General features: G+C 44.7%; 6 protein-coding genes across 9 annotated transcripts in view; 2 read left to right on the plus strand and 4 right to left on the minus strand.

Annotated features, from left to right (window-relative positions):
- Nucleotides 1-16,473: 16,473 nt before the first annotated feature.
- On the minus strand, nt 16,474-24,716 carry LOC111719179 (phostensin-like). The gene is made up of 4 exons (XM_023496784.2): nt 23,300-24,716; nt 22,053-22,275; nt 16,737-16,899; nt 16,474-16,527 (listed from the first exon to the last, which is right to left on the minus strand). Exons 1-4 carry the CDS (start codon nt 24,714-24,716, stop codon nt 16,474-16,476), a joined length of 1,857 nt encoding a protein of 618 aa, XP_023352552.1.
- Nucleotides 24,717-37,860: 13,144 nt separating this feature from the next.
- On the plus strand, nt 37,861-71,693 carry ADGRE5 (adhesion G protein-coupled receptor E5). Its single transcript, XM_031947706.1, has 19 exons — nt 37,861-37,998; nt 43,816-43,866; nt 45,033-45,164; nt 51,558-51,713; nt 57,939-58,073; nt 58,866-58,994; nt 64,989-65,032; nt 65,148-65,216; nt 66,312-66,489; nt 66,573-66,680; nt 67,357-67,580; nt 68,048-68,230; nt 68,406-68,600; nt 68,716-68,942; nt 69,499-69,565; nt 69,698-69,789; nt 69,931-70,099; nt 70,900-70,992; nt 71,087-71,693. Exons 1-19 carry the CDS (start codon nt 37,968-37,970, stop codon nt 71,117-71,119), a joined length of 2,316 nt encoding a protein of 771 aa, XP_031803566.1. The 5' UTR covers nt 37,861-37,967; the 3' UTR covers nt 71,120-71,693.
- Nucleotides 71,694-71,810: 117 nt separating this feature from the next.
- Nucleotides 71,811-82,420, minus strand: DDX39A (DExD-box helicase 39A). Its single transcript, XM_003760655.3, has 11 exons — nt 82,241-82,420; nt 79,616-79,829; nt 78,797-78,924; nt 76,895-76,987; nt 76,099-76,282; nt 74,455-74,573; nt 73,494-73,625; nt 73,274-73,383; nt 72,609-72,753; nt 72,152-72,299; nt 71,811-71,976 (listed from the first exon to the last, which is right to left on the minus strand). The coding sequence occupies exons 2-11, from the start codon at nt 79,821-79,823 to the stop codon at nt 71,960-71,962; spliced, it is 1,284 nt and encodes a 427-aa protein (XP_003760703.1). The 5' UTR covers nt 79,824-79,829; nt 82,241-82,420; the 3' UTR covers nt 71,811-71,959.
- Nucleotides 82,421-97,792: 15,372 nt separating this feature from the next.
- Nucleotides 97,793-117,865, plus strand: PKN1 (protein kinase N1). Of its 4 annotated transcripts, XM_031947703.1 has the most exons (23): nt 97,793-98,245; nt 100,624-100,709; nt 107,324-107,645; nt 108,272-108,408; nt 109,797-109,929; nt 110,143-110,288; nt 110,527-110,737; nt 111,625-111,816; nt 111,933-112,042; nt 112,179-112,322; nt 112,712-112,787; nt 112,871-113,009; nt 113,815-113,920; nt 114,173-114,252; nt 114,333-114,408; nt 114,505-114,596; nt 114,674-114,850; nt 115,263-115,325; nt 115,451-115,527; nt 115,742-115,884; nt 116,375-116,482; nt 116,745-116,825; nt 117,560-117,865. In XM_031947703.1, exons 2-23 carry the CDS (start codon nt 100,653-100,655, stop codon nt 117,761-117,763), a joined length of 2,874 nt encoding a protein of 957 aa, XP_031803563.1. In that variant the 5' UTR covers nt 97,793-98,245; nt 100,624-100,652; the 3' UTR covers nt 117,764-117,865. The 4 variants fall into 4 exon arrangements, with proteins under 4 accessions (XP_031803563.1, XP_031803564.1, XP_023352529.1 ...); XM_031947704.1 differs by lacking the exon at nt 100,624-100,709 and having other exon boundaries at nt 97,794-98,245; XM_023496761.2 differs by lacking the exons at nt 97,793-98,245; nt 100,624-100,709 and adding an exon at nt 98,306-98,329.
- A 12,810-nt stretch (nt 117,866-130,675) lies between these two features.
- Nucleotides 130,676-133,880, minus strand: PTGER1 (prostaglandin E receptor 1). Its single transcript, XM_003760680.4, has 3 exons — nt 133,683-133,880; nt 131,914-132,814; nt 130,676-131,369 (listed from the first exon to the last, which is right to left on the minus strand). The coding sequence occupies exons 1-3, from the start codon at nt 133,856-133,858 to the stop codon at nt 131,121-131,123; spliced, it is 1,326 nt and encodes a 441-aa protein (XP_003760728.3). The 5' UTR covers nt 133,859-133,880; the 3' UTR covers nt 130,676-131,120.
- A 459-nt stretch (nt 133,881-134,339) lies between these two features.
- The window catches only part of GIPC1 (GIPC PDZ domain containing family member 1), a 13,725-nt gene continuing 6,769 nt past the window's right edge, over nt 134,340-141,295 (minus strand). The window contains exons 3-7 of the mRNA XM_031947712.1: nt 141,071-141,256; nt 140,567-140,747; nt 138,319-138,431; nt 138,067-138,148; nt 134,340-137,941 (exon numbers count right to left, since the gene is read on the minus strand). Of these exons, the coding sequence (XP_031803572.1) occupies nt 137,790-137,941; nt 138,067-138,148; nt 138,319-138,431; nt 140,567-140,747; nt 141,071-141,256 (714 nt within the window). The 3' untranslated portion in view covers nt 134,340-137,789. The remainder of the gene's footprint in view (nt 137,942-138,066; nt 138,149-138,318; nt 138,432-140,566; nt 140,748-141,070; nt 141,257-141,295) is intronic.

Here is a 141,295-nt window from a genome sequence, read left to right on the forward strand (position 1 = left end):
GGAAAACTGGGACACTGATACATTGTTGGTGGAACTGTGAATGGATCCAACCATTCTGGAGAGTAATTTGGAACTATGGTCAAAAAGTTATCAAACTGTGCATACCTGCTGATCCACCAGTATTTTTACTGCCCTTATATCCCAAAGAGATCTTAAAGGAGTGAAAGGGACCCACATGTGCAAAAATGTTTGTGGCAGCCCTTTTTGTAGTGGCAAGAAACTGGAAACTGAATGGATGCCCATCAATTGGAGAATCACTGAATAAATTATGGTAGATGAATGTTATGGAATATAATTATTCTGTAAGAAATGACCAGCAGGATGATTTCAGAGAGGCCTGGAGAGACTTACATGAACTGATGCTGAGCAAAATGAGCAGGGCCAGGAGATTATTATACACAGCAACAACAAGATTATACTATGATCAATTCTGATGAATGTGGCTCTCTTCAACAATGAAATAATTCAAATTAGTTCCACTTGTTCAGTCATTAAGAGAGCCATCTACACCCAGAGAGAGGACCATGAGAACTGAGTGTAGACCACAACATAACATTCTCACTCTCTCTGTTGTTGTTTGCTTGCATTGTTTTCTTTCTCAGTTTTTTTCTTCCTTCTTGATTTGATTTTTCTTGTGCAGCAAGATAACTGTATAAATATGTATACATATATTGGATTTAACATATTTAACATGTATTGAATTACCTGCCAGCTAGTGGAGGGAGTGGGAGGAAGGAGGAGAAAATTTGGAACAAAAGGTTTTGCAAGGGTAAGTGTTGAAAAATTACCCATGCATATGTTTTGTAAATAAAAAATTTTTTTAATATTAAAAAAAAAGAAATTTAGCATAATTACATCAGACTAAAGAAAGTAATGAGCAGCTAAGTGACTCAGTAGATAGAGTGTATGTGTGTGTTGGGGTGGGGAGAGCATGTGGGTCTGGAATCAAGAAGACTCATCTTCCTGGGTTTAAATTAGATATTAACTAGCTGTGTAACCCTGGGCAAGTTACTTAACCTTGTTTGATTCAATTTCCTCATCTGTAAAATGAGTTGAAGAAGTAAATAGCAAACCACTCCAGTATCTTTGCCAAGAAAACTCTGTGACAACTGTGCTAGCACCCAGGATACCTTAGAAATCGGCCAGAGTCAGAATAAGCAAAAATCCTTAGTCTTTATTCTTGGTCTTTAGATGCAGGATTGAATTAGATGAAAGCAGAACCTCCACCACCACTTTCTCCCTCCTCTACCACCAAAGTGACTCTGGCTCATCTTACTCCACCCCCTAGTCCCCCCTACAATCCTCTGTATACACCAATCATTAAGCCAGGACAGGATAGTGGGAAGGACCATTTTGCAAGCATATTCCCATACAGTATTGTCCAATCAGTAATTAGCCCTAAGTGCTTGAACTGACCTCAGGGCAACAACTCAAGAGTTTCAGCCCTCTACATCTCCCACTTTCTTTTGTTTTAGAACACAGGTGGTCACGCCATCCCTGACTTCTCAGGGAGGTGAGAGCCCACAAAAGGAGGTGATCACACCTTCCCTGACTTCTCAGGAAAGGGAGTGAAAACACCGAAAAGGAGGTGATCATGCCCCCCCTGACTTCTCAGGAAGGGAAGTGAAAGCATTAAAAAGGAGATGACCATGCCCTCCCTGACGTCTCAGGAAGGGAGATGAAAAGCACCAAAGGGAAGTGGGGATTGCTAGTGGATTTCTGGGCTGAAGGGTCTTATTAGAAACAGGTATGCACAAACCTATCAGCATGGGAGGTATTACACAAGCATATAGCAATAATGCACAGGCTATTAGTGATGACTCTCCCCCCAACCAGTGCAGGCTCAATGTGGTGCAACAAACATGAATTGTACATGCGAGTAGTGATATAATAAACAATATAAATCAATGTGGTATTGTAAGAGATTTCCAGAAGTCCTAGAAGGAGAGTATGTAAACAACAGTCACACATATACCACCTTCAGCAGCCAGGAGAGAGTCCAAAACCAATCTATTGTCCATTGCTTCACGTGTCAGGGAATCCAGTGAACCCCACAAGTTTTTGAAGTCCTGTAACTGTCTTTTTATATGTTAGGGAATCCAATGATTCCAGCAGATTTTGAAGTCCTGCAACAGTCTTATCATTTCTCAGAAAATCCAATTATTCCTGAGGGTTTTGAAGTCCTACAACAATCTTATCATGTTTCAGAGAATCCCATGATTCCTGAGGGTTTTGAAATCCTACAACAATCTCATCATATCTCAGAGAATCCCATGATTCCTGAGGGTTTTGAAATCCTACAACAATCTTATCATGTCTCAGAGAATCCAATGATTCCTGAGGGTTTTCAAGTTCTACAACAATCTTATCATGTCTCAGAGAATCCAATGATTCCTGAGGGTATTGAAGTCCAACATTTTTTGATATCCATGAGTCAAATACCATAACTGCCATGCTCTTTCAGTGGTGGGCACAATCAGCAACGGAACCACCTGATCTTTCTTGGGTCTTCTCCTTCATTTCAAGGGTCTGCTCCATCTCTTTGTGATGGACAAGGTGAATATGGCTCGTTGGCACCCATCTGATTCTTTCTCCACCTGTAGAGATACAAGCAAACCCTCTCCCCCAAGCAGTTAACCTATCTGGTCCCTTCCATTCACCACTTTCTGGGTCTCTCCACATCACCTGGCGATTATCTAAAGGCAGTGGAGCCGCTTGCACTGGATACTGCCCTTCCAGTGGGTTATAAAACCTGTCTGCCAGAGCCAGTGCATCTCTGTCAAAAATCAAGGAGTTAATAGTATAAAGGGCTAGATTTAGAAGTTCTCTAGGTTTACCTGTGGCTTCCCCTTTCTTGGGTTTTTGGAGGAGCATCTTAATGTCTGTTTCTCCTCTCTAGTATTGCCTGTCCTTGAGGATTAAAAGGTACGCCAGTGGTGTGTAAAATCTTATACTGTGCACAAAAGTGTGCAAAATGTTTAGAAGTATATGCAGGACCATTGTCTGTTTTTATGGCTTGTGGCACACCCATAATTGCAAATGCTTGTATGAGGAATTCAGTTTACCACTTGGGCTGTCTCTTTTGTTGCTGATATTGCAAAAGTGAATCCTGAAAAAGTGTCTACCACAACATGGATAAAAGACAGACGACCAAAAGATTTATAATGGGTCACATCCATTTGCCAAATTTCATTGGGTCTCAAACTAGGAGGGTTCTTCCCTGGAGGCAATGTAGGAGCATGGAAAGGAAGGCAAGCTGTACAGGCTTTTACTATGCTCCTCTTTGCTTCCTCTCTTGTTATTCCAAATTGCAAATGTAAAGCTCTAGCAGACTGATGATATTTAAAATGAGATTCTTGGGCTTCTTGAAATAAAGGAGTATGGGCTAGCATAGTTAGAAGGCTATCTGCCTTTGAATTACCATCAAAAAATTGGACCTGGAAGTCCACTATGAGAGTGGACATGCAAGATATAAATCTTACTTGGATGCTTTCTCACTTGCCCTTGAAGTTCCTTAAAGAGCTGATATATATTAGAGGCTACAAATTTTATTTGGACTGTGGCAATTCTTTGTACCACACCTAAATGAATAGGCCAAATCAGATATTATATTTCTATCTACCGGATAATAAGTAAGAGCTAGAATGATTGCATACAATTCATTCTGCTGAGTGGATTGAAAAGGAGTTCTGATTATTCTCTTTATAGTTAAGTTACGAGAGTATACAGCGCAAATATTGTTTGGATGCATCTGTAAAGATAGTTGGTCCTTTAAGAGGAACTTTAGAAACCTTCTCTTCAAGAATCCATCGCCAATTATGTAATAGTCTAGTTATCTTTAATGGAGACCCGTGTGTAAAATTTGGAGCCATGGATAATAAAATTTGCCACTCTGGGTTGGTTTCACAACATACATTAATTTTTGTATTAGTATAAAAGGTGTATATCTTTTCAGGTCTTATCCGAAATAATTGTACTGCTTGATTAATGGCCTTTAATAAAATTCTAGCCACAAGCACTGGGTAAAGAGTAAGGCTTTGTTCTGATTGTGCTGGGACTCTATCACACTGTCTCCTTGATGAAGAACTGTTGTGGGTGTCTCTTGTGTAGGAAAACCCGATATTTCCAAGGGTTTTTGAGGGAGTCTTTCAACCACATTGGATAAAGCCAGGTTCAACTTCTCTCAAAGCCTCTTGAGCTTCTTTTGTAAGCTGGCATGGTGAATTTAAAGCAGTGTCTCCCCTTAAAATGTCATTTAATTGTTGTAATTGATAGGTAGTCAAGCCTAACACTGGACACATCCATTGGATATCTCCTATCAATTTCTGAAAGTCATTTAAGGTGTTTAGCTTCTCTGTTCTTTAAGGAAAGTTTTTGTACTGTAAGCACCTTAGGGTATACTTCATATCCTAAATCTTGAAAAGGAGCATGTCTTAGAATTTTTTCTGGAGCTATATGCAATTTGTAGCTCCTTAGTGTTTCTATGGTCTTTTGTAGATATGCTTCTAACATTTGTTCCTCAGGTGCACATCCCAATATATCACCCATGTAATGTAATAACATAACTTTTGGAAATGCTTTTCTTACTGGAGTAAGAGCAGCAGCAATATATATTTGACATGTAGTAGGGCTGTTTTTCATTCCCTGTGGCAAAACTGTCTGTTCATATCTTTTATAAGGTTCAGTTAAGTTAACGCTGGGCACTGAAAAGGCAAATCTTTTCATATCCTCTTTATCTAGAGGGATAGAATAGAAACAATTCTTAATGTCTATAACCCAAAGAGGCCATTCTCTAGGCAATTGAGTAGGAGATAGAAGTCCAGGCTAAAGAGTTCCTGTAGTTTCCTTCTGTTCATTTACCTTTCTTAAATCAGTCAACATTCTCCATTTTCCAGATTTCTTTCTTACAGCAAATACTGGGGAATTTCAAGGACTTTGAGAAAGTTGTAAGTGTCCTTGGTCAAGTTGCTCCTGTACTATATCTAATAAGGTGAATTTTATTGCTACCTAAGGGCCACTATTCTATCCACACTGGTGTATCAGTTTTCCATTGATAGGAACAGGTGAAAGTGTTGACAGGCCTTCAACAGCAGCCCTACCTAAAAAACTGAGGTACTCATTTTTAATCCTAATTGTTGTAAAATGTCTCTTCCCCACAGATTGATGGGGATTTTTTCAACTATAAAAGGAGTAAAAACTCCTATTTCACCTTCAAAAGTCCATCTCAAGGGGTAGCACTAATTTCAGCTGCTATTGATCCCCCTATGCCAGACATGTAGGTGTCTGCCTTAATCTTTGGCCACTGACTAGGCCAGTTGGCACCTCTAATGACTGTATGATCTGCACCTGTGTCTACCAAGCCTTCTAATGGTATGCCATTTATATAGATAGTAAGCATAGGTCAGTCAGCTTTCACAGTTACTGTCCAGTATATTCCTGGATTTTGTTGCTTAGAGTCAGAATCTGGGAGACTATCACCAGATTGCTTATTAGGAGTCTGTATCAATAAACCTAATGCTACTACTTCTCCTGGGTGATAAGTCACACATTGTCTACCTGTATTAGTGACTGGGATGTTATCTACACATTCCCCAGTTTCCCACATCAGTGTATGGATGGACACTGTTTTGTACGTACTCTCAGGAAGTGAAATGGTCAAGTCCATTGTGCCTGGAGGTAAAGGATCATCTATAGGCTGGAGAGGAACAAATTTCACCTCTCCAGGGGATATCTCAGTTGTCCCAGCTGCATATAACTTTATTCTCCCCAATTGTAATCCCTTTCTCCCATCAGGTTGCTTTCTGGCTGGTTGATTGTGTAATCCCCTTCTCCCATCATATGGTTTCCTGGCTGACTGGTCATGTCTGGGTACTGGATTCTAGGCACTCTCTGGGTATAGCATCGGCTGCTATCATGTCCCAAGTATTTTTTGCTTTGGGCCCTAGGGCTGGGCCCCTCATCCCGTTTCCCTGAATCAGTCTACATTCTGATGCCCAATGGAAGCCTCTGTTGCATTTTGGACATGGGGTATTGGGTCTTGTGCTCCCACCCTATTTTCTCACTCTGTCTCTATGCCAACATTGAGCTTTCAGATGCCCTACTTTGCCACATTGAAAGTATTGACAAGTCTCTCTGGAAGTCCCTTGCCAAAAGGAACCCTGTCTTCCCATGTTGGGATCTTGGGAAGTCTGCATCATAGCCTGGCTATGAAAAGTATTTGTGCCAGCGTGCAGTCCCAGTATAATTCTTCTACAAACCTCATTAGCATTTTCTTTAACAAGTTGCCTTATCATAATGTCTGTTACTGCATTTTCACCATTAGTTCGTATGACAGCAGTCTGCAGACATACCACAAAATCAGCAAAGGGTTCATTTGGCCCTTATGTTATTTTTGTGAAGACTTCACCCTTATTGTTTTTATTGGGCTGCGAAGTCCATGCTTTGATAGCAGCAGCAGCAATTTGCCCATAAGCTGCTAAGGAGTAATTAATCTGTAATGAAATTTCTGCATAAGAACCTACACCTGTTAGTTGGTCACAAGTGAATGGAGGATTAACTCCACTATGACTATTTCGTTGGGCTTGTATCCTAAAGAGCTCAGTATATTCAGAAAGCCACAACAAGTTTTGTCCAGGTTCTAAGCATGCATGTCCTTGCTATAGATTTCCAGTCCCTAGGGGTTAAGACTTCATAAGCCAAATTCTGTAATAACATCTTAACATAAGCTGATGTAAAGCCATTCTCCAATTGATAAATGGTCAAAGGATATGAACAGACAATTTTCAGATGACGAAATTAAAACTATTACTACTCATATGAAAGAGTGTTCCAAATCACTATTGATCAGAGAAATGCAAATTAAGACAACTCTGAGATACCACTACACACCTGTCAGATTGGCCAGAATGACAGGGAAAGATAATGCAGAATGTTGGAGGGGATGTGGGAAAACAGGGACACTGATACATTGTTGGTGGAGTTGTGAATACATCCAGCCATTCTGGAGAGCAATTTGGAACTATGCCCAAAAAGTTATCAAACTGTGCATACCCTTTGATCCAGCAGTGTCTCTACTGGGCTTATACCTCAAAGAGATACTAAAAAAGGGAAAGGGACCTATATGTGCCAAAATGTTTGTGGCAGCCCCGTTTGTAGTGGCCAGAAGCTGGAAAATGAATGGATGCCCATCAATTGGAGAATGGTTGAGTAAATTGTGGTATATGAATGTTATGGAATATTCTTGTTCTGTAAGAAATGACCAGCAGGACCAATACAGAGAGGATTGGTGAGCCCAAGGGCCAGATGCAGCAGCTGAGGACATTTATCCCCCTCACCCAGGGCTATGAAGTTTCTTTATTTAAAGGCCCACAAAACAAAGTTTTTGTTTTTACTACAGTCTGGCTCTCTAACAGTCTGAGAGACAGTGAACTGGCCCCCTGTTTAAAAAGTTTGAGGACCCCTGATTTAAATACTCACCCTATTTCCTGATCACTGGAGATTTCTTCAGTGAAGTTAGGGTCCTCAGGTTCCATGCTCAGGTGCCAAATGTGACGACCGGGTTAGCATCCAGGATACCTTAGAAATCAGCCAGAGCCAGGATAAGCAAAAGTCCTTAGTCTTCATTCTTGGTCTTTAGATGCAGGATTGAATTAGATGGAAGCAGAATCTCCACCACCACCTTCTCCCTTTTCTACTGCCAAAGTGACTCTGGCTCATCTTACTCCACTCCCTAGTCTCTCCTACAATCCTCTGTATCCACCAATCATCATTGAGCCAGCACAGGATAGTGGGAAAGACCATTTTCCAAGCATCTGCCCATAGAGTATTGACCAATCAATAATTAGCCCTAAGTGCTTGAACTGACCTCAGTGCAACGACTCAAGAATTTCAGCCCTCTACAAAACTTCAAATGTGGAAATTGGGCACAACTGCTAAGACTGAATAACAATAAACAACAACAAAAAAGAAAATAGTATCTTCTTTTGGTCAATTAGTGAATTAACATTTGTTAATGTCTTATCAGATACATAAAGAAAAAGGGGTGAGGTTCTGGGACTATTCCAAATCCTGTGAATTCTTTTGCAATATTAAATTGATTAGGAGTCTGGAAGATATTTGGATGAAGAGAGACTTTTGGTCTTTGTCAAAGAGGCATCAACAATCTCTGGGAGTCCAAGAAGAATAAAAAAGATGTATTATGTGGTTGACTCACATTCCCATTCCCTTCTTTTTGGAGTTCTGAGGTCCTAAAGATTAGGGGAACTGGAATGGTCTTTTAAAGACAGAGCACTATCTGTCTAAAATTATAAATAGGCATTTCTCTGAAAGTTTCTGAAATTTTTTCTATCTCAATGGAATGAAATCCTTTTGAAATCTTTTACCAAACTCCAAACTTATTACTTAAACTAATCTTTCATTTTTTTTATTTCATTATTTTATTATTTCATTTTTTCATTTCATTATTTCATTTGATTACTCATTTTTCTTTACTTTCACTGCCTCTTTTAGTCTATCTTATCTTATTTTTCAATCATATTCTAGTCTAATATTCCACTAAATCTCTGCTGTATAGATTTCCTTATATACTTCTGAGGTTGCTTAGTCTATTAAACCTAAACAATTAAACAACTAAATTTCAGTTCAATTATTTCAAACTAGCTCCTCTTCTTATTCTCTATTAGTTTCTACTGAACATCCCTGATGAGGGGGGTAAAACTGTGTCCCCTTTAATTCAATTGGGAGATCTGGGTCTGATATTAAGTGGCTTGAAACTCCAAGTATCTAGGGTGGGGGCATTGGCTTCTTCAACTGGAAGTTTTAGCCTCATTCTTCTATAAAGGACAATTCTAAACTCCATATTTTTGGCAGCAGTCCAAAGTAGTATGCTTTGCCTCTTGGCACAGCTTCCTACCAGGACTTCTGCCCGCTGTGAAGAGATCTTTTCTCAGTGCTAATCTCTATTTCTCTGCCAGGATTTCTTCACTAGGACCTCTATTTCCCTACCAGGACTTTGCCACTGAGAAAGTTTGTTTTCTAGCAAAGCTGACTTTTCGGTGCCAATAAAACTTCCTTTGTTGCCACTAATCTTTCCGGTTCATGAATTCTTTCATGTTGGCCCTGTACCTCCAATTGAAAAAGGATTCCCACAACTCTCTGCACTGCCACTAGAACAGCATCACTATCATCATCCAGGAAAAGGAAATGGGTTGTTTGCACTTAACTTTAATCTACAATCCTCCGAAATCCATTAAGAGATTTCAGCAATTACCATAATTTGGAATTTTACAGTAAAGATATTGATGAGGTTTAGATTTAGGGAACCAAAATGAATGGGTTTCTGGTGGTCAGGGAATTAAATGAAAAGGCCTAGTGGCAGGTTCGGGGTTCAGGGAACTAAATGAGAAGTTTGGCTCCCCTGCAACCTCTTGGGATTTGGCACAAGGGTAGGGAGTTTTGGAAACTCTTCTGGCGGCGCAGAGGTTCTCTGTAAAGGAATTTACAGACCTGAAAACCTAGATTGATAAAAGAGGTTTATTATGGGAATTGGAAGTAAAGTTAGAAATCCTGACAGAGAGGCATAAAGTCTGGTTAGGGAAATAGGTGAGGATAAGGAGAGGATAATACTGGAAAAGGATATTATTCAAGCAGGCAGATCTATGGAAAATGGAGTTTTGCATTGAGAATGCAGTTCTCAGTGGACAGAAAATCCTGGCAGCTGAGTAAGCCATCGAAGTCCATCTGCAAAGACCTTAGTTGATGGAAGCGTATTATAATGGTTGTCTTGGTGGGGGTTGGGAAGCCTGAGATGGGCGGCCCAAGCAAGTCAGAATGGGAGCTGGGACAATCAGAGCAGATCAGAACCAGTGGGGGCTGTGGGAGAGCCCAAGTTGGCTCAGATCCAGTGGGGGCTGGAATAAGCCCAGATCTCCTATTGGAATTCAAAGGGGTGCTTTCGACCAGGATTTGTGAATGAAAGGTCCTGGCATCCTGGACTGATATGCTTCAGCCAGGAGGGGCTGGGAATCTGAAAGGAATCACAGATCAATCTGAAAGGAATCATAAATCAATAGGAAATACAGTTTCTTAAAGGGACCACAACCCGCTTCAATATTATGTTTCAGTTACAAATTATAGTTTCCAGGTTTTTAGTGCCCTAAATTGCTACAGACTAGGAACAAAGATTCCCTTTCTTCTAATCTAAGTCTCTTGTCTTCCTTCCCAATTTAGCCAGAGTTAGATATGCAAAGAAAGAAAGAGAGAGAGGGAGAAGAGGGAGAGAAACAGAGAGAGGAGGGTGGTCAACGAGAGGAAAAGGGAGAGGAAAAGGGAAAGGAAAAGAAAGAGGGAGAAGGGGAGAGAGAGAGAGAGAGAGAGAGAGAGAGAGAGAAAGAGAGAGAGAGAGAGAGAATCTCTTTCTGAAGGCCCTAACATTTCTTTCTCTTTTCATCACTCAGACTACAGGAAAAAGCCACTTTGGACTTTCCAAGATATAAAACGTAGACATTGTTTACAACATGCTTAACATCACACAAATAATACATAACACTTCAAGTTCAAAAGTTTATCTAGATAAATTTGCTTCTAAGTACCAATTCCAGTTCAAACTATTTTCTACTAATCAAGTTTTAGACATTCTCCATTGAATAGGTAGTTTCCCCCATCCCAAGCTTTTAACAACTTGACCTAGGAGCCAGCAGGAAATTTACTCTATGCTGATCCCCTATGGAGGCCTTTGCATGTTGGGCAAGATTATCCCCCTTGCCTTGTAGAAGCCTAGTGTATTTAGTGTTGGACAAGATCATCTACTCTTCATTGCTACTCCTCTTATCTGTGTATTCCGCCAGTTTTGAGGTCAGAGACCTATTTCTCTTTATCCTTCCTGATGATGGGGTGAATAAGATCCCAGCAAAGGCTATGTCCCTACTAAGTCCAGTGTCTAGGTGGGCCTTGGGGAGGGGCATTAACAGGAGAGGGTCTGAAATACTGTATACAATCAGGAAGTCAAGCTATTTCCTAAGGCAAGCAAAGAAGAACAAAAACAGGATGATCTCTCCTTAAGTGGCCTTTTGTTCTTAAGTGGGTCTTTTGTTATCCTTAAGTGGGCCTTTATTGCAATGGGCCCTTGTTGGATTCCTTCATTGACAAAAATTATCTTGACCCCACAGTTAGTGTATCCTAAGGACAAGTTATGTTGTCAACCTCTGAGGTTATTTTTCTCCTATAAAAGAACCTATCGGTACCCTGTTGGAATCCTTACAAAGTATTAAGTCATTAGAATTGTTAGAGACAATAATTATCTAATTTAGCATGATTCAGTATGATTGATCCTACAAGATGTTATGGGCCAGAACTTGAAACAAGGTACTAAGTGGAATTGAGGAGACAATGTTTAAATCTAGTTTAGAATTGATTTAATCCTACAAACAAATAAACAACAAACAAAATTTCCCCATGATATAATGATTGGTGTGTACTCAGTGAACAGCATATAAGCAAGAAGCTCTCAGGGCCAAAGAGATTGAGAAGCCACGAATCGGAGTTGAGCTAGAGGCAGAAGCTGGAAGAGCTCTTGGAACCAAGGAGAGACAGAGGCCTCTAAGAATATTAACTGGGCCCAAGGAAAGAGATAAGACTTGGAAGGAGAAAATAAACATTTGGATTTTATCAGCTGCCTGAATTTAAAGTGATTATTACTTTGAACTGGAACTAATGCTGCCTCCAGAAAACCTCCCCAAGAAACCTGCTCACAGAGAACGATTATATTATATAAAAGAAGAGAACACCGCAGACCCCACTTCTTCATTAACTTTTAAAGGGATTTAGCCCACCTTATGGCATCAGCTCATTCCCTCCATCCTCCTTGTTATGGCAAGTTCATTAGGAACTGCTCCCATTATGGCATCAAGTTCTCTAGGAACTTTGCCTGCCATGTATGTCTTCATTCTGGTTATGGAGTCTACTTCTTTGTTAATTGTGAGTTCCACTTCAGAATTTATCCCTTTTCTTTTCCCTTAATCACTAATTCCCTTTTGTAACTTAGCCTTCTAGTCAATGGTGTAATAAAAATCTTTAAAATAAATAAATCTAAAAGCCTATAAATTCTTTTGAGGCACCTTACAACTCTGGTCAGAACTCCAGTATTTTCTAGCACTTCTGCACCCCTGTACTTTACCAGTGAATTTGGGAAGTTTAATTCTCTGACCTCTTTGTGGCTGACTAACCTCAGAGAAGACACTTCAACACAATCGGACAAAAGTGTTGGGTGGTAGACTCACCCAGTAATAGCCATGCCAAAATTGTTGAAAAAAAATCCTAGTTTGGTCTTTGCTCTGGCCAGTTAAAAGAAAACTCAGGAAATAAGACAAAAGGAGTTTATTGGCACCAAGACATAGAGAGGTTGGAGAAGTACAGCTACCAAATTCCAAATTCCAGTTGCTTTTATAAGATAGGAGTAAAACAGTTTATTTGGACAGCTAGATAGCACAGTGGACAGGGGGCCAGGCCTGGAGTCAGGAAGACTCACCTTCATGACTTCAAATATGGTCTCAGATACTTACTGAGTGACTCTAGACAAGTGACTTAACACCATTTGCTTCAATATCTCTGCTAAAAAACCAAAACAAAACATAAATGAGGGTCCCAAAGAGGGGAAGATAATCCTGATTTATAGATCTTTCATTGAGGAGGTAGGATTAGTGTATATTTAACTCTTCCCCATTAAAGCACCTTTGGGAGATGGGGGTAAGCTTCACAGAATGGGAATAGTCTGTAAGAGATGGATTTAGTCCTAACGGGACCAAGCTCTTTCCTGAAAGCTACCTTAGCAACTTACCCAAAAGTTGAGCAAGGTTACAGGGGTCACTCAGGACTGAGTCTTTTCAGTAGCTGGATTTGTTCAACATGTGGGCCAATGAATCCAGCTATTACTGATGAGGGAGGCAATAACAGGGAAGGTTGTGCATCAATGGGAGACTACATGGAGGAGGGAATTTCCCCAGACTTTCCTCTCTGGATCAGTCCCTACCCAAATAAAGGAAAAACCTTGCAAAAAAATCCAGCTAATACCAGGACATGAGGAGAAATGTTCTTAACATCAAGTTCTGTTTTAGTGTACTAGAACTTAATCCACCCCCTCTCTCAACCCCTGCTACAAGTCAGAAACATCATCAAAAGAATAATACTGTCTCCTATTTATTTAGTCTTAAGATTTGTAAGACTTGTTCCTCACAATATTCCTGTGAGGTAGGGGGTACAGTTTTTATCAGCTCTATTTTACAGATGGAAAATTGAGTCTAGCTGTGGAGCTGGAGCATCATCCCATTTCTCACAAGTCCTCTTTTCACTATAGTGGTATCATTATAATGTTAGTCTCCCGAGTTTTCACATTCTTGTGTTAGTTTTTTCTAGGCTAACATTAGGGAAAGGAATGCAAGTACAATGAGATGGGAGGTCCAAGCAGGAAAGGGTAAAGAATTATAGGATCCTAAATCCCAACGCATGGTTTCCCTAGCCAGACTGTTCAGCATCTGGCCAATGTCAGATAAGAACTGAATAGGATCCAAATGGAAAGGCCTCAGAGGTTCTTTCAGTAAAGAGATGAGGGACTATGGATGTAGAATGTGATATATCCTGTCAGACTTGGTCACTGTCTCAGTTGGTCTTAACTAAATGTTTTTCTTTGTCACATACATAATTAGAATTGTTGGTTGGCCCAGGTTACCTAAGGAATGATTTGGGGGAGCTAAGAGGATTGATTGTGCTGGAAAAACACAAGGCAATAAAAAAGCTAAAAATAAAAGCAGAAAATGAGCCAGGCCTGGTACATGCCCAGAGTCCCTGCTAGTGGTGGAAGCTGAAGCTGGTGACTGGCTCAAGTTCAGGAGATCTGAGCTGCAGCTGAGGGGTTAAGTTTCTGGAGTCTGGGACCAATAGGGTGGGTCCTGGAGAGCAGAGGGCTATAAGTCTGCCTAAGAAGGGGTGGGCCAGTTGGGGTGGATAAGCCAGCTCTACTTGGAAAAATGAAGCAGGCTAGAGCTTCCAGGCAGATCGAGATTGGGATCGGGCCCCTAAAGGGCCACTTTACTTTCAGCCTGGTCAAAATAGGAAGACCCACTCTCTAAAAATAAACAAATGAATCAAGAGAGAGAGAGAGAGAGAGAGAGAGAGAGAGAGAGAGGTACACAGAAAGCAGACAGAAGATAGATAGATAGACAGATAGATAGATATAGGTGGATAGATTGATAGATGACTGCCTTCTTAGATAGAGGCATATATATATATAGATAAATAAATAGATAGGTAGATAGATAAACAGATATATACATAAATCTCTTAAAAGCAATGGGAGTGATCTGAGGCCTGCAATCACCTCCCTCTATGGCTCTCTGAGTATGCTAACCATTCATTCCTCTTGCAGCAGTCTGTTGGTCTTTACTTCGAAGGCCACAAGTCCCCTAGATGCTGCCCTTGTTGCTTTACCCACTGACCTGCCATCCAATCTTGGACCATCCCAAGCCTAAGAAGGCACCATTCTGAAGTGCAGGAACAACGTCTAATACATTCTCTTCATCATTTCAAGGACACCAGGGAACTTCCTGCTTATTGAAAGTGGAGAAAATTGGGATGAAGACTAGGTAAGGAATTCTCCACAAATAACCTGACTGAAGAAGGCATCTTGACTAACTCATCATTCACTGATTTGTTCATTCTGAGATGTATCAATCGTGGGCGTCGTGATTGGGTAGGAAGAGCATTGGATATGGAATAAAAACTACCACTTAATTTGAATGCTAACTCTACTACTTACTAGCTGTTAGGTACTAGAATTAGTACCTAAATCTTAGCTTCCTCATCTGCAAAATGGTGGAACTAACAACATTTGATAACATTACCAGGATCAAATGAGATAACATGTGTAAAGTACTTTGCAAATCTTTTTCTTTAATTTCAATAGTATTTTCCCAAATACATGTAAAGATAGTTTTCAACATTCATCTCTGTAAGAATGTGTTCCAAATTCTTCTCCCTCCCTGTCTTACCTCTCCTTTCTCCAAAACACCAAGCACTCTAAGTTAAACATGTGCAGTCCTTTTAAACATATTCCCATATTTGTCATGTTGTGAAGAAAAATCAGACCAAAAGGAAAAAAGCCACAAGAAAGAAAAAAACAAATAAAAAATTACCATGCTTCGATCCACTTTCAGCCTCCATAGTTCTCTCCCTGGATGCAGATGGCATTTTCCATCCCAAGTCTGCTGGAATTGCTTGAATCACCACACTGTTGAGTAAAGCCTGTACTTCGCAAATCTTTTTTTTTTCTTTTTTTTTTTTTTAATAATAGCCTTTTATTTACAGGATATATGCATGGGTAACTTTACAGCATTAACAATTGCCAAACCTCTTGTTCCAATTTTTCACCTCTTACCCCCCCATCCCCTCCCCTAGATGGCAGGATGACCAGTAGATGTTAAATATATTAAAATATAAATTAGATACACAATAAGTATACATGACCAAAACGTTATTTTGCTGTACAAAAAGAATCAGACTGTGAAATATTGTACAATTAGCCTGTGAAGGAAATCAAAAATGCAGGTGGGCATAAATATAGGGATTGAGAATTCAATGTAATGGTTTTTAGTCATCTCCCAGAGTTTTTTTTCTGGGCATAGCTGGTTCAGTTCATTACTGCTCCTTTGGAAATGATTTGGTTGATCTCGTTGCTGAGGATGGCCTGGTCCATCAGACCAGTCATCATATAGTATTGTTGTTATGTACTTCGCAAATCTTAATGTGTTATATAAAAGCTAACTATCATGTAAATTGTAACTATCATTGTTGATAATAACAATAACATTATATTAGTGAAATGTAAAATAGCAACTATTTACACATTGCTCTAAATCTTAAAAAGGACTTTACTTAGTTTATCCTTTATCCAAGAACCCCTGGTGCCATTATTATCCCCATTTTATAGATGGGGAAACTGAGGCAGGGGATAAATTATTTGGCCAGAGTCATATAGCTAGTAAGTGCCTGAGATTATATTTGAACTCAGGTTTTTTTTTTTTTGTTTGTTTTTTTTGTTTTTGTTTGTTTGTTTGTTTGTTTTGCTGAGGCAATTTGGGTTAAGTGACTTGCCCAGGGTTACACAACCAGGAAGTGTTAAGTGTCTGAGCTAAGATTTGAACTCAGGTCCTCCTAACTTCAGGGCTGGTGCTCTATCCATTGCACCACCCAGCAGCCCCTGAACTCAGGTCTTATTGACAAGTCCAGCATTCTCTACACTGTACCATCTGGGCTGCCATTATTATTATTAATCCCCTCCCCTTAATGTTAGTGCCTTCCCTCTGAGACTACCTCCAAGTTAGCCTGCATAGATCTTGTTTGTACTATAAAGTTCTTTCAAGGCAGAGATCCTATTTCTGGCCCAAAACATAACACTCTGATAGGCAAATGATAGACCTTAAATGCCTACTTATTGACTTGAGCAGATCGACAACTGCTCTGCAGCTCGTGGTTTTGGACCTGATGGGACCAGGGAAGTGCTGAAAGATTGTGTCATACCCAGCGTCACATCACCAGCACGTATCAAAGGTAAGATTTGTCCCCAGATTGTTCCTAACTCCAAAGCCTACTCTCTCTATCCATCACCCCACTCCTTTAGATCAGGGACAGCAACGTTATCAGCCCCTGTCTAACCACTGGCAATTTAACTTCCTCTCTCTCTGGGTTACTCTCTGCATAATGAAGGGCTTGGTCTGGTTGATGTTGAAGGCTCCTTCCAGCTGTGTATTCTTGGGCAAGGCAGGATGCCATGCCTTCAGCAGGCAGTGTGGAGCATCTGGAAACCAGTCCATGGCTCTCTTTTTCCATGCCAGGGCCCTTAGTGCCAGCAGCCTGGGGTGGTAAGGAAGGGAGAGGCCAAAGGCAGAAAGCAGAAACAGTTACTAGGCTGTGGGTTACTAGGACTAGACAGGCCAGCAGAAGCCTGTGAATGACCAGGTGGGGAGTTTGGGAAATTAAATCATTGAGCAGAAAAGGGGGAAATGAAGATGCTGGGCGCCTAAAAGGGGAATTGCCTGAAAAAAAGAATTTATGACTAAGTGTGAAAAGGCTTGAAATTCTAATCCTATCATTACTTATTCCTGCTATGAGTTTAGTCATAGCGACTGAGTCTTAGTTTCTCCATGTGTACAAATAAGGAGGTTGGACAAAATGATTTCCAAGGTTTCTTCCAGACATAAAAACACATGCCATTAAGGACCCATCATGGATGGTGGTTCTTCCCCAGATGGAGATGGGATACAAGTCACACAGGGGACAGAGTAGTAGAGATGGCATGTTTATTTTTAGAAGAGTAAGGCCTCAGGGCCAAGAGTGAATTTCTTGCCCCTGAAAATGGGCCATGACAGCTGATGATTTTCTGTCCCCATTTCCCTGAGCCCAGGATAGAGAAATATTCCTATGTCTCTGTAACAAAACAGAGTCAGAATTTTCCCACTCTTGATCATGGAGGAGAAGGAAAAACCCAGTTGTTCACTGGGTTGAGGACCTATGGTGGATATCTCCAGGGCCAAAGGGTCATAGATATGAACCCTCCAAAGTCATCTAATTCAGTCTTTCCATTTTACAGATGGTAAAACTGAGGCTATAAGAGAGGAAATGGCTTTCCTGAAATTACTTGAGTAGTAAATTGCTAAGTCCAGACTCAAAGTGGGCCCCCTTCCTCTAACTCTCCTTTCTTTTTCTTTTCTTTTTTTTTTTTTTAATTTAATAGCCTTTTATTTACAGGATATATGCATGGGTAACTTCACAGCATTAACAACTGCCAAACCTCTTGTTCTAATTTTTCACCTCTTACCTCCCCCCACCCCCTCCCCTAGATGGCAGGATGACCAGTAGATGTTAAATATATTAAAATATAAATTAGATACACAATAAGTATACATGACCAAACCGTTATTTTGCTGTACAAAAAGAATCAGACTCTGAAATATTGTACAATTAGCTTGTGAAGGAAATCAAAAATGCAGGTGTGCATAAATATAGGGATTGGGAATTCAATGTAATGGTTTTTAGTCATCTCCCAGAGTTCTTTTTCTGGGCATAGCTGGTTCAGTTCATTACTGCTCCATTAGAAATGATTTGGTTGATCTCGTTGCTGAGGATGGCCTGGTCCATCAGAACTGGTCATCATATAGTATTGTTGTTGAAGTATATAATGATCTCCTGGTCCTGCTCATTTCATCTAACTCTCCTTTCCATAGAACTATAATATCTCCTATCCCTAGGCCCCCTTTCACTATAGAGCAAGTATAGCATGAAAGCACTCTGCCTTATACCTTTTCTCAGATTGGCATCAAAAAACCTCAAATTCAAATCTCGACCTTTCTGATTAGCTGACTGTAGCCAAATCTCATCCTTCTCTCTTACAACCTCAGTTTGCTCATCTATAAAATAGTGGGATTGGATTAGATCATCTCTGGTGTCTTTATCCTCCCCCAGCCTCTTTCCACTCCTGCCCCAGTCCTTTGCCCTAGCAGAATTTTTCTAGCTGACACAGATGAATGGGGAAGAGCAGCACAGGAGAGACCGTGGGGCAGGAAATGCCAAACAGAGAAGTTTATTTTATAGCTGAGCCCTGCAGAGTTTCCTGTTTGCTATCAACCCAGCTCAGGCCCTCCCCATCCTCTCCTCCCTGTCCCTCTCTGCCCTGCTAGGCTCTTTCCCCTTCTCCCTCCTCCCTTTCTCTTATGTCCACCAAACCTCCCCCCACCTCCAGCCAGACCTCCAACTCTGTCCTCCAGCTAAGAACATAACTCTGAGATGTTAAATTCCCAACCTTCAGACAGACCCAGGCTAGATGTCCATCCTACCTCACTTTCATTCCTAGGAGAAGCACTGGGATCCATAAAATTTGTTTATTTATTCTTAAATTTTTAATCTGTTTTCTTTTCTTTTTTTTCTTTTTAAAACTTTTTATTTTCAAAATACATGCAAAGATAATTTTCAACATTCATCCTTGCAAAATCTTGTGTTCCAATTTTTTTTCTTCCTCCCTTCCCCCTAATCCTTCCCTACACATATTTCCATAATTATCATGCTGCCCCCAAAAAAATCAAATCAAAAAAGGAAAAAAAATATAAGCAAACAACAACCAAGCGAATATGCTATGTTGTGGGATCCACACTCAGTTCCCACAGTCTTCTCTCTGAGTGCAGATGGCACTAAAAGAGCCATATTCATCAGAATTGATCATTACATCATCTCATTGCTGTGTACAATGATCTCCTGGTCCTGCTCATTTCACTTAGCATCAGGTCATATAAGTCTCTCCAGGCCTCTCGGAAATCATCCTGCTGGTCATTTCTTCCAGAACAATAATATTCCATAACATTCATATACCATCACTTATTCAGCCATTCCCCTACTGATAAGCATCTACTCAATTTCCAATTCCTTGCCATGACAAAAAGAGCTGCTACAAATGTTTTTCAACCATTCTGGAGAGCAATATGGAGCTGTGCTCAAAGGGCTATCAAACTGGGCATACCCTTTGATCCAGCAATGTCTCTACTGGGTCTGTATCTCAAAGAGATCATAAAAATGAGGAAAGGACATGTGGATGTGCAAAAATTTTTGTAGCAGCTTTTTTTGTAGATCCATAAAGTTTAGATGAAGAAGAGATCTTGTGGGTCAACTAATCCAATCCCATCATTTTATACATGAGCAAGTTGAGATCTAAGCAAGGGGGATCCTTTGTTCAGGATCACCCAAGTATAAAGAGCACAGTCAGAATTTGGGCCCTTGCCTTCTTTTTCCAAATGCTAGTATGCTACAGTCTTCCCAGAGATTTCTGGCTTAACTATCTCTGACCCTAATAGGATGATAGATTAGAATTTAGGGGACCTTTGGGGGTCCTCTGGTCCAGTTTCTACAGATGAGCCAATTAAAATCCAGAGATTTAGTGTCTTGATAAATGAGGCAAGGGATAAAACTGGGATTTTAACACATACCCCTCTGCCTACAAATACAACAGTCTTTCCACTATTCCATGCTGACTTAACCAAGTAAGGGGAACCCCACTGGCTATCTCCCATGGGGAAAAAATGGGAAAGGAGGAAAAAAGAAATCCAGCATTGTCAGCATTGGTATATTGGAATGGGCTGAGATTTGGGATGGATTGGATCAAGTCTTGGGCTACTTAACAACCTCATGATCTTAGTCAAATCCTTTGATAATAAAAATAATAGCTATCACTATTATCCCATTAAGGTTTGCAAAGTGCTTTAGTTTTGATGTCTCATCCTTTCCTCAGGTGGATGATATTATACTCATTTTACAGATAAGGAAACTGAGGCTGAAAGAGATTAAATGGCTTGCCCAGGTACACAGAGCCAGACAAAATTTGAACCCAGGCCTTTCTAACTCCCAGGCAAGACCAGCATTCATCCACCCTACTACCTTACCTCCTGAATCTTAGTTTCTTTATCCATCAGACAAGGAATTTGACTGATAATTTCTAAAATTTCTTCCAGGCCTAAATCTTATAATCCTATGATCTGTAACCCCAAATAGACTCTTGTCCTTCTCTGGGCCTTAAGTTTCCTCTGTTAAATGGAGTTGGACTAGTTGCCTTCAAAGTACCTGCCAACTCTGACATCCTTCAATCTGTGATTATTCATCTCTCTATTGAGAATTTCCTAATAATCTCGTCATATTTTCCAAGTGAAGAGAACAGAGCAGGACCAATGGAGAGGGCTCCTAAATTCTTGAGGACAGGGGTTACCTCATTTTATATCTTTGTGTTGTCTTCATCAAGCATGATGCTTAGCACATAGTAAGTGTTTAATAAATGTTGAGTGATTAATTGATTGAGTCATTGTCTCTCTAAGTGGGGCAGGGCAGAGTGGCAGGTTCCCAGAGGATACCAAAAGTACCCAAGAGAAGTTGGTTAGGAAATCAGGGAACAGGGAAGTGGGGAGTTGGCCATTTGGGTCTAAGTCTCTTCTAACCCTCTTGCCTACACTTAGACAAAGCTTCACAAGATTTCTTTGCACTTGCTTATAAATAGGCCTATTTATAGCATGCCCTTCCCCCAGCTCTTTAGTCCACTGCCTTCCGCCTTTCCTCCGCCCCTGCAGCCCACGTCACCTCAGCTCTAGGAACAAATAAGTTAAGACCCGTGAAAAAACGAGAAGTGAGTTGCCAAGAACTTGAGTTTGTTTGAAGGGGCCCTCTTCTCTGTTTCCTGATTTTGCCTTGGTTTCTTAGAACATCCTGAGGGTAACAGTTTTGTTAATCATAACCACAATCCCACAGGGTAAGTGTGGGGCGGGTGATGATGAAGTAGACGCCTGAAGGTGTAATGGAAAAAGTAGCACCCAGAACGTCCGCAGACCCCAGTTCAAATCCTGACTCTCCAACTATGATCTGGTGGGTTTAAATTTTCTGGGACTGTCGGCTCTACCAAAGACCAATCCTCTGTGACCATGGGCCTTCTTTAGATCCCCTGGAACTCCCAGAGGGAGTTTCCCTGAAGATGAAATCACAAATCCCAAGCTTGTAGTATTTCTAAAAGGACAAAAAGGAGCTTTTGTGAGGCCCTTAATCACTAGCCTGTCCTTCTGTGGATAATTCACTACATTGCTAAGCATCCCAGCTTCGGCCAAGTCAGCATCCTTGGCTCCAGCTCGCCTTCATGCTGCATAATGAGACCATTTCGTTTTTGTTTCTTACGGGTGTTGGGGGACAGTCGGGGAAGGTTTTCTGAAAGGGATGATCTGGGACTTGGGCTTTCAGTAGGAGGGTTTCCTCAGAAGAAGGGACGGAGGCACATTCCGGGCACGTATCAAGCGCAGGGTAAAGTGTAAGCAAAGGCACGGAGGTGGGAGAACACAAAGGCGCGTTCGCTAAATACAGATACAGAAACTAGATTGCCAGTTTAGCTAAAGTGGCAAGGGAATGAATTCTTCCTCTAAGTCAAGGCTGCCTCTCACACACGTACTGCGTGTCCATGTGCACATACACTTATTAGCCGGGGCACATACACGTGCCCCGCGGACAAACGGAAGGCACCTATGGCCCCCGCCCCCATGGAGCCGAAGGGGCAGGACACAAAAATCCGTCGCGATGACGGCAGGCCCCGCAAGTCTCCTGGTTGCTGGCAAGGGGGCTGGGCAGGCGCCAGTACTGGAAACCTGCCCGTGTGAGATGTACTGCGGAGGGTGGGGGTGGGGGTGTCCCCACTCCCATACTCCTCACCCCCTGCCTCTGCCCCGAGGCCAGAGGCCTGAAATAGATTAATTTCTACATTTAGGCCGGCTGGTTCAGCATTGCGAGGGAGCTATAAATACCTCCGAGTACACCGCTCCCTGCCCCTCCCTCTTCTGGCCTGCCTCGGCTCCCTATTTCTCGAAGGGCCCTCCGGTAATCCACACTCCCCCACAAGCCTGAATTTGGGCCGTCCGGAAGGGTTAATTGCCATTAGGAAGAAGATGGAGACTAGCAGGTGGTGGGTGCGGCTTTCCAAGGCTGACAATGGGCTTTGGAGTCATAATGTGTGGGGGACCTCTGGTGGGTGTTAGCCTGCCCAGGCGGGGACTTTGAAAGGGAACCCCTATGTCTTGCCTTATAAGAAAATCAGTGGTCACCACAAACGCTAAGCAGGTGTGTGTGTGTGTATATATATATATATGTGTGTGTGTGTTTGTGTGTGTATGTCTACATAGTCTTATGTGTATATATGTGCATATATATCATCTTATCCAATATCTTATTACCTCCTTTCCTAAATCATAGAAAATCCAAGAATAATCTATGACCCAGAAACAAACTCTGGGATATATACGAAAGATTGAATTCGAGGGACTTCCAGTAGTAAAATCTTGGCTTCTCCTCTGGGAACATCAGGATCTGGTTAATGTCCAAGATGATATTGTTAAAAGGTGGGGACCCTAAGTTCTTGTGTAAGCACTCAACAACACAATATGAAATATATAGAACAGACTTTATTTAGCCTAATCAATTAAGAAAAAAACAACATAGATTCAAGAAAAAGGTCATGAACAGTCAAGTTATTCTTTTTTTTGGGGGGGGGGGGGGGGGAAGGGAAGTCTCCTGACACAGTACAAGGAAGGTGAGGTGGAAAAGGAAGTTTCTCCTCTTGGAAGTTTATTTTGTGGGGGCTCTTTCAGCACATCAACTTCTAAGAGGAGACAGTTCTCCACTCCTCAAACAAGACCTTGATCTTTAGCTCTCTCCATGTTCCCTTGGTGGTGGTAGCAATTCCTCCTACTTCTCCTCCTCCTCTTATGCATGGGAGGAGGGGGGACAAACACCAAGATAAAGCCCCTGTCCAATAGCGTAGAATTCTCCGGAGGATAATAATAGATGCTCTGCAGGACTGGCTCCTTAAATGAAATTCTGAGCTGTTTGCGGCGTCTCTCAGAGGAACTCTTTGCCAGGCAGCTTCGGTTGAGGCTGATGTAACCCCCAACCACCAATATCTCCTCAGAAGTGGGGTACTTCTTTCCAGGGTCAGGGAGCTGGGGTTTAGGCAGGAGAGAGGTTGCTTGAGGCCTAGACCTGTCCATCTCACTGAATAGATTCTTCGGGAAGCTCTTTGAGGACCATTGGATTGGTGGAGCAGGGGAGAGGAGAGGTACTGAGGGTGGTGGGGAGTACTGTGGCCCTGAGTTTCCAGTTCTAACTTTCTTGAGTAGGAAGAAGTTGGTCATAGAGGAGTGGCTTATAAGGGAGCTTTCCATCCTACCTTCATCCCCAGCTTTCTTTTCATCAGCCTTTGGCGACTGCAACTTCTTATATCGGGAATATAAAAACTCCAACTTCTGTTTTTCAGCCTCTGATCCCCCAGGACACCATTCTAGAGCTTTCCCAGAGTTCAGTCTATCCTGTACTGTCTTCATTTGAGAACTCATCTTTACATTCTCTCTTGGGTTCAGTCTTTCTGCTGCCTCTGTTACTCCTGAACTCAGTGCTAGAAACTCTTGTGTCTTCAAAAGTCCTGATTTCTCCCTGGATTTATTCTGTTCTGTCCTAGGTTCACCTGAGGTCCCTTTGCTTTCTTCTCCTGGGTTCAAACTCATTTCAGATCCCCCAGAAGCCTGTTCTGGAGGTTCTACTAGATTCTTGTTTCGTTCTTGAACTTTTCCAGAGCTTTTCTCCCTTTGCCCTGACTCCAATAATTCCCCACTCCTCTCCTCAGTCTCCTTTGGGCTTAACCTCCCTTCCAAAGTCTCTGTAGGCCTAAGACTCTTCTCTGGAACTTCTGCTATCCCCAGACTCTTCTTCCTATTTTTCCTCCATCTCCGATTCTGATTTCTTGATTTTCTTTTCACCAAACTCTGTTCCTGATCTTTTGGGCCAGGTCTCTGCTCTTTGGTTTCCACTCTCGCTGAAACACATCCTTGAACTTCAAGTGACTTCCTATTACCGAGCTGATTTTTGGTATACTGTTGGTGGTGGATAAAGGGGTCCTGACAGACAGACTTTGGAGGTGCTTCACATATAACTTCATTCCCAAGACCTGGTTCTTCCACCGGCACTCCTGGTTTGGTATGGGATTTCTTCAATAACACCCATTTCTGGACTGGCTCCTGGGCCATTTGATCCCTCTTGCCTCCAACATCTTGTTCAATAACCTTCTCTTTTCTGACTAGTAGTTTTAATTTGCAATCTGGTGCAGCAGCCATGGTCCCAATGAGGCAAAAACACTGGAAAGGAAGAGATGGAGCTATGAGGGAGTGTTGTCAAAGGGAAGAAAGAAACGAGAGAGACTCAGAGGATGGGAGCAATGATGGGTCAGAGAGATAGAAGTGTGGTAAAGGGCTTGTGTAGGAGTACAAGGAGAAATAAAGGAAGATTCATGACCCTTTGGGCAGAGGGAAAGATGAGAAGACTAGGAAAGGGGAAAGAACTGTTAGAAGAGAATGAGGAGAAAGGGAAGAGCCTAAGAAATTTTATGTGAGAAATGTAGGAGGACGGAAGAACCTGAGAGATATAGAAGAAAGGAAGAATATTGGAAGAAAGGGAGAAAAAGCCAAGATAGATTATTAGGGGTCCAATAGGGGAGGACAAAATGCTTTAGATGAGAGAAGACAGTTTGGCGAGGAACTGGGTAATGGAACCAAGTAGAATGGCCAAAAGGGAGGAGAGATGGATGTTAGGAAATATGGAGGTAAGAGTTGTATCAAAGAGGTTGGGGAAAGGGTTCTCCTTACCTTTTTGATGAGCTGTGGCTTCCCCAAGAGTCTATGGAGTCCTTCTGATACTGTCTTCAGTATTCTTCCCCACAATTGGAAGTCCAGGAGCCCTATCTAATGGTGGTTGCTATCCCACCTTCTTTTGGGATTGTATAACTCACAGTACCAATCAAGTGGAAATCCAGCTCTTTTCATGTGATTCAGAAACTCTTCCACCGAGCCTTAGTTTAGAAACTACTCCACCAGAGCTTGGTTCCCTAGAACTGAGCAGCCTTATCTTCAAGGAGAAAGTCCTTATATATATGACTTCCCCTGTTTCCACCTTTGAACTCTTTATTTTTTATTTTGATCAGTACTTAGCACCTAGCCAGACACTTAAATACTTAAATGCTTCTTTACCAATCTCTCTTTTGAAAGCAAAGAAAGAAAGTATGGTCTAGATGTGTTAACTATTTGTGATCAATCATTACTCAAAGTTTTATCAGTAGAGGGTGGGAATGGGTGGGAGGAGTGCCCTTACCAAAAAAAGTAGCTCAGCTAAGGAAACAATACCTGATTAAGAAATTTAATCTACACCAAGACAAAGATGAAAGGAGTAGGGCAATGAGGAGCTAGTATAAAGCCCAGGTCCATCCTTCACACCAGGACTTCTTAAACTTTTTCTACTCATGACCCATTTTTGTCTCACCTGAGTATGTAGGTATATAAAATAGGTATACAAATCAAACATTTACTGATAATAAATGATAAAGAAATTTATTTTAAAATAATTCTGCTATACATATAATTTTACCATTTATTAAAGGTGAAATCACATTTGCATACTAATGATATGGATTGCTTGTTTATTTTTACAAAGAATTAAATCTTTGTTATTGGTCAGCGAGATGAAAATTAAGATAACTGAGATACCACCACTCCTCTCAGATTGGCTAAAATGACAGGAAAAAAAAAATAATGATGAATGTTAGAGGAAATGTGAGAAAACTGGGACACTAATATGCTGGTGGAGTTGTGAATTGATCCAACCATTTTGAAGAGCAATTTGGAACTATACCAAAGGGGCTATCAAAATATGCATATTCTTTGATCCAACAGTGGTTCTACTGGGTTTATATCCCAAAGAGATCATAAAAAAGGGAAAAAAACCCACATGTGCAAAAATATTTGTAGCAGCCCTTTTTGTAGTGGCCAGAAACTGGAAACTGAGTGGATGCCCATCAGTTGGAGAATGGCTGAATAAAATGTGGTATGTGGATGTTATTGTTCTAAAAGAAATGATCAATAGGGGCTTAAATCCCAAAGAGATTTTAAAGGAGGGAAAGGGACATGTACAAAAATGTTTGTGGCAGCCCTTTTTGTAGTGGCTAGAAACTGGAAAGTGAATGGATACCCATCAATTGGAGAATGGCTGAATAAAATGTGATATATGAATGTTATGGAATATTATTGTTCTGTAAGAAATGACCAACAGGATGATTTCAGAAAAGCCTGGAGAGACTTACATAAATTGATGCTAAGTGAAATGAGCAGGACCAGAAGATCATTATATGTGGCAACAACAAGACTTTATGATGATCAACTCTGATGGACGTGGCTCACTTCAACAATGGGATGATTCAAACCAATTCCAATTGTTCAGGGATGAAGAAAGCATATACACCCAGAAAGAGGCTGTGGGAATTGAGTGTGGACCACAACATAGCCTTTCACACTTTCTGTTGATGTTTGCTTGCATTTTGTTTTCCTTCTCAGGTTTTTTTTTTTCTTTCTAGATCCAAATTTTCTTGTGCAGCAAGATAACTGTATAAATATGTATACATATCTTATATTTAACATGTATTTTAACATATTTAACATGTATTGGACTACCTGCCATCTAGGGGGAGGGAGTAGGGGGAAGAAAGGAAAAATTTGAAACAGAAAGTTTTGCAAGGGTCATTGTTGAAAAATTACCCATGCATATGTTTTGTAAACAAAAAGCTTTAATTAATGAAAAAAAAAAAAGGAAATGATCAGTAGGATGATTTCAGAGAGGCCTGGAGAGACTGACATGAACTAATGCTAAGTGAATAATGTTCTGCTCACAGAACCAAGAGAACATTATACACGGCAATAACAAGATTATGTGGTGATCAATGGTGCTGGATTTGACTCTTCAGCAACGAGGTGATTCAGGCCAATTCTAATGGTCTTGTGATGAAGAAAGCCATCTGCATCCAGAGAGAGGACTCCAGAGTGGGAACTGAGTGTGGATCACAACATAGCATTTTCACTTTTTAAAATTTTTGTTGGCTTGCATTTTTTTCACAATTTTTTTCTTTTTTGATCTGATTTTTCTTGGGCAGCATGTTAATTGGGGAAATATGTACAGAATTGTACATGTTTAAAAAAATTATCGTGGTGGAATATATGATAGCTTTTACTGTGGTGAAATTTTTTCATGATTCCACATTCAGGTACACATCCTCAGATGAGGTCTAAGCCCCATAGTTTGAGAAGCTTTGCTTTATACAAGTCATAGAATGTGAGAGCTGGAAAGGACCTACATTTTTATATTTTCCATATGGGTAAATTGAGGCTTAGGGAGAAGTGACCTCCTCAAGGTCATACAAGTCAGTAGCAGGTCTGGGACTCCAGACTTCAGAATCTAAGGTCACTATGCTAGGTTTCTTTTTCTGTCTTCCTGCCTTGGGACAGCTGTTGGGACTCACAATAGTGGGCGGTGATTCCTGCTGGAGCCAGTGATGGTGCTGACCTTCCCCGTTTGGCCCCTTCCTCTGCCATTGTCTGCGATTTGGGGGATTGGGGGTGTTCCTGTTCCAGGCTTTGTATGATTCTCAGTCTTATTCAGAATGCTCCCTGTCTTTTCCAGCTCTGAGCAAGGGTTTGGTGCTTTCACTAGACAGTTCAACTGTCCTCCCTTTTCCAATTCATCAGTTTTTATTTCAATGAAAAGTTGAAGAGGGTAGACAGTGAAATTATTCTAATAATAGTTATTTTTATATAGTGGTTTAAGGTTTGTGAAATGCTTTAGAGATGTTGCATTTTATCCTGACAACAATCCGGGGAGACAGATATTATTATTGTCCCCAGTTTAGACAGATGATGAAACTGAGTCAGAGAGGTCAAATAACTTGCCCAGGATCATACGGCCAATAAAATCTGAGATCACATTTGAACTCAGATCTTTCTGACCATTTTTCTATTCACTACAAAAAATAAAAAGGGTTTTTGTTGGAATCCTAGTGTCAACTCAACTTGAAACAAGGTGAAAACTCAAGGGTGATGTCAGAATCCTGGTGTTAACTCAATAGAATTGATACAGTGCTTATTGGTTCACACCTTAGAGCAAATCCTTACAAGGTGATAAGTTGCTAATACTAATGGAAACAATGCTTGTGTTCATACCTTTAGAGAGCTCATAAGTATCTAAGTACTCAATGGAGTTCACACGTTTCGGAGAGTTCAGGGTTTAGAAAGAAACACCAAATTCACACCTCCCTTAGGGCCAGAGAGCACTCTGGGAGATAACCCAGAATCCCTCTCCCTCCAGAAGGTGGAGTTAACCTTTGGGAGATCACATACATAGAGGGAGCTCTTGGAGCTTGGAGGAGTTACTTGAGTTAGTTACTTGAGAGAGTTTCTTGTGAACATCGACTGGGGTCGGAGACAGAGCATTCTGGAAGAAAGCCTACAAGCCCTATCTTCGAGGCAAGAGAGATTCATCGTATCTTCTACCTTGGTGTTGGCTGGAGGCTGAAGAAAGCAGAGGCAGAAGCCAAGGACAAAGCTGCAAGAGCTCAAGCAGAGAGATAGGTCTCTGGGCTAACCGGGCTATATTGAAGGGCACAATAAAAGATCTGAACTTTTATCAGCTGGTTGCGATTTTGGGTGATTATTTACTTGTAACTGAAACTAAAGCTGCCTCCAGAAAACCTCTCCAAGAAACTTGCCTTCTCTCAGAGAGAATCATCTTATTATTTTAAAGAAGAAAAAACACCAACAGGGTGATATATTCCCCTCCATTGGGGCAGACAGAAATTAAGTGACTTGACCAGGGTCCCAAAGCTAGTAAGTATTTGAGGCCAGAGGGGAACTCTGGTCTCCTGATTCCAAGCCCAGCACCGTTCCATCCAACTACTCAGTTCATTCTGAGCTCCTTTAGCTACTTAGCTCCTTTTTTGTTCTCTAGGCTCTGCCTCCAACCAAAACTTGGGTGCTCACTCCTGAGACTTTCTCCTCTAATTGGTGAGCCTTTGCCTTATCTCACCAGTTCTTCAGTAACCACATAACTGCCTAATTATCTCTCTCTCCAGTCATGCTAACTATTGTAAGTATTAAGTTAAAATTTCTTTTTTCAACTCTAGTTCTGAGAAAGATACTCAAATCAACATTTTTCTTGTTCAGTCGCACTCTCTGTGACCCCATTTGAGGTTTTCTTGGCAAAGATACTGGGGTGGTTTGCCATTTCTTAATCTGGTTCATTTTACAAATGAGGAAAGTGAGGCAAACAGGATTAAATGATTTGCCCAGGATCATGCAGCTAGTGAGTGAACTCAGGTTTCAGTGAACTCAGGTCTTCTTGTTTCTGGATCAAGTGCTCTATTCATTGAGCCACCTACATGACCTCAAATTAATACTATTAATCCTGTAAACCACACCAATCATTTGCTGATGACTCCAATCACCATTTTCTTTGACCTCCCAGTCTAGAACACACTCTTTTGTGTCTATTGTCTTTCCCAATTAGAATGTGAGCTGATTGAGGGAAGAAATTGTCTGCTAGTTTGTAATTGTATCCCCAGCTCGGGAATATAAGTGCCTAACTGTCTTCTTATTCATTCATTCATTCCTCGATTGTGCAGGGAATTTGGACACCAACAAGAGGGATGTGTGTTTCAGGGGCTTGCTTACAGAGGCAAATCTTAATAAATATTAAATAAACATCCACTAGGTTCTAGATGCCATGTTTGTCTCTGAGAATGAAAACAAAATAGTTCTTTCTCTCAGATAGTTTATACTCTACTCAGGGAAAACAAAGCATACTCTTATAAATACAAGGTAAGTGAGTATTCTCTCTGAGAATGGAGAGAACAGTTAGCCAGTCCATTTGATGGAACATTAGAACCCGGACTGGCAAGGTAGTTTGGAGAGGGAGAGTTATGTAGGAAGAATGAAAGATCTTATAATCTAGAAGCCATAGGGAGCCTTTTTTGAACCTACCTCCTTAGCCTGGGAAGAAACAAAATACATGAGCCACCTTGTCTTCATCTATAAAAAGAACTTGAAAATAGCCCTCAAGATAGCTGCCTGCCAGGGTTGCCTTTAAGATTCTGATTAGATAATAGAGGTAACCGAGAGTTTGTAGATTCTCCCAATAGCCATCTATCTCTCCTGGCTTTGGCCTAGGCCCTTTCTGCATCCTCTCCCCTTAGTTCTTACCTGCACTCTTGGGTTCACTATCTCTACACCAAAGCCTCTTAAACTGTGGGTCTTGACCCCATGTATGCAGTCACTTAACTGAATAGTGTGTGTGTGTGTGTGTGTGTGTGTGTGTGAAAAATTTGGCAATAATAAAAGGTATCAAATATTCTACTAAGATTTAATTCTTTATTTTTATTTTTATTTTTTTTTTAATTTTTAATAAACAAGCACATCTATATCATTAGTATGCAGATTTGTTTTCATCTTTAATGAATGGTAAAATTATATGTGTACCAAATAATTGTTTTAAAATAAATTTCTTTATGCTTTATTATCAGTTTTTTATTTATTTGACTTATGTACCTATTTTATATATACAGGATCTTGGAATCCTTTAAAGATTCCTTGAATGAGAAGGGGTCACAAGCAGGGAAAAGTCCTACTCTACACCAAGTGACTGCTAGAAATGCCTATCTTATCCTCTTCATATCTCAAACTCAGTGTGGACACAATTGAACTGATTATCTCCCTTACCAGACCTCCTCCTCCTCCAAACTTCCCTCTTTCTGTGGAGAGGATCTATTCTCCCAATCATTTGACATTCAAGTCAGAATCATTTTAGATATTTCACATTTTCTCACCCCTCACATCCAATCTTGATGATTCTCTCTATAACATCTCTTGAACCTGTCCCATTTTCTCTCCATTCATGAGAAATGCTATCCCGTTTCAAGCCCTTATTGTCTTAATTATTGTAGCAAACTATTGGTCTTTCTCCCTCCAGTCAATCCCTTCCCCAATCCAGCTTCCTCACAGTTGTCAAATGTATATTCCTAAAGTCTCTTGCTCAAAAATCCTTCAATAACTCCCTATGGGTTCTAGATTACAAGACATTTTAACCTATTCTCCCTACATAACTCATTCCCCAACCTACCTTGCCAGCTAGGTCCATGTTCTATCAAATGGTCTAGCTAACTGTTCCCCAAATACAGTATCCCATCTCCTGCCTGCAGATGTTTGCACAAACAAATACTCAAGAAAGGTGTTCTTTCCTGCTTTCTGCTTCTCAGGAGTCTACCTTTGGGGTTCAATTCAGTTACCAGCTCTTCTTTTTTTTTTCTAACATAACTTTATTTTATTTTTTGTGGTTATACATATACATTAATTTTAATACACATTTCTTTTCTATCTTATGTTTTTTATTAAAGCTTTTTATTTTTGAAACATATGCATGGATAATTTTCAACATTCACCCTTGCAAAACCTTGTTCCAAATTTTTTCCCTCTCTTCCCCCACCCCCTCCCCAGATGGCAAGTAATTCAATATATGTTAAATACGCAATTATTCTATACATATTTCCACAATTTTCATGCTGCACAAGAAATATCATATCAAAAAGAGGAAACAATGAGAAAGAAAACAAAGTGCAAGCAAACAACAAAAAAGTGGAAATAACCATGTTGTGGTCCACACTCAATTCTTACAATCCTCTCTCTGCCTGCAAATGGCTCTCTTTATCATAAGATCATTGGAACTGGCCTGAATCATCTCATTGTTGAAAAGAAATGTCTTTTCATGTCTCATCAGAATTGATCATTGTTAATACACATTTCTTTATGAATCATGTTTGGAAGAAAAATTGGAACAAAAGGGGAAAACCATGAGAGAGGAAAAAAAGAAAAAAGTGAACATAGTTGATTTACATTCAGTTCATAGATCTCTCTCTGGATGCAGATGACATTTTCTATCCAAAGCTTTTTGGGATAGCCTTGGATTATTGAACCTCTAAGAAACACCAAGTTTTTTCACAGATGATCATGGCACTTACCACCTCTTCTGTGAAGCCTTCCCTGATCTCCACACTCACTAGTCAGACTCCTTCCATTGTGAGAGAGTACTTACTTACCTTGTATTTATTGGAATATGCTTTGTTTTCCCCGAGTAGATTATAAACTACCTGAAGGAAAAGACTATTTTGTTTTCATCCTCAAAACCAAGTATGGCATCTAGAACTTAGTGGGCATTTATTTAATATTTATTGAGATTTACCTCTCTAAGCAAGTCCTTGAACCTTCCCTCTCCCCTTTTTTTGGTGTCCAAATTTCCTGCAAAGCTGAAATTTCTGAAGTTGGTAGAGTGTGGAGATTGAGGGCTGAGGGTTAGAGTGGGAGTGGAATATTTTAACCTAATCTCTTGGCTCCCTTGAGTTGATTTAATATGAATGTAATGAAGGGCCCAGGTCCTCTGATAGTCTCCTCTGAGACTATGATTTGCCCATCATCAGGAGTCTGGAATTCCCACATCTGACACTAACTGTGAGATCTTGGGAGAGCTGTTTGATTTCTCTGAGTCTGTTTCCTCATCTATAAAATGGGAATAATAACTCCCCCTTCCCTATCTAGCTGGGTTGTTGAATGGATAGTCCTCTGCAAAACTTGAGGCCCTATTTAAAAAAAAAAAAAAAAAGATTTTGATTCTAGTCAGGATTGAGCAGATACCGATTTTGAGTCCTTGGGCTATTTCTGACCACTGTGGAAGCATATGAAGCCTTTTCCCATTTCAGCACAGTCCTGTGAAGTTGATAAGTGGGGCAAGTTATTTCCATAGCAATTTCAGGTTAAGTGACATACCTCAGTTCACACAGCTGGGATTGGAATCCAAACTCTTCTGGCTCCAGGGCTAGGTGTCTTTCCACTGGCTCATGCTGTTGTATGTATCACCCCTGTCCTTCCTTTTCAGTGGGCACAGAGAGCTGAGTGCTGGTATTCCAGGCATCTTAAGAACGGGGAGAAAAATCCAAACAAATGTTTGAGCCCCCTCATCTCCCTCCTCCATTCCTCCCTCCTAACTCATCTTGTTTGCCTTCACTTTCATTTATCACTTTCTCAGGCTACAAGTGAAGGGAAATGTGGTTCTTTGGTGTAAGTTCTGGGTCTTTGAACAGGAGAACTGGAATTTTAATCAATGCTAGATGGTGGAATGAAAAAAGTACTAGATTTGGAGTTGGGGGGAATCTGGATTCTAAGACCAGTTCAGTTGCTTCCTATTCTTGAAACATTAAAGCATCTTTATATTTCAATTTTTGTTTATATAATAAATTTGAAACATATTATTTCTAAGGACCATTTCTACCTCTCAATCCTATGGTCCTATGAACTTTTCATGTCTCTAAATTTTAATCTCCTTGTATCAGGAAGATAGAAAATAACATTGTCCCTGTTGGACAGTGGGCAGGAAGGAGTTAATATGGTTAATATCCAAAAAAAGCTTAGGGATCTCCTGAGTGAGGTTCCCAGGAGGTACCCTTGACCCTGACCTCTAGATTCCCCTCTTTTTGGTGTCTAGATTCTTTGAAGATCTGAAATTCCTAGAGTAAGGGAGCAGACTTCTAAGAATAAGGGCTGGGTAGGGGAAATACTTCAGCCTGTCCCCTTTCTTTCCATTTCAAGCTCCCCACCCACCCAGCTGCCCTCAGCTCTACAGTCCTATTACACCCATACATCACACACGACCAAGTCTATCTTTGAAGAAGATAGCTATGTGAAATGGATAGAGTGCCAAATGTGAAGTCAAAAAGATTAGAATTTAAATTCTGCTTTAAGATATTTAACTTTATGACTCTGGGCAAATTATTTAATTTCACTGAACCTCAATTTACCTATTTGTAAAATTGGGATAACAGCACCTTCCTTATAGGGTTATTTCCAGGATCAGTTAAGATAGTATTTATAAAATTCTATTCAAATGATAATGATGATGACAAAGAGGAAGATGAGGAGGAGGAGGAGAAAAAGGAGGAAAATGTACACCTCCCCCCCTTCTTTTCAAAGAAAAAGGTGGGAATATAGGTACAAAAACATATGGAGGGGAGCAGTTAGATGGCACATTGAATAGAGGAGCATCAGTTCTGAACTCAGGAGGACCTGAGTTCAAATCCAGTGTCAGACATTTAACACTGATTGCCTCTTAAAACACAAAAATCATAGGGGTGTTTTGCATATACTGTCCCACAATCTATGTGTTGATAAATTTTGCTGAATTGTTTTTCTTCTATTTTTTTAAACCTTTGTTTAAAGAGGCAGTTCACTAAATAGGAGAGAGCTGGAAGGATACATTGGAAACATGAAGGTTAGGGAAAAACAAAAGATGTTAATACAAAATAAAAAAGAAAAAGGGGCACAGAGAGGGTCCTCTAGTCTAACCCCAACCTTTTACATAAGCAGAAACTTTGGCCACAAAGCTTGGTGTGTACAGGGCTCAAGTGTACAGGGCGGGAACTCTAGACAAGTATACTTGAAACAAGGTGTTAACTAAGTGGAATTGATGAGATAATGATAAGATAAAGAACTTACTACTTATTAGTATGGTAATGTAATAATTCTCTAGTTCACACATACTCAGTATACTGTAATGATGTAATTGTAATAGGATATTAAACTGGGGACAAAGTCAGACTTGGGGGAGACTGTCAGACTGCTGGAGGAAACTGGCTCAGTGGACACAGACTATAAGAGACAATAAAGACTTTGGACTCTATTCTTGTTCATTCTCGTGGTGTCTATCCTGCTGAGACCAAGGCCCTTCCGGAGGACCTCCAGAAAGCTAGCTGAACACTACACTCAAGGTCACCCAATCACTAGTGTCAAGATCACATTTTATAGACCCAGATCCTCTGACTCTGAATATATACCTGAATATTGATGTCAATATTCTTTGATCTTTTTTCATTACAAATTTAACAAATCCTAACCAATATAAAATTTCAGTACACAAAGGAAAACAGAAAGAAAGATCACTCATGAGTCTGGAAACTTCTAAGAATTTGGCTTTTAAAAGTTTTTATTCACTTCTATAGGCAGCTAGATATTGTAGGTAGAGCACCAGGCTGAGCAGCAGGAAGATCTGAGTTCAAATCCACTCTTGGGCACTAGTTTATGTGATCCAATCAAGTCACTTAACCATGTTTGCCTCAGTTTCCTCACCTGTAAAATGAGCTGGAGAAGGAAATGGCAAAGCACTCCAGTGTCTACTGAGAAAACCAATTGGGGGCTCTTTCATGAAGAGTTAGACTTGACTGAAGAATGACTCAACAACAAACAACAATAGACTTCAACAAAATAGCAATAAAACACCCCTGTTAGTTTGTAACCCCTTTGGAACCTTTTGTTTACTTTTCTGTATTTTTGCAACAGTTTTATTTCCACTCTTAAAAAAAAACAAAAAAAAACGAGTTTCATTTTTTGCATATCTATCATGCCCTATTCTCGAGGGTCCCCTTTTAGTTCCCTAATACTTCTGTGTTATGTAAAGGATATCCTTTACATATCCTGGATGTGTGTGTGTGTGTGTGTGTGTGTGTGTGTGTGTGTGTTGTCTAACATTCAAATCTATGGGTCCATATTTGGGTCCTTCAATGCTGTTTGTATGTGTTGTCCAACATTCAAATCTGTGGGTCCCTGTGTGGGATCCATTAATTCACAATTCCCTGCTCCTGTCCCCAAGAAGCCTTCCCTTGGAACAAATTAATCAAGCACAATAAATCAAAGCACTCACTGGCCAAGTCTAAAAATGTATGTCTCACTCCATACCCAGGATTCCAGTCCATACCTTTGTTGATCATAAATCTCATATATATTAACACGAAAACTCTCTTTTCTTCTCTCCCTCTTTTCTCTCAGTGTCTGTTTCTCTCCCTTTCTTTCCTGTGTCTCTCTATCTCTGTCTCTGTGTGTGTCTATCTTGGTCTCTGTGTGTCTTTCTGTTTCTCTCTTCCCCACCACTCCAGCTCCTCCCGCCCAATGTTTCTGTCTCTGTTCTTCTCTGTCTCAGTCTCTCCATTGTTTCTCTCTTTCTCTCTCTCTCTCTCTCTCTCTCTCTCTCTCTCTCTCTCTCTCTCTCTCACACACACACACACACACACACACACACACACACACGCTCAATATAAATATTCCTTCCTGGATCTGAGAAACCCTTTCTTTGACCCTTTTCTAAAGTCCTTCCTCTCGTTCTGATTTTAAAATTTCTATAGGAAGCTGGATCTGGGATTTCACTAGAATAGGGGATTCCCATATGAGGAAACTTCCTGAACCAATATTTTCTTTTTTTTTTTAATTGAATATTTTTATTTTCAAAACATATGCAAGCATAATTTTTCACCATTGACCCTTGCAAAACCTTATATTCTAATTTCCACCTCCTTTTCCTCACCCCTCCCCTAGATGGCAAGTAATCCAATACCAATATTTTCTCTTGAAAAGAGTTGCCTAAAGTACAAAAAATTAGATGCTTTGACCAGTCACAGTCAGTACTTCTGGACCTAATTCTATATCATTCTAGCTTCAAGGTGCACTCTCTGACTACTATACAACATTGCCTCTGACTTCTAGATTGTCAGGGGGAAGAATGGTTTGTTTTAAAACATGGACATTCCCCACATGGACATTCACTAATGATTCATGAGAAGGTCTCAGCAAACAGAAAGGTACAAACGCCTGGAAGCAATTGGGTATTTCTGTGTGTTTAATTGTTGGAGAAAAATACAAGTCTTAAATATATATGTTATCTCTGTCCTTGCTTGTGTATTTTCATGGACATTCTTCCATGGGTGGTAGCCTGGGTTTGTCTCTGTTTGGGAGCACGTGTCCTGTGTTTATCTGTCTGTCTGTGGCAGTATCCTGTTTATATGTGTGTGCTGTTCAGTGTCTGCAATTGTGTGTCTCTGGGTTTGTGCTATTTTTTGTGTCTCTTTTGTGTTACATGTGCTGCTTTGTTTGTGTGTACTGTGCACCCCGAGTTATGAATATGTGTGTTCTTGTAACTCTCTCTCTGTTTGAGATTGTGCCCTATTCATGAGGTAGTTCCCCAGTACTTCTGTGTTATGTAAAGGCTTTCCTGGATGTGTGTGTGTGTGTGTGTATGTGTGTGTGTGTGTGTGTGTGTGTGTGTGTGTGTTGTCCAGCATTCAAATCTGTGGGTCCCTGTGTGGGTGCTTTAATGCTGTGTGTGTGTGTGCTTGAGCTATGCTGTGCCATGTGCTGTCGGGTTCTGACTGTGTACTCCTGGGCTGGGCTGGGTCTCTGGGAGTCTCATTCCCCCTGCAGGCTGGCCCCATTGGACGAATTCAGGGGAGGGCCCTGTCTGGCAGCCGCCCCTAAATAAAAGCTCAGCCGGAGCCCTGCCCCTCATATCACTCACTCCGACTCTTCCCGCTGCTACCGCCGCCAGCACTGCCACTGAGGACATCCAGGTCCGGCCTCTGGGAGCCAGCGAGCGACCACTCCCGCTCCTCCCCGCCGGGCGGTGGCCCAGTCATGTCAAGCCTTCCCCGAAGCCTCTTTCTGGGTGAGACATTTGTTCCTGACTGCCCTTGGGCTCTGCCAGGGAGGGAGGTGGGGGGATCAACAGTCTGAGGCACATGGGGAGACTGCTCCCAGAAGTAGAAGCTCTTGGAAGGGGAGGGTTCCCTCATTTCTGTCCCATGATTGTGGCCTTTTGCCTTCTGACTCCTGGGCTCTTCCACCATCTGTACCCTGGTCTCTGGCCCCCATCCAGGCCCCTACAACCGCCACCTGCCTCTCCAGCCTCCATTCCTTTCTGTTACCTTCTCTCTCTCCCTGTGTACCACTTTCTGTCCCTTCCTTCCTCTGCCCTCCCCTCCTTTTATCTGCAGCCCTCTGTCCTCCAACCTCCATCTCTCTGTCTCCTCTGTCTTCCAACCTCTTCCCCTTGTCCTATAACTAGCTCCTGATCTCTTGCCTTTGGCCTCTGCCCTGCCAAGCCATGAAGGCAAACTGGTAGTCAGATCAGAGGAGAAAATCATGAGGAACAGGTGCTAGCAGGGTCACACCCTAGGGTGGGACCAGCCAGTGAGGTTCTTTTGATTAGCCTGATGAGGTGAGAATGTAGATACTGGCAGTACCTATAGAGATCACCTCTGGCTTCCTACCATCTTACACCAAGGATTGGTGCCATTCATGGAGGATGAGGAGGATGAGGATAGCCATGGAAGCTCCAAATTCAGAAATTATTCTACCTTCCTCTTCCTCAAGATGTCCCTGGGTAGAAGTGGGGGTTAGGGAAGTGGAAAGAATTAGAATTGAATAGATACACAGAAGTTTGTGAATCAAATCAAGATTGCCCCATTTTGATCGAAGATCCCCTGATCCAAACAGTCCTGTTTGGACATGCTGGAGGTATAAAATGCAAGCAAAAGAACAATGTATTTGTGCTTAGAGGACCTCCATTCAAATCCTGACTTGTTACTTTCTCACCCACTAAGACTAAAGATCTTCCCCAATTTGGCTTTAGTTTCTTAAAATGAGGGAGGACTGTGCCTAGAGGATCTCTTTATGACCCTTCCAGCTCTAAATCCCATCTAGAGGTAGACCCCATCCCTGGAGGGGATAAGACTTCATGAAAGAGAAAGGAAACTGGTCTCAGATTCTGGCTCTTCCATGTAGTTGCTGTGACTCTCGGTAAGTCCCCTCCCAGCTTCGATTTCTTCATGAGTAAGATGGGGACAAAAATGCCTGTCCTGCCTGCCCTGTGACCTTGTGTTAAGAAAGATGCTTTGTCAAACACCGTAGAAACCAATTTAGATTGTTATTTGTGCAGCTCTTACTTTCCTGGGTCATTGGTCTGAATTCACCATATTGTGGCTTCTTGACTTCCCTTTTCTCTCAATCTCCTGAGCCCCACCCCATGAGAACTGTGATGTGAGTCAGCGTTCCCTAGGAACAGAGAAAACAAAGTGAGTGAAAAAACAGTAATTTGGGTACAGGTAGAGATGGGTCCAACCACAGAGACCTACCTTCTCTCCTGCCTCATAGCCCAACCCCCCTCTCCACTTGATGCACTTGGGGTCTCTTCTCAGTTTTGTATATGAGAACCAATTAGAAATTCAAGTCAGAGATTCCAGGTTCAAATCTCTTCAGGTATCCTTTTTCAGCCTTTATTTGGAGGTCTCTGCAATCTCTAATGATCTACTTCATACATTTTATGAGATAGTTCGGAGAATAGAGTGCTAGACCCAGACTCAGGATGAGACCTGAGTTTAAATCCAGAATAAGATATTTATTCGTCCTGTGACCCTGGGTAAACCTCTTAGCCTGTATTTCTCCATCTATAAAATAGGGGTAATAATAACACCTACTTCCTAGGGTTGCTATTGTGAATATTAAATGAAATAATATTTGTAAAACAATCTGCAAACCTCCAAGTCCTACAGAAATGCTGACTTTTGTTTATCATTATGATCTCTCTGAGTTGAGGGCCAGGAGGGAGAGCCAATGTGGTTGGCACATGTGACTGGAAGCTCAGGACACTTTCTCCCTTAAATTTCTAAACTGCTAGAATTAGAAGGGACCATTCAATATGATCCCAACTCCCACATTTAACAAATGGAACTGTACTTTATATACGTTATTCATTTTATTCTCTTAACAGTCAAGTGAAGTTGAAAGAACAGGTTGTATCATCCCATTTTACAGAGACAGAAACTGAAGCTCAGTAAGAATAAGTGATTTGCTGCTGCCATGAGCTAAAATAGTTTTCTTCCTTCCTTTCTTCTTTCTTCCTTCCTGTTTTCTTTCTTCTTCCTTCCTTCCTTCCTTTCCTCCCTCCTTCCATTCCCTTTTTCTTTCTTTATTCCTTCCTTCCTTCCTTTTCTCCCTCCTTCCCTTTCTTTCTTTCTTTTTTTTTCCTTCTTTATCTATCTTGCCCAGGCTAGAAGTATAGTGGCCATTCACACCCAGTCTTATTGGCACAAATGTCTTAATTTCCTTTTGCTGACCTGGGGAGATTTATCCCTTCTTAGGAAACCTGAGGACCTGCCATCTTTGTGTTAGACTTAGTGCAGACACTTGATCAGTTTTAGCCCTAAGATATATATATATATAGGCTAAAAGTGATCAAGTTTTATATATATATATCTTAGAACTTCTGCACTAACTTTAACCTCCCTCAATAGTAGGGATTACAGGTATGCGGAAGAGATGTCTTCTGCAATCTCTTACCAACAAAGAACTTCTATGATACTAGGATCAGAATCAGGTCACCCAGGTAGATAGGAACAGAGTTGGGGCTGGAGCTCAGATCTCCCAATTGCTCTCCATTACACTATGCTGCTGCTCTCTTAGAAGGTATGAATTTGTAAAGTGCTTTAAGATCCTCAGAAGAAAGATGAGAGGGGGTGAGGGAAGGAGAGAGAGAGGGAAGGAAAAGAGAGAGAGTGGGAGGAGGAGAGAGACAGAGACAGATGGGAGGGAGGGGGAAGAGAGAGGGAGGGAAGGAAGAGGAGAGAGAGGGAGGAAAGAGAAAGGGATAGGGAGAGAGAGAAAAAAAGGAATGAGGAGGGAGAGAGCGCATGCAAAGTGACATTTTCTCCCAGTAGATTTTCCAAATTATGCCTAGGACCCATATATGGTACCCTGGCTTGAAAGGTGGAAGTAGGGATGAGGCAGAGGCTTTAGTGGGCCCAGGAAGTAGCTCCAGCCCCAGACAGCCAGGCATGGGGGTAGGGAGAAAAGCAGTAGGTTTTCCTGCCCGCTGAGAGGAAAAGTCTACCAGATGGGCTGGGTGGGGAGACTGGGAGCCAGGGTTCGGCTCCTGTCCCAGCTTCTGTTTGTGGAATTCCCAATTCCTTTTCCAGATGTTGACTAGAGGATCATTCCCATCTGAAGTGGGGCTTGAGGGTGTAGAATCTGGCTTCTATCCTTTCTTTCCCATCCACCTCCAAAATGGCTTCTGCCAGCATCACCACTACTCCCTCCGGCTCCCTCCCCCAGGTTCTTGCCCTTGCCTCCTCCCCCCACCAAACTGAGAAGGGGAGAGGCCCAGGTTGGGGCCTCTACCAGATGTGCCGGAACTGCAAAGACTGGGGGTGGGGATAGTGGACAACAGAAAGACGGCTGGTATTTTCAAACATTTGGCCAAACCCAAGAGCCAGGCTACAGAGAGGGAGCCTAGTGCTGCTCAGGACTCTACTGGAGGGGATGCATTGTGGTGGTAGCGTTGGGGTGGACTCTAAGGACCCAGGTGCCCAGGGTCATCCTTATCCCTCCTCCCTAGCTCCTCACCCTTGGACAGATGGTTAGGAGACAGGGTCAGCCTTACCAAGAAAGCCTAGTGGTCAGTGAGCAGCCCAGAGCTGGAGGACCCATAGTGATCATTGAAGCCACTGCTCTCACCTTACAGAGAAGAAAATGGAGACCCAGAAAGGCAACTAACAAGGTCACACAGCTAATAAGGAGCAGGACTGACATTCAAACTGGATTTTGTCGACTTTAAAACCAATGTTTTTCCCACCAAGTGACCCTGCCCCAGATCTCTCTGCTGGTCACCCAGCCCGGAGGCTTCCAGCTCCGCTGTAGCCCTCCTGGTTCTGGAACTCTGGCTCTAGAATTTCCCTTCCAGCCTGAAACCCACCAGGGGCTCAAGCTGAGAGTGGCCCAGGGTGACTCAGCCAGTCCATTCTGTCCAGGAAATGACTCAGTGCCTGCCTTCCACTCCACCATTCTTCATGATCCCCTTCCCCCAATGCAGTCCCTGAGGATGCCTCTCTCTCCCATCCCTGACAGTTATGGGCCCTCTCCAGACTGGAGATTGATTCTTATCAACCCTCCCTTGGCAGAAGCACAAAATCTCAGAGGCCGCTGTTTCAACCAAGCCTGGATGAGAATCCATAGCTATTGGTTATTAGAGCCCTTGCTTAAAAACTGTCCCAAAATCCCTGGAGAAGTCCATTCAAATTTTGGATGGGATAGTCTCCCTGGGACAGAGGATTTCATCTTGTCCCCACCCCATCCCCACCCCCCACCCGCTCCTTCAGGCTCAAGCCTAAGCATTTAGATATTAATGGAATAAAGGAACAAAATAGCAGCAGTATCAAGAGTTATTAAAGTGCAGCTTCTGGTCCAAATCCTCTATGAGAAAACTGAAGCCCATCTAACTTTTGTTAAATGGCTTTCCCAGGATTACAAAAGTGTCCCCCATTTCCTTTTTCAGCTCATTTTATAGATGAAGAAACGAGATAAAAAGGTCAATGGCTCTGGCTGTCATCTATGAACCTCTGGGCCAAAAGAGCTTTAAAGCAGTTTCCAGGAGAGTGACTGAAGACTTGAGAAACTCTTTTCTGGGACTCTCTTGGTTTTTTTATCTCTGTTTGCCCTCCTGGGCTCTTAGTGATCCATCCAACCAAATGTGGAACTGGGATTTAGGGGCTATCCATTGCCCAGAAGGTGCAGCTGAAACCTAGTGAGGGGAAATGCCCTTGTCACCCAGCTAGATAGAACTCACTCCCGGATTGCTGACTCCTATTCCAGTGTCTTTTTTCCTACCAGTCTAGAACTCTTTCTCTCCCCTTCAGTTTTTCCTCATTTCAAACCCAGGTCTCCTGGCTACCAGTCCAGGCATCTTTCAAATGGAATTCAGCTTCTGCTTTTTTACATTAAACTTCAAGCTCCTCGAGGGCAAGAACGATTTTTTTGGTCTCTTTCTATGTCCTCGTGTCTACCACAATGCCTGGCACATAGTAGGTGCTTAATAAATGTCTATTAATGGATTGATTAGATTGAAGCAAGAAACCTAGGTTTGGAGTCAGAAGACTCAGATTTTAAAGAGGCAAAGCCAAGATGGGAGAGTAAAAGCAGAAGACATGGGTTAGAATCCTGCCTCTCCCACCTCTTGTCTGTGTAACCTTAAGCAAGTCATTTCCCTTCGCTTTGAGTCTCAGTTGCTCAAACTGTTAAAAGCAAAGTTTTAACTAGATTTTCCTAAAGGTCCCTTCCAAGTTCAAATCCCATCATGACTCCCCAGTTCCCACAGAACAGGGGAAGACTAGGTCCTAGAATTGTGCTAGCAGGACCTTGTGATAGATCTAGCCCAGACCCTTCTTTGTACAGATGGGGAAAGAGGGAGCACTCTCAGCCCCACCTGAGGAAGGTTCACGTCCTCACAGCCCCTGCCCTGTGGGGACATGACAAGCCTGGCCCTTTATTCCTTTCTTTCCTTGGAGCCAGAGGCCTGGGTTGGAATCCTTGCACTACTGAGTAATTCTGGGATGGAAACAAGTGTATCGTGGGGCTTCCCAGGGCCTTGACATCTTTGGGGATTGGGGCAAACAGTCACTAAACTCCCATATTCCCCCTCTCTCTATTTCAGGGCTCTGTGTCCTGGTCCTTTTGAAAATTGCTGTGTTCCAGAACACCAAAGGTAAGTGTGCTGGGACCCCACCTGAGCTGTAGCTGAAGACTGAGGGAAGCCCGACCAGGGAAGGGAAGGGCAGGGTCTGAGCTGGGGAGAGGGACAGGGAGAAGCTTCCCTTACAACTCTACAGACCACACTGTTGAGGTTGAGAAGGGGGGACCCCCAAAAGTCCCAGATTGGTGTCACGAGGTGTCTCAAAAGAATTCGCAGGCTTGAACCCATCTCCTAGTAAGAGGCAAAGTTTTATTGAAAGTAATGGTACACCATACAAAGCTGACTGAATTGTAAGGGAATTCAGTAAAGAAACAGAAGCAAAAGAGATATTTTTATTCAGCTTCTAACATAGATATGCTAATTCTGTAGCTCAAGGGGAGGGCTAAGGAGTAATCTCCAGATGAATTGAGGGTGATCTCTGAAATTTGATGATCACTGACTAGATCATCAGTCAGCAATGAACTGAGAAATAGTCTATTCAGAATCAGACAGATTGGGCATGGGGCTTTCCTGAGGCCGACTCCAAAACCAAAATATTTAGGATTTTCTGACTCACTGCCAGAACAGAGACCTCCCAAGGTCAGGGGACCACAAAATCATATTACATCACCATCAAGTTCCTGAGGTTATATCTCTCCTCCAGTGTCTGCCATCCTGACTTGAGATTGAATCCCTGCTCTGTTACTGTCTAGCTGTGATCAGAGCAAGCCAGGACCTCAGTTTCCTGATCTGTAAAATGGAGGTGATAATACTTGTGCCATGTACCTCACAGAGTAGTCAAGAAAGCATTTAATAAGCTTTAAGTGGTAGTAGAAATGTGTTGTCTTTTTAAAAATTATTAACCTCAATACATCTTCCTCGCCCCAATTAAATCATGAGGAAAAATAAACTATTGTTGGTCTCCCTCCTCTTATCTGCAAGTTTTTCGGTGGCCAGTTAGGTGAGTTCCTAAGGTTTGGACTCCCCAGTTCCCCCACCCCCAATCAAGTGTAGACATGAAGCTAACAGAATATAATAAGGGCTATTCCCATTGGAACATCTGTAAGTTTCTCACCTGTACAATGTGGTTAATGATCACTATGTTTCATACATTACAGGGATGTTGTGGCAAATATACTTTATAAACTTTAAAGTCTTATGGAAGCACAGTTATGACAATATTTTATTCTTCTGACTAGATTCTCAATGTCGTCGTAGAGGGTGTCCCCAAAATGCCATTTGTGTCAACAAGACCCACTGTGCCTGTGAGGATGGATTTGTTACTACGAGTGGGGAGAAATACTTCAGTGACTTTCTGGAGATCTGTGACGGTAAAGACACCACGCCCACATTAGTCCAAGGGTTGGGAACAAGAAAGAGGGAGCAGCTGAGTGAGAGGGAGGGGGATGCAAGGAACCCTGTTTAGTGGCTGCTTTTGGAAAAGAGGGAAAGTGGAGGAGGCAGGAGATGGGGGAGAAGGGAAGAGGGAAGGGGAGAAGCAGCAGCTAAAGGAGGGTAACCTGGTGGCAATGGGGTCAGGATGCTGGTGAACCCCAGTCGCAGGATCTCATACTGCTGTCCCACTTGCTGTGATCCTCTCAGTCATATCAATGCCTCGGCTTCTCCACTGAGAAAATGGTCACTATGCTTGGTGATTAAAGCGATAACTCCATTGGATCTGTGATGTCATCAATGTGGATATTCCCACCAATAAAGCAGCCTTCCCTTCCACGCCTTCCCACTTTGATGATCCTCTTATCCGATCCTGTCCTGGAGTTGGACACAAACAGCCTTGTGGTTCTTCCCAAGATGCTTGAGACCTTTCTCACTTTCTCTTGAAAAAAGAGGAGATTTATGTTATTTTTTGATGTGACTAGCTATGTGGCCTTGAGCAGGTCACCCCACTCTGTTTGCCTGCATTTACCCAACTGTAAAAAAGAGACCATAATGCACCCACCTCGAAGGGTTATTGTAAGCATCGAATGAAATCATATTTGTAAAAAGTACCTGGCACATAGTAGGTGCTGTATAAATGCTTATCCCCTCCCCATCACCACCACCATGCTACTCTCTATATCTTTGTATCTGATATACATCTGAAATCTTCAAGGATTCTTATGTTCTTACATCCAACCCAATACTGAGAGAGTGTTAGCTTATAAAGTATGGACTTTTGTTCAAGGGAAAAGATGGAGATTGTTAGTTTATTGAAGATAATCCAGCCTACTCTCCTTTTTTAATTTAATTCTAGGCCCAACTCACTGTCTATATGTGTTGTCTATCCCAGGTGTACAGGACTGATGGACAAGCTGGACAGGTTGTCCATATTCCTGGAGGTCACAGTTTGGGCAATAGACATGCTTCAGCCACCTAGTCTTTTCTGTGTGGATGAATGGTCAGGTCAAATTCTTTTGAGTGATTATATATTGGAGAAAAGCAAAGAAGTGTACCATAGACCCTGCCTTCAAGGAGTTTATGATCAACTAGAAAGTCACAAATAACTAAAATACAAAGAAGACTGCGGTAGGGCCCCTCCTCCTCAAAAGGCAAAAAATGTGTGTGGACAAATTTTAATGGGCCAAGTAAATCAGGGAAGATTCCTGTAGAATGTAGCTCTTTGGGGACAGCAGGACTGTTTTGGTTTTGTCCTCAGTGCCTGGCATATATTAGGTATTCAGTTAGTGCTTGTTGAATTGAACTGAACAGAAGAAAATCCATACAAGAGGCAATGTGCTCCAGGCAAGAGTCACAGCCTAAGTAAATGTTTAAAGGCAGAGCATGACAGGATGAGGAGAAGCAATGTTTCCTAACCTTGGCTCATGTTAGTATACTTTTCCTACTCTAAAAAATATTTACTCTAAAAATTTTAAGATAAAGCCACTTATATTCTTAGAGAGCTGCTTAATACATTAAGTAGTTAACTGGCTTTGCCAGGATCATACAGCAACATGTGTCAGAGGCAGAACTTGAATCCGGGTCTTCTGGCTCCAAGGTAGCACTTTGTCCATTACAATGTCCTTGCTACTCTTAAGAACACCAGTGAAACATTTACAATCGAAAGAATGAAGCCCAAAGAGTATATGCTTGAGGTGCTGGTAAACAGAGTGGATAGAACATTGAACCCCGAATCAGAAAAACCTGAGTTCAAATTCACTTGCCCATGCTTTGTGACCCTGGGCAAGTCAGTTAACTTTTGCCTATCTTAGTTTCATAAATTGAAAAATGGGGATAATAATAGTACCTAATTCCCAGATTGTTGTGAGAATCAAGTGAGATAATATTTGGGTTTTTAAAAAATATATATATTTCATATTTTATTTTTACCCAGTATGTGTTTTTTTTCCTTTCCTCTTTTTTTTTTTTTTTTTTTTTTCGCTGAGGCAGTTGGGGTTAAGTCACTTGCCCAAGGTCACACAGATACCTTCCCCAGTATATGTAAAAACACTTTTTAACATCTGTTTTTAAGACTTGGAATTCCAAATTGTTTTAATTTGCATTTCTCCAATCTCTCATCTCCAATGAGTAAGAACATTTGACTACTTCATCTGAAAACTGTTCATATCTTTTGATCATTTATCAGTTAGGAATGGCTGTTATTTTTATAAATTCAATTCAGTTCTTTACATGTTTAAGAAATGAGGTCTTTATCAGAGAAACTTGCTTCAAATTTTTTTTTACAATTACTCTAATTGTATTTCCCTCCTTCCCACCCTCCCGCTCCACTTATTCTATTCTCTTCTCCTTTTACCCTGATCTTTCTCAAAAGTGTTTTGCTTTTGCCTAGCTTCCCCAATATAACCTCTTTTCTGTCACTTTTTCCCTCATCTCTTATCCCCTTCCCCTCCAACTTTCCTGTTGGGTAATACAGATTTCTATCTGAAGTGTGTATGTTATTCCTTCTTTGAGCCAATTCTGATGAGAGTAAGTAAGGTTCATTCACTCCCCTTCACCTCCTCACTTGTCTCCTCCACTGAAAAAAAAGCTTTTTCTTGCCTCTTTTATGTGAGACAGTTTGTCCTCTTCTGTCTCTCCCTTTCCATTTTTCCATTCTTCTCATCCCTTAATTTTATTTTTTTTAAAGATACTAACCGTTGATATTCAACTCACACCTGTGTCCTCTGTCTATATATACTCTTTCCAACGACCTTAATAACGAGAAAATTCTTATGAGTTACAAGTATCTTCTTCCTATGTAAGAATGTGAACAGTTTAGCCTTATCAAGTCCCTTATGATTTCCCTTTCCTGTTTAGCACTTTATGCTTCCTTGAGTTTTGTATTTGAAAGTCAGATTTTCTATTCAGGTCTGGTCTTTTCATTAAGAATGGTCGAAAGTCCTCTATTTCACTTAATGCTCATTTTTCCCTTGAAGAATTATACTTAATTTTGCTGATTAGGTGTTTCTTGGTAGTAATCCTAGTTTCTTTGCTCTCTGGAATATCATATTCTAAGCCTGCTGATCCTTTAAGGTAGAAGTTGATTAATCTTGTATTTGTTGAATTCTAATTTTTAAGGAATTATTTTCTTCAGTGACCTTTTGTACTTCCTTTTCCATTTGGCCAATTCTGCTTTTTAAAGAGTTTTTTTTTTTTCCTTCAGTGAATTTCTGTGTTTTTTTCAATTTGGCCAGTTCTGCTTTTTAATGCATTCTCCTCCTCATTGGCTTTTTTTTTTTTTTTTAATCTCCTTTACCATTTGGCCTACTCTACTTTTAAAATGTTATTTTCTTCAGTTTTTCCAGCTAATGACTCATTTTCCACTCTTTTTTTTTTTTTTTTTTTTTTGCATCACTGTCATTTCTCTTCCAATTTGTCCTCTGCCTCTCCTACTTGATTGTCAAAATCCTTTTTGAGCTCTTTCGTGGTCTGAAACCAAATCATATTTTTCTCAGAGGCTTTGAATGTGGTTATGTAGATAACTTTGTTTTCTTCTTCTGAGTGTATGTTTTGAAGTTCTTTGTCACCATAGTAACTTTCTATGATCAGACCTTTTTTTCTGTTCTTTGTTCATATTTCTAACCTATTTCTTGACTTCTAGCTCTTTGTAAAAATAGGGTTTTGCTTCCAGGTTGGAGAGTGCAATGTCCCAATTTTAGGGGGTTTTCTGCAGCTGTTTTCAGAAATACTTCTAGGGACTTACTTCTAAGTTTTCAGTTCTTCCAAGGTTGTATCTTCTAAGGAGAGGTTTCTTTACGATTCTTCTGGCCTGTACTCTGGTCTATGAGTGACTACAAACACTATTTTCTGCCCTGAACCTGTGAGGAGAATCCCCCCTCCACTGTGGCCAAGAACTCCGGTATGCTAGTACTCCCCCTCACTTTGGGACTGCCACTCAGGACTGAAACTCGTATCCAAGTATAGGCTAAGTCTTGTGTCAGTGCTAGCAAAGAGATCCCTGTAATCTTGTGACCAGTTGTTCTAGTCTTATTGCCATCTTTGGGTTGAGAGCTACTGAAGCAGTTGCCACCACTGATAATTCAGTGGCTCCCAAACCCTGGTTCCTGGTCTGGTCTGTGCTGACACAGCCTGGGCTGGACTGCGCTCTACTCCCACCCTGGTTTAACAAGCCTTTCCTATCAGTTATCTTGAGCTAGAAAATCGTTTCAGCCCATCTTTCTTTCTTTTTTTTTTCTTTCTTTTTTTTTTTTTTTTTGGTAGGTCCTAATGCTCTAGAATTTGTTCAGAACCCTTATTTTAAGGTATTTGGAAAAGTTTGGGGGAGAATCCAGCCAGTCCTTGCCTTTCCTCCACCATCTTAGCTCCATGAGATAATATTTGTAAAATGCTTTGTAAATCCTAAAGTATTATATAAATGCTAGCTATAGTTATAATTTTTATCCATAGACAGGATGTAAGTAGCTGCCGAAGACAGATGTGATCACTGAGAGGGCACAGTGGTGATGGAGACAATGGAAAGAGTATTGTTCCTAAAGTCAGAGAAGGCAGAATCAAATCCCGCCTTTAATGCTTACTGGCTGTGTCATCCTGGATGAGTTACTTCCCTCCATGGGCTTCCCTTTCTTTATCTGTAAATGGGGGAAGTCAGAATGATCCCTCCAGCTCTAAGCATGTAATTCCATCTCCTGGATTCAATTCATGTTAACTGACTTTAGCTAGGTTTTCCTTGATAGACAATAGTGCTTTTACTCTCTCTCTCTCTCTCTCTCTGGTCTCTCTCTCTTTCTTTGTCTCTGTCTCTCTCTTGTCTCTCTCTCTGTGTTTCTCTTTGTATCTCTCTATGTGTCTCTCTCTATTTCTCTCTCTCTCTCTCTGATCTCTCTCTGTGTTTCTCTGTCTCTCATCTCTCTCTGTGTGTCTCTCTTTGTATCTCTCTCTGTTTCTCTCTCTCTGGTCTCTCTCTCTCTCTCTCTCTCTCTCTCTCTCTCTCTCTCTCTCTTTCTGTCTCTGTCTCTCTCGTCTCTCTCTCTCTGTGTCTCTTTGTATCTTTCTCTGTGTCTCTCTCTGTTTCTCTCGTCTCTATCTCTCTTTGGTCTCTCTCTTTCTGTCTCTGTCTCTCTCGTCTCTCTCTGTGTGTCTCTCTTTGTATCTCTCTGTGTGTCTCTCTCTGTCTCTCTCTCTCTCTCTGTCTCTCTCCCTCTGTCTCTCTCGGTTTCTCTCTCTCTCTCTCTCTCCCCTCGGTCCCCCAAGTGCAGTAGCCACTCATAGTCCCCATCCCATCACTGATTTATTAGCAGAGGACTTTTCTCCTGTTCCATTTCTTTCCTGGGCCAGCTTTCCCCTCCCTAGGCAGCCTGGCAACCCTCTCCAACTAGGAATTCCTATATTGGTGCCAGACTTGGTGTGGACACTCCACTGACTTTAACCTTCCTGTAGCTCAGAACTCCAGAACTCTAGAGATTCACTGCAGCCACCCTTTCAGGTACTGCAGGTCATCCTACCTGGCTAAGCCTTTTATTTGTCCACAATTTGATCTCTGTAATGCTTCTAAAGCTTCTAACCTTCTAAAACCTTGCCCTATCTCCTTAAAACCCTCATGGCCATGACCTCCTGGGTCTTAACAGAGAACCTGGCCTTCTACTCCCCTGAGAAGATCAAAGCTGCCTTTCCACAGCTTCCTTATCTCCTGGACATCATGCCTCCCAGACCCATCCTCTGTTCTTGTTCCTCTGTTTCTGGGGAAGGGATGGCTCCTTTCCTTGCCAAGCCCAGACCCTTTACTTATGCCCTCCATCTTATTTTCTGTCATCTCTCCAGGAGCTGGCCCTGGAGACCTTAACCCTCCCCTCCCCTCCCCTCCAAATCATCAGCCTCTCCCTAACCACTGACTCCTTCCCTGCTGCTTATAAACACCTAGATTTTCTCCATCCTTAGAAATCCCTGCCTCCAAACACCTCTGGTTACTATACCATATCTTATTTTCCTTTAACTGTCAGAGTCCTGAAAAGAGTTGTCTGTACTTATATGTCAGCAGGAATATCTCATGAGAGGATAGATGCGACTTGCCACTGTCCCTGAACTGACCTCCTTCCATTTTGCTGATCTTTTCCTTTCTTTTTTCTATTCTCTTTTTTCCTTTATTCCTTTTCTTTTTTCATTCAACAAGCATTTCTTTTCTCTTCTTCCCACTCCCTTAGAAAAGAAATTTAAAAAAAAAAGCTTTTGTAATAAACATCATTCTGTAGTCACATGAAACAAAATTCCTACATTGGCCATGTGCAAAAAAATGTATGTTTCATTTCTTCTTTTCTTTGCTTCTTATGTTGCAGATGTTAATGAATGTGTACCACCCATTAAAATCTTTTGTGGTATGAATGCAGACTGTGTTAATACATATGGAAGCTACCACTGCACCTGCATCCCTGGATATGCACTTCCTTCTGGGGAGAAAAACTTCCCAAATGCTTCTATGAACAACTGTCAAGGTAAAAAAAAACAAAACAAGAAAATCCTGCATCCTTTGTCTAGCTGGAGAATCTGCTGAGGCTGAGGGCAGAGAAGTCCCTCCTGCATGGGCCCTTCCCCTCCCTGACTCAGGCCTCTGTTCATTGTCCTTAGCTCCTTCCTACATGGGCCACCTCTGTCTGGCCAGTGCCCTTTACCTGCTCATAGAGACCACCTCTGACCTTCCCCTTCCCCTTGCTGTGGGGTAGACCAGCTCCCCGCTCTCTGATTTCCATCTGCCATTTTTCCCTTTCCCACCAATATTTCCCACAAATACCCCAATGTTTAAGGAGGGGAGATGGAATTTGTCCATTTCTTTGAGGAAATGTACTGCAAGCTGACTTTGGAAATGAGTTATGAAGGTTTTATGCAGGATTTTCTCCTGACATTGGCCTTTGGGGGAGACACCAAAGAAACTAGAAGTTCAAGCTTGGGTAAAAGCAGAAGCATCTGGTCACTAAGGAGAAGGCTGTGGGAGTCCTCTGCCAATGTGCAAGAGAAGCCATCTATGAAGCGTTTATCATGCACCGGCAATTCAATAAATATTGGCAAAAAATGCAAAGAGAGAAGAGAGAGACAGAGATGGGGGGAAGGGACAGGGAGACAGAGACAGAGGGAAAGAGAAGGGAGAGACAGAGACAGACAGATAGACAGACAGAGAGAACGACCATCTCCAGCCTTCAAGAAACTTCTATTTTAAACATTCAGGGAATAGAGGCCTAGGGACTTAAGCCTCAAATTCAATGACCCTGGAACTAGAGCAAGGGGGAGGGAATTAGGAAGAATTCCAGTAGAATAGAAGCTCTTTGGGGACAAGGCCTTGTATCCTCTGGATCTGGCACACAGGAGGCACTCAGTTATTGTCTGTTGGATTAAACTGGACAGGAAAGGATCCTAACAGGCAGGGATGAGGAGGCAATGTGCTCCAGGCAGGAGGCACAGCCTGGGTAATAGAGGCAGGACATAACAGGATGTGAAGGAGAGGCAGGGTTTCCCAATCATGGCTCAAGGCAGAATGCTTTTCTCACTCTACCAAACATTTACTCATAAATTCTTACTCAGTGCCACTTATAGTCTTAGAGCTGTTTAGAGCAGTGAGAGGCTAATAATATTCCCAGGATCATCCAACTAAGTAGGTCTTCTGGCTCCAAGGCCAGCAATCTGTCCCTACAATGTTCTTGTCTAAGAACACTAGAAAGCCAATCGGAATCCAAAGAACATGAATCCCAGAGAGCTTGTGAAGGAAGAAATCAGAATGGTCCCTCCAGCTCTGAGTATGTGATCCCCTAATCTGGATCAAACCCCTGTTGTCTGGTTTTAACTGGACTTCCCCTGCTAGACAATAGTACTTTTATTCTCTCTTTTCATTTCATTTCTTTTATTCATTCTTCATTCATTCTCTCCTTCCCTCATTCCTTATTTTTTTTCCCTCCTTGCTATGTTTTCCTTCCCTTCTTTTGTTTTTTCTTTCTTCTTTCCTTTCTTCCTAACTTCATTCTTTCTCCTTTCTTCCTCTTTTTTCTTTCTTACTCTCTCCCTTCCTTCCTTCCTTCCTTCTTTTCTCCTTCCATCCCTCCTTTTCTTCCCTCCTTTCTCTTCTTTCTTTCTCTGTTTCTCTCTTACTTTTTCATCTCTCTGTGTCTGTCTCTCTCTCTCTCCCTCTCCCTTTCTCTGTCTCTCTCTTTTTCTTCCTTTCTTTCTTTTTCATTCTCCCTCTGTCTTCCATTCTTACCAGGCTGGAAATTCAGCAGGCATTCATGGTCCCAAATTCCACAACTGATTTATTGGTGGAGGGGTTTTCTCCTGTTCCATTTCCTACCTGGGCCAGCTTGCCCCACCCTAGGCAACCTGGAAGCCCTCCCCACCCAGAAACTACTTTCATTGGTGCCAGACTAAGTGTGGACTTAAACTCTCCTGTAGCTCAGAACTTCAGAGCTCAAGAGATCTCAGCCTCCCTCTCAGATAACAAGGATCACAGGGCATCCTATCTAGCTAAGCCATTAATTTTCCACAGTGTAATCTTTGTAATGTTTCAGAAGCTTTAGGGGCAACCAGATGTCTCAATGGATAGAACACTAGCCCTGGAGTCAGGAGGATTTGAGTTCAAATCCAGCCAAATGTCAGAAGGTCCTATGTGACCCTGGGCAAGGGACTTAACCCCAACTGCCTTGCTATCTTGTCTCCTGGACATCGTGCCCCCCAGACCTATCCTCTTCTTCTGTTCCTCTGTTTCTGGGGAAGAAATGTCTCCTTTCCTTGCCAAGGCCAGCCCCTTTACTTGTGTCCTCCATCTTTATGCCCTTTTATGTCTCCAGGAGCTGACTCTGGAGGCCATGACCTGATTCTCCCCCTCCAAATCACCAGCCTGCTGCCTGCAAACACCCAGATCTCCCCCATCCTTAGAAATCCTTGTCTTGACCACCTCAAGTTACCATATCATATCTTATAAAGAGCTTTCTGTATTTATGTCAGCAGAAATATTCCCAGATAGAATTCAGAGATGAGGCTTGCTACTGTCCCTGAACAGATGCCCTTCCATTACCTTACTGATCTTTTCCTTTCTTTTTTCTATTCTCTTCTTCCCTTTTTTTTTAATTCAATAATCATTTCTTTCCTCTTCTTTCTAGTTCCTTAAAAAGGAAAAAAGCCTTGTAAAAAGCAGCATTCTGTAGGTGAAACAAATTCCCACATTGGCCATGTGCAAAAATGTGTTTTATTTCTTTTTTGCTTCTGCTGCAGATATTAATGAATGTGCATTGTCCAATGACACTTGTGGTGAGAATGCAGAGTGTGTTAACGAAAACAAAGGTTACCACTGCACCTGCATAGAGGGATATGCACTTCCTTCTGGGGAGAAGAAGTTCTCAAATGTCACTAGGAACAACTGTCAAGGTAACTGCGTCCTTGCTGCATCCTTTGTCTAGCTGGAGAATCAGGGAGGAGCTCTTGCTGCTGAGGCTGAGGGCAGAGAAGTCCCTCCCTGCATGGGCCACTTCTGGCCAGTGCCCTTTACCCACTTAGAGGGGCCATTTCTGACCTGCCCCTTCCCCTCCCTGACTCTGGCTCTCTCTTTAATTCTGCAGAAACTGAGGCCACAAGTTTCTGACCTTCCTGTCAATGCTGCACCGTAGTACCCAATATTCAGGAGACAGAGGGAGAAGGGATATTGGCAGGGGAGTAGGTAGTGACTTCTCTACCCAGGCCCTGCCAACTGTACTCTTAGTGCCTGAGGCACTGGGAACCCGGGGACCCTGGAGACTCCTAGAGCTAGTGTGGGTCTGAGGGGAAACTGAAAGCCAGATCTTCTTCATTCTGCGCCCAGCTCTCTTTGCCCTCTGCCACTTTCCCTCTCCTATCCCTTAGCCTTTCCCTTCCCCTTGCACCTATGACATGGGCCATCTCACTTATTTTCTTGTGTCCTTTCTTTCCCACCCCCATTTGCTCCGTCCTGGCTAGGGCTCCCTCTTGGCTCAGCCTCCCAAAAGCCAACTAGGTGACCGGATGGGAGGAGAATTCTTAGGATTAATACCTTGATTTGCATGACACTTAAGGTTTACAAAATCCTCCCTGCTGTCTGAATTTACCTCCTGGATTTTCTTTGCACACATTTGTTTGCATGCTGTGTTCCCCATTAATCTGTGAGCATGTCTTCCAGTGCAAAGACCGTTTGTCTTTCTCTGTACCCCTAGTGTACCTAGCACAGTGCCTGGCTCATAGGAAGTGCTTGATAAATGCTTGTGGACTGACTGAGGAAGATGCTATTTTTTATTTTCTTATGAAGAGTCAGAGGTTCCAGCACATATAGAAGCCTGCCTCTGTTGGCCCCCTCTCTCCCAATGTACCAGGTCCCCTCCTGGGCCCAAGCCTCCCAAGCATCTCCGATTTCCATCTGCCATATTTGTTTTTTTCTCACCAGTACAGATATTTAAGGAGGGGAGATGAAATTTGTCCATTTCTTGGAGGAAATCCACAACAGGTTGACTCTGGAAAGGACCTTCCCCTGACAATGGCCTTTGGGGGAGACACCAAAGAAACTAGCAGTTCAAGCTTGGGTAAAAGCAGAAGGCCTTAGCCTCCATCTAATCCAATCCCTATCCTTGGTCTGATCAGGAAACTGATGCCCTCATTACCAGATGCTCTGTGAGATCAGCTGAAGGACCCAGGGATTTATTGAGGGCCAGCAGGAATCTCTGAGCCACATTTTGATGCAGCAGCACAGGGAGATGGACTCTTGTAGGTCCTAGTTTCTGAGGGAGAAGGGTCTGAGAAGATCCATGGAGGGTCCTGTCCTTCCTGTTCCCAGTCTTGCCCTCCCTATCCCTCACACTAAGCCAGAAGCTGATTCCACTGAAAGAGTGACCTTCATACTCTCTGCTAGTTCTGGAGGATCTGAGAGTTCTAGTTTGTTTGGATAATTAGATTCTTTCCAAGGCAAAGGGGATGGTCTCAACCAGTGGGGCAGAGTTTGAAAGTAATGGCCTTCACACAAGATGCAGCCCCCTCCTCCCCAAATGGATGAGCCCCTCTAAGGCCACAGAGCCATGTTTCACCCCAACTGGAGAGCAGAGCATCCGGGTCACTAGGAGAAGGCTGTGGGAGTCCTCTGCCAACGTGCAAGAAAAGGCATCTTTGATGCATTTATTATGCACCGCAATTCAATAAATATTAGCAAAAAAATGCAAAGAGAGGGGAGAGAGAAAGAGAGATAGATACAGACAGACAGAGACAGAAACAGAAACAAAGAGACAGACAGGCACAGACATAGAAAGGCAGAAACAGAGAAAGCGACCATCTGCCTTCAAGAAGCTTCTATTTTAAACATGTGAGAGAATAAGCCCCAAATTCAATGATCCCTAACAAGCTTTATGACCTCAGACCACTTGACCTTTCTGTGCCTCAGTTTCCACATCTGGCTGATGGGCCAGGTGACCTCTAGATTCCCTAACAACTCTTTTTCTTGGGTCATTTTAGGTGTGTTTCATTCTCCATGACTCCATTTGGGGTTTTCTTGGCAGAGATACTGGAGTAGTTTGCCATTTTGTTCTCCAGCCAATTTGACAGATGAGGAAACTGAGGCAAACAGTTAAGTGATAGTGGCAGGGTCACACAGTCAGGAAGTGTCTCAGCCCAGATTTGAACTCTGGAAGATGAGTCTCCCTAACTCTAGCCGTGGCACTGTCGCCACTGAGCTCCCAGCCCCCCATTGGAACCTGGTATATAAGGGCCATCTGCTTCCTGGGTCAATTTGACCCAAACCAAGGAATAGAAGGAAATTAGTGTCACAGAAATAACTGCTTCAGGAGGCCAAGGACAAGATAATATGGAGACTGATGGAAGAGGTCTGGAGGCTCCAAGAGCTTGGGATGTTTCTTTTTTTTTTTTTTTTAATTATTATTATTATTTAATAGCCTTTTATTTACAGGATATATGCATGGGTAACTTTACAGCATTAACAATTGCCAAACCTCTTGTTCCAATTTTTCACTTACCCCCCACTCCCTCCCCAAAATGGCAGGATGACCAGTAGATGTTAAACACATTAAAATATAAATTAGATACACAATAAGTATACATGACCAAACCGTTATTTTGCTGTACAAAAAGAATCAGACTCTGAAATATTGTACAATTAGCTTGTGAAGGAAATCAAAAATGCAGGTGGGCATAAATATAGGGATTGGGAATTCAATGTAATGGTTTTTAGTCCTCTCCCAGAGTTTTTTCTCTGGTTCAGTTCATTACTGCTCCATTGGAAATGATTTGGTTGATCTCGTTTCTGAGGATGGCCTGGTCCATCAGAACTGGTCATCATATAGTACTGTTGTTGAAGTATATAATGATCTCTTGGCCCTGCTCGTTTCACTCAGCATCAGTTCGTGTAAGTCTCTCCAGGCCTTTCTGAAATCATCCTGTTGGTCATTTCTTACAGAACAGTAATATTCCATAATATTCATATACCACAATTTATTCAGCCATTCTCCAACTGATGGGCATCCACTCAGTTTTCAGTTTCTAGCCACTACAAAAAGGGCTGCCACAAACATTTGTGCACATACAGGTGCTTGGGATGTTTCTATACAGCCCAGTTCCATGGTCCTCAGGAGCTAGATCATGACAAGAGGTGCCAGAGTGTCAGGAAGGCCCTCCCAGGTCTCTGTGGTGTCCACACTAGGGTGTTCCTCATCTCCTTTCCTTTTCTCTTATAGATGTGGATGAATGTCAGCACAATAGCTCTCTCTGTGCCCCCCATGGGGTCTGCCTAAATACTCCTGGAAGCTATATGTGCACATGCAAGCCAGGATTCGCCAAACGAAATGGGAATCACTTCATGGAATGCGTAGGTAAGTCCCTGGGAGAGGCAGCCCAGGAACTCCCAGGGGATGAACTGAGGCCCTCAGTTAGTCTATGAGAAGTCCCTTGGGCGGGTGGGGGGAGCAGTCAAGGATCAGGGCCAAGGCAAGAAGTACCTTGGATGGGTACGTTCAAGGGAGAGCCTGTGGGTCAGACCCAGGAGTCCTGTCCCCAAGACCACTGCTGCTGCCTCAGTGTCCACACACTCAGGGTGTAGAGCTGTGTGGCCCTCATTCTGTTCCCTGCAGTGCTTGGGCCCATGTGTGCTCTCCCAGATCAGAGGTTCCTGGTTTAGTGTTTTCTGGCTGACTCCCTGCCATCGGCTTGGGACAAAAGCCCAAATCCCCCCGGGGGGGCTCTGCCCTAGTTCCCTGGCTCTGACTTCTGGGAGATTCGTCACCTCTTCTCCATCCAGAGGATTGGGGTTCAAACCCCACCTTGATGCTTGAGTCTCTTCCCCACCTTGGACCACCTGACCTCTAGGTTTCCTTCCAGCTCCAGGACCTTCTAATAAAAAGGAGCAGGGAGAAGATGGGGGAGGGAAGGAGGCTGCTTGGGTCAGTCTCCAAGAAGGAAATCAGTGTCACTGGGATCATTGTCTGAGGAGGCCCCAACCAGGAGGGATAAGGAGACTGAAGGGAGAGACCAGGGCTCCGAGGCTGGCTCTGTTCCTGCCCAGCCCAGTCAGATGGGGCAAGCGGTGCTTGAGGGTTTGGAAGCCCCAGGTCCCTGCTGGGCCCAAACTCAGGTCGCTAACCACCCCCTCTCCCTTCCTTTTGGAGATAAAAATGAATGTCAGAACAAATCGCTCTGTGAGCCAAACGGAGTCTGTGAGAATACTGTCGGAAGCTATGTGTGCAAATGCAAACCGGGCTTTGTCCATAGCCGCGAGAACCCGGCTGAGTGTGTAGGTATGTATGTCCCTAGGGAGCAGGAGCGCCTACGATCCCATAAGGGGAGATGAACTGGGGACCCAGGGAGTCTGTGAGAAGCCCCTGGGGAGCCAGCCAAGGATCAGGGACCTGGATGGGGAAGGGGCGACGCTTCCCCTGAAGTCAGAGCCAGGGCACCAGGGCAGGTCCAGCCAAGCAGGAACCTCAGCTGCTCTCCTGAGCCCAAGGCAGGGTTAGAGCCAGGAACCTCTGAGCCAGAACAAGTTTGGAGCCACGGGTTCTATGGAGCAGAATTTGGGCAACACTAGTTAGATGCCCTGAAACCTTGGGACCCTGTGAGCACTGAGGCGGCCATGTGCCAGGCTGCTGGGAAGGACGGTTACTTCAGAATAGGAGTCCTGGGTCTGAGGCACTGGCAGTGCCCACTCTGGGAGCATGTACAAGTCACTCCCCCCTCAGAGCTCAGGTAGCTCATCTACAGAACCCCTGGCCCACCTGCGGAAGGTGTGGCAAAGAAAGGCTCTGTAAATCTTAAGGTGCCACAGAAATGGGCCGTTGTCATTATCCTTCCTGGCTGATTTCCCTTTGCCACAGGGAGCCCACCCACTGGCCTTCCTCCATGAGTCTCTAACTCTGACTGAGCATGTAGATCAGCTCTCTGACTTCCTTCACTCTCTCATACCCCCAGACCATCTTTTTCTTTTTTCATGTATTTCTCTGAGGACTTTGTACCCTTTGTTCTTTGGGGCTCCTCACTGGTTGTTGATACAGGGGCTCAGTCTTCATTGGCTTCTCTAGTGTCCCCTGTGAGGTCCTCAGTTATGTTCTGTGTCTCACAGCCAATGGAATACAATATTGAAAATAGACCTTTATTAACCAGAAGAAATTAGGGTCATTAGAGAAGACTGACAATTCCCTAAACTCTATACTGCTATTCTAAGCTTCATTTTGAGCCCAATTCAATTTCTATCTGTACTGTTGGTCCCAAATATTCATAAAGATGAGTATATTCTATAGGTTTTCCATTTAACTACAAAACAATCTGGGCTGGAGACATTCTTCATCCTCTTGGTCTTTCCTGTGTGGATGGTCATTTTTGAGTGGTTATGGATTGAAGAGATACAAATAACAATAATTATCATAGACCCTGCCTTCAAGGAACTTTTAATGGATGGGAAATTATGTGAAATAAACAAATGGAACACAAAGTAGATTGTGATTGGCACTCCCCCAAGAGAAAAATAACAATAACAAAAACTTGTGTATGGGGAAATGTGAACAGGGAGGGGATTTCTTTGAGCTGGAGAAAGGGGGAGGGAATCAGAGAAGATTCCAGTAGAATGGAAGGTTTTTGGGGACAAGGGACTGTCTTGGTTTTGGCTTTGTATCCTCAGGGCCTGGCACACAGGCAGCATTCAGTTATTGTTTGCTGAATTAAACTGAACAGAAAAAGATTCTGATAGGCAGGGATGAAGAGGAAGTATGCTCCAGGAAGGAGACACAACCTGGATAAAGGCATAGAGGCAGGACATGACAGGATGAGAAGCAGCAGTTTCCCAATCATGGATCATGGCAGAATGCTTTTCCCACTCCACCAAACATTTACTTATAAATTCTTACTCATGATAGTTATAGTCTTAAGAGATGCTTAGAGCAGTAAGAGGCTACTAATATTCCCAGGATCACCCAAGCTAAGCCAGGTCTTCTGACTCCAAAGCCAGCAATCTGTCCCTACAATATCCTTGTCTAAGAGCACTAGAAAACCAATCAAAATGTAGAAAAACTAAATCCCAGAGAGCTTGTGATTGGAGGTAGCGAGTGGGCACAGTGGGGAAAGTATTGGATCCGAAGTCAAAAAGACTTCAGATCTTGGGTGATCCTGAGCAAGACACTTAGCCTCTGCCTGCCTCAGTTCCATAAACTGTAAAATGGAAATAAAAGCATTTGTCTCCAAGTTGTTGTGAGGATCAAATATTGGAGACAATATTTGTAAATTACTTTATAAAGGCTATATATAATTGTCCTTATTATCCATAGCCAGGTTGTAAGTAGCTGCTGAAGAAAATCATGTTATTACTGGGAGGTTGAGGGGAACAATGGAAGGAGCCTTGTCTCTGGAGTCAGAGGAGGGAGAATCAAGTCCCACCTTTGATACTTACTGGTTGTGTGACCCTATACTAGTCACTTACCTAATCTGGGTTTCCTTTCTTTTTCTTTAAAAAGGGGCCGTTAAGATGGTCCCTCCAGCTCTAAGCACATGATCCCATATTTTGGATCAAATTCTGTTGTCTGATTTTAACTAGGTCTTCCCTGCTAGACAGTAGTCCTTTTATTCTTCCTTTTTTTTCTATTTCTTTTCTTCCTTCCTTCCTTCCTTGGTCTCTCTCTTACCAAGCTGGAAATGCAGCAGCCACCCACAATTGATTTATTGGTGGAAGACTTTTCTCCTGTTCCATTTCAAACCTGGGTTAGCTTTCCCCTCCCTAGGCAGCCTGGCAGCCCTCTCCAAACAGGAAGTCTCTATATTGGTGCCAGACTTAGAGTGGACATTCCACTGACTTTAACCCTCCTGTAGCTCAGAACTCCAGAGCTCAAGAGATCCACCTCAGTCTCCCTCCCCTCAGCAGGGATTACAGAGCCTCCTACCTGGCTAAATCTTTTATTTGTCCACCATGTAATCTCTATAATGCTCCTAAAGCTTCTAATCTTCTAATGGGGCACTTCAAAGCCTTGCCCTTTCTCCTTAAAACCCTTGTGGCTATGACCCTCTTCCTCCTTGGGTCTTGGCAGAGGATCTGTCCTGCTTTCCTGAGATCAAGGCTGCTCTTCCAGCTCCCTCACCTCCTGGACATCATGCCTCCCAGACCTATCCTTTTCTTCTGTTCCTGTTTCTGGGGAAGAGACGGCTCCTTTCCCTGCCAAAGCCAGCCCCTTTATTGTACCCTCCATCTTTATGCCCTCTTATCTCTCCAGGAGCTAGTCCTGGAGACCATGATCTAACCTCTCCCTCCAAATCATCAGCCTCTCCTTCCTGGTTTTCTGTAAACACCCAGATCTCCCCCATCCTTAGAATCCCTGTCTTGCCCTCCTCAGCTTACCATCCTGTATCTTTTCTTCCTTTAACTGTCAGAGTCCTTACTTAGTGACCTCATCAGCATCTGGGGTTGTTACTACCAGGTATGAGTATATGAGGGCAATGCTAAGATCAAAGATGTATAATGGACTGGAGCACAGAAGTAAGTGATGAGATTTGAATTGACTAAGGAACTGATGGATTAGGTTTTTTGAGGGATCTTCAGTCTGTATGAAATAGCCTAGAATGAGAGCAGGAATTAAAACAGAAGATGAAGATTATGAGGCAGAAATAGCACTGAGAAGGGAGTCCTAGGACAAAGGCACCAGTATCTGGATTGGATAAAAATTTGAGAGATGAAAAATCAAATGAGAGGTGACTGAAGGTTGAAGGTAGAGGGAGACTTTGGAAGCAGAAAGGGCGAGTACAAAGTATTGTGGGGAAGTCACAATGCAACTGAGACATCGTTGTGAGTCAGTAGGAAGAACTCTGGGGCTAGAGTACCTAGGCTCACATTTCACCTCTAATGCTTAATACCTGTGTAAATCTGTGCAGGTCACACACTCTCTGGGTCTGTTTCCCCATTTGTAACATTTGGGTGTTACATCAAATGACCTCTATATTCCCTTCCAGTTTTCTAATTCTATAATAAATAGGAGTCTGCTAGTTGGACCAATTTTACCCCAAGAGGAGAATGGAAGGAAACTGGTTTTCCTCAGATCATTGTCTCCAGAGGCCCAGGCCAGGAAGTGATATAAACACTGAAGGGAGAGATTTGTGGGTTCCAAGGGCTTGGGATGTTTCTGTCCAGCCCAGTTCCCATCCTTCCCCGCAGACAGACATTGGCAAAAGATGCCAGCAAGCCCCACCCGGATCTCTTCTGTGTCTAAACCATAGTTGCTCCTCACCCCCTTTCCCTTCTTCTTACATGGATGAATGCTCAAGAGCTCACTCTGTGCACCCCATGGGGTCTGTATGGATACACCCTTTGGAAGGTAGCCAAAAGCAGAAAGAACCAGAGTATAGGTATGCCCCTAGGAGTACATATACCTATAAAACCGGGAGAGGCAGCTCAGGGACTCCCAGGGGATGAACTGAAGCACTCAGGAGGTTCATGAGAACCCCCTGGGTGAGTCAGCCAAGGCAGAGAACAGCTTGTATGGGGAAGGAGTGGTGCTTCCTCCAAAAGTCAGAGCTAAAGGAGCAGGGCAAGGCCACCCAGGGGTGGGGGTGGGGGGAGTTGGGGCTTTTTTCCAGAGCCATGGCAGGGAGTCAGCCACAAAACATGAAACCAGGAACCTGTGGGCTGGGAGAGGAAGTCTGGACCCAAGCACTGCAGGGAATAGCATGTGGAAAGCACCAGGCAGACACCCTGGAGCCCCTGTGGGCACGGAGGTCGCCCAGGAACAGTTTGGTGGCAAGAGCAACGGCTTTGGGGACAGAATTCCTCAGTCTGATCCAGTGGCACTGACTGGCATTCCCTGTTCTAGCCGCTCACTGGGCTTAGGCTGCTCCCCTGGAGAGAGATCCAGCCCCCTCCCGGAGGTGTGGAAAGGCAGGCTTTGTAGCTGTCCAGGTGGGACAGTGTTCTGAGCTAACCTTGGACTTCTTAACCTTGACCTTCACCCTCAGACAGTCCCAACCTCAGTTTGGGTAGAAGAGCTAAGAAGCTAACTAGGCCTCTCTTGGGCAGGGTGAGTCTAACTCACCAGGGCAGGAAGAGAATTGAAAATACACCTCCAATCCCTTACTGGTGAGGAAGGAGGATTTTGTCTCTTCCCTACCCCAGCCTCTAACCCATGGTGGCCACTGAGTTGGACTTTGTAAGGGGAAGCCTGGCAGGAGGGAGGTCCAGGTTCCTGTTTTTAAAAGTGGAAGTGGGGGGTAGAGTGGGACTTGGGACTATAGAGGGGAACAGGAGTCCAGGACACCCATGTTAATACCAGTTCTGCCAGAGGGGCCCAGGCCAGATAGAAAGGGAGTGAACCTACAAATGAAGTTCAGGTCCTGGCCCTGCCTGTCCTAAATGACCCTCTGGGCCCACACCCCTGCTCCATCCTCTGTTGGGGGGAGAGTGAATTCTTTTAATTTTCCTCATTAGTGAAGGGCAGGTTACTGATCCCTACTTTGCACTTGACTTTGGTTGAGTCTGGGTAGATTTTGAGAGAATCTGGGGCAGGTGGAAGATGACTAGAACTCAGAGAAATGTGGGACCAGATACGGTCTGTGCTCCATACTGAAGACATCTTCATAGGCAGGGCCCTTCACTTCTCCCTTCTTGACAATCAGAGGGTTTGAACCTTTTCATGCTGGGATCTCCTCTGGCAGTCTGTTGAAACCTCTAGGTCCCTTCTCAGAAGAAAGCTTTTAACATAACTGAAAAGAATGCCAGATTTCATTTAGATGTGAATGAAAATGAAGCTTTTTTGTGTGTGTGCAAATTCCCTGGCTCCTTGAAATCTCTCTTTGGATACACCAGAGTCACTGAATTCAGGTTAAGAATCCTGAGATTTTAGGCCTTTCTTGTACCTCATCCTGGGCTCCCATGGGTCTGGAAACCTTGGATTGAGTAAGCTGAGAAAGGATCAGGAGAGAAGTGTTACTGAAAAAAGATGGATGTGAAAAGCATCCAGTGGAATGAGTTGTTTTTGTTGATGCTTTATTATCAATAATCACAGCTCTGGGCCTTGGCCAAAGCAGGGCTCACATAGGGACATTCAGCTAGAGATCGTGCCTGGGAAGCAGAGGGCAACAGGCTCTGGACCTGCAGTCAGGTCTCAGCTTTGCCACTTATTATTGCCCCTTCCCCACTTTTCAGTGCTCAGCTTCCTCAGCTATAAAGTGAAGTTGGGTGCAATTTTCTCTCAATTCCTTCTAGCAGTAAATCCTGCTTCCATGCCTCCCCACTAATGGTGTTGCCTTCCCTGTCTCCTTCATAGAGATCAGCATCCCTTCCTGGAAACCACCCCCTGAAGTCCAACAGGTGAGTGGGTATTTGGTAGGATCCTGAGACCCTCCTTGACCCCTTCCTTCTCCCCCTGCTATCCCAGCTAGGCTCTGGGACCCCTAATTCTTAGTCCTGTTTTCCTTTTCTCCAGGACTTCCTCAGCCATCTGAGCTCTATGCCCAGCAAATTCAAAGCTGCCTCTGCCCAAAATTCCATTGAGGTAAGAAGACCCTGGATCCTAGGAGAAAGAAGGGACTATTTTTAGCACTGAGTGACAGCTGGACCTATGCCCATCAAACATTGTTCGCACACCAGGACGCACAGACCTGGCCCCCCTATCCATCCAATACACACACACACACACACACACACACACACAGGTGCAGGGGATGGCAAGGGAGCGTAATGAAAAGTGTACTGAGTTAGGAGTCAGATTTTATTTTGGACTCCAGATTTCTTCCTTGATCTTTGGGTACATTGTGTTAATCATGTAATAAATCTGTGAGCCTCGGTTTACTAATGAAAGTAGAGCTGGGCCTGATGGTGCACCACTCTGGTCCCTCCCAGTGGGGAGAATGGAAGCTGGCGAATCACTTTGGCTCAAGGGACCGAGCTTTAGAAAGGTTATGGGTAGGGTATGCCCTGGTCTGGCACCAAGATGGCACCATCCCTTACATTACAAGATAACCAGAATAAGCAACTCAGTCTAAGTCAGAAACGTGGAGCAGGTTAAAAGCCTCCACGCACATCAGCACTGATTAGATCAGGTCCGTGAGTGGCCACTGCACGTCCAGCCTAGGGAGATCCAATCTTAGGGTGTAGATGGAGAGGAAAGGAAAAGAGTTGGGGACAGGACAGATGCCAATTTTAAGATCCTTCCAGCTCTTGGGCAAATTTAACATAATAAAAAGAACAGGATTTTAGGAGTCAGAAAGCCTAGATTCAAACCCTAACACTGCTATTTATCAGCCAAGTGACCTTATTCATCACTGCCCTTCTCTGGCCCTCAGTTCCTCATCTGAAAAAGGAGGAAGCTGAACTGGATGATCCAATATTGATACCCTACAAGCACATGCATGCACACAAATACCCCTAGTTGTTTTTGCTTATTGCAGATCGGGGTTCTGAGGCAGGAAAAAAATAAGGGAAAGAATAGGAGTTACACGTCATTTTGGGGTGAATTTCATGGTGTCCTGGATCTGCCTTCAATAGATGAACAGCAACAGTTTCTGCTGGCTCGCCTGGTTTCCCAATGCAGTAAGGGACCCAGGAAGGCTGATAGCTTTATTCACTCTTCTCCTTCTCCCAACCCCAGAATTTTGTGCAGGATATGGAGCAACTTCTGAAGATATCCCAAAACATGGAGCATCTACCTGTAGAGATTCGGCTTCAAGTGGCCACGTACATGCTCTCTATCACTGAACATATCCTTCGAGACCTTGCCCAGGCCATGCCCAATGGAGGCGCAGTGTTCCATACTAAGAACGGCACAGGTGAGCAAGCCCCACCCAGTTCCCCCCCCCCTCCCCCTGCAGCTTCTCCCAGCTTCCATGCTGAACTCTTCCTACTTCCTCAGAACTGTCCCTGAAGATTATGGACAAACCGATGGGGATCACTGAGATAGGCAGGAGCCATGCAAAGATGGCACTGGACTGGAATCTGGCTTTGAAGGATGATGGCTCAGGTAACAGGGGACAAGCCAGGGGAATAGGAAAGGCTGGGAAAGAGGCAAGCCCACAGGCCAGGTGACAAACTGAGGCCAGTGACCTGGTAGAGTGAGAACTGGCCCAAATGATCAGGTGAGAGGAAGAGAGCAGGCCTTGGTGAGCAGGTGCACATTCATCCATTCACCAGTGGTTAAGCACCTGCTAGGAACTGGATGCTATACAAGGTCTGGATAAGACAAGGTTTTTGCCTTCATGGAGTTTATAATCTAGTAGGAAGAGAAAGAAATCCAGAAGGTTCAATTATATTCAATAGTGCCTTAAATACAAAACTAAATGCTGTGTGAAGTCTGAGGAGAAAGGTCCTTATGGACCCGGAGGCATTGGGGCAGACTTCCTAGAGGTCCTGGCATGGGAATTTGCTTATAAAAAAGAAACAGGAAATGGAGAAGGGGAGGAAAGAATTTCAGGCCTAGGGACAGAAGCTGTACCTGAGCAAGCTCAGGACATAGGGAACCATTCGATCTCATTTAGAACACATCAACATGAGAAAAAGATTGAAAAATAGGAGAAATCCTCCGGGGAGAAGCACACAGAATTGGGGAGGGGAGAGGGAAGATTTCTGGAAGAGATGGCATTGGAGCAGGGGACCAGGGCTGAGGGGAAGAGGGCTAAATCACTACTTGCCTCCAACAGAACCAGCTGTTGTGGGCCTATTCTCCACTTCTAATATGGAGAAACTGCTGGCCCAAGCCCCGCTCGTCTTGGACCCTGAGAAGCAGGCTCATCTACAGGAAGTGAATGAAGGCCCAGTAAAAGGGGGCATTCCCGTTTTGCTCTCTGCTGTCAGCACGGCCTTCCTGAGCAACAAGAACACGGCATATCTCAACCCCCCTGTCACTTTTGCCTTCACCCACTCAGTGAGTGCTCTTGAGGGTTGGGGGGTAGAGGGAACTGGCAAGTCCCATCTGTGCTGTCCTAGACATAAGTCAATCAGTCGGAGGATCCTGGGAATGTTTAACCTGGAGAAAAGCAGACTCATGACAGATCAACAGTTATCTTCAAATTGAAGGAATCCAGTTTAATCCACTTGACCTCATAAGGCAGGAGGGGAGCAGTTGGGGAATGGTTAGTCGTTTTAGGTTTGATGACTGGAGAAGCTGCCACGGGCTGCCCAGGAGGTACAGGGGCCTCCTTTCCGGGGCGCCCCCGGCCCCAGGTCGGCGGCAGAGCCCTGGGCTGCTGAACTCTTTAACCTTGGATTCCCAGACTCTCCCCCCGCCCGGAACTCGGGGCTTAGCCTCAGTTTCCCTGCTGGGATAGAAGCCTTCTCGGCCCCACACCAGGTGCTGCCAGCCACAAAGGCCTTCGCTTCTTGTGCCCACAGAAAAAGCCCAGCCTGAAGCCAAGGCAGGAAGTGATCTGTGCCTTCTGGCAGCATAACAATAATGGGAGCGGTCACTGGGCAACTGCGGGCTGTCGGCGGGTGGGGACCAATGAGAGCAGCACCACCTGCAGCTGTAACCACCTCAGCAGCTTCGCCATCCTCGTGGCCCACTATGAAGTGGAGGTGAGAGGGGGCGGGGCAACGGAGAAGTAAATGATGGCGTCATAGGAGGGGAGCAGGGATGGGGTCAGGAGGGAAGGGCGCGTGTGGGGGAGGGGCAGGGGAGGGCGGTCCGCACCCCCGATCTTGGGCCCCGGCTGGGTCCTGGCCAGCTCGCCGACCCTCTGCTTGGCCCCAGGACTGGACGCTGTCGGTGATCACCCAGGTGGGGCTGAGCGTGTCCCTGGTCTGCCTCCTGCTCTGCATCCTCACCTTCCTGCTGTGCCGCTCCATCCAAGGCTCCCGCACCACCATCCACCTGCACCTGTGCCTCTGCCTCTTCGTCGGTTCCGCCGTCTTCCTGGCTGGCAGCACCAACCCTGGCCAAGGGCAGGTACGCGCCCCCCCCCCGGAGCAGCCGGGGCCTCGTGGCCGGGGGGGGGGGGGGGGGGGGGGGGCGGGAGCCCCGGGCTGACCGAGCCGGCCCGGCCTTGTCTCCCCGGGCGCAGGTGGGGCTGCGCTGCCGCCTAGTGGCCGGCCTGCTGCACTACTGCTTCCTGGCCGCCTTCTGCTGGATGTGCCTCGAGGGCCTGGAGCTCTACTTCCTCGTGGTGCGCGTGTTCCCGGGGCCCGGCCTCCGCACGCGCTGGCTCTGCCTGCTCGGCTACGGGACGCCCGCCCTCATCGTGGCCATCTCGGCCGCAGTCTACAGCCAGGGCTACGGCCGGCCGCGCTAGTGAGTGCGCGGCGCCTCCCCCGGGCGGGCCGGCAATCCCTCCCCCGGGCCTTCTCTCGGCCGGCTGGGGCGTGGGAATGGGGGGTGATCCGCCTTTCCTCCCCTTTCTTTCCTCCTCCCTCAGATTCGCCCCACTTTCTTCCTCCCCTCTGCTCTTTCCCTCTCCCCTTCCTTCTTCCCCCCTTTTCAGCCTTCTTTCCCTTTCATCTTTCCTCTTCTCCTTTTTTTCCCCTCATTCCCTTTCTCTTTCCCCCCTCCCCACTCAAAGGGGCATATGGGTTTTCCCCCCTCCCATTCTCTTCTCTTCCCTATGGGTGAGGGCAATGGGACAAGCAGGGGCACCCCATTCAGGGAAGTATCAGGGCTCCCCCCAATCTCTTTTTCTTCCCCTGGGTGGGAGAGGAAGACAAGCAGGCCCCTCACTTCCCCTCCCCTCTCCTCTTCCTCCAGGTAGCAGGGCCTCCCCCACTTTCCCATCCCCCTTTCTTCCCCACGGGTGTGGGGGGAGGTTGGGCAGGGAGCTCACTGATGGTATCCTCCTCTTTCTTCCATGTAGCTGTTGGCTGAGCCTGAAAAATGGCTTCATCTGGAGCTTCCTAGGACCCATTACACTCATCATTGCAGTAAGTCACCTATCATCACCTATCCCTTGGCCATTTCCCAGATTCCCACTTACAGCTGGCTCCCCCAACTCCCAGGTGCACCCCTTGTACTGATGACCTGGGACATTAACCCAGTCTGGCTTTCTTCCCCAGTTCAATGCCTTCATCTTTGTGGTCACTGTCTGGAAACTCACCCAGAAGTTCTCAGAGATCAACCCTGACATGAAAAAGTTAAAGAAAGCTAGGTAATAAATGTGGGGTTTTTTTTTGGGGGGGGGGTGGAGGTGGGGAGAGGACTGGCCCCCACCTGGGTTGTTGGGAGGAGAGGCTTAGCCAATCAGAGGGGAGCCTGGCTTATGAGTCTGGTCTTGCAATTTGCCCAACAGGATGCTGACCTTCACAGCCATTGCTCAACTCTGCATCCTGGGCTGTACCTGGATTTTTGGTTTGTTCCTATTTGGCCCTCAGAGTCAGGTCCTGGTCTACATTTTCACCATCCTCAACTGCTTCCAAGGCTGCTTCCTCTTTCTGCTGCATTGTCTTCTCAACAAGAAGGTCAGGGCAGCCCCTATGCGGGGGACTGGGCACATGAGCAGGGAGGAGCCTTAGAAAGCTCTGATGTAATGGGATGAATTCTGGTCTCAGAATCAGCCAGTCAACAAGCATTAATTAAGGCACCTGCTACGAAGTGGGCCCAGCTCTAAGCATTGGAGGCTCAAAAACAGAAGAGACAATCCCTGTTCTGTCTAGTGCAGGAGATAACTGTACAAACAAGCTCTAAAAGGATAAATGGGAAATAAATCAAGATGCTTTGGGAAAGACCTTGTAGAAGAAGGGATTTCAGCTAGGATTTGAAGGAAGCTGGGGATGAGGAAGCAAAGCGTTTTAGGTATGGGGGACAGCCAAAGAAAATGTCCCATCTTGGGAAAAGGAGCATCTCCTTTGAGGTACACTGGGATCACAGGGTACAGGGCAACATGAGACTGAAAAGGGAGGGGTAGGGCTTTGGATACAGAGGATTTTGTATTTGATCCTCAAGGGAACAGGGAGCCCCTGGGGTTTATTTACTAGCAAGGATGTCATGGTTGGATCTGGGCTTGGAACAATAAAACCGGATAGCTCAGTGGAGGGTAGACTGGAGTGGAGACTTTAGCAGGCAGACTTATCAAAAGGTTACTGCAGGTTCAGGCACAGGGAGGAGGAGGGCCAGAAAAGGGCCCACATAAGGGGGTGGGGGGCTTGGGATTCCAGTGCTTAACTATCGCACAAAACAGTTGAGGCCAAGGGGCCTAAAGCCTGTGACCCTCGGCTAAGGCCCCAGCTAAGAACCATCTCACCCCCTCGATTCCCCCTAGGTTCGAGAAGAATACCGGCGCTGGGCCTGCATCGTCACCAAGAGCAAGTACAACGAGTTTTCCACCTCTACAACGAGCCAGAGCCAGAGCCGGGTAAGGGCAGGGGGCAGCAGTGGCTATCAGTGGGATGGGCAGAAGGCCCAGGGGAGCGGGTCCAAGACCTACTAAGCCCCTTCTCCCCCCTCAGGCCCTCAGACCCTCGCTGGAGTCTGGGATGTGATCGGCACCAACGAGCCCCACGGGGACACAGCAGCTTTTGCACATGCCAAAGAACGATTCTGCCACCTCTTCTCTAGCCTCTTGCCTACTACTCCTAGGGAGGCCATCTTCCTGTCAAGGCAGGCCTCATTCAGGGGACACCCAGCTCTAGGAATGCAGAGCCAGACCTCAAGGGAATCAAAACGGAGCCCCTGCTAGCCCAAGGGCTGGAGGAAAACTCCCCAGGCTTAGAAACAAGCAGCTGGTGATACCCTCCCCCCAGAGCCCGCCCCCTGGGGAGGGTGCTCTCTGGGCCAGGTCTGGGCCTCTGTTCCCTCCCCCAGCTTTGGCACCAAAGGCCAGGATCACAGAAGATATGGAACTGGGCCCCATTTCCTTTTTCTCACATTAAGGAAAGAGTGTGACATCAGTGACTGAGGCAAACGGTACAAAAGGGCTCATCCCCATCCCTATCTACTAATAGGGAGTGGGGGGGCACAGGCAGCTCTGTTAGTGGACTTTTAAAAATTTGTTTATATTTATCTTTTTTTAAAGCTTTCTAAGGTTGATATTTCAGATTAAACAGGTTGAGTTGATGCATGAGTTAATGTTAATTCTCAACATACCCACAAAGAGGATTCTAAACCCTCATATGCTTCTCTCTTCCCTTCTAAAAAGAATAATTTTTTCCTAAAAAGGAAAAAGATGTGAGGTTTTTGTAATAAAAGTTTATTCTTACACAAATCTACAGCTTTAAAACAGTAAAAATAGTTGTGATACCCGTTGTCACTTAGCAAAGAAAACATTAAAAGCAGCAAACGGAGGCAGGGGTCACCCTGATGGTCCCGTCTGTGGCTCTTGGTTATCGACTTTGTTCAACTGCAAGAAAATAGAAAAAAAAAAAAAATTAATTCTTAGTTTGAGAACCTTTCTGCCTCCTTCTAGAGGCCCCAGCTGGCCCCACCTCGGTGCTGCTCTGCCCCAGTTTCACTGAGCTGCCCCAGACACTTCGGTCATACTCTAGACCCTGGCAAACCCCAGCCCAGAGACTCACTGTATGTGGAGATGTCGATTTCCTCGGGCAGCTCTGCCACATTCACTTCAAACCGGTCCTGGACATCATTAAGGATCTTAGCATCCCCCTCGTCAGAGACGAAAGTGATGGCCAAGCCCTTGGTACCGAACCGGCCAGCCCTGGCCACCTGCGGTAAACCAGAGACGGCAACGTCAGAGCCAGAAGGGGAACATCCTTTCCTGAGCTCCTAGAGCAGAGACCTTTAAGTGTGGGCAGCAGTGGAGAGGATGCTGGCAGGTACAGTCAGGGTGACACTGGCAAACTTAAGACATGTTTTCTTACCTCATGCTACGACTGGAGCAGGTGAGCTTTAATCCTAACTCTGACAAGATGGCTCCCAACTCCTACGCCGGCCTTCCCCCAAACCCTTACCCTCAGGGGTAAGCACTGGCTGCCCTGCTGAGGACTACAGTCAACACTGAGGGCAAGCTCTTACCCGGTGCAGGTAGGTATCGGAGTCCTCGGGCATGTCATAATTGAAGACTATATTGACCCGCTCAATATCCATGCCTCGGCCAAAGAGATTGGTGGCCACCAGGATCCGCCGCTGAAAATCCTTGAACTGTTGATATCGTGATAATCTGGAATTTGGGAAGGACAGAGGAGAGTCATGAGTAAATTTCAAAAGCTGAGACACAGACGAGACAGAAAGCAAGTGCTCTCCCTAGACAGTCTTTCCTTCAGACAGACACTCACACTGTCTAATTACTGAGATAAGATCATTATACCCTAGCCCACCTTTAACCCATAGCTGTCCTTCTCTCTCCCCCTCCCCCCACACCCTTTATCTTTATTTCTCAATGATTAGGAAACTGAATACAAAGTATTCAATACTGAGTGCAGAGAAGACTTTGAACCTGGAGACCTAAATTCAAATCCTAGTTCTACTCCCCATGAGCTGGGTGTCACAACTCTTTCTCTAGCTATAAAATGGATTTCACAGGATAGGGAGAAACACACTTTCAAGCCAAGTAAACAAGCACCATTCAGTGCTCCCTATGTGGTAGGCACTGCCCTCAAGGAGCTTATATTCTAGGGAAACAGCAGCACTACTGACGGGTGAGCCGTGAGCACGACTACTACTACTCCATGGAAGCTCACCTCTCCTCCTGAGCCATTCCTCTATGGATGGCAATGGCTGGGAAGTTCTGTTCTACTAGGAGCTGCGCCAACGCTACACAGCGCTGCACTGACTTCACAAAGATCACCACCTAAATAGGAGAGAGAGATCTCGTCAGACCCTGCAGCCCACCCTTGGAGGTCAGGGCAGTCGCAGTCCCAGGGCTCCTACCCCCAGTTTGACTCAGCACGGAGGCATCACCTGGTTAAACTCCAGCACATCCAAGAGATCAAAGAGTTTTCTGTTTTTCTCGCTGTCCTTAAGCTTCACATAGTACTGCTGTAGTCCGTGCAGTGTCAATTTTGTCTCATCGTCCACAAAAACTTCCATTGGCTGTGAGGAAGAAGGATGGGAATTCTTACACTTCCACACCGGGCTCCCTGAGAGGTTCCCTGCCTCACAGAACAGAGCGGGACAAACGCTGTGACAAAAAGCAAGCCCAGTGTTCTGCGTTTGATCCCGTTCTGAAGGGGTTGCGTTTGAATGCTAGTCCATACTCAGCAAAGATGGGGGTGCATCAGCTAGAGGCATGGGGGATTTCGATGGGGGGTAGTAGAAAAGGAAGGGAAGAAACTGAGACCGGGGAAAGCTGGTGTCTGCTCCTGAAGGCACAGGGACCCCCCCCCCCAACCTTGGCAGAGAGAGAGACCCTAGTCCCCAGGATGCACCACTCCACCATGGGGAACTCTGATCCCAGGGACCCTGTGACGCAGCAGGTCAGGCACTGAGCAACCTTTAGAGGCAGCCAGGCCCCTTCCCTGCACCCTCTCACCCAGGGAGGGGAGAAGAGCAGGGCTCACCTGTTCAGTGTTAAGAGCTCAGAGTCACAGAACCATTATGGTATTGGAAATCACTTAGTCCAACCCCATCATTTTACAGATGAGCCAGAGGGGCTGTGACTCGCTCACGGGCACACAGCGAGTTAATGCCAGGTTTAGACCCAGCTCTGACTCAGTCCACTGCTCTGTCTCCACTACACCACGTGGCCTCTTGCCTCTCTGTCGTCGGGGAGGGCGGGCAGCTAAGCCACTCCTGGCTGCTCCCAAGCACAGTCCAGCCTGTGGCAGGCCCCACTCCCAGGTGAGGGGCGAAAAGCAGCCGGGGCTAAGGGGGGTTTCTCCTCTGGTGAGCTGGGCTGGGGGCATGTTCTCTTCGCACTCACATCCTGCATGAACTTTCTGCAGACGGGTCTTATCTCCTTACTCAGCGTGGCACTGAACATCATGCACTGCTTCTCGTGGGGTGTCAAGCGGAAGATCTCCTGAACGTCCCGGCGCATGTCTGCAGGAAAGAAAGCCCAGAGGGCGTCAGGTCCCTGCCGGCCAAGGCCTCCCCACACACCAAAAACCATTCGCCCGCACTCTCGTCCCCGAGCCCCGCCCCAACCCCAGCAAACACAAGATGTGGGCTGAGAAGGCACAGGACCTAGGAGGGAAAATGTCTTGGGACCAAGGCCCACGCCTGCTGCCCTCTGGGCTGTGAGGTGACAGCAGGGAATGGCAGGGAAGAGATGGGTGTAAGAAGGAGCGGTACTTTGACTTACACACGCTGTCAGTGGGGAACCCAGCTGCGCCCGTGTACCTCGTGTCACGGCCTCGGGGTAGGGCAGCCTGAGGTAGAGACAGCTGCTGGGATTCTAGCTGCAGTTGGCACTTCAGACACACTTAAGACACATACCTAACTTCTCACGGTCCCTCCTGACTTGGGGCCAAATTATAGCAGATTGTTGCTGCTAAGCCTTGCCTCTGCAGAAAGCCTGGCCTGGGATGCATTCAGAGCCAGGAATTTGGGAGATTTCAAGTTCCCCTAGTTTTCCCCTTGCTCCCAATGCTTTTCCCTGACTCAAGAGACATAAATAAAAAATAAGCTAGAAGGATTATGGGTCAGTATACCTAGGTCAAAGGAATGTAGGCTTTAGAGGTAGAAGGAACCCATTGAGGTCATCTAGTCCAATGCCCTCATTCGAGATGAAATTTAGGTCGAGAGGGGGTTCATTGACTTGCTCAAATTCACCAACTAATAAGGAAGAACAGGATTTGAACCTCCAAAGAAGTTGATTCCTAATCGAGTGCTTTTTCTACTTGGAACCCCAAAGTTCTAGACAATGTCACAAGAGGCCAGAAAGTCCTTCTGCCAGGTGCACATTAATGCTCTGCCTTCACACTTCCTCCAGGGGCATGACCAGGAAGAGAAAGGAAGTTGCACTCAAGACAAATTTAGGCTTGACAGAGTTTTTTAACAAAAGACTTCCACACTAGAAGTCTCTAAGCAAAAGTTAGATGACCATGATGGTTGGCAGAAGAGATTTTTTTATAGAGTTGAACTAGATGGTCTCAAAGTTCCCTTCCAACTCGTAAAGAATTTTTTATGTTTGGGGTTGGGGGCTGAGAGGAGGGAGGTTGTTCTTTGGGAAATGAGGATCCTGGCCTCTTCCCAAGTACCCAATGGCCCCCATCTGTCCTTGTGGTTCCCCAAGGCAGAGTTCAGCCTCAGTCTGAATCAGCCAAATGGCTGAAAACAGACACTGACTTAGGGGAAAATTGGGTCAACTCCATGGCTCTAAGGGGAAATGCCTGGAAATTGAATAGGCTGGACCAAGCATGGAGGGGGACCCTAAATGTTCCCCTGAATTGATAGGGAAGGGCCGAGGTGCGAGGAGAGCACCAGGTATGATTGCATTGCTCTAGTCCCAACTGCCTGACCAAGAACAGACATACAGCAACAGTGCACTCCCCTGGTTCTTTCAGAACCCAGGATGCCAAGCTGCAGGGGACAAGGACGGCAGAAACGGTAAATGGAGACTCACCAAGCTGTTCCAGCATCTTGTCACACTCATCGAGTACAAAGTGCTTCACATTTTTCAGATTGAGACTCTTGTTGCGTACTAAGGCCAGAATCCGGCCGGGCGTCCCCACAACTACATGAGGGCAGTTCTTCTTCAGAACATCTTCATCCTTCTTGATCGAGAGGCCACCAAAGAACACAGAGACCTGCAAAATATATGTAGAGAAGTTGGGAACGCTGATAACATCCCTGCATCATATAAGCACACAGAACTCTGAAACTCCTTGGACAAAAGGCTCTTTGCCTGTCCCCAAACACAAAGGCTGTTTTATGGCTGAGGACTTTGGGTTGTCCCTTGCCTAGATAAGCACTTGTCACTAAAGACCACAGAACCAACCCCTACAGGAGAAACACAGTAAGAGGTTGCCTTCACTTGTGAGAGGAGAGGAGTTGCTATGGTCCAGCAGATCAGCCTCAGGCCCAGAGCCCCATCGAGGTCTCTGCTGGGCCATTAACTGATACACATTTAAAAGAAACATCAGGGTTGGGATTCCAACTCTGTGTCTCTGGAGACAGTGCATAATTCATTAGGCTTTTAAAGATAAATGATGGCAAACCTCAAAGGCAGCATGGTGGCCAAGTTTTGTAATATTGACCAAGCAACAGAATTGAAGGCACCAGGGACTGAGGGACACCCAATGACTCCAAAATGTGGTGGGAAAAATTCCTTTCTAGCAAATAGTTAAGAGGATCCTGTCTAATTAAACTTAAAGGTTACTACAGTAGCAGCCTCAATCATCTCAGCACCCAGAACTTACCTTGACACTGGGCATATATTTGGAGAAGCGCTCATACTCCTTACTGATCTGGAAGGCCAACTCCCGAGTGTGGCACATGACAAGAACGGTTACCTGCAGAGACAAAAACCATAAATGGCCTAGCTAATAGCTCTGGCACTGTCACATGTTTTATTATTTCTTGTATTCAATACCCAAGACCACCACAAAAATGGTACTTCTTGCTTTTCTCCAAGTATAGAACACATGCCTTAAAGAAACTTGATGGAAGGAAAAAAGATCTAGACATACAAAATATATCTACCATTAAAAGGAAATATGCTGCCCCACATTTGAAATAAAGGCTATACATAATTACAGAAATGGCTCAAAGATCCTCTGATTCTGATCAAATATTCCATATTATTCTGATCAAATAAGCCATAAAAGAGAAAAATCTAGTCAAGATAATAAATAATAGCAAGTTCCTAAGTACTGGCAATGGGGCTAATAGGGATGAATAAAATGTGACCCTTGTGGAGCTTCCATTTTATTAGGGTTATCTACAGCATGTTCAAAGATATCTAAGTACAATCATCTGAGGGAACAGAAAAGGAAGTTGACACCTTAGGTGAGCCTTGGAAGAAAAACACTTTTGAGATATGAGGACTGTCCTCTAGGTCTGGGAGACGGTTTGCACAAGGGCCCAGAGGTAGGAGAAAGAAGGCCACACTCTGAGAAGAGCTTGCTCTCTTCGCTCCATCCTGACTGGCTGGATCACGGAAGAGATCTCAGAGACCACCAACCAATCAACAAGAGCATACCACATGCAGGCCCAAGGGATACAAAGACAAAAGGGAAAGAACCCCTGATCTCTGACAGGGGAAACAACCTATATACAATCTAGATAAGACTGGATCATGGGTTTGGGGAATGATAGCCTCCTAGCTCAGGAAAGAAATTAGGAAGCCTTTTAAGAAATAAAGAGAAGAAGGAATAGTTGTATTCATGTAGAGCAGCTGAAGCCACTGAACAAGAACCTCCTCTACCACACAGACAGCAAGGGATCATCAGGTCTTTTAAGTAAAGCCTTTTCTTGAGGATGGATCCTACCAACCCCCTATTCTACACCTAGCTACCTTACAGTTGAAGATGATTCAAAAGTTAATGGAGCAAACACATCTTATGCCAGAACACAAGAAGGCTGGCTACCCATGCCCAAGATGTGTCACAAGAGATCATTAAAGAAGCTTATTCCAAGGCAGCCCCAATAAACTTTGGATAGACAACACCATCTGCATCCAGAAAAAGGATTGAATGTGAATCAACACATGCTATGTTCACTTCTTTTATCTGTTTTTCTGTTCCCCCTCTCTCATGTTTTCCCTCCCAACATGATTCATAAAGAAATACGTATTTTTAGAAAGTTAATATATGTATAACAAAAAAAATTTTTTTTTTAAAAAATAGAGAAGCTTATGTTCAGAAAAGGAGATGTACTTGTCCCATGGCACACAGCCCATGGACTGTCCTGGGACCCACAAAACAGAAAAAGTAGAGAATCTCCAGCACACTGGAGCCTTCTATGGAAGAATTCATGGAAAAACAATGGCAGAATTCACAGAGAAGTTTTGCAATCTTCACTGCCAAAATGTGTATTTAATTTAAATACATAAGGGATGTATAAAAAAGTGGAATTCTGGAATCTAGCTCCCTTTCATCTCTCTTTCACAGTCTAATAAGACTGAAAACAAAGTTGTAATTTAAATGAATTCCATAAAAATTTGAAGAGCATCTTTAAAGGGCTCATCTACTTCTTATCTCCCAGGAAAATAATGGAAGTAAAAGAATGAAAGAGAAGTTCTTGCCACAACTGCTAAGGCTTCTTACTCACTGTAAAGGACAGACAGACAGACACACCCTTCCCACCTCCTATGTCCATACCTGTCCATCCACAGGCTCGATCTGCTGCAGGGTAGCCAACACAAAGACTGCAGTCTTGCCCATTCCAGACTTGGCTTGGCACAGGACATCCATTCCCAATATGGCTTGGGGAATACATTCATGCTGGACTGAGAAAGAAATAGTATTCCTCTAAGTAGGGGAATATGCTGTGAAGATTAATGGTCTTGGAATCAGAAGACCCAACTTCTTATCCCAGCTCTGCAATGGGCTCATTGTGTCACTTTAGGCAAATCATTTAAGCAATCTAAGACACATCCTCCCAATCTATTAAACGGACATGATTATATCTAACTTGCCTACCTCACAGGATTGGTGGGAGAATGGGATAATGCAAGCAAAAGGTGCTAAGCAAAAATAAGGAATTATTGTTAAGTGAGAAAATAAGTTCTTATAAGTCTTCATTCTAGTAAACTGAGCAGGCCCAAAGTAAAGAATTGAGAACACCTAATCAGAAAAGACTTCAATAGAGCTCTTCAGTTCTCGAGGAGTGAAGGGCTAAAGAAAGATTTTCATAAGACAGAAAACAACTAAGGAGTTGCCTAAGTACATATCACCAGTAATGGAAGTGGGAAGGGGAACAGAGGGAGGTAATTTCTAATTAGTTTTTGATGTCTTTACCATAGAGACTAAATAATTGCTGTTTTAGATGAACAAATTTTAAAAATCAGATAATACATGTAAAGCATTTTGCAAACTTAACAGTGCTGTATAAATATTAGCCATTATTATAAATCATAAATGTTACCCTACTTCTGTGAATAGCTGGGATTATGAAGATGAGAAGGAGAAAAGGCCTACCTTCAGATGGATGCTCAAAGCCACAGTCCACAATAGCCCTCAGGAGCTCTGGCTTCAGAAGGAAATCCCTAAAGCCTGAGCTATGAATGGAGACATAGGAGCCCTTCACGTCTTTCTTAGCAGGGGTGGGCGTGCTCTCTGTCATGGGCTGGGGCTCCTCATCCTCTTCATAATCAAGCAGTTCATTTTCTACGTCTTGTTCAGCCATTCTGTCCTGAGGAGAGAAGTTATAGTCTCATCAACAGAGGGAAGGAAGAACGGACAATACCAGCCTCTCTAACAGCAACTGAGAGAGAAAGAACATGGGTCAATCACATAAAATCAAGACAAAAAAAAAATTAGATCATTTTCAATCCCTCAATACACCAAGAGACCAAAAAGTCATTTTGCGCTGTCCATTAGAATTTATTAGAAATTCTAACTCCTCAAATTAAAGATACCAGCAAGCATTATGAATCCTGCCCTCATCAAGTCCATTTCTACCTGGCAACCAATAAATATTTGAGTCCTTGTGTTCAATATCTGTCTGCAATCTGAGGGAAGGTGGGATAAGTACTCTGAGCCCCAGCTGGGGAAAATTCACCACCTAGGCAGGACAAAGACCATTTAGAGAGTGCCATAAGGTAGAAAAGTACAGTTCAGTGCTAAGATTAGACAGACTGCTACTATAGAGCCCCAACTTAAAATTGCCCTTTCTCCCTCTATTTGGGACTCATATCACACAGTCTAATACTTTGATTAAGGGGCCTCTTGCCAAGTTGTAGATCTATTCCAGTAAATACAAGATAAGTCCTATTTCTATCCCCTAAGCTTCTTAATTAGGTTAACAGAGCTTGAAAACAAGAATCCAATTAAAAGACAGTACTTATTTTTATTTTAAGCCATGTGTTAAAATGTATTCATGACAAAGCCTTGTAGTTTAAAAAAAACCCAACATTCTCTGTCACAAATCCTGGCAACTTCAAATCCACAAAGAGGAAGACAAAGACAAGACAAAGAGGTGTCTTCTTTCCTTAGACTTGCAACACTGTCTTTTTGCTCGATTAAAACAAAACAACAAAACCTCTAGCAATACCTTTCTCTCTCAATACCAGAAATATCTATTGTTATCCTCCCACCTTTGGGATTCCAATAATAAAGATGAAAAAATATTCTTTCAGTCATCAAGAATATTACGTTTTCTTTCTCCTGAGATTCTGTCTCAAGCTACTTAAAATTTTATAGGCCTCAGAATCTAGCTACAGGTTGCTGGCTCTTATCCACAAGGAACTAGGTGCTCAGCTTAAAGAAGTTACAATTTATGAGCCCCTAATGGATATGTAACTTAAGATGGCAATTATAACTTTAAAGAACAATAGGAAAAATTTAGAAAAGTCACTCATCACATAAGCCTTTCCATTCTCTTTTGACCCTGTATTAGCCTGAATGGTTGTTGCGTAAGTCTCATAAGCGCCTTGGAATTTATAAACCAACCAATTATTTTTAACTTTTAATTATTAGTTTCACATTCTTTCCCTCCATCCATCCTCTCGAATTCCTAAGAAACCTCTAAAAAGTTTTCTCATGTCCATTTATAGAAAATTTCCCACAAGTCTACAAGACTTGTAAACGACATTAAAACCCATCTCTCCAAGTGAACTTGCTACTACTTTGAAAAAATTTCCTGTTTATATCATAGATCAAATCAAAATCCCTCAAATAGCGAGAGACTCCAAACCTACACCAGCGGGAAAAAAATATCTGGCAAGTTATTGAAAAGGTACTTAAGGAATCAAACATATGGAACTGCCACAACTGGAGGCTTGCTTATTTATGGTGAGGATGGGCATGGGGTTGTTATTTTCAGTCACTGTAATTCACTAAGTCCCCAGGGAGAAGAGGAATAACAGTTGCAAAAGTGAGAGCGCCCATTCATGAAATCCCAGCTGTCTAAACCAATTACTTAGACATAAAGACCTGGAGTCAGACATTTTGTCCAATCCGCACAAGAGAGGACCGCACGAAACAGGATGACAGACACGAAAGGGTCCAGTCAAGGAATGGATATTTCCCGGTAGGGTTCACTAAAGCTTGTGCATGCGGGGGATCCCCACCAAAGCACAAATATGGGGGGCTCCCCATAAAACACAAGCATGGAGAGGGGGTCGTCGGCAGCATGGAGAGGTGCGGGAGGCTTGCTCTGGATGACCCTCAATCCAATGCAGCCTCGAGCCTTTTCCTTCGCCCCCCCCCATCGGGTCTCGGGGTGCATCAGTTTTGGGGACTGCTCCCCTGTAGTTTCGCGAGAGCAGGGAGTGAACGCGGCAGGAGGCGCTAGGCCCTTTACAGTTGTAAAGCCCATGCGGGCCGAGCGCCTTCCCTAGCCGGGGCCCCAACGGTCGGCCGGCCCCCGCGGTGGCGCGCGCGCGCCCCCAGCCCCGACTTCGACTCCGCCCCCGCCCCTGCCCCTGCCCGGCGCGCGGCGGCGCGCGCAGTTTCCACTCCTCCTAGGCCCCGGCCATCTCAGGCTCGCCTCGTGCATGCCGCCTCAATTTCAGCCCCCAAAGCCCTTTCCTGCCCGTCCCCGCTCCGGCGCAGCCCGAGCCTTGTCCCTTAACGGCCCGCGCCCCCTCCTCCGCCGCTTACCTCTAAGTTAAACGCTTCTCCCCGGGCACCTACACGCGTTCCAAGCCAAGAGTTAACTAAGGCAAGATCTCGCGCTCGAGCGGAAACCGCCTTCCTTCTTCTTTCTCTTCCTCCTAAAGTTGGTGCACCACCTCCAAACTTCCCAGCCAACTTGCCTCCTTCACTGGGCTGTTGGCCTTTCACTCAGAAGGGACTAAGTTCTGATTGGCTTATTGGTTTTAACCGCGCAAGTTACAGAGGGGGAAGGGACGATCCTAGTGTTTCATTGGGTAAAGTCTACGTCGATGCGAGTGAAAGCCCTTCTGAGTGGTCAAATTAATTCTAAGGGGATGGGACCATGTGACCAGGCTCGGCTATTACGCACTTGCTGCCATGTTTAATAATGGCAAGACTATCTAGTGAAGCCTATCTGGGGCATTGTGCATTGTGGGTAGAAAGGACCTGATCGCCTATAGATGGTTCTCCCACGGAGCTACACTATGGGAGTTCCATCCCAGTTTATCCAAAGCTACAAAAAAATTGTAACTAACAATTCTGACACTCAGACCAAATCTCACAAAGCACGCTCGGGTGCTTCCCAATAAATTTTTTAAAATAAATTCGGTCGATGAACTAGAGGAGTCCTCAGCACCCAAAGGAAAGGAAAGAAACAGAAAGGATGGGGAGAAGGATCCCGAGACAGTAGGAAAGAGTCAGAGATTCTGGAAAAGCCGGGGTAGGTCAGAGAGGGTATCCAGCGTGTCCAGGAAGAGCTCCCCATGGTGTTAGCTTCTATTTTGACTATTCCTGCGACTTAAGCACCAAGATAGGTAGTTTCCACCTGCTCCAGGTACTCCAAAATGGAACAACACGGGGTCCTTTTCACTTGAAACGAAGCTCTTCCCCTTTCTCTTCATTTCATCTCCCAAATCCATGCCTTTTTAGTCGTTGTTTCTTATACTTGAAATACAATCCCTCCTCAATTCACCTACTGGTTTCTTTCAAAACTAGATCCAAAACGCACCATATGCAAGAGTTCACCCCCTTTCTTTGAGTTCCTTCCACCTGATATTCCTTCCCATTTACAGTACCTTTATCTATTTATTGTGGTTAAGGGGCTTGTGAAGCTCACTGAAATGAGGAGCTATGCCATGCAGAGGTTACCCAAGACTGCCTGGGTGTAGTAAAGATTTCAGGTGATCTATTAGAGTAGTATGACAAATCACTCCAATAACTGTATAGACTATATTAAAGGATACCGGACAAACTGTATTAAAATGAAAAAGATATACTACAAGTAGCTCAGATATTAATGAAACAACTGGACCACGCTGAAAGGTCTGGTGAGATGTGTCTTGGTGATGGAAGGAAAATCCGGTGTTATAAAAATCAATATTAGGTATGATCCTGGAATGTAAACTCTATGAACCAAGATAAGCTGCATGTGGTCAAACAAGATATGAAAAGATTAAACAACCACCTCTTATGTAAAAGAGGATGGCAGAGGATGAGATAGATAGGTAGTATCATGGAAACAATGAACATGAGGTTGGACAGACCTCAGGAGATAAAAGAGGTCAGAAGGACATGATTGAACAACAAATATCTGATATTTACATGGTTATCTGTATGTTGTCTTCCCCACTGATACAAGCGCTACATAAGGGCATAAATTTCTTTGCATTTCTTGTGCTTCATAAACAATAAATGCTTATTGACTGACTCACAGCTCTGGAAAAGGGAAAAATTTAGTTATCTCTCCCTAAATTTCTGTGTCCAAGGATAAAGCCCCAAACAGTCAACTCTGGTTCCCAGCACCCAGGAGATGAATTGTCCCATGTGTGGAACCGCAAATAGGTCAGGATAACTAGATGGCAAAGTCCATGAAGGGGAATAATGTATAAAATGGCTAGAAAGGCAAAAAGAGGCCACATTGTGAGAATCTTTACATATGAAATAGAAATATTTATATTCACTGTAGGCACTAGAGTTTAATGGGCATGAAAGGGATAAAGTCCAGCCAATCAAAAGACTCCCTGCACTCCCTAATTGGTACCTACTTTCAAGGAGCTCAAATTCAACCTGTTCAAATGATTCAGAATTCTTAAGGAAAATCTGAGAATAGAGAAGTCACTTTCAATCAAAGTAATCCCAAGGGCTTCATGGAAGAGAGAAAGACTTGAACTGGATCAAAAAAGAAGAGAGGGCATTCCCTTAATCCTATATTTTTAGTATTTTCTAGTTAAGGAAATAGGCCCTGAAAGGGAAGAAACATGATCTAATTAAAAGATAACTGGACTTGGAGTCAAAAGACTTCAGTGTGAGTCCCAGTTCCCACAAATGCAACTATGAAGATCTAGGTTCCATTTCTGCATTCTCTGTAAACTTGATGAAGTTACTTGTTGCTTTCAGTCTGTAATGCTGTCTAATTCTGGGATACTGTTAGTAAATGACAAACAGACTAGTTAGAGCCCAAATAGATTCCCTCCCAGACCAGGAAGTTATAATGTTACAAAGGTAACAAAGGAGTTATAATGTTACCTATACACTACTACTTCTCTAAGAAACTGTTGCTACTTTCAGCTACAGAAGTCTTACCCTCACCAGACTGACAGGTCATATGTGACCATGTGAGTTCTCTCCATATAGATCTATGGAGAATAGAAATATCTAAAATTGCTTGATCAATACTTCTGTAGAAAAAAAAAAAAAACAGTCCCTAAATAGTAAAGAGCCTATGTAACCCTTGGACCAGAATCCCAGCTTTTACATTTACTCTTTCTTGTTGTTCAGTTATTTTAGTCTTGTTCAACTCTTCAAATCCCCTTTGAGAGTTTTTGTTGGCAAAGATAGTGGAGTGGTTTGCCATTTCCTTCTTCAGCTCATTTAACAGATAAGGAAACTGAAGCAAACTGGGTTAAGTGACTTGCCCAGGGTCACACCTGGTAAATGTCTGAGGCTAGATCTGAACTTGGAAAAGTCTTTCTGACTCCAGGCCTAGGGTTCTATACCTTTTGACATTTAGTTGTCCTTTAACCCTTTCTATTATTGTTAAATCTGAAAGTAAGAGTTTCCCTTGGAAGACTAAATAAATTTATCCTTTTATCTGAATAGCTTCTCCTGATTCTCCCAGTTGTTAGTGTCCTTCATGTCTCTATTTTTTAATAGCCTTTTATTTACAGGTTATATGTATGGGTAACTTTACAGCATTGACAATTGCCAAACCTCTTGTTCCAATTTTTCCCCTCCTTCCACCCACCCCCTCCCCCAGATGGCAGGATGACCAGTAGATGTTAAATATATTAAAATATAAATTAGATACACAATAAGTATACAGGGTACGTAAATTTTCACTTCATTTTAGTTTAATTATTTTAACTTTTGAATACATCTCAATCATAGGCATTAACTCAGTATAAGAAATTTGACTAAAGAAGAGATTAACACAATTAAAAGCAAAAATCCTTTGAGTTAATAAATAAAACTAGGGATAAATTTTAAAACAATTATCTAGACAAGCAGCTAAATAATCTGATTAAGACTGATAGAAAACTAACTTGTTGCTATCAAAAATGAAAGAAAAAAAAAAGAACTAGGAAATATTGAACAGGAAATAAAAGAAATTATTAGAAGCTAATTTGCCCAATTATATGCCTACAAAATGACAACTTAGAAGAAACACATGAATGTTTAAAAATATTTAAAATACCCAGGTTAATGAAAAAAATGTAAAGCACCCTTTATCAATAAAAGAAGTTGGACAAGCCTTACATTAATGCCTAAAGAAAAAAAAATCCAGAACCAGGGGGATTAAGTAAATTCTAGCAAAAATTCAAATGACCATTCCAACAGACTATTTACAATAATAAGATATCCTTCTAATCTTTTCCTTGATACAATTATGATCATGAAACCTAAACTAGGAAGAGACAATGTACAGAATACTACAGACCAATATCCCCAACAAACATTAATGCAAAAAATGTGAATAAATTATTAGCAAGTATGGCACAGCAACATATTAAAAATATTATGCATGATAGCTAGTTTGGATTCCAACCAAAAATGTAGAATTGGTTCAAAGTAAAGACTATAACTACAATATACAATGTTAATAATATAGATAATAAAATCATGATTATATCAATAGATGCTGAAAGAGCTTTTGACAAAATCTAACACATTTCTATTTTTAAAAAACATAACAAAAAAAAAAACCTATAAATCACAGGAATAAGTGGATGTTTCCCTAATATAATTAGTATCCCACCTACCCCACCCCCGAGGCAATTGGGGTTAAGTGACTTGCCTAGGGTCACACAAGTAGGAAGTACTAAGTGTTTGAGGTCAAATTTGAATTCAGGTCCTCCTGATTTCAGGGCTGGTGCTCTACCCACTGCACCACCTAGCTGCCCCTATAATTAGTACTTTTAAAAAGTTTTATTGACATTTTGTTTTTACATTTCGAGATTAGTTCCCACGCTATGAGAATTCTCTTCTAATAAAGTAAAACAAATAATAATATCCACAGCTGAAAGTATGCAAAATTTCACACATCTCTAGATTTACTTATTTCTGTTTCAAAAAATCATCAGAAATCTATTTTCCCCCCATCATCTCCCTTCTCATTGACAAAAAAAGAAAATCGTTGTAACAAATATATTTGGATATATTTGTTGGATATATTTGTACATATGTGTTGTGTGTCTTTCTGTACCTTAAATTCATCACCTTTCTGACATGAATATGTTTTACTATTATCTTCTGGAAACACAAATGGTCATTATTATTGATCATAGTTCTAATAACAAAATTACTTGGTTTTTATAGTATTATTGTTCTTATGCAAATTGTTATCCTGATTCTGTTCATTTCATTCTTCATCATAATAAATCTTTAATATGGTTGATTTTACAATATTGATGTTATAATATAAAGCATTCTTTTGGTTCTGCTTACTTCACTCTACATCAATTCACCTAAGTGTTTCCATGTCTTTTTAAAATCCTCTTATTTCCTCATTTCTTACAGTATTCCATGACATTCATATATCACAACTTATTTGACATTTCTCAATTAATAGGCATCTCTTTAATTTCCCACTTTTTTGCTATCACAAAAAAAAAAAAAAAAAACCAAAAAAAAATGCTATAAATATTTTTGTACCTGTGGGACTCTATCCTCTTTCTTTGAGTTCTTTTGGTATAGATAATGTTATGGCTGATCATACATTGTTTAGTAACTTTTTCATTATAATTTTAAATTACTTCCAAGAATGTTTCTATCAATTCTCTAGTCTATCCACAATGTTATCAATGTGTCTATTTTCCCATAGCTCCTCCAACATTTATGATTTTTTGGGTCATTTTTGCCACTCTAATGAATATGAAATAACATGTCAGAATTGTTTTAATTTTTATTTCATTAATTAGTAGTGATTTCAAGCATTTTTTTAATATGAGCATCTAGGTTTCTTCCCTTGAGAATTGTCTGTTTATATCCTTAGACAGGTAAAGCATGATATGCATTCAAGAAAACTTAGAGGACTTTCTAATAAGATCAAGGATAAAGCAAAGATATCCATCAGCATCAATAATATTTAGCATACTATTAGCTACAAGTATAAGACAAGAGAAGCAAAGAGAAAGCAAAATTATCTAGCTTTACAGATATATATATATAATATATTTAGAAGCCAACTAAAAATTAACTAAAATAACTTCAGCACAATTATAAGATATTAGATCCACATAAGTCATCAGCATTCTTATATATTACTAACAAAATCAAGTAAGAAAATTTAGAAAAAGATATACCATTCAAAACAATTACAGAAGCTATAAAATATTTAGTAGTATATCTACAGATTCACCCTAGGACCATATAAATCTAACTATAAAATGTTTTTTGGTTAAACAATGACAAACCTAAATCATTGAAGAAACTTTACTCAAGGACAATTCAAGCCAATATAATGACAATACTTTCTAAATTACTTTATTTATTCTATGCCATGTTAATAGAACTCAAAAGAATATTTTACAAAGCCAGAAAAAATAGCAAAATTTATATGAAGGGACAAAAGATAAACAATTTCAAGGGTAATATTTTTTAAGTAGGAAAAAGGAGGTCTATCTGTACCAGATTTCAACCTGTGCTACAAAACAGTAATCATTTAAACAGTTTGGTAATCAGTTATTATTTGTTAAGCATATACTATGTATGCTACATGATACACACTATGCTATGCAGTAGTAATTGTTTTAAAAAAGGGAAGGGGGGTGAAGCTAGGTGGCACAGTGGATAGAGCACCATCCCTGAAGTCAGGAGGACCTAAGGAAGGACCCTGGGCAAGTCATTTAACCCCAATTACCTCAGAAAACAACAACAACAACAAACAAACAAACAAACATGATGTGGAGAAGGGAATTTATCAATAGAAGAGATAAAGTACATTGCATAAAAAAGGAAGCAAAAAAAAAAAATAGATTAGCACAGTATTTGGTAAACCCAAATATCCCATATACTAAGGAAAGAACTTGCTATTTGACAAAAAAAAAAATTCCGAGAAAATGGAACATGGCATAAATTGTTTTAGACTTCTACCTTCTATCATATACCAGTATAAATTCCAAATGGGTTTGACTTAGATATTTTTTTAAATTACAGCTGGGACCGCTAGGTGGTGCAGTGGAGTGGATAGAACATTGGCCCTGGAGTCGGGACACATGATAATAGTTGTGAGACTGGGAACAAGGCACCCAACTTTAATGTCTTCCCTATCTATTCCCATCCCCATCCCCACCCACCCCCCAAAAAATCACAGAATAAACAAATCAGAGGAACAAGGAAGAAATTCCATTTTAAATCTATGAATAAAGGAAGAGTCAAAAACAAAGGACTTAGAATCCTGATCAATGCAATAATAAATCACAATTCCAAAATGAAGCATGCCATTCACCTCATTTCTCAGAAAGATGATTAATTTGAAATCTAGAAAGATTTATACATTTTCAAACATGGCTAACATGGGATTTTGTTTTATTGGATCATGTAGATATGTTTTGAAGTGTTTTTTGTCATTGGGGAGCAGAATGATGGAAGGAACAATAGATAAAAATGCTTGTTATTTAAAAAATTAAAGAGAAAATCTTTGAAAGTCATTTGATGGAGTGAAGTGATGCTTATCTATATATGAATATTGAGGTCATTAGCACTGGGGATAGACATTTCAGTGAACTGAGAGTGAGGAGAGGACAATCCTTCTATGTCTCTTGAATTGCTGGGGGAAGCGGAGGAAGAGGAGCATTTTGGCCTGGAGTTGCTGTGAACAGAACAATAATATTCCATAACATTCATATACCACAATTTACTCAACCATTCTCCAATTGATGGGCATCCATTGAAGGCTGATTCTTAACTGCTAATATATTTGGGGAGGAGGGGAGCAGGACAGGAAGCATATCAGTGGAAAATTTAGCCAACAGCATTAGAAAATCACCCCTAATTCCTCAGGTGTGGGTTAGGCTAGAACTTTGAGGGGAGATATAGCCTTGTTCCAAAATCTGAAATTAATCTGTGAGAATGGGTGTTGGGATAAAGATCTTCAGGACCTACTGGGTTATGTGTATATTTTACATTTATTTCTGTGTTTACTTATTGTTTCCCTCCAGTAGAATAGAAATACCTTAATAACAGCTATTTTTATCTTCTGTTTCCATATACCCAATACCTAGCAGAGTATACAGGATATGTGCAGAATGAATCACTGAGTTATTTCTGTGTATCTCTCCCTGTTCAATTGTCTCTCTCTCCATATAAGAATGCAATTTACATATTATATATAAATAAATATTTATGTATATAGAGCATACATTTATAGTCCTCTATCATATAATATATATTAAGCAAATATTACTAAATATATTAATATGAATTTTACTAATAATTACCTAATACATGCATATCTTTACCTAATATATCTCATATAGTACATAATACATAATATGTATATATTACATAAGACATAATATGTTGGCACACATAGACATTACATCCATGAAGAGTGATCAACAAAGCTATTTCCTCTAGCAGATCATTACCCTTAGGAATACCTTTATTCTCACCTCACTAGAGATCAGCAACCCACCGTCTGAAGATACATGATCCTTCAGAGCAAGCCCATAATCTGTGGACGAACCTTAGATCCTCTGACTGGCTACTGGTTGCTACTTCAGGCCCTGAAGTAGTGCTCTAGTCTCTGTTCATTTTTTTTTTAATATCTCTGTCCATCCTTTTTTAAAGTCCAAGTCTATGAGTGTAGCTCAAAGTAATATTAGCCATGACTAAGTCTAATTATTCCAAATGTAATATCACTGTGGAAGTTCACATCTTATATTAAGAAATATCTCCAGTCTAGGTCATGTGAGCAACAAGATGGAGGATCCCCCACAATCTCTCAAACCTTTCTAAATTATGCAGCAAAGATAAAGTAACTTCAGTTTTCTCCGTGGTCTAGAATATCTAGAATCCAAAAAGTTACAAAAACAATCCCAAACTGTTGCTCAATGATCTTGAGCTTACTCAGTACCCCTTCCCTACTTCTAACAGACTAAAGGATACAACACAGGCTTACAACAAAACCAACCAATATCTGGTCATCCCTCTCCCCCGCTTTTATTACTAGCCCCAGTCTGTATAAATTTAATCTGGTCATTATAGACAGCCAGTATAAGTGTAGCCCACAAAGAGCAAAAGTTTCTCATAGCACCAGTTTTGCAAAGCTCTACATTGTCAGTTCAGGTCAAAAAACTTAAGAACAGAGAGAATGGGATAGGAAAGCAGAACAGGTCACTGTGTGACGGGAGGGGCTATGAAGCACTCCACTAAAGCTGAGGGAAAGAGCATAGCAACTAGCTAGGGCCAATTCTGACCACTCAAAAGTTTCTTGAGGCTGAGATCTAGGTTAATGAACCATGAATTGCTTGACATGGAAGAAGACTGAGATACTTAAAGATCTAGCAACAATCAGAGGGAAGGGTTTCAGAAAATGAGTGATAGGGGGAAACTAAGGGAGAAGGAGAAGAAAAGAGAAATTGAAATTAACAGAATTCAGGAAGTTGAAAATTCAAAGATTTTGAACATAAGCAGATAAATCTGTGAGGAAACAGAAGCAACAGAAGGAAATATGGCCTTTAGAGCTAGTAAATTAGTTCAGGCATCTATGAATAAATACTGCAAAACAAAGGAAAATGATCCAACTCTTGATGAAACAGAGGACTTTGTGGAATGTGAAGAGAACATGAGAATATGCTGTTCCTCTGAGGTTTAAAAAGAGGTTTCTTAAACTTTTCCCACTAGTCTTCCTTTTTTGCCGGAGAAATTTTTATACCATTCTCTATATAAAATAAGGATACAAATCAAACATTTACTGATAATACATCTTAATTTGTTAATCCCCAGATTCAATTATGGAATCCCATATGGGGTCACCACTCACAGTTCAAAAAGCTTTGGTTTAAAAGAAAAATGAGAATTATGAGAGCCAAATTTATGGCCTGCATAATGGGAAGAACAGAAAAACTGGAATCTGTAAGGAACAGCCTCAACAGAAACAAAAGAAAGAATAATAGATTGGGAATGCAAATACATAGAAGTAAAGGATAATCTGAGAGAAGCAAATATGTATATATGTATGTATATATCAAATATAGATATATGTATGTGTATCAGATATATATATATCACTGTATAAGCAAAACAAAAAAGATAGGGTATATAGAGACAACCTAAGGATCATAGATCATACATCTCCCAAAAGAAATCATAGAAGAACTACCCAGCACTTCTGAACATAGAAAGGCTGCAAACTCCAAGATATACAGAGTTTAAATTGATTAAATTTATATTTAATAAACTGATTAAATTCAATTTAATTCAGAAACAAGAAGATCTGCAAGGGATTGGGAGAAAGACCCTGATAAACCAATAATAATAACTCGGACATTTATATAGCTGCCAGGTACTATGTTAAATGTTTTACAAATATCTCATTTTATCTTCACAACAATCCTGGGAGGTATGTACAGTTAACAAAAACCTTCAAATATAAATATGCTATTGATATAAATACCAAGAAAAGAAAAAATTGTATGTGTGTATGTATATATATATATATATATATATATGCACATGCATGCGCACACACACACACACACACACACACACATATACACATATCATCAAACCTAGAACAAAGGCCCAATCTTTTAATTTTCTCTTTCTTCTCAAACCCTTTTAGCTCTAAGTTTTCTGGCTCCATTATTCAACTGAAATAGTGGCCTTTTCTCACTCCTCCCCTTTCTTGACCTTGCTATTGATCACCTTTCCCAGCTGCTCTCTCTAGATTTTCTTTTGGTTCCCCTCCTACCAGTCTATTTGTTCCCGATCTCTTTTGTTAGATCTTTATCCATGCCATGCCCTCTATTAATGAGTGTCTCTGAGGACTCAGTACTCAACTCACTTTTATCTCTTAATTATCATCTCTATGTAGATAAGTCCTAGATTTGCCTCTCCAGTGTTAGTATTCCTCTAGAATTTCAGTCCTTTGTCACTAACAGTCTTTTGGACTTCTGGAACTGGGCATTTCAAACTCAACACATTCAAGATTGGACTCATTATCTTCTCCCTTCCTCCAACACTACCCCCTTCCCAACTTCTCTACTGCTATTGAGGATAACACTTGTTCTAGTCACTTAGATTCTGACAACTTCTGTATAATCCTCACTCACTTTTACTCACCCCATATTTAATATTAATCTTGCTTCTTTCTAACATCACAACTCTCACATTCATCCTCTTTTCTCCACTCACAAGCACAGCTCTAATTCAGTCCCTTATAACATTATGCTTTTATCATTGTAGTAATAAATTCTAGTCTCCCTGCTTCAAGTCTTTCTCCATTCCATTCCATCTTCCACTCATTTGTTAAAATGATCTTCCTAAGACATTGTTCTGACCAGAGCATGCCTTACCCCCTAGCCCAGTAAACTATTGACTCTCTATTACCTCCAAGATCAAATATAAAATCCTCCATTTGGCTTTTAAAACTCATCACAACCTCGCCTTTCTACTTTTACAGTTTTCTGACATTTTTTCTCACTTCTTCATATTTAATATCCAGCAACACTGGTGACCTGTCTGTTGCTTTCATGTGATTCCATCCTTTTTCATTGCCGGCTCTCTCCCTGCTCACATCTACCTCCCAGCTTTTAGGGCTTTGGTTAGGGCAGGTAAAAAAGTGAGAATTCTTTCCTGGTCCCACAATTGTTAGTGCCTTCTGTCTTGAGATTACCTCTTATTTCCACTGCATTATCTTATATGTATGTAATTGTTTGAATGTAATCATATATAGATTATGAGTCTCTTGAGGACAGAGCTCTTGTTTTTGCCCTTCTTTGTAGCCCTAGTACTTAGCACAGTGACCTAAATTCAGAAAGTGCTTAATAGATACATTGATGAATTAACTTTCTTGGACTATTACAATAGCTAGCTAATTGGTTTCTCTCCCTCAAATCTTCAAATTTCTCCCCATTCAAATCTATCCTCTTTTTTTTTCCCTATTAGAATAAGCTTCCTAAAAATGCAGGTCTGAATACATTTTCCTCCTATTTAATACAGTCAAGTAACTCTCTATTACTTCCAGATCAAATATAAAGTCTTCTTTTTGGCATGTAAAGCTAGCTCTTCTTAATCTAGGCCCTTCCTACTTTTCCATCTTTATTACCCTTTACTTCTTTTCATGGATTTTATAATCTGTCCACACTAGCCCCTTTACTGCTCTTCTACTGCCCTCTATTCTTCAAGTATAATCCATATATGTTCTGGAGATCCTTATCCCATTTCCTTCTCTTACGTATTGGTCTTAAGTCCTGGGTAAGGCTATATGTCTTACAGGGTTCTAGTATAATTCTGAGTGTTTTTCTCATTTTATGACTCAAACCTCTACTAGTAAGGAGGTGTGGTGATTTGCTCTAAGACTCAAAGTCAGCCAACCTTAAGTATGGTTGTTTTGTTTTTTTGTTTTGTTTTCTCTTGTTTTTTTTTTTTTTTTTTTTACAAAAGCATCCTCCAAAGTGTGTGACAAACTCTCCTACGAGTACATAAAGAGTCCGGGGGAAAGTAGCCTCAAGTTTAGAGAGCATATGTGGCAAAGGGCTAATGCATAACTCCTGGTTGCTAGAACACCTTTTCTTCCATTCAGAGGGTGCACAAGCACAAAAAGCTCTCCCATTAGTATGTTGAATCTGTGTCCATTCTGTTCCTGACTCGTGATAATAGACACTGCTGTCACCTAATCCAGGCATGCTGCTTGGACATTGTGGAGAAGATGGGAAGTTCAACATCATCTGGGCTTTTTGAAGCTCACAAGGTCCTTCTCTAGACAAAGAAAAAGACTTGTAGATATCAGAAGCTGAGTCCTTGCCTCCTTTCTTCCCAACGTAGGTGGCTACTCCTCAGGGATGTACTAGAAAGCTATCCTTCCTCTACTTTCTAAATTTCCCCAATTCCAGCTAACTTGATGTTTTTATACAGTATTGGGATAATAGAATCAAATCCCCCAGCCACTAGAAACAGACTTCAAAAGGCTTTCAAAGACCTTTTACACTTAGTCTTTAAAGATCATGATTGAAATGGATTGATTAGGCATTTTAACACTTACTTTAAGAGACTGATGACTGGATTAAGTAAATCAAACTACAAACTTGGAGTGTTTTCCTTCCTCACTTTCACCTCTGAATTCCCCGGGCTTCCTTCAAAACTCAGCTCAAATATTATATTCTCAAGGAGGCCTTTCCTGGTTTTCCACATCCATACCCAAATTTCTTCCTATCTATTCTGTATATATCTTATCTATACCTAGATGTGTTGTCTTCCCCATCAGAATATGCGCTTCCTGAGGTCAAGGACTGTTTCTGCCTTCCTTTTATCTCTTTGTATCCCCAGGGCTTATTATTATGTTTTATTAAATGCTGTGGACTGTGATTCACCGGAAGTCTCTTAAAGTGAAGGTCTCTTCCAAGCCTCTTTTTCTCATTCCTGACCATCCATATTCAAAGTTTAACTCAGTTGTGATATTAATAGTTCAATAATGTTGAGTTTTAAATGTTGGATTAAATGATTTAAATGCATAGTTATGTATATACACACTTATTTCCAAAACCTTGACTATCTTGAGCTTTGTACTTGTGATAGATTCTCCTTCCTCTCATAATTTTCTAAGTTTTCTTTCTTACTCTATTGCATCTATCAGATTGAAGAAGGATTTCATTTGATCTATAAGTCAAATAACATTATAAATACTTGTTGCTTGTCAATGCTCACAAAAGCAAAAAGGAAGTGGGTGCTGATGAGATCAGGTAGCAATTCCTAGTTGGAAGTAAACATGTGAAGTAAACATGTGACAAATTCACAATGTCCATTCTCTTTGCAAAAAGTAGGTTTATTTCGGAGAAGAGGTTACAGACAAAATAAGAGGTAAAATAGGCACCAGGAGTTGCAAATATGAAATAGAGTTAGGAGAGTATTATCAAGGAGAGGAATTTGGAAGAATCCATTAAAGGAATATGTTGTGAAGCCTAAGAATTCCATAGACTGGCAGGTTAGATCCACAAAGGAATTAAATAGACTACCCAGAATTAGCTCTATGTAAGGAGAAAGACACAATTCAAGGGACACACTATGACAGGGAGAGAGAGTACCTCATAATGGGCTTAGTCCTGGGAAAAATTTAGTAAAGATCTTCAAGAACAGATCTTTTAGAGGGAAAGAACAGCCTTGGGGATTTTTCAGGGAAGCTAGGGAATAATTTGATAACTCAGAGGGAGAAGGGGTTAAGGATAAACCAGATGGAATGCTTCTGGCTGGCTAGGTCCCAAACCTTTCTAAAGATATGCCAATCAATATCTCAAAAGTTGTTTAAATAGAGGGGTAGACAATGAAAGTTAGTGAAAATCCTCACAATCATTTTATACAAGGGTAGTCTGGGAATTGGTTATGCCTGAGAAGAGAGTAAGTCCACATCAGGTGCCACGATTTTCCCCATTTTGCAGATGAGGAAACTGAGTCTGAGAGATTGTGATTTGCCCAGGATCACACAGATATTAAGTGTCAGGACAGGATTAGAACTCATGCTCTCCTGGTTCCAAGTCCAGCACTCTTTCCATTGCATCACCTGGCTGTTCCTAATAATAGTTACTCACATTAATAAAATAATAATTACATATGTATAATATAATAATTTCACATTTGTGTATGCATTAAGTTTTACAAAGTGCTGTATACCCCCCATCGCCTTTGATCTATGGCCATCTGTGTTCTCTGTTTTGATCCTTTCAGTTCCTACATTCTGAGCTTTGCTTCTTTCTCCTTCGTGGCTGAGTTTCTTACACACACACACACACACACACACACACACACACACACACACACACACACAAACAACGTAGCAAAACAAGACCAAACAAAAAGATATCTCCCAAACCCTAATCCTAACCCCAGTTCCCAAGGATTCCAGCCCTAGAGAAAATTATAAACTGAAACCAATTGGCCAGAACTAGTTAGTTATTCTCTCCGCTCTCTCCGCCCTCTCCGTGGCACCCGCTCCCCTCACCCCCGCTCGGCTCTTTGTTTGCTCCCTCTGGGCGCGCGGGGAGAGGGCGGCTCTGGGCTCCAACCTCCCCTCCTGCGTCCCGGGGGCCTTTGCAGTTCCGGGCGCCATGCCCAGCCTAGGCCTGGAGCTGGCACATCCTTAGGGGCTGTTCCCAGCTAGCCCCAGGGTGTCCTCAGTGATATCCCAGGGGCATGGAGTAACTGTGGCAAGGTCAAGGACAGGTCTCTGATTGGTCTCCCGGACTGTGACCGCCTTCGATTTCATGAGCGTCCGGGCAAGGCTGGGATGTTAGAGCCGAGAGGGATAGTCAAGATTATTTTGTACAATCCCCCCATGGTAAGGAAACTAAGGCAGAGAAAGGTTCTAGGTATAAGCGGCGGTTGTAGTTACCCAACTAAAGCCCAATGCTCATGCCAGTCCAAGACTCCAAGTCTAGTGCTCATCCCATTACACCCAACCCAGAGAAAGAAAGTGCAACTCCGGGACCTCGGGCACCTCGGGAGACTTGTCTCCAAGCGAGGCAGACTGGTTTGCACGCTCGGGAGGCCGGGTTTGCAAAGCTGGTCCACCGCGGCGGTGTTTGACCTAGGGACTAAAAACATGCAAGGTGGAGCTGGGGTGGGAAGGTATGTATGTAGCTCAAATTACAAATTACAAAGCCCCAGACCGTCTGCTTCGTCCATCCTCAGATAGCCAGGAGGTGCTGGGGGCCAGCTACGCCCTCTCCCCTCCTCGCCCTCCCCCACCCGGCGCAGACTCGCTCTGTCCCTTCTGCTCCCACCCCAGCAGCCCAGCAAGGCTAGAGAGCAACCCCAGGCCCCAGGCGCTCCACCCCTCTCCCGACTCGGCCTGTGCTCCCCTCCTCCCTTTCCCCCAGTCACGTGACCATCCCGGCTACATCTCGGACTGGCGAAAGAGCCGGACTAGGGGCCGTCTGGTGTTGGGGGGCGGTGACTGTAGCGAGCGTGGCGCGCGCGCGCGCGCGGCCCGAACTAACAGGATGGAACGCGCCCGGGAGGGCTCTCTTTGCTCCTACCCCCCTTCTCCTCCTCCTCCCCGCGCCTAGAATCTAGGAGTTGGGGAAGCTCCCCACAGGGGAGGAGGGAGGGAGGAGAAAGTGCGCGAGACCCGGACCACCCCCTCCACCCTAGAAACAGGGGCGGGGCAGTGCCCCGAGCCTAGTGCATGCGACCGGCTGGGGCATCCTGGAGAAGCCTTGGTGTCCGGCCCTCGCGCCGTGAGTGACCCTGCCGCGCGCGTGCGGGAGGGAGGAGGAGGAAGAGAAGGAAGCGGCAGCAGCAGAACGCGGAGCCGGGCGCGGAAGGAGCCGAGACATGGCCAGCGACACGCTTCAGGTACAGGTCTGTGGGTGGCAAGGAGGCACCTGCCCCAGGCCTCTACTTCCAGCCAGCCCCCCGCACCTCGACCCCGCAGCCTGGGTAGGGAGACACCCTTCTTACCGTGATCCTCTATCCTTTCACGGGGGAAGGGGCCTCTGTGTATTTGTGCCACCTCTGTTTATCTTTCCAACCTCCACTTTCCCCCTCAAAAATAGAAACCACACCTGGTTCGCTTTGAACACCTAAAATCCTTCCCATGCAAACCATCCCCCTCCTCAGCTACAGTGAAGTTTCCTGTATATGGTTTGTCCCTCCTCCCCCTTATCGGGTCTCCTAAGTCAGTCCTGAGAGTCCTTCCGGCTCTGAGATATTATGACTGATTCTTGGGGCCTGGAGCCTTCTTTCTGGCTCCATGAGTGGGACTAGAGTGGGGAGGTGATTGCCCATCCCTGCCCTGGTTCAGAGGGCCGACCCTCGCCTTCCTGCCAAGAAATCAATCCCTGTCTACTTCACTATTTGCCCTCAGACTGGGGACCTTGGAGAGCAGCCCCTAGTTCAGATCTCTAGTTAAACTTGCTGGGAGGTTCTCTAGACCTAAGTCCTCCTGAGCTCCATTGTAGCTTTATTTTCTTGGGTGGGCATCGAAAGGAAAGCTATATTAATCTGATTCTGGGGGACTATTTCTTAGCCCTAAGGCCTGTCTGCACCTCCTCCACTATTTGTTTGTATGTCCCTGTCCCTGCCTCCACCACCTAGTCTAGGATCTGAGACTGCCTTCCCCATGGCCCCGCCTCCCCAGCAGGTGCAGCTCCACCTGTCTCCATCTGCCATCAGTGCCAGACCTAATGATCATAGGATCATAGGATTTGGAGCTGGCAGGCAGCTTAGAGATAATCTTGTCCAGCATCCTTTTACAAATGAGGAAACTGAGGCCCAAGGAGAAGAAATTTGCCTTAAATTTTAACAGGTAGCAAGGAGAAGAGCAAAGAGTCAAATCCAGATTCTTCAGATCCAAATATAGTGCTCATTCCATTTTCCCACAATGCCTGATTCAAGCCCTTCCTCCAAAAATCCCTCCCAGACTTCTCTAGCCTGTAACAATTTTTCATTTTTGAACTGGAGTGTAGCAGATAATGGCTTACTAAGTTGAGGCTCAGTGGGTGACTGTTGGCCTCCATCCTAGAGTTCAAAGAGAGAGAAAAGGGAAGGCACAGAAAAGTCCCATAGGTATCTTCCCCAGTAGCTGTTAGCCAAGACTTTGAGCAGTGCCACAGAGCCTCCAATAGAGTCTCAAACCTTGAGGATGAAATTTAATGTTCTTCTGATTGGCACCTGTTGATAGATGCTTTTGCAGTTCTAATTAGGCCTCAAAAAAAAAAAAAAAAAATCCAGGAATCCAGACTTCTATCTTATCCAAGATACAGTTGTTCAATGGATTACTACTACTACAAACTACTACAAAATTCTATAGGAGTCTGATTAACAAAATGCTTTCTTCACAATAACCCTGTGAGAGAAACTCAGAGAACTGAGGTGATTTTCCCTATTGTCACTCAGTTAGCCCTCAAACCAACATCTCTCTGAGTCCAGTAGTCTCTTCACCATCCACACTGCACCCCACCTAGAATCTAGAATCTGGAACCCAGAGTCACTCAGGCTACCTACCTCCTGTGCCTTCCTCTGTGACCACATGCTGACTACATGTTTGTTTTCTAGATTTGGTCATATTCTCCAATAAAGATATTATATCATTTAAAAAAAGAATCAATTTATATCCAATTTAGAAAGAAATGTAACACTTCATGGAGCATAATTGTATTTTAAGGAAGCTTTAATGAAATTGCATTGTAGAAGACTCTACCTTAGATGTCAAAAGGTTTTTCTGAACATAATCAACTCTTAACAAATTCCCAATTCACATCATCAGAAATTGAGTTGCCAGATTCTGCCAGGGATTCTCTGAGTAACGTTAGACAAATCCCTCCTCTCTGGGCCTGTTTCCCCATGTATAAAGCAAGGGAGATAGCATCCTTCAGCTCTGACATTGTATGAGTTTACAACTAATCAGGTAAGCTTCCTTTCTAACATCATTACTGAGGGCCCAGCCATGTCTGAGAATGATTGTTTAGGTTGTTGGTCTCCTGTCCCAGAACAATTGAATTTCACTGTCCTAGAGTCAAAGGTGGAAATAGGTGTAAAATTGTCAGTCACTACTTGCCCCACCTCCACCCCCACCCCAACTAACTCCCCTGGCTGTCCAGCTGTTGCTTTATAACTGGGTTTTCATCTCCTTCTGCAACCTTCCTGTTCCTCCACCCTCTTTCCCTTCTGTGTCTCCCCTTTCCTGGTGGCATTCTCCCGCCCTCCCATCTCTGTCCTTCCCCACTACCAAGTCTGGAGGGAGCACCCCTCGGCCAAGCTGATGGCAGGGCCCCCGTGTGGAGGAGCCAGCCGCGTCTGGTGCTGCCGATCGCACAAGGTTAGACACCAACCCACTGTTGATGAGGTGGGCAAGGGACTGGGGGTGGGGGGGACGTAGAGGTCTGGGAGAAAGAACATGCTGAGGTGGGGGGGCACAACTACCTAGCGCTCCTCCTCTCCTCTTTCCAAAGGAGCAGGGAGAGTTAAGCTTGAAGAAGGAGCAGATCACTGGGGGAGGATCGCTAGACATCTGGATCCTCAGCATCATGAGAGGAAAGGAGATGACTGATTTTCCCTGTGCCTCAGTTTCTCCCACCTTGGAACACTTTTCCCCAGGAATCCAGGGGTCCTGTTTATGATCACTGAACCTCACTCTTCCTGGATCCTGAAAAGGGCCTGAAAAGAAAAGAGCTGGGCCTGTCTTACACAGAAACAAACCCCTCTCATTGCCAAACCCTAGACCCTCTCCGCCTCCCAGTCATAATTGTCAGTAGTCTTGTTAGTTCCCTGGCAAATTTAGCAAAAGTTCAATGCTGTGTGATTTTGGGCCTTGTCACTCCTGAGTTAAAGGGATCATAGTTTCTCATCTGTAAACAAGGGTGAAATATCTGTATTCTACCTCAGTTTCCCTGTCCTAGAGTCCTAAAATACAGTAAGTAGTCTCATTTTACAAGTTTGGTTTCAAAGATTCCTCTTCCTTCCAGCTCCAAAGCCGAGATTGCAGATTAGATTTGGAGCTATTGTTAAATCCTTTTCTTTCCTCTGGGAGGAGACCCTGGGACAGCCCGAGTCTCCTAAGCATGCCGGGTTGCCTGGATCTAGATCCTTACCCTGGGGCAAAGTCCTGACCCCTCAAGGACATTAGCTAGAAGATTTTAGATAATGATCCCTAACAGAGACTGTAAAATACATGGGGAAAGTATTTAGGAAAGCACAGTTCTAGTCCCACTTTTGTCCCTAACTTTCTGTGTGACCTCATCTAAATCACCTAACCTCCACTGACCTATTTGCCTAACAATAAAACAAGGAAATTGAATTAAATAATTTCTAAGTTCTCCTTCATGAAGGGGATAATAATAATATCAGCTTAGACTTATGTAACATTCATGAATTGCAAAGCGCTTTCTCAACAATAAAATTTATATAAATGTGTTGTTACAAAGTGCTCACCATACATTATCTCATATAATCCTCACATATTATCTCCATTTTACAGAGGAGGAGACCGAGCCTGAGTTATTTTGATGGCACTTTCTGGCTTACTCCTCCTGACAGACAGGAAACCAGTAATGGAAAGAGCCCTGGGTTATGGAATCAGAGCACCCAGCTCTCCCATTCTATGTGCTACTTCTCTCTCTGGGTCTCAGAGAATGACAGGACTGAATTAGATGCTCTCTAAGAACTCTCGTAACCTTAAATCCTGTTACCCCTGAGACATCCGTGGTATTGGTATTCATAGCCTCATTTTACAAAAAAGGAAACTTAAGGCTGGGAGAACTAACTAAATGATTTATCCATAAATGAAAGCTAAGTTTGCCAAGTAGTAGGGAGAGGTCAAAGTAGGTCAGGAACCCCAGTTTTCAGACTGTAAATCCTCCATTCCCATTATGCCATAGCTGCTCCCATGGACTATGAGTCTGTTCTTAGGTGGTGCTGAAGGGGGGCTGGGGTAAGGAAAGAGAGAATCTACACTCAGCCCATCTGTCCCAGAACAGATGGTAGAGGGCTGCTTCTCAACTCCCTCTATCCTTCCATCAACTGTTTTTATTCTGCCCCCCCCACCCCCACTTATTATGGGATCAGGGCAACTAGGGAAAGCTGCAGGTTCCCCTGTTTTCTTTTCTCTTAGTCCCCATTCTAGGATAAGAACAAAGGATGCCAGGAGTTTCAGCCCATGTCAGACTCCGGGAAGTGTGTGGGTTGGAGAAAGGACCCTGGAGTCTGGATGCCTGGGTCCACAATGGGGCTAGGGGAGGGCCTGGAGCTGTGTATTCAGGATGCTTAGGACCTTGGGGGAGGAAGGAGCCCCTCCATGACTCACCGCTCCCCCCTCCTCCCAGGGGCCAAAGGGTTAATTAGCTGTCAAGGCCCTTGAGGGTAGGACAATTACAGGCATATTTGTGTGGCCTGTTGCCCTATCCTCCTCCAGCTCAATAATTTTCCTTCCTTCCCTCCCTATCTACTGGCTCTCACTGGCCTCCTCATTCCCCATTTTGCCTGTCTTGTCCTTCTGTCTGTCTCTATATTTCCATGCTAACACGTCTGTCTGTTTGTCTGTACTGTGTCTGGATAGGATGTCCGGTTTCTGCTCAGGAAGCCTCAAAAGTATTCAGAATGCTAGATATCACTGGGGGTGGGGATGCCTGAGTCCAGGACTGGTGTATAGGCTGGTAGGAAGAGGAAAGTATTGCTTGGATTCAGGAGCAGGGGATGCCTAGGTCTCGGGGACCCTGTCACAGGAAGTGATGATTCCTAGAGATAGAAATGCCCTGCCCAGCTTGACTCCTTGTTAGCTGGGCTACTCTAGTAGTTCTTAACTAGTTTTCTATCTGTCTTGGCAGTTTAGTGAGGTTTTTAGAATGCTTTTAATTGCATGAAATAAAATGCATACAATTACAAAGAAACCTAATTATGTTGAGATGCAGTAATAAAAAATATTTTTAAAAAGTACATTAGTTCATGGGTTAAGAACCCCTGGTTTAATTAGTCAGTTCTTCCCTGTTAGCCTCAGTTTCCTCCACTGTCAAATGAAGAGGAGGTTGGATTAGATGGTCTCTAAGGGCGTTTCTAGCTCTCATTTGTATAATTCCTATAACTCCAGAATCTAACTACAATTTTCAACCTGGAGGAAGGGGAAAGTTTCCTCCTGACCCTAGGTGACCCAGGGGCAGCTGCAGAGCTAGGCCCCAAAGCCCCAAAGGCTGAGCATCCCAGCCAGGGAGTGAGTAGGGATTGGGGCAGGCCCTGTGGCCTCTCCCCGCCCCACATTCCTGGGTGACTGAGGTCACCAGGTTCCAGTCCTGCTGCTTATACAGCTGAGTTCAGCTGGCCCTAGAAAGCAAGACCGGGGGAGTCTAATCAATGACAGGAGGCCAGCACCGTGGGAAGAGGAGGAGGCTGAGAGAACTCAATGCCCCCTTCCCATCCCTGTTCTCTCTGAAGGCCTCTCTGCCTCCCCATGAAGTGACAGGGAAATGGAAAAAAAAAATACTAAAATTAGACGGAAGGAGATCTTGGCTATCACTCATTATGACTTTCTTCCCCCAGGTCTCAGTTTCCCTATCTATAAAATCAAGGTGTAAACTAGATAATCTTTAAGGCCTTCTCCTTCCTCCTTGTGATCCTTAGTGAGAGAGGAGCAAAGATAGTTTTCTCTCCCCTCATTCTTTCCTAATGAAGCTGTTGGGCTGGAAGCCTGGACTCTTGAGTCCCAATATTAGCAGGATTTAGAATGCCTGGGCTTCAAGAAGCCTCCAGGATCAGCATTTGTCCTTTTTCTCCATCACAATTCAGAGAGATAGGCTGGTATTTAGGAGACCAGAAGAGCAATCTCGATGTTGTGGCTTTACACAGTTGGAGATTTGAATCCTGTCTCTGAGATTTAGCACCTATGTGATCTTGGCCAAGTCATAACCTCTCTGGCCCTCAGTTTCCTCATCTGTAAAATGAGAAAGTAATGGCCTTTGAGGTCCCTTCCCTCTGTAAATCTGTAATCCAGGTCTGACTCTTGAATTGGGGAATAGCATGAGCCTCAGTGCTTGGGGTATCAAGGAGCAGACTTAGAACAATGGAGGGGGGATTGAGGGGTAGAATAGGGGGTGTTGGGAAGGAGAGGGAACCTCTTGCTCAGGCTAGGGGAGTGGCCTGAATAGGCCTTTTGTGGAGCCTGGCCTGGGGGCATTGGGTGAGAGAAAGGAGGTCACAGACTAGTAGATGTGGCTCCTGAGTTCCAGAGGACCACTTTCTCCTCTTTCCTCCCTCCCAATTCTGCCCTCCTTTGGAAAACAATCTGAACATGGAGTCACCCCAGCATATGTGGAACTCACAGGAGCCCAATCTCCAGCCATAGGACTCACAGAGGAAGACCAATTATGGAGTGTCTTGTAAAAATATATATATATATATATATTAATTTTCTATTCAGAAAGGGCTGATTTGAATCCTATTTAGGTCACTTATTAGCTGTGTTTGGAAAAGTCACCACTTCTCAGTGACAGAATAAAGGAGATTGGGTTTTGATTATCTGTAAGGTGATTTCTAGCTCTAGATCCCATGTTCTCTCCACTCCCAGACCCAGCTCATCACAAGGCTGGTGGGAAGTGGGCTCGAGCCTGGGAGGAAACAGGAAGTCTGGTTTGAGATTCAGGGAAGGACAGACCTTCGGTCCGGGGGGATAGGGGGATGGGAAGAGAGGAGTCAGGATGCAAAGAAAAGGGGAGCAAGGTCCGTTAAAAAATTGTGTGGTAACAAAAAGAACACTGGTTTTAGAATCAAAAAGATGATTTGAATTGCCTCCTCCTCTTACTGGCTATATTTGGGTATCACAAAACTAATCTATACCTCGGTTTACTCTTCTGACAAATAAAGGGATTGGACTAGAGGATTACTAGTTCATTTCATCTAATTCATATGATCCTTAAATCCCATGGGCCAAGGCAGGTCTCTGTGCTTTTATAGGGACACTGAGACATATGGCTAAATGTAGTAGGGGAAAAGGCCCACCAGGAGGCACCCTCACACACATCACCCCGGTCCTCCCTGATGACCCAGGCCTGACCTAGAGCAGGAGGGGGGAGTGACCCTCACCCTTTTATTTATCCTCCTTTTGGGAGGCTCTTCAGCTGGAATTTAGCAGTCTGGTTCCTTCCGTGTCTAGGAATGGGGGTGCTTCTTCCCAGCCTGTGACCCCTGAGTCTCTGGCCCCCTTTGTCCCCCTCCCCCAGGGGGGCCCACATAGAAAGCCCTGGGACAGGCAGGAAAGAGGAAGTGGTAGACACAGAGCTCTGGGCCCAGCCAGGAAGAGAGGGCGGAGCCGCCCAAGGACCCAGGATGGCGGAAGCTGAGCCCCCCACGGACCCGGAGCTAGAGGTGGGGGCTGGGCCAAGGTTGGGGGGCTTTGTGGCTTGGGCTACTATGCACTGGGACAGGGACTGTCTGCCTGCCTCTTCGGCTGTCTGTCTCCTTCCCCAGCCTCTTCACTCCCCAGCTACTGTCAGAGCAGGAAGGCCAGGCACAGTGACATTTCTTCTGGGGCCACTAGAATGAGGGGTCTGCCTGGGCAGCCCAGGAGTAGCTGATGGCTGGCAGGAGGGGAGTGGGATGCTACCGGGGGTCCTCCAGGAGACAATTAAGGAGTTTCCTTGGCTGGGGTCAGACTTAAGGGTCGTGGGTGAGCCTGAAACATTCTTGGCCAGGAATTTGCATTTATTGGAATCACTTCCCAATCAGAATTCTGGGTCATTTAGGGTCATTCCCTCCAGGATGCTGGATGGCACTGTCAGCTGGGCCAAGATTACTGAGGACCCTCGCACCTCTTTTCTGTTTGAACCCTTGTTACCATAACTTTCACCCCAGGTCTGATTCTGAATTAAGGCTTCTCTGAGCTTAGGGAGAAGAATGTTCTAGGCTCCTCTGGGGAGGAGCGAGGGGAGGAAAGCAGTCCTTTGCCCTTAAGTTGAAAAAGAAATATTAGAAGTCAAAGATAAATGAGACCTCTGAATCCCCAAGGATTTATCACATCAGGGGTGGATCCTTGGGCCCCTCCCTCTGTAGTACTCCATCCAAAAAGTCTGTACTTCGAACCTACTGTGTGTATGACTAGCACTTTGTTAGGGCTGTGTTGTCTGAGAGACAGAGACTAGGTCCTACCCACTGTGTGGTGGGAAACTCAGTCCCTGTTTCTCCTTCTTGAGAGTTGTGAATATAGGGGCGGAGCAAGGACATCTCTATAGGCAGGGTAGTCAATGATCATTTTCTGGAGTCATGGGATTTCACTTAAAAAAACAGACAGAAAGGGAGGGAATTGCATCCACCAAGGTAGGAAAGTCTGGCCTTTTCTGAGACATAGAAGGGCAATTTGGGGGAGCACAGAGAAAGGTAGGGAGTATGAGGACTGTAGAGAAATCATTTAATATGGGCCTCAGTTTCCCCCTGTGTAGATTGAAAGAAGGTTGGGCAAGATGATTTCTGTGGTTCCTCCTAATTCATAATCTTTAGATTTGTGAAGGGAGGAATATGTTTTCAGGGGCTTTAAAATACTGAGGAAGCATAGCATTTAGGTGTGGAAGGGACCTAAAATGTCATCTGGTCCAACCCCCTCATTTTATGGAGATGGGGGTGGGGGTGGATGGAAACAGGCAAGAAAAGGTGGAAGGAAGAAAAGGCTGGAGGTCACGTAGCAGCAGAAATGGGATTCAGGATTATGGTGTCTGACTCAAATCCCTTTCCCCTGCCTCTGCTTCTTCAAATGGAGTGATTTGACAGGGTGTTTCCTAAGCTGCTTCTTCCAGCCCTAAATCTCCTGATCTCATGAGGTTGGGCTTACCTTTCATGTCAGTTTGAGGAGGTGGAACATGGTCCCCCAAATGAAGTCTTTCCTCCTCTTCCCTCTGGTTCTCTTAATTCTGGGTTCCCAGAGCTTTGAGCTACAGCCTTTCCCTGTTTCCTTCACAGAGCGAGCCCGGGAGCTGGTCAGTGCTGGAGCAGCTGGGCCTGTCAGGAGCAGACCTGGCAGCCCCAGGGGTACAGCAGCGCCTGGAGCTGGAGGTGGAACGGCTGCGGCGGGAGATCCGAAAGGAACTGAAGCTGAAAGAGGGGGCAGAAAATCTTCGGCGAGCCACCACTGACCTCGGCCGAAGCTTGGGGCCAGTGGAGCTGCTACTCAGGGGCTCCACACGACGCCTGGACCTGCTGCACAGCCAGCTGCAAGAGCTCCATGGCCTTGTGGTGCTACATGAGCCCAGCCAGGCCCAGCCTCAGCTGGGCCAAGCCCAAGGTGAGCAAGGTGCTGGGGTCCCTGGGGGGAGGGGGGCTCTGGGGAGAAAGGCCAGAATGAGGGCCAATGCCAGGGCTCCAAGGAAAAAAGGACTATATTCCTGGTCTTTTAGAACAACAGTAGGGATATTTACATAATATCTGGGGGGGATGGGAGACCTGGACCACTCCTCATCTCTTGAGGCTATCCTTGGAGCTTTATGCAAGAAGCCTGGGTCTTAATCTCTAAACTGGTCTCTTCTAGGAAATATTGTGGAAGGGGGATTAAAGAAAGGGGGATAGACACAAAAGGGTCGGAATTTCAGGCCTCCAACCTCCCAACCCCCAGCTTGTCTTTCTGGCTTAGGGTGGAAACCACACCAACAGCTCCCCTTACCTCAGCTCCCCATGAAATATTCAGATTCCAGGCAGGCAGGACAGAAGCAAAGCAGCCAGCTGCTCTGAACTGGGAGTGGGACAGTGGGGTTCCCAGTTTAGCTTCTATTTTTCAGGGGGAGAGTTCTCTAACAAGGAAGAAAGGAGGAAACTTGGACTACTGTGTCCTAAGACCAATCAGTCCCTCTCAGGGAAGTCTTGGCTGGGTCTTGTGTAGAAGTAACTCTGACCTCCCCTGTCTCTGCTTCCCAGATGGCCCCCAGTCCCCTAACTGCTCGGCCACCAGTCTGAGTCTGGTGGCCGGCTTGGAGAAGCAGCTGACCATCGAGCTCAAGGTCAAGCAAGGGGCAGAAAACATGATCCACACCTACAGCAATGGCAGCACCAAGGTGAGCTCAGAACTAAGGTCTGGGCTTGGGAGGGAAGACACTCCCGTAAGCTCCTCTTCTCTGGGCTTCTCAGAGAAGGAAGGGCTACTGGAGCTTTTTTTTTTTTTTTTTTTTTTTTAAATAGAATTTTATATATCTTTTGTTTGCAAAACACATGCACAGATAATTTTCAACATTTACCCTTGCAAAACCTGTGTTCCAAATTTTCTTCTCCTTCCCTTTCCCCCACCCTTTCCCTCAGACAGCAAGCAATCCAATATATATTAAACATGTGCAATTCTTGTATACGTATCTAGGGGAGTTTTATTTTGACCAAAATTTGGCTAATGCATCTGTGCTAGAGTGGAGAGTCACCCAGACACAATCAGAGGATCTGAGGTGGAAACTTGCCTCTCCACTTCCCTAGAATTGTACCCCAGGGCAGATAAGTCCTCTTTCTTTTCTGAGCCTCAGTTTTCTGTTTTTGAGATTATGGTCTCATGCTTTTCAGCTCAATCTTTCTGGGCTTAGGGAGTGGGGGAAGGGGAGCAGGGAGAGTTGGGTAGGACTTTACAGAACATCTAGTTCAACTCTGTTTTTTAAAAATGAAAACTAAGGCCCAAAGTAGGGAAATATTTTGCATGAGGAAATAACAGATATAAGAGAAGACTTTTATGAGGGGAAAGGAAAGGAAACATGGGTAGTTAGTGACTTTAAAAACAGGAGATTTAATTAAACATATTTTTACAACATACAGAAAAGAGTAGAAGGAAGCTCAGGAGACAGGGACAAGCAGGGCCTTGTTGGAACTGATATGTTCAATTTAGTAAAACCTAAACAAAAGAAGAAATAACAAGAGATCGTGACAGAGCTGGGATTCTAATCCTGGACTCTTTCCACGCGGCTAGACTGCTCTTTGAGGTTGGGTCTGGGGGGCCCCCTGACAACAGCAGTACTGAAGGGAGAGGGAGGAGCTGCTGAGTCCCATTTCTTCTCTGAGCCCCCCCCCTTTTAATGCATTGGCAAAATGACTTACGTCCCCTCCAACTGAGTTGTCCTAGGAAGCCCTGGTAGAGCAGAGAGCGGGTACTTCTCTGTAAGTGCCTTCTCTGCCTCTTAGCCGTAATGTGACCTCCCCCTCATCCACTGTAAATAAGGTTAGATTAGACAGCCCCTCTTCTGACTTTCTGTGATTCTGTGGGGATATAAGTCGCAGAGAGGTAACAGACCCGTACACTTCAGTGGCCGTGCAGGCACATCGTCCCCCGGGCAGACACACGTCCTTCGTGTGACAATGCAAGAACATAGTATCCCACGATCCTGCAGGAACACGCCCCCATCTCCCCTTTATTATTGGGGGGGGTTGGTGGTCTTCCCTTTCCTCTGCCCCTCCCATCTCTCTCTTCCAGGACCGGAAGCTGCTGCTCACGGCCCAGCAGATGCTGCAGGACAGCAAGACCAAGATCGACATCATCCGCATGCAGATTCGAAGAGCCTTACAGGCTGGGCAGCTGGAGAGCCAGGGCTCGGAGGAGTCACACGGTGAGTCCCCGCGCTGGGGGGAGACGAGAGAGAGGGGGAGGGGGGGCAGAGAAGGACGTACCCAAAGCCGGGGGGGAGGAAGCAGGGGGGTGAAGGAGGGCCGCAGCTGTCCGGGGTGTGCAATGTCGTGGGAGCCCCCGTGGCGTGCGAGGTGTGTGTCCTAGGGTATCCTCGCCACCTTCCGCCCGCACGTTAATTCCTCCCTGGCCACAGGGGGCCCGGACCTGGGGGCCGTGGAGCTGCGCATCGAGGAGCTAAGGCACCATTTCCGAGTGGAGCACGCTGTGGCCGAGGGGGCAAAGAACGTGCTGCGCCTGCTCAGTGCTGCCAAGGCCCCGGACCGCAAGGCAGTCTCCGAGGTGCCTGGGGAAGGAGAGCGGCAAGGAGACGCAATTGGAGGGCTCGTGCCCAAAGGGCGGGCCCTGGGGTGTGGCACTGGTGGGCGGAGCGTGGTCAGCGGGCATAAAGGAGTGTGGAAACCTTGAAAGGACAGGGGGTTAGCTGGAGTAGTAGCAGAAGGGTCCCTGGAGGGCTGTGGAGGCCGAGGGTCCCGGTCTGAGGGAGCCCCTTCTGATGCTCTACCCCTTCCTACTTCAGGCCCAGGCCAAGCTGACAGAGTCCACCCAGAAGCTGGCATTGCTTCGGGCAGCCTTGGAACTCCGCCTTGGGGAGCTGCCTGCAGAGCACCCCAAGGGGCGGCTGCTGCTGGAAGAACTGGCCATGGCTTCGTCCTCTGCCTTCAGTGCCCGCCTTGGCCCCTTCCCTGCCACTCAGTACAGCACGCTCTGCAAGCCCTCGCCCCTCACAGGTGTGTCCTGCCTCACCTGTACCGTCTGGCCAAAACCAGACGTCTGGGCCCTCCCAAAGCTTGCCTCTCTATCCACTGGGGCCTAGGCACAGGCCTCTATAATCCCTGCCCTCAAGCCCAGAAGCCCAAACTTCCAGCTACAATGTCCAAACCTTGGATAGTTTCCCTTTCCCCAGATAGTCCAATGTGCTTCTGTCACATTTTCCTGACAGCACCAGTTGGAGGGCTGGATTCTTGTGCAGCCTGGATTAGTCTTATCCAAACTCTCTGCTCTTCTGGATCTTAACATTTGGTTCCTAGCATCTCAAATGCTGACATCAGAATTCCCACCCCTTATTCTATGGGCCCAATGCAAGGGACTGGCTCCTAGCCTCTAAGACTCATTCATGAATCTCTGTCCCTTGAAAATGTTAGTGCCCATCTCAGCCCCCCGTATAAGCCTAAACTTCAACACCTCTTCCTCAACCTAGTACATCCCCCCAAATCTCTCCCTGAGTTATCCAAGTTTCACTCCCTCATTTCTTAGGATTTTGCGGTCCAGTTTTTAACTCTACTTCAGCCCCATAAACTCCACAAAGCCCTCCTCAAACTCTCCAAGATCTAGCTTTCACACTCTACTCTTCACATTCTCTAGGCCCTTGCTTAAAGCTCCGGGCTCCTCCAAGAACCTTAACGAGTTCCTTTCTCTAAGTTCTGAAGCCAATACTTTCCATTTCTTTGCCCTTTGCTTCTCTAGGAATACAGTGCTGGCTCCCAGCTCTAGATTTTCTTCAGGGCTCTTACATCCAGTCGCTGCATCATCTCCTCCTTGAGACCCAGGGACCTGTAGCTGGGGACCATAAACCTTAACCTTTTTGGTGCCTTACTGATCCCCGCTCTCCCCACAGGGACTCTGTCAGTACGTGTGCTGGGCTGCAGTGGGCTTCCTGAGACTGTCCCTTGGAGTTCTCCACCAACTTCAGGGAGCTCAGGCACCCCCGAAGGCCGTACCCCCTTCCTGGGACGCCCAGCAAGGGGCCTCTATAGCAGAAGTGGCAGCCTCAGTGGCAGGGGCAGCATCAAGACTGAAGAACCAACCAGCTGAGTATCCCTCTGATACAATCAGGGGAAGGATAATATCAGGGCTGAATCTTCATGGGTTGGTGTTGAGGGAGGAGATTTGTGAAAAGAAACTGACACCAAGGTTCCTTCACAGATGAAGTCAGTGCTGTGCTCAAGGTAGACAACACAGTGGTAGGCCAGACGCCATGGAAGCCGTGTGGCCTGAATGCTTGGGACCAGAGTTTCACCCTGGAGCTAGAAAGGGTAGGTATTGGCAGAAAAGGGTCTGGGAGAGACAAGGAAGCATGTGGGAGCCACAGCTCTAGGGTGGGGCTATCCTTATGCTGGAGGGAAGGCCATGGAAACACAAGAACAGACAGCACTCCCCCTCTACCTCCAGGCCCGAGAGCTTGAACTATCTGTGTTCTGGAGGGACCAGCGTGGCCTCTGTGCCCTTAAGTTCCTGAAGCTTGAGGATTTTCTGGACAACCAGAGACATCAGGTTCAATTAGAGTTGGAACCTCAAGGCTGTCTTCTGGCAGAGGTATGATCCTGGATCTCCCAGGAACTCCCAAATCCCTATGTACTTCCTGTCCCCCTCAATCTCCCTAGGTTTCACACATTCCCATGGCTGTCTTCCAGCAGAGATATGGGCCTGGACCCTGTCTCTTCTAGGAGCCCCAGATTCCTATGTTTATCCTTTCCCAGAGATCCAAAATTCCCAGGAATGCCTGTTTTCAGAAATATGGCTTCTCATATGTCTAGTGCCACTATCCTTTCCTGGGGCTGCCAGCTGCTGGAGGTTCAGCTCCCAGCCTCCAAACTTCCTGCTAGGATATTGCTTTCTAAAGCACTGTCATCCCAAGTCTAACACCCATAGTCCTGGCCTCAGCTCAGACATCAGGGTTTGGGGGTATTTCTCTTCTCTCCCAGGTCATTTTCCACAACCCAGTGATTGAGCGGATCCCACGACTACAAAGGCAAAAAAAGGTGTTCTCCAAGCAGCAGGGTGAGTGAGGTGGGTTGGGCAAGGAGAACAAGTGGAGTAAGAATCAGACCAGTGCATGATCCTTTCTCTCCATTGATGCTCAGGGAAGGCCTTCCTTCGAGCCCGGCAAATGAACATTGACATTGCTACATGGGTACGGCTCCTTAGGCGGCTCCTTCCCAGTGCCAATTCCACAGGCACTTTCAGCCCTGGGGCCACCACAGCTGAAAGTCGGACATCAGGGTAAGAACCTGTAGCTAAGTTTTTTGCCCAGCTCCTCTCCTTTCCCCAGTCTAGAATCTATGATACCTTCATCATGTGAGCACATGGAATAAGAAACTCTGATACCTTTTCTCCTTGGGTCTGGGATTCCCCCTTCCTCAGAGCCCAAACTGAAGCCCAAGGATAAGGAACTCTAACTCATATTCTCATCTGAGACCCTTTCCTTTCAGTACCTTTTTGCCCCCTTACATATGGGCTTTTCTACTCTGACATTCTCTCCAAATATTGGGAATTGAATTCAGGCACCCATGTTAGCTCTTCTCCCTCACCTCTTAAGCAAGCAAGAAAGAATGTAGAGGCTGATTCAAAGGGATATTGAGTCACTGACAGAGCCAAAACTAGAAAGACCAAAGTAAAATAGTCCCGGTCTTCAAAGAGCTTACATTCTTTCTAGGAAAGACAAACATGGATGTGCATGTGTAGGGATATTCAAAATAGATACAAGATAAATTTTGGGGCAAAGGGGAAGCGCTAATAGTTGAATGGATTTTGTAGAAAGTAGCAGTTGAATTGTCTTGAAGAAATTAGCGATTCTAAGAAACAGTGAAGAGGGAATACACACAGTGCTCCATACCTTTGTACTGCAGTTTTGCCAGTGCAAAGGCATAGAGCATTGTGTGTGAGGAGTTGCAAGAGGCTCTGTTTGGCTAGCCTGGAGAGTGCTAGAGAATAACATTTAATAAGACTAGAAAGGTAAATTAGGTTGAGGTTTGGCAGAGCTTGGACCTGTGGACACACTGATAACCCATATGTCTTCTTCCTGTAGGGACATTTCCATTGAGAAGCTGAACCTGGACTCTGATAGCTCCACCCAGAAAAGTCCCCTGGACCTCCTCTCCAGCCCCTCTAGCCTTTCCAGCCCCTCTTCCCTGGTGAGAACCCTTTCACACTACTGAGGGGCTTAGCTGACTGGGTAGCTTAGTTCCCTGCATTTAGAGATTGGAGTTTTACAGAGGGGAGAGTGGAAGCTCACTCCAAGTGATTCTGGGTCACTGACAGCCCAAATTAGAAACCAGATTATTTAAGTTCCATTTCTTGATCTGAAATGGAGACCTTCTGAGAAAGCACCTGTGGGAGGGGGGTTTGGAGTTGAGTTAGAACTTCCCTTCTTTTCCCCTGACCAGAGTCCCAGAAGCCAAGATCCCCCACAGCCCCTGGAATTGATGCCTGAAGACAAAGAGATCCCCGGACCCACCCCATCCAGGTAACCTTACCCTCCCTCTAGTCCTCCCCTTTCTATTCAAAAGTCAGGGTCTCCACAACCCCCTCTCTCCCCTGTTACAGCCCCCTGAGGACATCCCCATTGAGCCTGAACGACTTCAAATTCCTGGCAGTACTGGGCCGAGGCCACTTTGGGAAGGTGAGGTGGGTGGGCAGGGACTGATCCGGGAGGACCCTGCGTCCTGAGGAGTGGGGAGCCGGGCCCTAAGTCTTATCTGCCTGTGCTCACCTCCAGGTGCTCCTGTCTGAGTATCTGCCCAACGGGGAGCTCTTTGCCATCAAAGCCCTGAAGAAGGGGGACATAGTGGCCCGGGATGAAGTGGAGAGGTGAGTCGTGTGGGACTGGGGCCGGAGGGGGAGCTGGGGGTGGAGCTTCTGACCGAACTCTTCTGGCACTTCCACAGCCTGATGTGTGAGAAGCGGATTCTGGCCGCGGTGACGGGCGCTGGCCACCCCTTCTTGGTCAACCTGTTCGGCTGCTTCCAAACCCCTGAGCACGTATGCTTTGTCATGGAATATGCGGCGGGTGGGGACCTCATGCTGCACATTCACAGTGATGTCTTTACGGAGCCTCGAGCTGTGTAAGCCCCGCACCAATCCCACTCCCATTCCATCTCTCTGGCGTGTGCGCCCCATCCCACTCCCGCAGAGCCACTCCCCCAGGCCTACCGATCCCCTGTCGTTGTCCGGGCCATCGGTGGTGTCCGACTTCCTGACCCCATTTGGGTCCCTCCCCAGCTTGACCTTCCCGGGGTCTCAAAGCTATTAAGTGTTTGACGTCAGTTGAACTCGGGTCCTCCTCTCTTCACCTTGCTGCCCGCTGATTCCCCAACCCCTCCTTATAGCCACACTCCTGGGCTCCTCCCATGTGCCAGGCCGCTTGTTCCCTACCCCTCTTCGCTAGAGAACCTCCTTCCTTCTCCCAGGGACGCTCTGGCCTGTTTCTTGCCCCAGATGGAACTGCAGCCATCCCTTTTACCTTTCTTCCCACAGCTTTTATTCGGCTTGCGTGGTGCTGGGGCTGCAGTTTCTGCACGACCACAAGATTGTCTACAGGTGGGCAGCAAACAGCCAGTTGAAATTTCTATGTGGGGATGAGGGTCAGAAAAGGACTCAGACCCAAGGTGCAGGAGCACCTGGGCTGGGGAGGAGATCCTGATTACTGCTCCCAAACTCTCTAGGGACCTGAAATTGGACAACTTACTGTTGGACACCAAAGGCTACGTGAAAATTGCGGACTTTGGGCTCTGCAAGGAGGGTGAGGGTCAAGGCCTGTCTTGGGAGGGGAGGGAACTGGTGGTGGTGCTGGTGTCAATGTGCCGAAATAGTGACTCTCTGTTTCTGTGTGTTTGTGTGTGTCTCCGGTCTCCCTCCCTCTCTTTCTGTCTCTCTCCCCCCCTCCTCTCTCTCTCTTTCTTCTTTCTCTCTTTTCTCTCTGTCTTTCTGCCTCTTCGGCTTCTGCCTTTATGTAGGGATGGGTTTTGGTGACCGCACCAGCACCTTCTGTGGGACCCCAGAGTTCCTGGCTCCTGAAGTGTTGACTGATACATCCTATACCAGGGCAGTGGATTGGTGGGGACTCGGTGTCCTCCTCTATGAGATGCTGGTGGGGGAGGTAAGCTCTGTGACCCCAGTTTGAGGCACCATTTCCTGGTATCCTTGACACTAGCTAGTTATTAGGATGGCAAGGGAATCATAGGATGGTAGATTTAGACCTGAAAGATAGCTTAGAGGTCAAATAGTCTACCTCTTTTGTTTTACAGATAAGAAAACTAAGGCTTGGGGAAGTTGGGTTTGGGGCCCAGCTAGTAAGTCTCTGAGTCAGGTTTTGAACTCAGATCTTGTCTTCAAGTCTCATGCTGAGGCTCCTCAGCCAAAAGAGGCTTCTCTCTCCCTGTGTCTGGTTTGGGAGACACCCCATCGTTACTCTAGGCTTCCTGACTTGGCCTGAAATCTAAAAGATGGCTGGCATTTAGAGAAGGGGACAGGAGGCAGGGAGGGCATTTCAAGCTTGACCATAAGGGGCATGAGTCATTTTTAATGTGCAGGTGGCCAGAGAACCAGGGGAATCCGCTTTCTTCCCATGCTCTTTCCTTCCCTTTTAGTCCCCATTCCCTGGAGATGATGAAGAGGAGGTGTTTGACAGCATTGTTAATGATGAGGTCCGCTACCCCCGGTTCCTTTCCACAGAAGCCATCGGCATCATGCGAAGGGTGAGGGCAATTGAACTCAAATTCCCACAAGCCCTTGGCACAATCTCACCCAGTTCTTGACCCTATAGACCACCCCTTGCCTATGGCACACCATTGGATGTTTGAGTCTCTTTATCTCTCCTGGTCAGGGCATGGCTGGGGCTGGTTCTTGGAGAGCTCTTTGAGCTCCACAGAGAAGGACTTGGGATCCCAGCTACAAGGGTGACAAGGGTGTTAATGGGTAGGGAGTGGGATTGTGGTTCTAACTCTCCTTTCCTCTCAGTTACTTCGACGGAACCCAGAGAGACGCCTGGGTTCTGGTGAGCGGGATGCTGAGGATGTTAAGAAGCAGCCATTCTTCCGGGTAAGACCCCTGTGCCTCAGTTTCTTTCCTGACACTTTTAACTTCTCTACTTCCTTATGTTTTCCCTCCTCATACAGTCTGCTTTTTCTATTCTCCTAATCCTTGTTTTCTGTACCCACTCACATCTTTGGGATACCCTTTCCCCAGTTTCCCTCCAGATACTTGATTACAATGGAGGGACAGTGTGAGGTTTAGTTTAAGGGATCTATGATGATAATGGTTGCTGAAGGCTATCAAGGTTGTTTTGGTTGGGACACTGGAGTCAAATGGAAGATAATGCTGAGGATACAGGAATTGGGGTGGAAGACTCAATGTCATGTCAGGGGAAATATTTGGGTTCATGCTGGAAACCCTGGGTATCCATTTAGACATTGATTAGAGTTGGGTAGAGAAAGGATAATTTTAGGGAACACTGCTAGAATATTATTGAGAACTAGGGATGATTTTTGGGAAAACATTAGAGAAGAAATATGCTCAGTGCGGAGAATATTGACTTAGATTTCCCAGTGGAAGGAACACTGGGTCTGACTTCAATCCTCAGGTCCCAGACACTCACTAGTTGTATGACCTTGGGCAATACATTTAACCTCTGTTTATCTTAGTATCCGCAACTGTGAAATGAGGAGTAATAATAGGATGAGGATCAAACAAAATGATATTTATAAAGCACTTAGCGCAGCGTCTGGTACACAGGAGGTGCTATATAAATGTTTATTCCCTGCATTCCTCTCTAGACTCTGGGCTGGGAGGCATTACTTGCTCGCCAGCTGCCGCCCCCTTTCATTCCTGTGATCAAGGGCCGAACAGACATCAGTAACTTCGATGAAGAGTTCACCGGAGAGGCCCCAGCTCTGACACCACCCCGAGAGGCTCGCCCCCTCTCAGCTGCTGAGCAAGAAGCATTCAGGGATTTTGACTATGTCTCTAAAGACTGCTAGCACTGCCTCTCCCCAAAGGACAATGAATGGACTGAAGCCTTCTCTCCAACCAATTCTCTGCAGTTTGTAGTTTTTAAAAGGCCTTTGGGATTTGCCCCATCAGAGTAGCCTCTGCCTCCTTTTTATGCGCCAAGAGTTGTGTGGGGATTGGGGAGGGGAACCTCAGTTCCTGGAGGAAGTGAGGGAGAGGCAATGAGGATTATTCATGATTTTAGGCAAATAACAACTGCTTTGAGCTTTATCTTTCTTATTGGAGAGGCTTAGATGACCAATTAAGTTTATTCTAGGCTGAAATCCATAGTCCTGTTATTTGATGACCTTGAGGGGAATGGGGTCTTGACCCCTCTAGTTCGGCCTTTGGTGGGAGAAGGAACAAACTAGAGGCTTCTGCTGAGGAAGGAGAAGAAACTGTGAAGGAGATTTGGAGGGATGTTGAATTGCCAAGAAAGTCAAAGAGTGAATCTGGAAGGAGTTGAGATGTTGAAGGAGAAAGATTTAAGCTCAAGGAGGACCCAAGGAGGAGGATCACCAGGGGGAGAGGAAAGTAAGAGAAGGTAAGGGGGTGTGGATCTCAGTATGCTAACAGGAAGAGAAGTGACCGCCCCACGTTTGAAGATCCTCATTTGTAGTTTGCCACAGAGGTTCTCCAGGAAAGCTTCTATCAAGAAGGAAAAAAGATGCTGAGGATCTCACTTCTAGCAAAGTGCAAAAAGCAGGGAGAAATCAGCAGTGACCTGCAGGGAATGAGAAATGGTGTTCCTGTATCTGCCATGACCACATGTTAGCTGAGTTCAAAAACAGGCTGGCCTCCCTCCTGGAAGACAAGGTACTCTCCTCAAGACAAGCGAGTGCCTCCCTGCTCTCCAGGTTACCAGAGAGAATTGTGGGCCTTTAAAAAGTAGAATGGAGGCATCAGAGGGAGGTAACAAAAGAAGAGATCCGAAGAAGCAGCTGGGAATCCTCACCTGTTTTGAGAGCTCTCAAAGAGGAAGGAGAAATAAAAGAAAAATCACTGTACTTTTGGAGCTCTGTGACAGATAGAATGAGGCTAGTTCTCATGGGCAAGGAGCTGGATTCTGAAAGTAGTTACTTCCTCTTCCTTCCAGGAATGTTGATGTAGATTCACAGGTGAGAGGGAATCCAGGAAGGGTAAGAGGAAGAGGAGGTCAGGCATGGGACTTGTATCTGGCTCTGCAGAAGGCATAATAAGGAAGTTCTTTGTCACCCTGATAATAACAATTAAAAACAAAAGTCTGCTTTCTTCCTGGAGCAATTTCCAGACAGTGACGGAGGACCCTTCATGACTAAAGTCATGTTTTTGCTTGAAGGGAAAGACTTGATTTGGGAAGTGAATAGCTAGTTTGGTTTAGTGTCTGAGAATGGGATATGGATTTCTGGATCATAGAATAAAATATAAGATTGACATGTCCCTGGTCAGAGACTAACTGTATTAAGGGCTAGTAAGAATTTATTTGTCTGCTGTTTCAGTCCTGTCCAACTCATGACCCACATTTGGTGTTTTCTTGACAGAGATACTAAAGTGGTTTCCCACTTCTCCAACTCATTTTTATAGATGAGGAAACTGAGGCAAACAGGGTTAAGTGACTCACCCAGGGTCACACAACCAGTAAATATTTAAGGCCATATTTGAATTCAAGTCTTTCTGACTCTAGTCCTGGTGCTCTAGCTGCCCTTGTATTTGCCTAGGGAGTTAAATGATTGAATGAATAAATGAATGAATGAACAAATGAAGCTTTTATTAAGCATCTACCTTGTGCAAAGCATTGTGCTACACTATGTTAATACAAATCAAAAAGTAAAACATTTCCTGGCCTGAAGGAGTTCACATTCTAATGGGGTAGACAATACATATGGATGTATCAGCTTTAAGTCATATAGAAAGATCCTGTGATCTAAAGATACTGCTGCAAAACAGATGTTAATGTCTCTTCTTTACTCTCATTTTCATTGATAATATCTTACTATATTCTTATGTTAAACCAATGTCAAAGGTTTTGGTAGTAAGAATTATCTTTTCGGGGTCTTCGGTAGCTGTGGTTCTAGCATCTGTAGAAGCACTTGCCTGGTTCTCTCCATAGGGTTGCTTTCCAGGGTGATGGCTGTGGCCATCACATTGAACTAGAAGCATTGCTGTTTGGGTTTTTGGGTTCAGGGTTCTAGGTTATCTCCAACAGAATCTGGGGGAACATGGTGGTGAAAGTGGTGGTGATGGCAGCGGCTGAATTTTAACCAGGCAGCCTCCTGTCATTCCTTCATGAATGCTTTGCTGCTTTAGCCATGCAAATCTTGAAAGTGGAAATGATGAAGAGGAGACAGTCCAAATGCACACACCAAGCTTGAGAGCATGGAAGATTGCTACCATGTAAGGAAGAATGGTAGTAAAGACACACAGAAAGGAGACAATATGGAAAGAAGGAAACAATATTAAAATATTTGGCTTCAAATATCCTTAAACATAATATACAAAGTTTGAATAACAAGCAAAGGAAACTATATCTCTTAACTCCAGGAAACTAATTAGAACTCAGAGATGTCATTGAGACTTGAGGGGCTGTTGGACATGATGTTTCATGGTTTAAATAGGGCTCTGAAAGGGATATATGAACTTTATTTGAAAGAGGCAAGATAGGTAAAGGGCAGGAGTAAGGTGGCATAGAATACTACATATTTTAAAGTAAAAAAAATTCAGTGAGTTAGAAATACAGTGTATAGATTTGGCAGAAACAATATTGCCATTTATGCATGTTGTATTCTACCAGAATATTAAGAACTAGGTGAGGAACTTGGGGAAAAGTTCATAGCCTTAGCATGGCATTATGACAGAATAATGAGGGGAGATCTCAATGATCCTGACTCCTGCTGATATTCTTTACCCAAAGCAAATCAACTAATAATTTCTGACCTCACCTTACTGAAACAAAAATGCACCCTCCATCCCAATGGCATGGCCCACTCTGGGCAATAGATAGACCTATATTTTCTGTGCACCCCTTAGTTTTTCAGGCTCAAAGCAAATAATCTCTCTTGCCTTGCATTGTTAAAGCTCTGGGAGGAACTAGTGAGAGAAACTTCAGTTTTTGATCTGGTTCTGAAGAAAGAAGAGAACTGTCTTTTGGAGTAGATATGGCAACTTAAAATTGTCAATAGATAGAAAAGAAGATGGGCAATTAGGTAGAGCAATGGATAGAGTACCAGTCCTAGAATCAGAGGACCTGAATTTAATTCCATCCTCAAACACTGATTAGCTGCATGATCTTGGGGAAATAATTTAACCCTGTTTACTTCAGTTTCTTCATCTGTAAGATGGGCTGGAGAAGGAAATGACAAAGCATTCCTGTATCTTTGTCAAGAAAACTCCAAATGGGGTCATAAAGAATTGGACAGGACTGAAAAACAATAAAAAAGAAAAGTCTATCTGGAACTTAAAAGAGCAGATTTCAAAAGCTTGAGAGAAAGGTTAGGAAAGCATGGCCTAAAATTCTACTGGGGAAGTCTGCCCAGGAAGAAGAGGACATTCAAATGAGGAAGAAGAGAGTTATCTTAAGAGACTGTGTGAATTCAAAAGGAAACCACTGACCACCTTAGGTTTTTTAAAGGACATGAAAATACAGGGCAGGTAAGATAAATGCAAAAGTATGGCCTGGTTTTATAAGAATAGTGTCAATCAGTCATAAGAATTTCTTAAGTATCTACTACAAGTCTGGTCCTTTGCTAAGTGATGGTGATTTTTTTTTAAAAAGGCAAAATATAGTCCCTGTGCCTGGAAGCTTGCAATCTAATGTCAGCAGGGGTATAGCTTAGAATTAGCTGGCTCTGGCAAACATGTTTTGGAGAGATAGGACCACTTTTTAGGGTGGAGGAAATAAATGATAACTGACATCCTAGAGAAGGAAGAACAAAAAATGGGCCTTAGGGAACTGACACACAAGGTAAGTAGAGAGTTTGAGGACATGTGGTTTCCCTTGATTTCAAATCACTTTGCTTAGGTGGACAGCTTGTGTATAATGATTACTAAACCATTATCAAGAATGATGACATTCTAGATAGGTAGCTAGATGGCTCAGTGAATAGTGCAACAGTCATGTAGTCAAAAGGATCTGAATTCAAGTGACCTTGAGACACTTAACATTTTCTAGCTGTGTGACCCTGAGTAAGTTACTCCAATTAGCTTGTAAAAAAAAAAAAGAGAGAGAGAGAGAGACTAAGAGCTAATATTTAAATATATATCTTAAAGAGTTTTTTGTTCTTTGCACAAAAGAGAGATCAGAATTCAAGAATAAAGTGGACACAAAACAGGTCAAAGAGCCAGAAATGAAAAAATAATCTTTAAAAGTTCAATGCCAGATTGGACACTAGTTTTTACTGCTATCGTGCTGAACATTTTTGAACAATAATTTGGATCAAGGCAGAAATCATATACTTATTTTGATAGATGGGCAAGAAACAATTAAGATGTGAAGCAGATTTGGGCTGCAATGTGGGTCCCAAGTTAAGATGACATTTAGTAAGATAAGATAATAATTCTTTTAATAATCACTTCAAATAGATTTGAGACCTCATCGATTTTAAATGTTCTCTCCATGATGTAGATCAACTCATTTTTTGTTTTTAGGGTTTTTTTTTTTTTTTTGTTTTTGTTTTTTTTTTTGAGATAATTGGGGTCAAGTGACTTGCTAAGGGCACATAGCTAGTAAGTGTCTGAAGCCAGATTTAGTTTAGGTTCTCTATCCACTGTAGCTCTCCTCATTTTTTTTTTTAAACAACAAAGTTGGAGCTGGAATTATATCTGGATATTGAATCTTGAGTTCTGGCTCTTTTATTTACTGCCTGTGTGATCTTGGACAAAGAACTTTAGGAAAGAAAGAAAGAAGGGAACAATGTTCATTAAATGCCTGCAATGTGCCAGGTACTGTGTATTCTACAATATCCCATTCCATTTTCACAAAAGGCTCCCAGAAGTAAGTGTTATCATTATCCCCATTTTACAGATGAAGAAACTGAAGTAGATAGGGGGTTAGGTGACTTGCTCAGGGTCACACAGAAAAGCAGAACCTATAAGTATCTAAGGTCAGATTTGAACTTGGGTTTTCCTGATTCCCAATCCAGTGCTCTATCCATTGTTTGCCTTCTCTGGGCTTCAACTTCTTTATTTGTAAAATGAGAGGGTTGTAAGAAGAGACCTTGTCCACGTGCCAGACAATGAGAACCTGAACCAGAATGGTGATTGTATGGAGGGGATTCCTATGAGATGCTGTAAAGTAAAATTGATCAAATTTGTCAACAGATTTTATACAGTAGGGATACTAAAGGAGATACTCATTCAGCTTCTCAATGTCCTTTCCCAGATGTAGCATCCAGAACTGACCACAGTGCTCCAGATACAGCCTAATCAGGACAGAGAACGGTCGGACTCTCATCACCTCCCAAGACCTCATGGGCATCATAGGTCTCGACAGAGACTAGTCATGTCACTTCATTAATACAAGAAACTTCTGAGTGAGAATTCCCTATAAGTTTCAGGTCACTCCTTTCTAAAATGTATAATTGTAAAGGACTACCCAGAACGGGAGAGGGAGAATGAGAGAGGGGTCCAGAATCACAGCAAAGTTGTAAGTCTGTGTAACTGGGAAGATGGTGGTACCCTCAGTAGGAATAGGGAAGTTAAGAAGAGGATTGGGGTAAAGAATAGAATGAGATCTCTTTCAAATATATTGATTTTGAGATATCTCTGGGACACTCATGCAAACCTCAAAGCACTATATACATGCTAGACTATATTGTTATTACAAGAAAGGAGAACTGCAGTTAGTCAATGGTTCCTTGGAAAAAGATCTGGGGATTTTGGTGACTGTGAAGTCGATGTGAATCAGTGGTGTGATGGAGACAACCAAGAAAGTTCATGTGATCTTCAACCGCATTAAAAGATATCTACTGCTCTGGGTAGTCCTTTACAATTATGTTTTAGAAAGGGGTCCCTGAATTGTTACAGGGAATTCTCACCCAAAAGTTTCTTATATTAATGAAGTGACATGGCTAGACTTGTCTGTCTAGACTTAAAATGCCCATGAGGTCTTGGGAGGTGATGAGAGTCTGATTGTTTTCTGTCCTGGTTAGGCTATATCTGGAGCACTGAGGTCAGTTCTGGATGCTACATATAGGGAAGGACATTGAGAAGCTGAAGTGTATCTTGAAGAGGACCCTCCAGGATAGTGGAAGACCTTGAAATCTTACCTTTTGAGTATTGGTTAAAGGATCAGGAAGTTAAGCCTTTACAAAAGATTTGGGGAGGTGATGACCTCACAGAGATTTGAAGGATTTGAAGAGCAGTTACCTTAAGCAGTTGATTTATCCTATTTGTTCCAGGGTATTTATTTGCTCCAAATAAATATGTATAAAGAAAATAATATGCAGGATAGATAGAAGACAATCAAAAGAGGGACAACATTGTAATTAAGAAGGGTTGGGGAAAGCTTCCTGTAGAAGGCGGGATTTCAGCTGGAATTTGAAGGAAGTCAGAGAGGTCAGTAGTCTGAATGGAAGATAGAGAGCATTATGGGGAACAGTCAGAGAAAATGGTCTAGGAAAAATGAGGGGAAGTTACAAAGCAGCAAATTTGAGTTTGATGTGAGAGAAAACTTCCTAACAGAATCATCATGGAATGGAAAAGGCTGCCTTGCAAACTACTGCAAACAAGTATATACTTGTTGGAGATCCTCCTATGATCTTATTTAAAGTTGAAAATGACCTTAGAGGTTATCCCATCTGACCCTCTCATTTTCCGAAGTGGAAAGAGAGGTCCAGAGAAGTTAAGGCATTTGCTCTGGATCACACAGAGCCAGGATCCCACTTCAAGGTCACAGATTTCATGTCCAGTGCTTTTGATCTTATTGATTTTTTTTTTTTTTTAAATAAACCAAAGTGGGTTTTGAACTACATTATTGACGAAAACATCCCAAATTGACTCTGAGGCTTTACACTGATTTCTATTAAATTTCATTTCTCTCCAGCAAACCCTTGCTATCTCAAGAAAGTGATTGTAATTTAGTGGTGTCTCCAAGGTCTAGGAGGCCCCTTTGGACTCTGAGATTGTTGACTGTAAGCTTTAAAAGTCTTTAAGTGAGACAATATTGAAAAGGGAGATTATGATGAAGAGGCTGGGAAAGAAAGGGTCTATTTGGAGAAAGGATTATAAAAGGAGGGAGGGGCCAATGTATGAGTAGTTGTTGTTGTTCCCAGTTTCAGTCCTGCCTGACTCTTCATGACCCCATTTGGGGTTTTCTTGGCAAAGATCTTAGAGTGGTTTGCCATTTCCTTCTCCAACTCAGAAACGGGAAATTAGAAGACTTGTGAGTGACCCTTGTTTAAGAAGGGTCTTATCGCCTGGATCAAAGTCCAAACTTTCCATTTCCATTTCCAGGCTCTCTCTTCTCCCATCTGCCCCCTACCTAGATGCCAAATTGATATTCCCCAAATACTTCTCTGTCATCCACCTTTTATTTAAAAATCTCTAGTGTTCCTCTATTGCCTCTAACAATAACTTACAAAATCCCTAGCCTAGCATAAGTCCTTCTCAATGGAGCTTCCAACAGCCTTTCACTTCAATAAACATTGAATGATGCGGTTGGGGTCCAGCACTACCAAATGATAAGGTTTTGCACCAAATGATGGGGTTCAGTAGCAATCCATGTGTGAAGACTCCAGATTGGTTTTCTTGCCAAAAGCAACTTTTATTTATAAGAAGAGCTTATAGACAAAATGAAGAAAGAGGTAAAATTGATTTTAGGAGCAGTAAATATGAAATAGTACGGGAAGAGCATATAGTTAGCAAGGAAAGGTATTTAAAAAAAAATAATTTAACAAAGAAAAAGAAGTTCTTTAGTAGAACTTACAATTAACCAGAAAAAAAGGAAATATACTGTTGATTGGCAGGCTAAATTCAGAGGTTAGCACCCTAAAAGAGTTAGCTATAACAAGGAAAAAGACCCCATCAGGCATGGGGAAGGGGGTGAAAGGAAAGACAATAAATACAAAGGCAGAACTTGTGGGGGGCCAACCCAAAAGAGACTGAGCAAAGATGGCACAGACCATAAATAGATTTATATGGAAAATTTAGCCTCAGGAATTTGACATCATAACTTGGCTTTTCTGATTGGGAAAGGTGGGGTTTCTTATGACCTCCTTTCTAGGGATGGGACTGTAAGGCTGAGCTGCTCCCCACCAATTCCCTTCCCCATTGCTTCAGGGAGTATTAAAATCTTATCAGTACTTCAGGCTTTTTCGTCCAACCCCACCTAGTTACCCAGGACCTTATCTCCTACTTTATGCTAGTCACTGAAGATACAAAATAGGTAAAAGCTCCTTGCCCTCAATCTAATGGGTGTATATATATATATGCAAAGAAAACTATATGCAGGATAAATAAAAAACAAAAGGGGTGGGGGGAGATAACTGGAATGAAGAAGGGTTAGAGAAGCTCGGGGTAGAAGGTATAGTTTTGGCTGGGACTCAAAGGAAGTCAGGTCATTAGTAGAAGTGAAGGAGGGAGAGCATTCCAGGCAGAGAAAATGCCCAGAGTGCTGCTTCACAGAGAAGCCAGGAGGGAGAGTCACTGGATCCAAGAATATCTGTTGGGGAATAAGATGCAAGAAGACTGGAAAGGCAAGAAGGGGCTGAGAACTCCTAACAGAGCATTGTGCATTTGCTTCTGGGCACCAACAGGAACCCCTGCAGTGCTTCACATCCCTATCCAGCATGCACTTTCTGTGACAGTTATAATGACCTGTTGGCTGTTGCTTGTATGAGACATTCTAACTCCATTCTTTCTCAGGGATTCCTGAGTCTTATTCCGAGGATGCCCATAATCTTCCTTCCAAACCTAGCTCAGGGACCATCTTCCTTCAATCTCCTCCCCCCTTTCCCATGTTAGTGCTTTTCCTTTGAATTATTTTGTACTTTTAATTATCTCCTCCAAGTAAATATAACAACCGGCACTTATCTTACGCTTTAAAGTTTATAAATTTTAAAATCTCACTTTTTTTTTATCCTTATGACTGAGAGATAAGTGCTATTATCTCTATTTTATGGATGAAGAAGAGGTAAGTGACTTGCCTAGCTAGGGTCTTCACAGCTAAGTGGCTGAGGCCAGAGGACTTCTGCTGAGCCACCAAGCTGCTTCTGAGTAGAATATAAACTCCTTGAGGGCAAGGACTGTTGTTTGCCTGCCTCTTTCTTTTCTTTTTTCCTTCCTTCCTTCCTTCCTTCCTTCCTTCCTTCCTTCCTTCCTTCCTTCCTTTCCTTCCTTCCTTTCTTTTCTTCCTTCCTTCCTTTCCTTCCTTCCCTTCCTTCCTTTTCTTCCTTCCTTTCCTTCCTTCCCTTCCTTCCTTCCCTTCCTTCCTTTCTTTCCTTCCTTCCTTCCTTCCTTTTCTTCCTTCCTTTTCTTCCTTCTCTCCCTTTCTTTCTTCCTTCCCTCCCTCCCTTTCTTCCTTCCTTTCCTTTCCTTTCCTTTCCTTTCCTTTCCTTTCCTTTCCTTTTCCTTTCCTTCCTTCCTTCCTTCCTTCCTTCCTTCCTTCCTTCCTTCCTTCCTTCCTTCCTTCCTTTCCTTTCCTTTCCTTTCCTTTCCCTTCCTTCCTTCTCCTTCCTTCCTTCCTTCCTTCCTTCCTTCCTTTCTTCCTTCCTTCCTTCCCTTCCCTCTGTCCACATAGGATACCATACCCTTACCTACAGATGCTCTTGAAAGCTTTTTCTTTCTTTTGGATCTCTGAATCCTCTTTAGATATCTTGAGGTTTACTGGCTAGATTTCTTTCTTAATGACCCATGCCTTAAACCAAAACCACTCTGATTCTCATCGATTGACCACTGCAGGCCAAGCCTTGTTTGGTTATTATTTGGGTCCTGGTTTAAGTCAACCAGATTGAAGATAAATAGCAATCATTTCTTCTTTGACCAGAATCCTGAGAGTCTTCTCTTCCCAGATTTATTTATTTAGATTGGTTTTTTTTTTGGACTTAGGTGAAAGGAGATTCTTTGCTTCTATTACTACCTAGCCTCAGTCACTGAATGGGTGCGGCCTCAGTCAAACTGAAATCTGTTGAAGACCTTAGCTTAAAAAGGCCAAGGTTTCCCATTGCATTTCAGGGCCATCTCCAGTCTTCCTGATCTGTAACTGGCCTCTGGACCTAGATGGCTCTGGAGGGAAAATTGAGGCAGGTGACCTTGCCCAGCTCTCCCTCACTTCAATCCAGTTGTTATGTAATCATCTCCCTGATGTCATGATCCTCTTCAAGAAGAAGGACTAACAACACCAGTCACTAGAACCTAGCACCTAATAAGAAGCACCTAGGGGGTCCACTGAATAGAATGCTGGGTCTGGTGTCAGGAAGACCTGAGTGAAAATCCAAACTCAGATACTTCACCGTGTGTGACCCTGGGTAAGTCACTTTGATTTAATCTACTGCAGAGGAAATGGCAAACTACTACATTACCTCTGCTAAGAATATCCCATGTACAGAACTGATGGGGTGTTGTCTTTGGACACAAAAACACTTAATATGTGTTGTTGGATTTAATTGAATGAGGGAATAGAGGTGTGAATGGAGAGAGGACTCTATGAAGCAGAGGGTTGTTGAGGTGAGGAACTCATAAGAGAAGGGCCAGATGAAGGGAGGGAAGGAGTTACTAAATGAAAGGGATAAGAAGCGGGGGGGGGGGGGGAATTGGGAAAGGGGGGCTATAAAGGGAGAGGCCCCACATCACAGTACTCTTTCAGTCTAGAGACTTCCTAATTTGCCATCTCTTAAACACTATCCTTTTCACCTCTTGCTTCAAGAAACTGCCTCTCAAAATGACTTGTCAGTTGATTGGGACAATGTCACTTTTACTTTTGCAAACCCAGTAGTACAGTACCTGTCCAGTAGTATTTATCAATTCTTCTGGTTTTCATTAATCCATAATGAGAGGAGAAAGTTGTAAGGAGAGAAGAATCCAGTGATCAACTAGAACTTAAGAACCTACTATGTGCTAACACCTGAGGGTACACTGATAAGTATAACACAGCCCCTGCTCTGAAAGAACTTAAACTCATAAGGGAGACAACATGTACATGGAAGGTAACTGACATTAGGGTAGGATATAGCAAATCTAGGACCAAGTGGTTTCTCCATCCCCCAACTGATGTATTCACAGACAGCAAAGGGTAGATTACAGAGGAAATGAGGTATTAATATATTAGTGAAGATGCATCTACTCCCTGTCTCTGCTTACAAAGTGCAGAAATATTTCTGTGATTGAATTGGAAGAGATGTTTAAGATCGGCTGAAAATTGTTTATGTCCCTGGAGGCCTTTAAATACCTAACCCTGCCAGTCCCTGCAAGCCGTCAATGGAGAGAGAGTTCAAGAGGAGGGTTAGGGCAGAAGCAGCTTTGTGGAGCGTCCCCTTTATCTACACCAGAGGGCAGCAAGCTATGCGTTTTCTCTCTTCCCTTCCCCCCTCTGACATTCTGCTTAGTAATGCAGCTACTTACTCAGAAGAAAACACCCCATCCATCAGTATTGGAATTTATTTTAAGAGTTCAAGGAACAGTTGAAAGACAAATTCCAGGCAGACAAAGACACAGAGAGGCAGAAACTTGAGGGAGAAAGTACTTTTGAGGAGTCTGACCAAAAGGCAATTAGAGAAGAGAGGAGTCTGCAATGGGTTTCAAGGTTGAGAATTGAGATGTGGAGGGAACTCCATGGAATAGAGGAAGGCCATGAAGTAAGACCTTGCAATACTAGAGGCAAAAACTGCCCTGGGTGACTATGTTCTTTGCCTCACTGGTATACTCTGTGCCTAATTTTCTCAGAGAATTTTTTTGGGGGTATATTTTGGAGAGTGAATGAATCCAAGAGATTTTTTAGGGGTGTGTTTAATCTTAGTTAATGACTTTCAGCTAGTATGTCTGCTGGCTAAGTGTTCATTGAAGACGCCAGTGGGGGCTCATTGTATTAGGTGTACGGGACCCCCGGGAACCGTATAAATAGTAGCTAACCTCTACGAACCGCAAAATGTTTAGTCTGATACTAATTCACCTTGCGTGGGTGTTAGTTGATACAAAATAAGTCCTCGGAAGAAGGTAACCCGCGCTGAAGGAGACCGGGTAGGAAGTGACATTTGAGTTTGTTCTAAGAGACGACAAGGAGAGAACTGTGGGGAGGGAGGGGTTTCCGGAAGAGGTTGAGGAGGAAAAGACTAAGTAGGGAGCCACGGCTAGGCCGGGAGCCCAGACTAAGGGAAAGGAGGGTAGAGGGAGTTGCTTCCCCCGCTTTCGAGAGAACTGTGGGGAGGGAGGGGTTCCCGGAAGAGGTTGAGGAGGAAAAGACTAAGTAGGGAGCCCCCCCCCCCCCGCTCTCTGCCTTAGACAACTTGGCCGTAGAGCAGGCTGGGAAGAACTGGGAGGGGTGGGCCAGCTCAGCGAAGTTGTGCGCCTGCGCGAAGGCGGCCGCGGCTGCTCTTCCCTCCCTCTTCCCCCTCACTTTCTTTTCTTTCCCCCCTTCTCGGCCTGGGGTTGAGGCGGCCTCTGGCTCGCTGCCGTCCGCCCCACCCCTCCTGGTTGGATATAGCTCCTGGGCCGTGATCCCTGGGGCTGCGGTTCAACCAGTGCTGGGCGGGGGTGGGGTGGGAGTAGGGAGGGAGTTAGGGGGTTGGGCGACCCGGCCCTCGATGACTACGGTAGGCTCCGTCGGCTCGTGTGTCTGCCGCCCTCTTGTGGCCCCAGCTGGGACAACAGGCCCCTCGTGGCGGCGCTGAGGACGCCTCTGCCTCCACCTTGTGGCCGCAGCCGTCACTGCCGCCTTCCCGCTCCTCCGCCCCTCCCTGCCTTTCCCGGTTCTCGGCCCGCCGGGCTCTGAACTGGGCGAGGCGCATGGTTGTCAGAGGCTGGACGGGACCTCACAGACGGTGGATGTCCATGCCCTTAGTTCACCGGCGGCTGGGAGGCGAACTTCATCGTCCGATTAGCGGCAGGGACATGCACACGTGGAATACGCAAAATATCTTTATTTCCCTTGGGCTCCGCCCTGCGGACTACCCTTACCCCATCTCCCTCCGGGCCATGCCTGGAAGCCCCGGTCAGCAGCAGGCAGAAGTTGGAGTCACTCCCTCACGGCTCTTGCTCGTTGCCCTCGTGCCCTCTTCTTCCTTTACCTCCCCTCTCCCATCTGGGAAGTTTAATAGTTGACCCCTCTTCAAGGTTCCCTGTTTCCCCCTCCAGGCCTTTCTGCTTGGTTGAAACCCCCGGGCTCCACGGCGCTTTCTCAGTCGTGCCTTGCACGATCCAGTGTGGCCAAGGACAAGCCCACTACACGCGGCCGATGGTGCTGTGCTGTGAGGTGCGCAAGGAGCCCGCATCCCAGGCTCCCCTGGGCAGGCCCTTGGCCTCATGCCAGGGTGGGAACAGGCGCAGCAGCTGGCGCAGCACAGCTTGGCGCAGCAGGATGTAGACCCAGGGGTCCAAGATCTGATTCCAGGAGGCCAAACGAACAGCCAAGAAGAGCAGGCGCTGCAAGGAGCCTGAGCTCCAGCCTCCCATAGCAAGCACCACCAACACCTGGGGAGCAAGGAAGGGGACAGACAAGAAGGGGGAAGACGTAATAAGTCCTATTTCTTTTGGGATCCGAAGGGTCGTGGAGCACTTTTTTTTTTTTTTAACCTTATGTGATATAGAAAAATACCTTATGAGATAGTGTATTATTATTGCCATTTTGCAGATAAGGAAATTAAGGCTCTGTGAGTTTAGATGACTTCTATCTCAGGCATCTTTTAGGGAGCCAGAATCAGATGGGCAGGGGCCCGGAGGGAGGAGCCCAATGTCCAAACTGGAGAAAAGGAGCTTGGGGCTGGTAAGGGAAAGATCTCTAGGCTGGGATTCTGAAGAATGGGGAATCACAAGTTGGGATGTCCCTGGAGCTGAGAAGCTCAGGAATCTATCAGGGAAGGCATTTGGAGCAGTGATCTGCAAAGGAGAATGGGATGAAATCACAGGATGTTGACTTAGGAGGCTATGGAGCTCATAGGAGTAAATGTCCAAGGGTTTCTCCAGGAGTCCTTGGAGATTATCCATCAGGGGTCTGCCCAGAGATACATCCACTCACCAGTAAAGGGCTCCAGCAGATGCAGGATACTACCATGATGCCCACCAGCTGGCCAACCATCTCCACATCATGCGCCCGAGCTCGGCGTGGGGCAGGAGAAGAGTAGGAGGAGAAGGAAGATGAAGCCGAAGAGGATAAGGAACCACCAACGCCACTATGGGCCACTCTGCGGCTGCTCCCCTGTCGCCGCCGCCAACGTGCTCGGACTAACGATAATCCGCTGAACATGTTGCACACCAGGGCAGCTAGTAGAGAGGCCAGGCCAAGACCAGAGAAGAGCATTGCCAAGATGGCTTCACCCCAGCCCCTTGGTTGGGCCAGCCCTATGAAGCACCAAGTTCCTGGGTACTGCAGCTCATAGCGTCCCACATGCAGCAGGGGCAGGAGAGCAATGCCTAAGGCAATGCCCCAAAGTACCCCGAGTGCCAGGCGGGCTCGAGCAGCTGAGACCAGGCTGGCATGGAGCAGGGGTCGGGTCACTCCTACGCAACGCTCAACTGCCATCCCACAGCCAAGCAACAGTGGGCACAGGCCAAAAAAGACCATACAAGCCCCCATGAATTGGCAGGCAGGGCCAGCGGGAGCCAGACCTGTGGCGTAGAGCCGCAGGACCAGGGCTCCTGGGATCACATGGCCAGCAAAGTCTGTGGCCACTAAGCCGGTGGCAAAGAGCAGGAAGGGGGCCCGAGAACGGCGGCGGCGGAATCGGATAAAGGCGCGGGCAAGGATGGCCAAAGCCAGGACATTAGAGACAGCTCCCAGTGTCATGGAGAAGATGGGCATCGCTGGGGATGGGGCTGGCTGGGTTTCTGAGCTGTTGGTCTCTGGGCATGTTGAGTTCTCCCCTTGCCAGCTGAGGTTGTAGAATGGGCAAAGGGACATGTCAGGTGGTAGTGGATGTCTGAGCAAGAGGAGGGAAAAAAAAAAAAGAGGGAAAGGAAATGATAGCCAAACAGGGAGGTTGGTTCCCTTTGCTCCAATTGCTCCTATTCTTTGTCTCTCTATACTCCGTCATCCCGGTATCCCTCCAATTCTGCATCCTTTCTTGCACAGCACACCCTCCCAGCCCTCCCTGCCTCCTGAGTCTTCACCTCTCCACATTACTTCCCCCCTACTTCCAAGCCCCACCCAATTACATTATCCATTCTTCCTATCCTCCCTACCCTTATTCAGGGCTCTTGAACCCCAAAGACTGTGGCAGCTTTGCTTCATCCCCTTTCAGAGACCTTTGGCCTGGATTTGAACCCAAGTATCCCAAGGACTGGGAGGAGAGAGAAAAGGGTAGAAGGAGCTGGTTCAGATATACAAAAGAAGTAGGTGGTAGGTGCAGGGGCAGATAGAACGGGAGAGACAGGACTGGGGGGACAGACGAAGCTGGGTGGAAAGAATGGGACACAAAGGAGACAATACAGAATGGGCAGCCAAGGACCAACAGACAGTTCAATCAGAGATTAGTGGGACGAACAAGAAGGCAAGAGGATAGGGAATATAGTAAGTAGATGACGGGGTGGGAATAGAGAGGAGGATCAGATACAAGTTGGGGGATAGAAAAGCTAGGAGGAGACATGGAGAAACAGTGAAGGGGACAAAGGTGGATGGCACATTAGACTGGGGGTAGACAGAGCAGAGGGCATAGAAGGGGTTCTCAGGGCTCTGAATTCTCCCAGGCAGCCCCACCCTGAGCCCCTCAAAACACTGTTCCCTGTATCTCCCAGGTAGTATAAGCTGGGAACCCAGACTCCTGGGTCCAACCCACTCAGGCCTTTTACCTGATGCTCCTCCTGTGGTCCTGGGTCCCGGGGACCCATCCCTCCCGGCTTTGATCAGCAGCAGCACTCCTTCCCAGCCTCAGCCCCAGCTGTACTCTCCCCAAGGCCAGTAGCTCTCCAGGGCCCCGGCTCACTGAGCTCAGGGGGGCGGCTCCTTTGCTCCCTCCCGCCCCCATCCCGCCTCCAGCTGCCTAGAGCCGCTCCTCCTGCACCACCCTAACCCCCTATCACCCCTCATCCCTCCGCCCCAACCTGAATGAGGTCTCCTAGATCTCCAAGCCCTGATCCTATTAACAAGATATCCCCTCCCCTTCTTTAATAGGACACTACCCAGTTGTCTTCCTGGGAGTCGGGGTCCCGGAGAAGGAGGTCCCTAGTTTCTAGGTAGATGAAAGGTGGGGCCCTGGCAGAAATAGGAGTAGAAAGAACCTCGGGAATGCTGTTGGCACTGCCACAGCCCCCTCCTCCCAGGTCTAGGGCTGCCAGGGCCGCTTATTGGCAGCCACTCTTCTCTGGCAATCTGGGAGCCCTCTCCTAGATCTGAGTCCAACTCATCCACTGAGACAGACCCAGAAATGGAGGGAAAATAGACCTTTACTATCTGGTCCCACTGGTTTGTGACCATTGGGTCGAGATGAACAATTACCATGACTCAACTAGAGCAGGTTGAAGTTTACCAAATGCTTTCCCCACAACAACCCTGTGAGGTAGGCAATGAAAAGATTATTCTTGCTTTACAGATAGGGAAACTAAGGCTCCAAGGGCGTAGATTTGCCTGTGGCCATAGAGCTATTCAGTAGTTGAACTGTTCCCAATACCAGTCCTTTTCCTATTGTACCACACTCAAGGCATCCCTGCCTGCCACCTATCTGTTCTTTTAGGGTATTGGGTGGGGGTCTGACCTTCTGTCCCCATGGTCTCCCCTCCACTAGACCTACAAAGAAAACCTAGAGAGCTTCACAGAATCAAGTTTAAAGCTGACCATCTAAATCAACCCTTCCCCAATTGAGAGGAAACTGAGCCATCCTCCACCCCTCCCTAGTTCTTTACCCCCCATTCTCAGGCATGGGGCCCTCATGCTTTTCTCATTAATAACAATAATAATGCTGAGAAAATCCAAACACTGGAAAATGTGAGTCTCAGATACACATTCCCCTTTTCTCTCCCCACTGCAGCCCTCCCTCTGGGGCTCCAGGCAGCAGGACATCCCAGGTGAGAGGACTCCTTCCCAGCTCCTTGTTCTACCCTGTTGCCCGACTTCTCAGTGACACTAAGGGCTTTAGAGCTGGGAAGGATCTCAGAAATGATCTAGTTCAAATCTCTCATTTTCAACAGGCAGATTCAGGGCAGAGAAGTTAGGTGAGCTTCTCATGGTCACAAAGTATATAACTAAGGAAGAATTCAAACTCATTCCTTCATCCCAAATCCAGTCCCGCTGCCTATGGTGCCAATCTCTCTTCTGCTCCAAACACTTCGTGGATGGGCAAGGACTTTCAGGGAATCCTGGCTTGTGAACAAGGCTCTGCTGGGGAGGACTAGCTGCTGAGCCAACCCTGTTCAAGGATAGGGACACCAGGCACGGTGCATCGATGCCAGGAACAGAGAGGGCATGCAGCTTGGGGGGCATAAGTTCTGAAACGAGTTGAGGAGAGGAGGCAATGTTCTCTCCATGGGTGGGGGGGAGAAATGGATAGATTGGAGACAGCTCCCCCTCATTCTTTTATTTATGTCAGGCTTAGGCTGGAGGCGGATCCCCAAGAACATGTAATCCCTGAGGAGGCCGAAGCTGGGATGAGGACAAGGGGTGGGCTAGGGAGGGGACCCAGGAGTCCTGCCTCCCTGCAACTTCTTCTCTCTCCTCCCTCTTAAAGCCCATCCTACTTCTCAGCAATTCTAGACCCCTAAGACCACACACTCCTCCCCCCTTACTCTGACAAAGTAGTGCATGATGAGACCAAGAGTCATCCAGATACAAAATGGGAGACACATCCCAGATCCAGAACCACTTCTCTTCCCCACTCCCCAGGGGAAGCTATGGAACCATTTACCCAGCCAGTTCTTCCCCCCACCTCTCCAATTCACTTTATGTTCCTACTTGGAACTCTAGGGGTCAAAACTGGTTTTCCTAATTTCTCCCCCACCAACCAATGGATGCCCATTTCCCTGAGGCTCCCCTCCCCCTCCCCAGGGATGAAGAGCTGACTGTCAAAACAATGATGTCAGGTTTATATCAGTCTCCCTGCATCTTCCTCCATCAGCTTGGCCCAAGGCCTGAGGGGTCCGGGGCCTGGGCAGGGTTCTGGCTTCCAGCCCCTCTGTTCCTTCAGGGTCCAGTCATGGGTGCTTGGTGATTCTCCTCTCAAAGGCTGGTAAGACTGCCTTTAGGATATGTCTGCCCTGGAAAGAAACTGAGGCCCAGAGCCAGGCTTCTAGAAACCACAGGATTTGGACCCAGAGTTAGAACTAACTAGTCCAGCTGCATCACCTTACAGAAGGAGAAACTGAGGCTAAGTGGAAGCAATCTTAGTTACTCACCAAGTATATGCTGATGCTGGAACTTGCCCAAAGAGACCATCCTGAGGAGGGTTTCAGGTTTCTTTCCCCCAGATCCCATCTAGCCTATTCAACTGTGTCATTTTAGGGGCCGCACTTGGGAACTTAAGATGTTCCTACTAAGAATGCTGAATTGAATCAACGGATATGACCTCCAGTCCCCACCTCCTCCCTCCTCCCTCCTCTTCCCAGGTCAGCTATAAAATGGGAAAGTTATCTCTGCATGGGTCCTTCTGAGGATTGTTTTGGAGAATATTTTCTAAACTGAAACACAAAAATGTGTTACTCCTGATGGGACAAGGCCCCTGCTATGGGGCTAGTGTCTGGAGACAGAGGGTCCCAGATAGGCTTGAGAGGTCAGGGTGAGCTCAAGGTCGTTGCCTCTTCAGGAAGTGCGAAGAAACTCTGAAAGGGACCTTGGAGACCACTGAAATACAACCTCAACTTGCACAGGAAGAAAAGAAGGCCCAGAGAGGGCAAAGGACCACCGAACTAGTGGCACAGTAAAGACTCAGGCAGACTTTCAGGACAACTGAAAACTTCCCTTGCAAAGAAGTCTGGAGGGAGGGCCTGGGCGCTAATCAGGCAGAACAGTGGGCGGGTGGAGTCAGGGGAGGCTGGGCCAAGGTCTCCTAATTCAATTTAGGGCACAGAGGGGATGGATTTCAGTCTACACATTCTTTCCCAGCTCAAGCTTAGCCCCCCACCCCTTAGGCCACGCAGCTCAGCTCCACTCAAGAGATCTCTTTATGTTAAAGATAACTCAAATATAAAATCCCCAGTCAAGGCCTGCCCCACCCCCTCAAAGTCAGTAAAGGCAGTTGGGGACCCATGGGGACACCTAAGAGACGTCAGTCCTAGGACAGGGGATGGGTTCACAGCAGTCAAGTTCAAATACAGAGGTAACAGGGCTGGGGAGACTCATAGTGGTGATGGTGACCTTATTGCTGGAGTGAGAGCTGGGGAGAGGGGAGGAAAAAGTGGCTGCCTGGTCACCACTCCCCTCCCCTGCGTCAGGGAAACCGGCAGAGGTCACAGCCTCCCCCCTGAAACAGAGCTGGGCGCCCCAGGGAAAGGAGTGGGGCCAGTTTGGCAGCTGATGTGGAAAAGTCGAGGCGGGAAGAAGGGGGAGGTTTACCAACTCTCCCTCCCCCAATCTAGACACTGAGGTAGGTGGGAAAGGAAGGAGGGGGGCTCCCTGGGGACCCCAGCCAGGCTGAGGAGGGAGGGGCTGTACCGATTAGATGGAGAGCATTGAGGGTCAGGCGTGCTCCCTCCTACTCTGGCTGTGTGGGGAATGTTGGATTCCAGTGGTGGTAATGGTGGTGAGGGCCTGGGGGCCTGGATCCAGATTCAGCCCCTCTCTCTAACCCCTCCTTCCTCTCTAGGCCCCCAGACAAAGACCTCTTCAGTGCTCTCTCCCCTAAACAGCAACGATGGTGCTGGGAGGGGCCCCTGGTGTCTGGTCTCCCAGACTTTTTGCTTCCAAGGCCCCATGGCCTGGCTCACGTTAACTCTGTCCCACATTTCCTCAGAGTCAGTCCAATCTGAGTCCTAGTAGCGCCCAACTTTGGCATCTCCAATCGCTCCCCAAACATCGAAGACAAACTCATCAGGGAAGGCGAAGTCACCTAGTCGTTCGTCTAGTGCCTCTGCCAGCTCATCTGGGTTCCGCTTGTCCCTGCCCAGCTCTACCATGGTGGCAGCTGCTCAAAGGAAAGAACGGGTCCGAAGCTCAGATCCTCCATTCCTAAGTCCTCCGGACCCCCTCTAAGCACCAGCCCAGTTCCTGCTACCCCTCAGTCCCACATCCCTGTCTAAAGAACCTCACCCAGCTCGGTGTCCCGGATGCCCATGTAACTCTCCAGCAGGTCATCCACCTTCTCGATGGCCTTCTCCTCGAATGCTGAAGGCTGGGGCAGAGAATAATTCAATTCAACCTAATCTGCTTTAATTACTTACTCTGTATATGATCCATATATACAAAACACTGCAAAGCAGGATGACAGGGAAGGGGGAGATGTGGGCCAGGGAACATAAGGCAGGGGAAAGGAAACATGGGACCAGCAGCATGATCACTTACCAATTCCTCCACTGTAGCTGGACCCCGGGAACGGAGGCGAAGGGTCCCCCTGCCAGTGCCAAGTTGGGGTCCTGAGCCAGGGCGGGCCCCTGCTGACCTCTGACTGATCATGTCTGAGATAGCAAGGAGGAGGTCAGTATCTAACATGCCCTTTGCCCCTCAAACCCTGGGTCTAAATATCCCCTCTCATCCACTGACCCTGAGCTTCCTAAGAACCTGATGAAACCCCCACATCCAACACCCCCCTTTCACACATGAGGAAATTAAGGCTTACAGTAGTAAAATCATATCCCCAAAGCCATAAAGCTAAAAATGAGCAGTGGGTCTGGAGTCAATTCCAGATTCAAAACTAGACCTCTTTCACTGCCTCATCAAAGTCCCAACTCCAGCTGGGGTGGAAGGGCTTTTACCTGGGGTCATAGGGACCCAGAACTGAAAAAGAGCTTTCATTTGGGGGTGCTGTTGGATCTAAGGTAACAAACACGAAAATGGCCCAGGCAGGATTGAAACTCAAGTCTCTGGGCTTGTAACACAAGACTCTAAACTGCCTCAAAAAAACAAACAAAAGAAATTGCCTGTTTTAAGAAGTGTCTTAGCCTCTGGTCCTCCCTCCCTTGGGTCCCCCTCCCAGGGCTGGGACAGGATCCAGGCATTCCACTGGGAATGGGGAAGGCATAGTCGGGTAAGAGGGAGACTAAGAGTTGGCTGGGAGCAGGGGTTCTGTAGCTGGGAAAGGCCTCTTGAGGAGGAGGGGTAGGAAATGAAGGCGTTGGAATCTGGGGCTCTGAGCTGGGACTAGACCACAGAAGGTAAAGCACTGGATATGAAGGGTCTATGTTCCAGTTCTGAGGACTACTTATTAAAACCACTTTGGCCAAGTCATCACCTCCTTCTGGGACTGAGCTTTCCTTAACTGTGAAATAAAAGATATTGGACAAGATGATTCCGAAGGTTCCCTCTAGCTCTAAAGCCTTTACTCCTAAAAGAGAACTGAGAAACAAAAAGGGAAAGAACTTCCAGAGCTCCAGGAGAGCAGACAAACAAGATATCCAACCCAACCCTAAGCAGTCCCTGAGCAGTGAAGTAAAGTGGTGAGAGAGTGATGGGGAACAGGATGTCTTGCTTCTCCCTCTCTCTCCATTCCAATATGGGAGCAGCTTCTGGCCCCTATCCAGCCTCCAACATTTCAGCCTGTGCTGGGGAAGCAGCTGGATAATGGCTGCCCTCTTCCCCTTCCCCGGTCTTAGCCCAAGGCTGTGATCCCATTCCGGAGAGGCAGCAGAGCCAAACGCAGGGGGGCTAGAGATGGCATCAGTTATGGGCAACCAAGCATCCCCAGTAGGGGCTCCCTATGACCTGGAGCCTGGAGGCGGGGCCCTCAAGGGTTTGGGAAGTTTGAGTATGAGAGAATGTGTTTGTGTGGGTGAAATAGAGGGAGCTGGAAGGTGTTGAATATTGTGGAGGAAATGAGTCTGGAACAGGAAAGGGGAGGGGCAGGGAGATTGAAGGCATTAGCCTTAGGGGGATTTTTAGGTAAGGAATCACAGGGAGGTTTAGTAGATTCCATGGGGAGGGGTGTCTGTTGAGGCCAGGGAAAGAAAGTTTGTAGAGACTGAGTACAGGAGAGGATATGGGGGAAAAGAGAGAGAGGTCTGGTTGGACAGGTGGACAGGAGGACAAAGCTGGGGCTCAGGAGTTAATAGATAAGATAGGGACTGGGTTGCTAGAGTGATCCCCAGGACAGGAACACACCAGGGGGTGGCGGGTGCTGCCACCTGAAACCAGTGCTGGGGGGAGGGCCATATGACGCAGAAGCTGGGGGGAAAGGAGTGGGGAGAGAAAGCTCTCCCCTGCCCCCTGAGGGGTGGGTCACAGGCCGGTGCCCGTAGAGCCTGAGGCTCTACCAGAACATGATCCCTGGTAAGGACCTCCTCCTATGACCTGAATATAAGGGTGAGAGAACACTTGACGGCTGTTGGAGATGGGGTATGCAAGAGAAAGGGATCTCAATTAACCCTGGTAGAGGATCCCAGAAGGTGGAGGATTGGCTCATGCCTTCCTCCAGTGTCCCTGGGCTTCTGTATTTCAGATCAGATAAAGATTCTGCTCTTCCCAATCTAGGCAGGAAGCCCAGGCTACTTTCTCATTCCAGATCTATGATCTAACAGTGCCTTCCTCCCACACATTCTGCCCACTTCCCAGTGCCCATCCTCTTGTAGAGTCTGTCCCTCCAGGCTTTGCCCCTCACCAAAGGCCTTCCTGGGCTCTGTAAGCTTGAGGGTGAAGGTGCGGCCTCGGGGCAAATCCTTGAGCATCTTGGCCACCTCGTAGTGCCGGCAGCCCAGCAGGTTCTGCCCGTTGATGGATTCTATCATGTCACCCACACTGATCACTTGGATTCGGTCAATGACACTCCCCTCCTTGATCCTCTGTGGAAGGAGATCTGCATTCAGCCACAGCACCATTGGTTTTTGTCACCCTGAGCCCTGGGTGTCTGGGTCCCCTAAAGGGTGTCTGCATGTCTCTAACACTTTTCCTTTGGAGAGGGACTGGACAGTTCCCACATTCCCCTTCATTTGATAAATGAGGAAAGTGGGGATTCTGGAGATCACAGGACTTGGCTAAGGTCACACAATTAAAGCCTGTTAGAACTGGTGAACTCCCACTTCAATGTTCCTTCTGTTATATTGTATAAAGGCTCATGTCCTTTATGTTGTATAAAGGCTCCTCACACCGCCCTCTGCCCCTGTACCTTGATGAAGGCATAGCCAGCCCCATTGTCTGTGATGGTGAGCCCCAGGGCCTCTTCTGACTTGAACACTTCCACTTCCTTGCGCTGACCTTTGACGTGGGCAAAGATGAAGTCCTCTAGCCCTATCTGGCCTCCAAGCAGCTTCTCCATGTCCACTTTGTGTGTGTTGAGAGTACAGAACATCACCTGGGAAGAGAAGCTGGCTTGAGGATGGGCAAAGGACCA

This window comes from Sarcophilus harrisii, chromosome 1 (genome assembly GCF_902635505.1).
Source record: "Sarcophilus harrisii chromosome 1, mSarHar1.11, whole genome shotgun sequence".
In the NCBI taxonomy this organism is placed as follows: Eukaryota; Metazoa; Chordata; class Mammalia; order Dasyuromorphia; family Dasyuridae; genus Sarcophilus; species Sarcophilus harrisii.

Coding starts and splice junctions, on each gene's coding strand:
- LOC111719179 (XM_023496784.2), bottom strand. CDS start 24,716: ATGGCTGCTGCACCAGATTGCAAATTAAAACTACTAGTCAGAAAAGAG. Junction 22,276..23,299: donor GCATAAGAGGAGGAGGAGAA/GTAGGAGGAATT, acceptor GCCTCGGGGCAG/AGGCAGGGGGTGAGGAGTAT. Junction 16,900..22,052: donor CGTTTGTCCGCGGGGCACGT/GTATGTGCCCCG, acceptor TTACCACCCCAG/GCTGCTGGCACTAAGGGCCC.
- ADGRE5 (XM_031947706.1), top strand. CDS start 37,968: ATGTCAAGCCTTCCCCGAAGCCTCTTTCTGG. Junction 51,714..57,938: donor TTCTATGAACAACTGTCAAG/GTAAAAAAAAAC, acceptor TTTCTCTTATAG/ATGTGGATGAATGTCAGCAC. Junction 58,074..58,865: donor TCACTTCATGGAATGCGTAG/GTAAGTCCCTGG, acceptor TTCCTTTTGGAG/ATAAAAATGAATGTCAGAAC.
- DDX39A (XM_003760655.3), bottom strand. CDS start 79,823: ATGGCTGAACAAGACGTAGAAAATGAACTGCTTGATTATGAAGAGGAT. Junction 78,925..79,615: donor CTTTGAGCATCCATCTGAAG/GTAGGCCTTTTC, acceptor TTTCTTTCTCAG/TCCAGCATGAATGTATTCCC. Junction 76,988..78,796: donor TCGAGCCTGTGGATGGACAG/GTATGGACATAG, acceptor TTGTCTCTGCAG/GTAACCGTTCTTGTCATGTG.
- PKN1 (XM_031947703.1), top strand. CDS start 100,653: ATGGCAGGGCCCCCGTGTGGAGGAGCCAGCCGCGTCTGGTGCTGCCGA. Junction 113,921..114,172: donor TTTCCAGCCCCTCTTCCCTG/GTGAGAACCCTT, acceptor TCCCCTGACCAG/AGTCCCAGAAGCCAAGATCC. Junction 116,483..116,744: donor CCATCGGCATCATGCGAAGG/GTGAGGGCAATT, acceptor CTTTCCTCTCAG/TTACTTCGACGGAACCCAGA.
- PTGER1 (XM_003760680.4), bottom strand. CDS start 133,858: ATGGGGGCGGGAGGGAGCAAAGGAGCCGCCCCCCTGAGCTCAGTGAGC. Junction 132,815..133,682: donor GACCACAGGAGGAGCATCAG/GTAAAAGGCCTG, acceptor CCTCTTGCTCAG/ACATCCACTACCACCTGACA. Junction 131,370..131,913: donor TCTGCTGGAGCCCTTTACTG/GTGAGTGGATGT, acceptor CTTGCTCCCCAG/GTGTTGGTGGTGCTTGCTAT.